Source organism: Nicotiana tabacum, chromosome 10 (assembly GCF_000715075.1).
Source record: "Nicotiana tabacum cultivar K326 chromosome 10, ASM71507v2, whole genome shotgun sequence".
Classification (NCBI taxonomy): domain Eukaryota; kingdom Viridiplantae; phylum Streptophyta; class Magnoliopsida; order Solanales; family Solanaceae; genus Nicotiana; species Nicotiana tabacum.
The window spans coordinates 24,644,467-24,788,645 of record NC_134089.1 but is presented as its reverse complement, the minus strand read 5'-3'; the positions used below and the strand labels follow the sequence as shown (position 1 = coordinate 24,788,645).

General features: G+C 39.2%; 3 protein-coding genes and 1 non-coding gene across 11 annotated transcripts; 1 reads left to right on the top strand and 3 right to left on the bottom strand.

Moving 5' to 3' along the window:
• The first annotated feature begins 54,224 nt into the window (after positions 1 to 54,224).
• LOC107797361 (E3 ubiquitin-protein ligase PRT6) lies at positions 54,225 to 99,472 on the top strand. Of its 7 annotated transcripts, none has more exons than XM_075222731.1 (20): positions 54,225 to 54,566; positions 59,641 to 60,750; positions 61,554 to 62,749; positions 62,884 to 63,024; positions 87,821 to 88,064; positions 88,137 to 88,844; positions 91,715 to 91,915; positions 92,043 to 92,707; positions 93,017 to 93,068; positions 93,149 to 93,776; positions 93,866 to 94,074; positions 94,186 to 94,721; positions 94,814 to 94,918; positions 95,007 to 95,073; positions 95,170 to 95,247; positions 96,773 to 96,841; positions 97,033 to 97,124; positions 97,224 to 97,359; positions 99,020 to 99,070; positions 99,167 to 99,472. In XM_075222731.1, the coding sequence occupies exons 1-17, from the start codon at positions 54,492 to 54,494 to the stop codon at positions 97,105 to 97,107; spliced, it is 6,159 nt and encodes a 2,052-aa protein (XP_075078832.1). In that variant the 5' UTR covers positions 54,225 to 54,491; the 3' UTR covers positions 97,108 to 97,124; positions 97,224 to 97,359; positions 99,020 to 99,070; positions 99,167 to 99,472. The 7 variants fall into 7 exon arrangements, with proteins under 7 accessions (XP_075078832.1, XP_075078831.1, XP_075078830.1 ...); XM_075222730.1 differs by having other exon boundaries at positions 97,033 to 97,130; positions 97,230 to 97,359; XM_075222729.1 differs by having other exon boundaries at positions 97,033 to 97,130.
• Positions 89,383 to 89,488, bottom strand: LOC142165552 (small nucleolar RNA Z279/snoR105/snoR108). The gene has a single exon (XR_012696213.1). It is a non-coding gene; the product is annotated as a small nucleolar RNA Z279/snoR105/snoR108 (small nucleolar RNA).
• A 1,133-nt stretch (positions 99,473 to 100,605) lies between the features above and the next one.
• Positions 100,606 to 107,749, bottom strand: LOC107797363 (transcription factor MYB3R-3-like). 2 transcript variants are annotated; one of them, XM_016620246.2, is made up of 9 exons: positions 107,585 to 107,749; positions 106,929 to 107,091; positions 106,105 to 106,156; positions 105,729 to 105,786; positions 104,963 to 105,057; positions 104,748 to 104,851; positions 104,251 to 104,379; positions 102,080 to 103,064; positions 100,606 to 101,219 (listed from the first exon to the last, which is right to left on the bottom strand). In XM_016620246.2, the coding sequence occupies exons 2-9, from the start codon at positions 107,072 to 107,074 to the stop codon at positions 101,205 to 101,207; spliced, it is 1,584 nt and encodes a 527-aa protein (XP_016475732.1). In that variant the 5' UTR covers positions 107,075 to 107,091; positions 107,585 to 107,749; the 3' UTR covers positions 100,606 to 101,204. The 2 variants fall into 2 exon arrangements, with proteins under 2 accessions (XP_016475732.1, XP_016475731.1); XM_016620245.2 differs by having other exon boundaries at positions 100,606 to 101,012.
• Positions 107,750 to 112,711: 4,962 nt separating this feature from the next.
• On the bottom strand, positions 112,712 to 113,260 carry LOC142165032 (uncharacterized). Its single transcript, XM_075223678.1, has 2 exons — positions 112,870 to 113,260; positions 112,712 to 112,749 (listed from the first exon to the last, which is right to left on the bottom strand). Exons 1-2 carry the CDS (start codon positions 113,258 to 113,260, stop codon positions 112,712 to 112,714), a joined length of 429 nt encoding a protein of 142 aa, XP_075079779.1.
• Between the last annotated feature and the right edge of the window lie 30,919 nt (positions 113,261 to 144,179).

The following is a 144,179-nucleotide window of genomic DNA, read 5'->3' as shown; positions in this document are numbered from 1 at the left end:
ACCTGCATGAGGCCAATCCTTGTCTCCACACCTGCATGAGGCTAATCCTTGTCTCCACACCTGCATGAGGCTAATCCTTGCCTCCACATCTGCATGAGGCTAATCCCTACCTCCATATTTGCATGAGGCTAATCCTTGCCTCCGTACTTGCATGAGGCTAATCCTTGTCTCCCCACTTGCATGAGGCTAATCATTGCCTCCATACTTGCATGAGTCTAATCCTTGCCTCCCCATCTGCATGGTATTAAGCGATGTCCCTCTTCGCACAAATATTGCTCTATTTCTAGTACTATATACTCACTTTTCAATCGGGCTAAGCTCTGCCCTTCATTTCACAAGACTAAGCTTTGTTTTGTTAGCATCATTACTGCATATCATGGGCTGATATATCGCCAATCTATCCGAAGGCGTCATAGTCTAAAAGGCATCATCCTCATAGCCGGAAGACACTATGCCATGGCCTGTAGATCCCTCAATTTTTCATATCATTATTCAAAGGCGTCATAGTTCGGAGGCACCATCTTCATTGCCCAAGAGCATCATTTTATGGCCTGTGAATCTCTCATCAATCAATTCATGGCCCAGGACATCATGGTCTAAGGACGTCATTCTTAACCGTCCAAAGACAACATTTATAGTCTAACGAGAACTTGCATCATGTTTAAATTTATGCACAGTATACGCTTGTATTGCTTGTATTTGCAAGTAACCCGGCGATCAACGGCTATCCCAGTAGGAGCAATCCCGCTCCAGTTCTCCCGACCATATCAAACCTAACCTCTTCCATAAAACTGTTCATTCATCCAGCCCTAGATGTTGCGTCCGTTATTGTAATGACTTCATCAATATACTTCGTCGATGGATCCGGAATTACATATTGCATGATTCTTGTAAACCAAGAATATGTAGGGAGCTCAAAAGCCAGGGTGCGGCCTAATCTCTCAAACCGTTTCGCTCGGTCAAAATTGGTCATCATATCTTTACCCGACAAATCTTTTATCCTTTCTGGGTAAAGAGGGGCAGCTGTTTATACCCAATTTTCCCCAAAAAATATTTCAAATTGCATATAGGTCTTAATAATGCATTGATTAGCAATTGATATTTTTCCAGAATTTTTCTATATTTTTATTAATTTATCCAGCATTTTATTTCCAAGAAATAATTACAAAATTACCTCACAAATGATTTCAAAAGCATTTCTTATTAAGACCAAATTATTTCATAATTAGCCAAATTGGCACATTTTGGCTATAATTACAATAACTTTGCAATTATAGTCCAATCATGTGATCTTGTACTATTTTCATCCAGAAATTAATCATGTGTATTTTTTAAATACTAAATAAACATTTTAAAATTATTTTCTACGCATGAAATTCATTTTTATAATTAACAGCTATATTTTTGTAAATTGATTTAATTAATTTACATTGGGTATTTAACAAATAGCCACTTTTATTTCAATTATAGCCTAATTAAATCAGACCCCAACCCAATTAAAATGGCCCAAATACCCCAGGCCTAATACCTTATCCTACCCGACCCAATCCCTTGTCTAATCTGGACCGTTGATCAATTTTAATCAACGGTCTAGATCTCCCATTTCCATAATTAAACCCTAGAGACTACCCCCCCTACCTTCCCCCTTATTTTCACTCCGCTGTTACACTCTCCCCTCACCTCTCAAATTCTCTCTGCTGAAACTTAAAGCTCTCACCGGCTATCGACTTGCCGGTAACTATGGTGGTCTCACCACCATCCCAGCCCTCAAGGCTACTTCCTACGCCGGGTTACTACTGCCTTGAGGTCCTCAAAGTAACCAGAGGTGGTTCAACTTACCCCCATGGTTTTTCATGTCATTCTCAGGCCAATCTTGGCCTGTCCAAGTAAGATCCTGCCATTTCCTTATTTGTTATATTCAGCCTTATGCGATTTCCTTCCTTATTTAGTATTTGCTTGTTACTATTTAAATTTAACTCCTTAATTAAAGGAAGTACTTATACTGATTTGATTCTAATTAGTACATAGTTCCATAATTACTGCTAAACTATGATTCTTACCTTATTTTCTGCCTGTTTTCAGAACTATAAGTACCTTGCTCTTTCATTGGCACAAAGACACAAACACATTGGTTCAAAAACTCTTTCTCACATAAAAACACTCTTCTGATCGCTTTTCTCTAGTTACTTGATATTGTTCTAAGTTAGCCGGCTGCAAGCCAAGGCTGATTACTCTACCCTCTTGCTCCTCACTTTGTGTTTACTACCTTCTTTACTGGTATATTCTGATTTCAATTCAAGTTCCAAAAATAATATGGTCTTTTTATTACTTCAATTCATCATGTTTCTAGTCTCTTTTTACTTATGGTTTTGCTGTGAAACCTATAGTTGATATTTTAACTTATTAGCATTTTATGTACTCCCCTTCCTTAGTATCAGTATGATCATGTTCTCTATATAGTCTGTCTCCGTGTGATCTTGCTGTATCAAATTTCCAGTATGAATCTCCTTGTAAAGTAGTTTGCGCTCCTAAACTTGTATGATTCTGGGATTGATTTTAAATTATGTTGATCCTATATTGAACCCCTTAAGCATTGATGATTCTGTGACTATGTCTAATTAGTGTTTCTAAGCATATCTGTGCCAATTCCACAGACTTTTACCTGCTATGTGTTTACCATTATGTGCTTTACTTGTCCCCAATTCCCATTTACCCCTGTGTGAAGGCTTGTGGTGCTAAATCTGTCTTGGTTCTTTGTTCGATGTGTCATGCTGAACCTATTTTGGTTCTGAGGTTGGTCTGTTGTTTGTTTATTGCCCTACTCTTTTCAAAACTGTCTTATTGAATAACTCCTCTGTTGTTTTACAAAACTATTTTCAAGTCTCTTTTCAAATTGTTTTCCTACTTAAACTTTTTTTTCAAAACTATGTCAAGCACTTTCACTCTATTCTTAGATCCCTAAGTTCTGCCCCTCTAATGTGTGACTGCTTAGGGATCCTTATGAGATCCCTCTGAACTCTGATGCATTAGAGCTGGCCCTTCCACACTGTACTTACTCAAATATGGTTGTGAAATCTGGGTGTACTGCCCGGGATCCCTTGAGGTCCTTAAGGAACTCTGACACGCCCGAATATTGAGAAAGGCTATGAAACAATCTGAGCAGTTGAGGTTTTGGAAATCTGGGCCTACTTGCAGGCTCCGTATAGTGTAACTTCTTATTTTTCTTTATCTATTAATGTAATTCATTCATTGTTGGTTTGTAATATTCATTGTAAACAAATATTGGGGCTGGCTAGTGAAAAAGGGGAGGGTAGCTATACATGTTATCAAAGGGTAGAAAACATGCTTTAGATTTATATTTTTCTATATGTGCATTAGAATTCATGTTTATGACCAATACATGCAAAGCATATCATGCATTATATACCATGCTCTTAGGTTTCATGTATATTGTCTTCAGCATCTCATTTTGACATCCTTATTATCACTTAGAAATCTTGTTTCTAGGATAAACGACAATATTAAAATAAACTGTTACTTATGCATATTTTGAAATCATGTTGTAACTTGTTGTGCATTTAGAAATCCTGCTTTAGGAATTCTGCATATAAACCATTCTGAACCTTTTATGTGCATATTAGATACTATGTTTAGGATCTCGTTCAAACTCGCTCAGTCACACCTAGTTAAACTACTGATACATGAAAAAGGATACAAAATAGTCTCACGTCTAATTATCCTGTTTAAGTAAAACTGGTAATAATTTTGTATCTTGTAAAACATAGAACATCATGCTTTAGGTAAAATATCGCCTACCCTGTTTTAATAGTTCTGGTAACAATTGTGCATTATCACATGCCTAGTCAAGCCTTAGGTAATCAAATTACTTATAAAACTGGAAACTGCTTAATGGTTAACATGCTTAAAATCAGTAGGCAAACTGATTAGGCCCTTGCTTCTAAGTTTTAAAAAAAAATTGTATGTCTCTTCTGTTCTGATACTCACCTAGACATCATGTCTTAGGATCCTGTTTAGTAATACTACCCTTGTTTGTGTCTGAGTCGGGCAGTTTACATGCATTATCTGCGGAGGTAAACCTGAGCCTCTTATTTGCTCCTTCCTGCTTAGATTTGTTAAAGTCCTATGTGTTCTTGCTTGTCGCCTTAGTATTTTCTCCTTTAAACCTTAGGAGTCTATCTAGAACTGCCTATAGGTGGAGGTTCAAATTTCCTCCAAGACCATTAAGAAGGGACGAGTAACAACACACATAGAGATCGCTTAATAACCGCTAAGCAGAGGGAAGGGTAGATATGGATATGATGACTACATGCTAATATCACATGTAGCCCCTCATTGGGGAGTATTACCGGACATTGTGTGGGGTGATCCTATAGGCTAACCAACCTAGGACCCCTCCTTCCCAAATTCCCTTTACTTTCCATGTGTATACAATTTGTTTAAGCCTTCCTTTGTCTCATTATTTAAGTCATGTAATGTCCGAAACCTGCTCTTATTTGTAATTATGTATTTAAAACTATTTATTTGTTAATGGACTAGTTCATAAGTATAAGTTCGGCCGAGATCCACCGTTGTGGACCGAGAGGGGTGCCTGACACCTTCCCCTCAAGGTTATTTCTAGCCCTTACCCTAAATATCTGGTAATGCAACCAATCCAAGAGTTAATCGCTCTGGGTGCCCTAACGCACCATAATCCGTTAGGTGGCGACTCTTCAAATACCCAATTCCTAAAAGGAAATGAGTTATTTCCCCCATGAACATCGAAACCCGGACTTCTCTGTGCGTAGGGAAAAAAGGGGGCGCGACACCTATTGTCAGTTTATTATGATTTCTTGTTGTTATCGGTTCAAGTGCCTTAATTGTTTTATTTCGATATTACTATGATTCCTTATGTTGGTATTCCCTCACAGCATGATACCCCTCCCCGTTACTTTTGAATTGCTTCTTTTACTGTTATTCTGCTAGATATTGTTTAACTACAGGTTATTTTGTTTGTTGTGCCCTAGCCTCGTCACTACTTCACCGAGGTTAGGCTCGATACTTACTCAGTACATGGGCTCGGTTGTACTGATGCTACACTCTGCACTCTTCTATGCAGATCCCGGTACTGAAGCATACGAACCTTAGCTAGAGGTTGTTGCCTTCAGTCTATCAGAGACCCGAGGTAGTCCTGCAGGTGTCCGTAGGCCTTGGCGTCCCCTTTCTATCTTGTTTCTTTCTGTTCTTTTCTATTTCATAGACAGACATGTATTTATTTTATTCAGACCCTATTTGTAGTACTCTTAGATAGTCCGTGAGATTAGGACATCGGTTCTGGGTAGTTTATGTTTATAGATTCACATTGGTATTAACTTAATCGTTAAATTTTGTTCTTTCGTATTATGATTTCCGCTATTTATAATATGTTAACTTGCAATTGTTAAGAGATTAAAAATAAAAAGGGTAAATTAATTAGAATAGTTGGCATGCCACTAGTAGGTGCCATCACGACTCCCGAGGGTGGAAAATACGGGTTATGACAGGTCCATCCCATGGCGACTGTAAAGTTGCATATTTTGATATACTGTATATGATATCCATGGGTTTTAGAAATGAATTTGATAATTTGGGTTGAATGTCATGTTTGGGGCCTCGTGCCGAACTATTTAAACCCTTTGGGGTATTTTACTACATTCCTCACACTGTTTTGATTTGAAAGCATATCCTCGGTCATGTTTTTACCTGTTTATTGTTAATCCAGTTTCATTACTCTACTTCTTAATATATGAAAACTGTTTGGGTTGAGTTTCCCTGATTTTCACTGAAATGCCAGAGTGGCCATGAGGTTAATGGCTGAGAGAGATTGAGGACCTAATGGTGAGGATTATATATATGTTATGGACCGGGCTGCATGCCGTAGTGATAATTATACTATATATGGATCGGGCTACACGCCGCAACGATATATAGATCGGGCTGCGCGCCACAGCGATATGATGCTTGGGCTGTAGGAGCCCCTCCAGAGTCTGTACACCCTCAGTAAGCGCGACCGTATATTATGGACCGAGTTGTACGCCGCAACAGTTATTAGTATTATTATGAGATATTTATTGAGTCGGAGTGCTGAGTGTGAGTACTGATTAACGAGAGCTGAGTCACAAGTGACTGAGAGGCTTGCTCGAGAGGCTATACTTATGAGTGATACCTTACCCGAGGGCTTGTTTATGACATTTGTATGTTTTCACTCTTCTTTTATACTGAGCCTCTGTTGAAAAATATTGAATAAATGTTTTAAAGGATTTTTAATTGAAACTGGAGTTTTATGAGATAATTGGTTATTGAACTACAGATTTTGACTTGGTATTTCTGTTGAGATTTCTTGATAAGTATGCATATGATTTTAAATGCTCGTCACTATACTCAGACTTTATTTACTTTAGTTACTTACTGAGTTGGCGTACTCACGTTACTCCCTGCACCTTGTGTGTAGATCCAGGTGCCCGAGCATTAGAGTGAGAGTTTTCAGCACCTTCAGAGTCTTATCCGGAGATTGCAAGGTAGTTGCACGGCATTTGCAGCCCTGCCTTTCTCCTTCCTATCCTAGTACTTTGTATTTCGGACTTATTTTGTATTAATGAGACAGTGTTGGGTTGTACTTAGAGGTTCATAACTAGTGACACCAGATTCGGGTTGTGTTGATGTATTTACGTACATGCTTACGCATATTTTCTTTTGATATTTTAAAATAAAAGATTTGAGACTTAATCTGTCTAGAAACTACAAATTTTACAAAAGATATTCTATATTGTTCGTGTTGTTTCGGTTGGCCTAGTACTGTGATAGGCACCATCATGACCGGGTATTTGGGGTCGTGGCAAGTTGGTACTAGAGACTAGGTCATAGGTCTTACGGGTCATGAGCCGATTTATTAGAGTCTCGCGGATCAGTACGAAGACATCTGTACTTATCCTCGGGAGGCAGCAGAACCTTTAGGAAAACTTCACATTCTTGAAATTCCTGTCGTGCGAATCTGTTGATTCTGATACTAAACTTTTGTTATTCTATTCTCTCACAGATGGTGAGGACACGTGCTATCGGTTAGGACGAACGACCACCAGTACCACCATATGGGGCCACTAGTGTCTGAGGTCATGGTTGAGGCTGTGGTAGCGGCATGGGTGTAGCCCGCACAGAAGCTAGGGCAATACTTGTAGATCCACCAGCCGCCCAGTTTATGATCAGGTTCTAGTTCCGGATGCTCCATCAGTACCAACTCAGGCACCAGTTGTGCTTATTGTGATTTCAGGCTTTCAGGAGGCCCTAGCCCAGATTCTATCAGTGTGCACTGGCCTAGCACATGCGATCTCAGTTACTACAGTCGCAGCTACTTCTTAGGCCGGGGGAGGTACTCAAACTCCCGTTGCTCGCACACTTGAGTAGGTTGTGCAGGGACTTCAGACACCGGGGGCACCTCCAACCCAGCCGGTTGCACTAGTCCAGGATTATGTGGTACCAATTATGACTAACGACGAGCAGCGTCGATTGGAGAGATTTGGTAGACTTCAGCCTACGACTTTCAGTGGTGCAGAAGGCGAGGATGCCCAGGGTTTCTTGGACAAATGTCAGAGGATTCTTCGTACAGCGGATATTCTGGAGACCAGCGGGGTAGCATTTACTACTTTATAGTTTTCTAGAGCCACCTTTACTTGGTAAGAAGCTTATGAGAGGCATAGGCCTATTGATCTAGTGCCCCTTACCTGGCAACAATTATCCATTCTCTTTTTGGAGAAGTATGTGCCACAGTCTCATAGGGAGGAGCTGCGTAGGCAGTTCAAGTAGTTGCATCAGGGCGATATGACTATGATACAGTATGAGATGAGGTTCTCGGAGTTAGCTCGCCATGCTGTTTGGTTGGTTCATACGGATTGAGAGAGGATCAGGAGGTTCGTTGATGGCCTCACATATCAGCTTCGGATTCTCATAACCAGGGAGAGGGTGTTAGGTGCTACTTTTGAGGAGGTGGTTGACATTGCTCGCGAGATTGAGTCAGTTCACCGCCAGAAGCGGGATGAGAGGGAGCCCAAGAGGCCTCGGGGATCTGGTAGTTTTGGTGGTGTTCCTTCTAGAGGCCAGTTTTAGCATGGTAGAGGTCGTCCATTCAGACATGCTTAGTCAGCTTTCCCAGTTCATCGTGGGTCATCATCAGGCCATGGTTTTCACAGCTCATATCAGGGTCATTCATCACTTAATGTCGTACCAGCCCAGAGTTTGTCCCGTACTCTATCAGTTCAGGGTTCTTCCATGTCAGACCCTTCTACTGGTCATTTCGGTGCTAGGAGTTCCCTTCAGTCCCCGTTCCCCGCACCAGGGAGTTGTTACGAGTGTGGAGAGTTTGGACATATGAGGAGGCAGTGTCCTCATCTTCTTGAGGGTCCATCTTAGCAGATGAGTCAGCCCTCGACTTCAGCTCTAGTTTCTTCACCACCTGCTCAGGCAACTAGGGGTGGGGGTCAGTCAGCTAGGGGTTGCCCTAGAGGGGGAGGTCGATCAGGTGGTGGTAAGGCCCGTTTCTATGCACTCACACCCAGACCAAATGTTATTGCTTCAAATTCTGTGATTACAGGTATTGTCTCAGTCTGCCACAAAAATGCCTCTGTATTATTTGATCCTAGTTACACTTTTTCATATGTGTCATCATATTTTGCTCGTTATTTGGATACTCCTTGTGAGTCTCTTATTTCATCTATTCGTGTATCTACTCCGGTAGGCGACACTATTATTGTGGACCGTGTGTAACGGTCGTGTGTGGTAACTATTAGGGGTCTAGAGACCCGAGCGGACCTTTTGTTGCTTTGTATGGTGGAATTTGATGTGATATTGGGCATGGATTGGCTATCTCCGTGTCATACTATATTGGACTATCATGCTAAGACAGTGACGTTGGCTATACCGGGGGTGCCATGAATTGAGTGGTGAGGTTCGACTGATTTTGTCCCTAGTAGGGTGATTTCGTTCTTGAAAGCCCAACGGATGGTTGGGAAAGGTTGTCTTTCATACTTAGCCTTTGTGAGGAATGTTAGTGCAGAGACTCCTAGTATTGGTTTTGTTCCCAAAGTGAGAGATTTTCCCGATGTGTTCCTGTAGACCTACGGGGCATGCTACCGGACAGAGATATTGACTTTGGTATTTATTTGGTGCCAGGCACTCAGCCCATTTCTATTCCACCGTATCGTATGGCATCGACGGAGTTGAAGGAGCAGCTTTAGGAACTCCTTGATAAGGGGTTTATTCGGCCTAGTGTGTCACCTTGGGGTGCGCCTGTTCTATTTGTAAAGAAGAAGGATGGTATGATGAGAATGTGCATTGATTACAGGCAGTTGAACAAAGTGACAAAATCAATAACAAGTATCCTTTGCCTCGTATCGATGATTTATTTGACCAACTTCAGAGAGCGAGAGTATTCTCCAAAATTGACCTCCATTCAGGGTATTACCAGTTGAAGATCAGGGACTAGGATATTCTTAAGACAACTTTCAGGACTCGATATTGTCATTATGAGTTCCTTGTGATGTCTTTTGGGCTGACCAATGCCCTAGCAGCATTCATGCATTTGATGAACAGCGTGTTTTGGTTGTATCTTGACTTGTTCATTATTATATTCATTGATGATATTCTGGTATACTCATGTAGTCAGGAGGAGCACGTGGAGCATTTGAGAGTTGTGTTGCAAAGATTGAGGGAGGAGAAACTTTATGCAAAGTTCTCCAAATGTGTATTTTGGCTTAGTTAAGTGGCTTTCTTGGGGCACGTGGTGTCTAGTGAGGGTATTCAGGTTGATCCGAAGAAGATAGAGGTAGTTCAGAGTTGGCCTAGACCGTCCTCAGCCACAGAGATTCGTAGCTTCCTTGGTTTGGCGGGCTATAACCGTTAGTTAGTTTAGGGATTTTCATCTATAGCATCACCCTTGACCAAATTGACTCAAAAGGGTGCTCCATTCAAGTGGTCGGATGAGTGTCAGGCGAGCTTTCAGAAGCTCAAGACTGCCTTGACCACAGCTCCAATGTTAGTTTTGCCATCAACTTCAGGTTCATATACACTGTATTATGATGCTTTTAGAGTTGGTATTGGGTGTGTGTTGATGTAGGAGGGAAGACTAATTGCTTATGCTTCTCATCAGTTGAAGCCCCATGAGAAGAACTACCATGTTCATGATTTGGAGTTGGCTGCCATTGTTCACGCGTTAAAGATTTGGAGGTATTATTTGTATGGTGTGTCTTGTGAGGTGTTTACTGATCATCGTAGCCTCCAACATTTGTTTAAACAGAAGGATCTCAATTTAAGGCAGCGGAGATGGTTGGAGCTGCTAAAGGATTATGATATCACTATCTTGTACCATCCGGGAAAGGCTAATGTAGTGGCCGATGCTTTGAGTAGGAAGGCAGTGAGTATGGACAGTTTGGCATATACTCCTATTGGGGAGAGACCTCTTGCAGTTGATGTTCAGGCCTTGGCCAATCGGTTTGTGAGGTTGGATATTTCGGAGCCCAACCGGGTCTTAGCTTGTGTGGTTTCTCGGTCTTCCTTGTTTGATCGCATCATAGAGCCCCAGTATGATGATCCTTATTTGCTTGTCCTTAAGGACAGAGTTCAGCACGACGATGCCAAAGATGTGACTATTGGTAATGATGGGGTATTGAGAAGGCCGAGCCGGATATGTGTGCCCAATGTGGATGGGCTTCAGGAGTTAAATCTAGAGGAGGCTCATAGCTCGTGGTATTCCATTCATCCGGGTGCCGTAAAGATGTATCAGGATTTGAGACAGCACTATTGGTAGAGGAGAATGAAGAAGGATATTGTGGTATTTGTAGCTTGGTGTCTCAATTGTCAACAGGTGAAATATGAGCATCAGAGACCGGGTGGCTTGCTTCAGTAAATAGATATTCCATAGTGGAAGGGAGCGGATCACCATGGACTTTGTAGTTGGACTCCCACACACTTTGAGGAAGTTCGAAGTTATTTGGGTGATTGTGGATCGGCTGACCAAGTCCGCGCACTTCATTCCTGTGTGTATTACCTATTCTTCAGAGCGATTAGCAGAGATTTATATCCGAGAGATTGTTCGCTTGCATGGTGTCCCCATTTCCATCATTTCAGATAGATGTACTCAATTTACTTCGTAGATGGAGGGACGTGCAGCGAGATTTGGGTACTCATGTTGAGTTGAGCACAACTTTTCACCCTCAGACGGACGGGAAATCCGAGCACACTATTCAGATATTGGAGGACATGTTGCACACTTGTGTCATTGATTTTGGAGGGTCATGGGATTAGTTTCTACCGCTCGTAGAGTTTGCTTATAACAACAGTTATTAGTCGAGTATTCAGATGGCTCCATATGAGGCTTTATATGGAAGAGAGAGTAGATCTCCAGTCGGTTGGTTTGAGCTGGGCAAGGCTAGGCTTTTGGGTACAGACTTAGTGAAGGATGCTTTGGACAAGGTGAAGGTGATTCAGGAGCGGCTTCGTACAACACAGTCAAGACAAAAGAGTTATACTGAACGAAAGGTCCGTGATGTGTCTTACATGGTTGGGGAGAAAGTTCTACTGAAGGTTCACCCATGAAGGGTGTTATGAGATTTGGGAAGAAGGGTAAATTGAGTCCTCGGTTCATTGGGCCTTTTGAGGTGCTTCAGAGGATTGGGGAGGTGGCTTATGAGCTTGCTTTGCCACCTAGCTTGTCGAGTGTGCATCCGGTATTTCATGTTTCTATGCTCCGGAAGTATATGGGTGATCCGTCCTATGTTCTGTATTTCAGCATGGTTCAGTTGGACGGTGATTTGACTTACGATTTGGAGTTAGTGGCTATTTTGGAGCGTTAGGTTCAAAAATTGAGATCAAAGGATATAGCTTTAGTGAAAGTGCAGTGGAGAGGTCGGCCCGTGGAGGAGGCCGAGTGGGAGATGCCAAGCAGATATCCTCACCTATTTGAGGTTTCAGGTATGTTTCTTGACCCATTTGAGGACGAACGTTTCTTTAAGAGGGGGAGGATGTAACGACCCGGCCGGTCGTTTCATGAGTTACCGCTCCATTTCCCCCATTTCTGCTTCTTTATGTCTTGTTCAGCTGTATTATGTGGTATTGGGTTAGTTGATTTGGGTTTGGAGTGATTTTATAAAGGAATGAGACACTTAGTCTCTTTTGAGTGAGCTTAAGTTGGAAAAGTCAACCAGATATTGACTTATGGGTAGAAGGTCTCGGATGTGAATTACAATAGTTCGGATAGCTTCGTTAGATGATTTGGGACTTGGGAGCGTGATCGGAATATGTTTTGGAGGTTCGTGGAAGATTTAGGCTTGAATTGGCGAAATTGATAATTTGGCATTTTTTGGTCGGCAGTGGAAATTTTGATATCAGAGTTGGAATGGACCGTGTTCGCAAAGAAGGAAATTATACCTGGGCAGAAGGTTTAAATAGAGGTCTTCGCGATTTTTAGCCATTTCTCACTATTGTTGGCCGGATTTGAAGCTTTTTGAGACAGATTGAAGAGGGATTCGAAGGTAAACACTTGAAGGTAAGATTTTTGAACTCAATACTCGATTCTATGAGGATTTCTAACTAATTAGACATGCAATTTGTGGGATCTAAAGCCTAAATTGGGGAATTATGGCTTGAAATTGGAGAGTGTAAATTGGGAATTTGAGGGGCCAATTGAGATCCGATTTTGATATTCTTGATATGTATGGACTCGTGGGAGGATAAGAATTTTATTGATGTGATTTTTGTCGGATTCCGAAACTTGGACCCGGGGGTCAGGTTTGACCAGTTTTGGGATTTTTGATGAAATTTGATTATTTTCGCATGTGCTTCATTCCCTTAGCATTTATTGATGTTATGATTCTGACTTTGGATAGATTCAACGCAAGTTAAGGCCGAGTCGAGAGGCAAGGGCATCGCAGAGTAGGATTTCATCCGGTTCTAGGTAAGTAACGATTGTAAATCTAGACATGTGGGTATGAAACCCCAGAATTTCATATTGTTTTGATAAATGAGGTGACACGCATGCTAGGTGACGGGCGTGTGGGAGTGCAACCGTAGGGATTATGACTTGGTTCGTCCCGTGGCGATTGTAAAGTTGCATATTTTGATATATTGTATATGATGTCCATGGGTTTTAGCAATGAATTTGTTAATTTGGGTTGAATGCCATGTTTGGGACCTCGTGCCGAACTGTTTAGACCCTTAGGGGTATTTTACTACTTTCCTCACACTGTTTTGATTTGAAAGCATATCCTCAGTCATGTTTTTACCTGTTTATTGCTAATCCGGTTTCATTACTCTACTTCTTAATATATGAAAACTATTTGTGCTGATTTTTCCTGATTTTCATAGAAATGCCCGAGTGGCCGTGAGGTTAATGACTGAGAGAGATTGAGGACCTAATGGTGAGGATTATATATATGTTATGGATCAGGCTGCATGATGCAGCGATAATTATATATATATGGATCGGGCTGCATGCCGCAGCGATATATATTGGATCGTGTTGCGCGCTGCAGCGATTGTAGGAGCCCCTCCAGAGTCTGTACACCCCCAGTGAGCGTAGTTGACTATATATTGTGGATCGGGCTGCACGCCGCAGCGGTTATTATTATTATTATTATTATGAGATATCTATTAAGCCGGAGTGCTGAGTGTGAGTATTGATTAACGAGAGCTGAGTCACGAGTGAATGAGAGGCTTGTCCGAGTGGCTATAATTATAGGTGATACCTTGCCTGATGGGCTTGCTTATGGCATTTTTATGCTTTCGCCCTTCTTTTATACTGAGCCTCTGTTGAAATATATTTAATAAATATTTTAAAGGATTTTAAATTGAAACTGGAGTTTTACGAGATAATTGGTTATTGAACTGCAGACTTTGACTTGGTATTTCTGTTGAGATTTCTTGATAAGTATGCATATGATTTTAAATGCTCGTCACTGCACTCAGACTTTATTCCCTTTAGTTACTTACTAAGTTGGCGTACTCACGTTACTCCCTGCACCTTGTGTGCAGGTCCAGGTGCCTGACATCAGAGTGAGAGCTTTCAGTACCTTCAGAGTCTTATACGGAGATTGCATAGTAGTTGCACGTCGTTTCGCAGCCCTGCCTTTCTCCTTCCTATCCTAGTACTTTGTATTTCAGACTTATTTTGTATTAATTAGACAGTGTTGAGTTGTACTTAGAGGCTCATGACTAGTGATACTAGATTCGAACTGTGTTGATGTATTTACGTACTTGTTTTCACGTATTTCTTTTGATATTTTAAAATAAAGGATTTGAGACTTAATCTGTCTAGAAAATACAAATTTTACAAAAGATATTCTATATTGTTCGTGTTGTTTCGGCTGGCCTAGTACTATGATAGGCGCCATCATGACCGGGTATTTGAGGTCATGACATGGATGCTTTTTTATTACATAATGTGATAAATACGATAGCAACATTGATAATAAATAAATATTAATGTTTTATTTTTCGGCCTGTTATTACTATGAATTAATGGAATGATAAATTAAGACGTATGTGTATAGTCGATAGGGGATAAAACCAAAACTAAAGGATGGTATATTTGAATACACTTTGTCATTTTTCAGCAATTAAACTATTAATATTTTTTACTATAGCTATATAGCAATTTTTTATATTACTTTTGAAATATGGAGCTTTATTCGTGTAATAAATTACTATGTATCTAGTTTTATCATAAGAAGAAAATTTACCACGATTGAATATTTCATACATATCTATACAATATTTAGCATCTACCACGCCATAATTTATTGTCCCGTGGGGTTGTTTGGCAAATATACTACTCTAATAACATAATCAACAGTATTAGTAGTTATCAAGTCTTACAAAGATCGAAAATTGTAAAGAGTATAATCCTGATATTCGAAGTGAGAGAAAATCCTATCCCCTCTCTATACTCACCACCACCCCTTGAATACTGCCAACAAACCTCAGCAATGAATTCAACAAAACACAAGAGATTTATCATGGATCATCATTCCATCAAAACCACCTGACATAGTAAGTGACCCTTCAGTGTCTAGTAATAACTCTACCCCAACTAATACAAACACCTCCTTTTTTAAAGATAAACTACTCTCTCATGAAAATCTTATAGATGCCCCTATTAATACAAACACCCATGTGTTGATTATTCCGAGTTAATGACGAGTGACTCCTCCCACAACTCCATCTCCTCCAAATTAAAACATATCACTCTGACAGCAGAAGGTAGAGGAAGAATGTACACACCCTGGCAATTCTCCCTTATAATTAAACTCCTGGGCAAATGAGTCATCCGCCAATACCTCAAAAAACTCCAAGACCTTTGGAAACCAAACGAACCCTTTTTCATTAATTGATCTTGGATCAGATTTTTATGTAGTCAAGTTTACCAAAGAAGAAAATATGGCCAAGGTTCTACAACATAGCCATTGGTTTACAATGGACACTATCTCTACATTCGAAGGTAGGAGCCAAACTTTGTAGCAAGTAAAGCTTAAGGAAGTCTACTCAACAGTCTGGGTCTGTCTTCCCCAATTGCCCACAGAATTTTACGACGGAATAGTACTTGATAGGATTGGAAACTCAATTGGTCGACTACTACACATAGATGCTTGTACAAGCTCAAACCTCAATGGAAGGTATGCGAGATTATGCATACAAGTGCCACTAGATCAATCAGTCCAAATACCTATACAAATTTTGGCTCTCACATTCAACAACTAATGTATGAAGGGAAATTTTTTTCTAAATCTGTGGTAGACCAGGACACATGCCAACAACATGTTCCTACACTTCAGTTGAACCTGTTAAACAGAGATAAGAAGGCCCTTGGTCTATCACCTCCAACTCCACAAAAAAGGAAAAAACAGTTGAAGAGCAATGGCAAACAGTCTCTTTCCCCAGAGGTAACAAACAAAAAAACAAATCTCAACGATATGCAGATAGTACCTCCCACGGCAAAGCACAAAAGACACCTCCAGGTATTAATGTCAACATATTTGATGCAGCCTCAGGCAAGTTTCTAAATACCTGGAAGTTTGTTTTTAAGTCTAAACACTCTGATAATCTGGAATTGATGGCTAAAAATGGCTCCATTGATAAAACTAACAATAACATCAACACTGTTATGATGAACACCACAAACCCTAGCAAGCCAATCCACACTACTAACAAATTTTCTTCTCTCTCCACTTTTAGTAATAGTGATTTATTGTAATTAGACGATTCTATCCATATGGATTTGGATGGACAGAACCATAATCAAATTACAAATCTAGAACAATCATTCTTTCCAAGAAACCCCTCCACTTCCCCTCCTTTTGCGTCGCCATATGGCAAAAAGGTTGCATGCAGCCATCCTAATTCTACTAAAATAGCGGCCCCATCCCCTAATTCCCCCACAGGCACGCCACCCCTACTACCATGAATAACCGATAATACCACTAACACACACCTAGATGACTTGTCATCTAACCCTTGCCAAGTGGCCATGCAACCCAAACTACCAATAATGGGTAAGCTATCCTTGGAAGAAAACGATCAGGACATACAAACACAATCCTTATTAATAGATACTCAATCATTAGTACACGAACCCCAACTCCCCCCATCCACTATATCTTCTTCCACACACTATGAACCCAGTACAACCTCACTACCAAAGGAGAATCCCTCTGAGTCTACTCTCTCAACACCATCGTCCATCTCTCCTCTCTAGAATGGAGAATCAAATACCAAATCCCAATCTTCCGATATATGTAACTAATGCCTTCTCACAAGATCATCAACCAGTGATATGGCTCGAACAAGTCCTTCAAGGCCAGGCAGCTTTCTTCACTCTCAATATCTAGAACCAAGAAGTTCTATTTGTTCTTCAAAACCCATAGATCCTAGCACAACTAATTTCAGAGGGCACGAGGCTAGCAATGTCGAACTACATCAACCACCTCTGGTTAACAAATGTTCAGAACCCCATAGCACCTGCGCTTCTCCACAACATGCAAGCTCATTAGAATCTCCCACACCACTTCAACCCTCTACAGAACATGCAACTTCTGTATCAACTCCCATTCTTTGTTCCACAAGATCAGAACACCTCACCCTTGATCCATGCATGACAACCTATTCCTCAACACTTTCCAGCTCCAGTGGATATTCATCAGGCGTACCCATACCACCATCACAATGCACCCGAACTATGAGAATAAGCAATAGTGGAACAAGATCTGAACATTCCACCACTAAACTTAACATCATTCACAGGAATTTTAAATCTACGCGAAGTCAAAATCATGTTATTCCAAGCGATGGAGTTCAAGAAATATGTTTGCAAGTGTACAATGGAGCTATAGTTATGTTCCCTCGACATAAGGCCCCCACTAAACGACGCTGTAGTCAACTTCGCCGTAATACTGAGCCCATCAGTGAGGGGAATTCCTATACCCCAATTGATGAGCCAACTCAGTGCCAACCCCTCCCAACAACATCCATCGATGAATAGAGTCCATAGTTTTATCATTTGGAACATTAGGGGTGGGAATAATGATGAGTTCAAGCACCACTTTAGAGATCTAATCAACACTCACAACCCTTACACGGTATCCCTTCTCGAAACAAGAATGTCCAATCATATAAGAATTAGAGATGATTTCCAATTTTCCAACATAGTTGAAATTCCAGCGCAAGGTCAATCTGGAGGAATTGCCATCGTGTGGCATGATAACAATGTTCAACTCAGCCATATTCGACTTGATGGTCAGGAGATCCATGCAATGATCCAGGTACTCCCAAACCACCAACCTTGGTTATTTAGCATTGTTTATGCTAGTACTAATGTAAACATTAGGCACCCACTGTTGCAAAACCTAGCAAATATTGCCAATAATTGTAAAGGAATGTGGTTCTTAGGAGGTGATTTTAATAAAGTAATTAGCCAACAAGATAAGTGGGGTAGAAGACCCATCAATAGAAATAGAGCCTCTCGTTTTCAATCGTGCATTAATCACTATAACCTTATAGATCTTAGTTTCAAAGGAGCAAAATACACTTGGTCTAATCACAGACATACCCGCTCCGACCTAATTCTTGAACGACTTGATAGGTGCTACATTAACGAACACTGTTAGAGTATTATCCTGACGCAAGTGTCACGCACCTTCCAAAAACATACTCTGACCATACCCCCTCATAATTTCACTCTCCCAACAGAATAGGTACCACACTCAACTTATTTTCTGCCTTGAAACTTATTGATGCCATCATCCAGAATTTAACTCAATTGTTCTTGATACCTGGAATGGTCAAAACTTGCCAAATGCCACAGCTTTTTTATTGACAAAGTTAAAAATTGGGCGCCACCACTTTTGGTAATGTCATTAATAAGAAAAAATAAATACTAGCAAGAATTGGTGGGATCCAAAAATTCCCCAACTATCCTACTAGTACTTTCTTAAAGGATTTTGAACAATCCCTTAGTAATAACTATAGCAACCTTCTAAAAATTGAGGAGGATTACTGAAAACTTAGGTCGCATATCAATTGGCTTAGCGAAAAGGATGCGGGTACTAAGTTCTTCCATATAAGTGTCCTTAATCGGAGACGAAAAATCGTATCTCCTTTTTCAAAGATGAGTATAACAACTGGATTAATTCCCCTGATAAAATATTTCACCATACCTTTGCATACTTTCAAAACATTTATCAAACAAACATGACTCATCTAACTGGGCCGACATAAAAGCATCTCCAACTTCCATTTCATGCACAGACTTAGCAGCCATAGACAAACCTTTACAAAATTACGAGATCACTAGGGCTATATTTTACTTCAAACCATTCAAAGCTCCAGAATTGGACGGTCTGTATCCATTCTTATACCAGAAATATTGGCACATTGTTAAAAATACCGTCTTTGATTATTGCCACTCCATATTTGCAACTCACATCATCCTGGAGCAACTCAATACAACCTACCTTTGTCTAATTCCCAAATTTTCTAATGCGAATAACCTCAAAAATTTCCTACCCATTGGGCTTTGCAATACAATTTATAAGGGTATTACCAAAATTATTGTCAACCGTATCAAGCCCTTCCTTGACAACCTAATTGGCCCTTCTCAATCCAGCTTCCTTAAAGGAAGATGTGCGTCTGATAACGCCATCATCATCTAGGAAATTATTCAGCATTATAATAAAATAAAAGGCACCAAGGGGAAAATCCTCCTAAAAATTAATTTGGAAAAAACCTTTGACCGGCTAGAATGATCATTCATACGTAGAGCCCTGCACTACTTTAACTTTCCACCACGCATCACTAATCTTATTATGGCTTGCATTAGTACCTCCCGTATCGTTGTCCTTGTGAATGTCTCCCAAACGAAGTTCTTCAAGCCATCGAGGGGAATAAGACAAGGTGACCCTATGTCCCCCATACATTTTTATCCTTAGCATTGAGCTACTCTCCATCCTCATAAATCACCAAATTGATTTAACACTTTGTGACCCCATTAAATTAAGCCCAACAGGACCCCTTCTCTCCCACTTATTTTTTGCGGATGACTTAACCCTAATGGCAACAACCAATGAGAAAACTGCCAACACAATCAAGTGATGCCTTGATTACTTTAGCTCCCTATCAGGGCAAAAAATAAAACACAAAATCTAAAATAATCTTTTTAAAGAACTGCTTTACTAATATTAAAAACTCCATGTCTAGCATCCTTAAAAGCAAAGTCAGTGATAAGTTTGGGAAATACCTGGGCTTCCTAATACTGACTAATAAACCTAGGCCAACTGGCTTTACATTCATCCTTGACAATCTTAATAAAAGACTGTCTAGTTGTAAAACCCACTCACTTGCATGAAGAGCAACTCTAGTACAAACTATCCTCAATGCCCTCCCTAACCATGCTATGCAATACACTATGTTGCCTAAAAAAAACCATAAACAAATTGACAAAATTTAACGAAATTTCTTGTGTGGCAGCTACCAAAATGACCCAAAAATCCACTGCATAAATTGGGACACTATGTCGATGCCAAAACATGCTGGGGGTTTAGGAATAAGGAAAGCCACAGACAAAAATACTACTGTTATTACAAGCCTTATTTGGCGATTCTATAGCCACCCCTCCGCTATTTGGGCTAAAATTCTCACCTCCAAATACGTTGGTCGATACTACAAAATCTCACTCCTTTATATGGAATAACATCCTCACGGGCTGGACAATTTGTAAACGCGCTATTGTTTGGCATATTGGAGATGGTACAAACATCGACTTCTGACATGCAAACTGATTGCCTTGCACAAAAAAATCTCGTAGCATGATTCAAGGCCCCCTCTCACCTAATGATTTAAATCTCAAAATTTCGAATATATTTAGCAATAACTTATGGGACTTGTCAAAACTCTCTTTTGAGCTCCCACCTCTTATTTCAATCGAAATTCACTCCTTGAAAATAACTAATGACTATCACCATATTGATACACCAATGTGGCCCCCCCACCATAGATGGAGTTTTCACCACAAAATCTGTCTATCTCCTTATAGCTCCAAATAGTAATCAAAACCAAAGCAAAAATTTCGCCTGGCTTTGGAAACAAAAAAATTTGAAATAAGATTAAGTATTTCCTATGGCAATGCTACCATGACTGTTTACCTACTAAACGCTACATATGTCACAATGGCATTGATACACCTTTGTATTGCTCCATTTGTAGCACTAATGAGGAAACACCCCAACACATCTTTCTCTTCTGCCCAATGGTCAGATATCTATGAGATGATCTAGGCGTTAACACGCAATCCCTTGACATCCAGTCCACCTATTGGCTAGAAAGTCTTTACAAACGTAAGCCTCAAATTACTTGTCACTCCCTAACTTGGGACTGTCTCTTCTTCTTTGTAATTTGGCTACTATGGTTAAATAGGAATAGAAACACATTCCACAATCTTTGCAATCCTATTGTGAGCACGTGATTTTTGCTTCACGAGACAATCGCTCCAAAAGAAATAAAAAATAACAACAATTGATCCCGTTGTACAAATTTTGGGATTTTTACATGGCACTTCGTTAATTGTTTATGACTTTGGCCCATTTTTACTTTATTAAAACAAAATACAAAAAATGTACGTGTCATGCATAATCTGAACCGTAACATGGTTGTTAAATAGAAAAGCATAAACAGGCATCTTTGTCCGTGATTTTGTTTTGTTTGATTTTTACCTGTTTTGAATTATTTTAATGTGTGTGCAAATAATTGTATTAAGTGTTTATTTTAATTTGATTTTTACTTAGTTTTGTATTTTTATAATTAAAAAAAGAAAAAAAGAGGCCTTTCCTTTTTCCGGATTTGGGCCAATTTGTTAAAATTGGCCCAAACAAACAATGCCCAAACCAGGCCTGCCCGGTCCAGTCCGAGTTGATACCTAGGGTGTCCAAATGACGCCGTTTTAGTCCAGCCTGATCTGGGCTGTTGATCTCAGATTGATCAACGGCCAAGATCACATTTTCCATACCCACGAACAAAACCCGACCCATTCCACCCGGACCAACCCAAACCCCCTTTAGTTGAAACGACACCGTTTCCCCTAAGCCCTTAGATCCAAGCCATTGATTTCAGTTGATCCAACGGTTGAGATCAACCCACCCATTCCATATATAAGCCCTTTAACCTTACCCTGCCCCCCATCTGATACCCCAGCTCCCGTCTTCACCATCTTCCCCATCAAACCCTAGAGCCGCCCCTGTATCCTTCACCATGAAAGCCGGCGGCATGGACGCCGGTGACCCTACCCTCAACACCATAGATGCTCCTCACCATCCTGAACCCAAATCCACCAACCACACACCTCGAATCCCATCCCACCTTCTCGAATCTTCATTTGAAGATTCGAGTCGAAACCCGATTTACACCAACCGACCCCAGCTTCACACCAGACATTCCCCAGACCCCCCTCGTGACCAAACCATACTTAGTTTGGTCCGAATCTGATCAGGGAAGCATGAATCCCAGATCTGAGTTTTGGAACTTTGTGATTCTTCGTCACTGGTCCATATCCGTTCAACCGAAGAGATTAAGGTCTAATGGACTTTAATCAAAGTGTTTCTCATCTGAGAAACACTTCGATTAAAGTCCGTTCAGCCTTAAGAAAGGTCTGTCCGAGTTAAGGTTTTGATTTTTCAAGGTTAAGGTGAGTTTCTTTCTTTTCTTTATTTGTTTTGGTCCATGTGATTGTTCTAAAAATTGTCCATGTTTGGTGGAATCTGGTGTTTTGAGTTTTATTAACTGTGTCCTGTCCACCTTACCCGAGCCTTTGTGTTTGATTTGTTTCTTTCTTTTACTTGTTACTGAATGTGTATATGTGTACGTGCTGTGCGAATAGTTGAGCTTCAAATTTGAGCTGATTAGCTGACCCCTAGAGTACAATTCTGCTTAGTCAGTATAATTCGAACCTTGTGTGATACTGTTAAATGTCTGATTTTGGCTACGATTGTATGTGTTATAACTAATATAGTCGAGTCGACATATGTCGTCAATTAGTTTCAACTGTCTGAACAAAAATAAATCGATTTGCTTCTGTTGAACATTGCCTGAATCAATTAAGAAACAAGTTCAGTTACTTATAGTTGTTAATATGATTTCAGAAACCTAAGGCTTGGTCTGTAATTGAAATCTGAATTGATGGCATGTGCACTTGTGCGCAGCATGTGCATTGTGCACAGCCTGGTTTCCTGCATGAAAGGGCTTTTGATTTAAAAATGGTTTGACAACATATGCTGTCAGATATATTCTGCTGTCCATGCTCTACTTTAGCCCCAAAAATAATAAACATTACTTGAAATGAATCTGCCAGGGAATATCATGGGAGTTGGTTTAATACTTAATTAGCTAAAGTGGAACTGAAAAGAAGAAGGCACATGGGAGGGTTTTCTTTTAATCTATCAGGATGTAAAAAAGGGTAATGTTAAGGCTTATAAAAGAAGGGGGACATCTGATAGATAAACAGACAGAGAGAGAGGCACACGGTGAGGAATAATTTGAAAGAAAGAGAGGGTGATACACATTGAGAGATATACACACACACATATAGAAACAGACATTGACAAGAACAGAGTGATTTGAGGAGAGAACATTTTGAGAATTAAAGTGAGAAAAACAGAAAACTGGAAAAGAATTCTCTTTGATGACACAGACAGGCAGTATTAGAAATTACATCTTTTGATTGCTGTCTTGATTTCACTAGTCTTGACCTGTTTGTGCAACATTGATTTCTTCCAAATCCCAGCTGAGTCTGCTTGATTGTTGTTGTTTTACTCGAAGACTTGGTCTAGTTGAGTATTCCCAGTTGAGGTCTTGATCCCACTTCAATTATTTCGTGTGTTTGTTGCTGCTGCTATTCTGTTCCCTATTGCTGCTGCTATTCTATGTCCTGCTGCTCCTATTAATTCTGTTTCCTGCTGCTGCTGATTTCCCCATCTTCTTCCTCTTCTCCTTTGCATTTTCAGTGTTTCCAGGTACACATTTCAAATCCCACTTTGGTGTTACCTGTAACAGTTCAAAAGCATGAAATGAAAGGAGTTCTTGAAGAAAATTTAGATGTCTGTTTTGTAATGCTTGTGGTATATTGACTTCTGTTGTATAAATTGATTAGTGTGATTCAGTAATGAAAGATTAGTTAGATAATACTTAATCAAGTTTTAGCCTCTTGCATCTTAGTTTATAGTTGTTTGCCAGTACAAGATGTAATGGTACAATATATAGAAGGCATGGAGAATTGGTATAGATTTTTTGACTGGATTCCCGTTTAACTAATGACATGCATAGAATAGAATATTTCCACCTTACACAAATGTTCCTTGTTTATTTTTAGTTTTCCTTTATCATAACCCGCTAGGCAGCATATAAAAGCGCGTTCGAATCCCCGCAAGTAATGAGACATAGTAGTTAATTCCCTTAAATTCAGCCTCAATAAGTCTAGTTAAATTCAATTCAAGAAACGTTTGGACGCAAGTATAACATTGGGTCAATCTCGAATGTAATTTCTTTGTCCAATTAAAGTATGTTTCACAAGTTATGACATCCCTCCACTTTGTAAATAATTAATCAGAAATTGATAAGAATCCGGATTAGGCAAAAGCATATAGTTAAATTAGCATGTCCCTTTTCTTTTAGTTTTAGGGACAAATGCATTAGAAATGTAGCCACTTTAGGATATCCTTTCTAAAATAGAGACGAGCCTCGCCAAATAAAAATGCAAATTGCGGGGCCCTCAATAAATAATCATAATATTTAGAATTCAGGCTAGGCCGTTTAGTGAATCTCATGGCTTTCCACCATATAATAACGCGTTAGACTCTTTAGGCATGGTTTAAGTAAATTATATTCTTAAATTCGGGTGCGCATTGATGTGACCCAAATCCAAATCTCAACGGAGTCAGAATGTGTCGACGACCACGGGTGCATTGATTGTGACGTAGTTCGAGATGCATTTTCATGACGTTGCAATTCTATAAAAATAAATGATAATAATAAAAGCGGTTTAAACTTAATAAAAGCACGTAAGTCATAACATATATTTAAATTAGATATCTAGCCATTATAACAATTTAAGCGACCGTGCTAGAACCACGGGATTCGAGGGTGCCTAACACCTTCCCTCGGGTCAACATAATTCCTTACTTAGAATTTCTGGTTCGCAGACTTCATTTGGAAAAGTCAAAAATTTCCTCGATTTGGGATTCAAGATAAACCGGTGACTTGGGACACCAAAAGCCAAACCTTTCCCAAGTGGCGACTCTGAATTAACTAAATAATCCCATTTCGAATATTGTCACTTAAATTGGAAAAACTCCACCCGCGCATTTAACCCTTCGGGGCCGGGCGCGCAAAAAGGAGGTGTGACAGCTCTGGCGACTCTGCTGGGGATTTGTAAACCCAGAACCACTGGTTCAGGGTTCAAGAATTCGAGCTTAGAATAATTGTTATATTTGGCTTTATTATCTGATTTTTATTACATGTTTTTGCATAGCGTGCTAAATGTTGTCTTTTACCGCTTTGATATTATCTGAACTGTATATAAACTGTGCCGAAACCTTTCTCTTCTTACCTCCGGGGAGAAGCTCGCTGGTCGAGACTCCCTATTCTGTTAGTGTCAATACCTGAAATAAGAAAGAGGTCGGACAAGTTACAAAGCCGGACGATCTCGCGGGTCCGCGGTACGTAGCCCCCTCCTCGACTCGAGTTGTCCGCTCGGGTACACAGTCTAGAACAAATACCCAGGGTATAAACATAGTATAACGAAGCTTCATGCCGGATCCCTAGTAGGAACGTTTATTTGCATCATGTTGCATTTGACTTAGGGGGCTCAACACAGGGGTTGGGCCCGTCTAGGACAGGCTACCTGAAATGAAAAGACCGTCCTGCTGCATCCTATTTGCTTCGTGCATTTATTTGCTTCGGTTCCGCATGTCGACCGGTTCCTAAAAAGAAAAATAGCAGCGAAGGGGAGATAATTACTTATTTTGGAAAATAAAACCAATGTCCAAGCAGTGTCCCAACCTCGCCGGAATTTTTCTAAAAAAAAAGAATAAAACCAACATTTATCTTTTAGTTTGATTTACTAAAAAAACACATAAAAAAATTTCTTTTCTTTTAAAAATCAAAAAGGGTATTTATTTAAAAGTAAAAAAAAACGGAAAATTCATAATTCAAAAAAAATGTGTTGTTTCTTTTGTAGTACCCCTTTTATAAATTCAGACTAATAGTCCAAATATTGCCTAAAAAAATAATAATAAATATTTTCTTTAGTCTTTATCTCTTTTCAAAAATAATAAAAATACTTATTCTTGATTTCTAGGTTTATTTGATTTTCTCTATTCATGATATGCCCGAACTACGCCGGTTTGATTCTCACCGGATGTGAGATACGTAGGCAACCCTCGTCGGGTTCAACCCCATTTTTTCTAAAATAGCCAAAATCATTAAATAAATAAAAAATGCGTTTCAAACTTTAAAAAAAAAAGTCGTAAATAAATCGGGTGACGCTGTTTTGTCATAAATAGCCGAATGTTCCCGAAAGGGGCGCCGGAAGGCTGACTTTGCATAAATAGCCACCTTTGGGTCTTGTTTAGCATTTTTATCCAGTAGACCTACACAGCCTTAAAATCTTCGTCCCCGAAGTGTTTAAAGGACGTGTTTAAAACTCGATCCCCTCTGTAAAAATAAATAAATTTTGAGTCAGTTCGTTTTGTTAAAATCACCTTAATAAATGTGCAGGATGAGAACGATGCGAAATGAACATTTTTCAATAATGACCAAAATCTCTGTCAAGTTACGGCTATGGTGGAATGATCTAGGTGTTGAAGGACAAAATGAGGTTAAGAAATACCTGAAAGGTCTTGTGGGTTTATTGGAAATCCAGCCTCGGGGGGATATCATAAGAGCTTTGGTTACCTATTGGGACCCGGCGCACAATGTTTTCCATTTCTCTGATTTTGAACTCACCCCAACTTTGGAAGAAATGGCCGGATACATCGGGAATACTGAACTTCCCTTGAGGGAAAAATACTTGGTCGCCCCAAGAGTCGTCACGGTACATCGGTTCCTAGATTCATTGAAGATACCTAGAACAGTCCACAACCTGGATCTGGCAGCCGGATTTTGTACTCCATGCTTCATATATGATAGGTACGGTCATGAGGGGGGATTCAATAATCCAATCAACAAACTGTGCAGCAAAGGAGTTCGTCAGAAGTGGGACAAGCACAGACGGGTAGCTTTCATGGTGATGTTCCTAGGCCTTCTGGTATTTCCAAGGAAAGACGGAAACATTGATCTGAAGATATCCGGGGTCGTCAGCACTTTACTCATGCAAAGTGACAGTACTCTCGCGCCTATGGTGGTATCCGACATCTTTCGAGCTCTTACAGCTTGTAAAGCTGCGGGAAATTTCTTCGAAGGTTGTAACTTGCTCCTACAACTATGGATGACCGAGCACCTCTGCCATCATTCCGAGATTTTGAGCCATGGTTCCCCGGAAAAGACCTGCATAGAAGAATCTTACACGAGAACCAAAGAGATCAGTTTGCCCAAAGGAGTCCTGGCATGGACCTCGTTCTTTCAAGCTCTTACTGCCAGCCAAATACAATGGACGTTGGGATGGTTGCCTGTTGATGAGATCCTATATATGTCTGCAGCTAAAACTCACTTCTTTCTAATGGGGCTTAAGAGCATTCAACCTTACGCACCCTGCTGAGTTTTGAGACAGTTCGGAAGATGCCAAACAGTACCTCATGAGGAAGATCTTAGCACTCAAGCAATTGAGATAAGTCCTAACGGACAATTCCCAGAAGCAAAGATTCATCAAATCTGGAGTGAGTGTCAATATTTGAAATCAGATACTTGCGTGCGGGATCGAGCCAACGGAGAAACGGCGCCAGGTTACCTTGCATGGTACAGAAGGGAACTTGAGCATGAAAGGCTAGCTAAGAGGCCCCACATCCGAAATTTCACTGAATCATCGCAGAAGCAGTGGGATTGGTTAGCAAAGGAAAGAGGCTATTGCGCCGAAATCAACAGGTTAAAGCAACAAGTGGAAAGTTTGAAATATGAGCACAACGTGCAAGATGCTACCAATCTGGGAGAGCGGAACAGGTTAATTCAGGACAACGAAAGACTCAGAGCCCAGATCAAACAGATAAGGGTGGATGCGGATAAACAGCCAAGGCATCGACCAGACGAGCAGCTGATAAAAAGGCTAAAAGGTGAAATCAGGGAATGGCAAGATGGTTTGGAGAAATCTGAAAACGTCATAGCAGAGCTCAGGGCACAGTGGGATACAAGAGCGGATAAGCATCGCCGATACCTAAATCAATTGGAAGGCGACCACGAGAAAACTGTTGTTAAAATAAAGAGAGAGATGGCTGCACTTGAGATCAAAGCAGCTAATCAGGCCAAGGGTTTCCAAATTGAGAGCAGATACTGGTACGACTCAATAGCCCAGATGAAGTTGGAAGTACGACGACTGAAGCACCAGCATATACAGGATGCTCAAGTATTCAAGATATGTAGCGATCAGATAAAATGCCTACTCATAGAGAAGAAGCAAGCCAGAGATAGGATCAAGGCCATCGCCCATGCCATCACCAGATGATGTCTACGATGCGAGAACATGTCCAACGTTACCGTCCTCTCGTCAGTAATGGGTTATGTCAAACAGACTATGCATGAGTTGGAGCAACTTGAGAGGGATCTCACACCTAGGACCGCGGCGAGGCCGAACGATGCCCCGCGGACACCAATTTTCAAAACCATAATGCACTCATAAGTCAAGCCTGTATCGTAGCATCTTCCGCCTGTTTTTCCCATCAGGGTGATTTTTAGTTTATTTTTGAGTCTAGGTTTACTTTCAAAGTTTGCTTTTTCTTTTGCAAAATGTAGTTTGTAACAGAACATTTCAACAATAAAGAGGTTGTTTCTTTTACGCTCATTTGTGTTTTTTCGAACTACGTAATGATCTGATTCACGTAGGCATCGTGATACGTAGGCAGTCCTCATCGGATCCGGTCGCATTTCTTTTACTGCGAAAATAAAAAAAATAATAAAAGAAAAACAAAAAAAAGAGAAAAAGAAAAAAGAAAAAGAAAAGAAAGAAAAAAAACTAATAAAAATGCCGGAATGACGCATGCTCTCGTAGCAAACATATAGTAATCCACTTAACTGTATAGGTGCATCATGCCCAACGTGAGATTAACTATCTGTTATTTGCTACAAATTAACCGTGCGTTTGTCGTTGAGCATTTCCTCAGGGTTTTTGAAAAGACGGTTGGTTTGGTGAAAGTCTGGCCTCGCATTCATACTTCACGAGGTCAAGGAGAAGTGTTCAACTACCTATTGTTAGGACCAGAAGCAGTACTCACACTTACTTTACCAGGTCAAAAGGAAGTGTGGAAATGTCTTCAGAAATTCCATTGCAAACGATCCCTGTTTCCGAGGAAAGCTCGATCTCAGTCGTCCTCACACCTGAGTCCGCAACTGCGGAGGAAAATAGAATCCTACGGCTCCGCATGTTGGAAATGTTGGACGATTGGAACAATGGGAAAGAGCCGCCAAGTGTCATCCCCGGATTCCCTGAATTATTCTCCAGGTCAAGTGGGACGTCTAATGTCCCCATAAATTAACCTGCTATCCCATTCGGGTACCCAGCCACCTCAGCCTTCTCCGCTGGATCGCCTTCTGAGCCTCATCCCCGAATGTCACCCACTAATGCAAGTATGAACATCTTTACTGCATCGCCTTGCCCGGTTACGGCACAGCCTACCACGTACAAGCCAAGCTTTGACTCATCCTCTTTTACATTCCAAGCACCATCGTTCTCAATGGAACCAACTAGATTCGCTACCAGTACTAATCCTCTACCGCCTCAGTGCGAGCTTGCACCTGGGCAGGATCAGAACCCCAGAATTGCAGAACAAAATGAGATTGCCAAGAGAATGAGAAGCCTTGAACAAAGTTTGAAGAATATGCAAGGATTGAGCGGACAAAAGAGCGTCTCTTACGCTGACCTGTGCATGTCCCCTCACGTGCACCTGCCAACGGGTTTCAAGACCCCGAAGTTCGAGAAATACGATGGGCACGGTGACCCCATTGCGCATCTTAATAAATACTGCAACCAATTGCGGGGAGCCGGCGGAAAAGAAGAACTGCTAATGGCATATTTTGGGGAAAGTCTAGTAGGGATAGCTTCGGAATGGTATATGGATCAGGAAATGTCCCGATGGCATATATGGGATGATCTCGCCAGAGATTTTGCAAAACAATTCCAGTATAACATCGACATTGCGCCAGACCGAAACTCTCTGTCGAATTTGAAGAAGAAGCCTTCGGAAAGCTTTAGAGAGTATGCTATTAAGTGGCGTGAACAGGCGTCGAGAGTGAATCCTCCCATGGATGAAGTGGAAATGGTCACTACCTTTCTCCAGGGTCAAGAGTCTGACTATTTCCAAAACATGATGTCAGCCATGGGTAAGCCATTCGCGGAAGCGATCAAGATTGGAGAGATGGTGGAAAATGGTTTGAAAACAGGTAGGATTCTGAGTCAAGCAGCCATAAGGGCAACCTCCCAGGCCGTCCAAAGCGGGTCCGGAGGAACGACAAGGGGGAAGAAGAAGGAAGAAACGACTATGGCAGCCTCTGAAGCAAGGGAGTATCGTCATCCCAGGCCCCATTTTCCGGAAAGAGCCCCACAACACTACTACCCCCACTCAAATTTGGCATATGCTCATCAACCTTATATGGTCATGAATGCCCAACCTTATAACCATCCACCACAACAAGCCAACCGAGGCCCAGCTCCACCTCCCAGAAATCAGCCTCCTTACCGCAACCACTATAACCCACAACCCCCACAGAATAACTTTCGCCCTCAGGAGCCACCTCGAAGGTGAACTTTCACGCCCATCGGTGAACAATACTCTACTTTGTTCCCGAAGCTAGTCCAGTTGGGTTTCTTACAACCAATCCCTCAAACGAGGCAAAACCCAACATCACCTTCTTACAAAGCCGGAGTCAGATGCGCCTATCATTCAGGGGCCGAGGGACATGATACAAATGACTGCTGGTCATTGAAAAGAGTGGTCGAAAATTTGATAGAGCAAGGGAAAATAGTGCTAAGGGACGAGGAAATCCCGAACGTAACTAACAATCCATTACCTGCTCACAATAATGGGCCGCTGATCGGAATGATTTGTGAAGACAAAGAGTTCGATCCTGCTTTGAAAGCTATAATTGCCATTGTCGACACGGGGAAGAGGCCCGAAATGGACCAGAAACCAGAAAAGGGGGAAGAGGTCAAGGCTATAAAGAACAAGCCTGAAAAGAAGGTAGAGAAGAAAGTGGTACCTGTAAAAAATGAAGTTCTTTACATACCACGAGGTCGAGCTGAGAAGGCACAGAACTTCGGGATCAAAAAGACAAAACCTATGTACGTGACAAAAGGGGCCTATGTGGTCCGGGGGATGATTCAACCACCTCGGCTGAATGAGCCAGTGGTTATCGGACGCGTGCCACAAAAGCCAATGACCAACCCGTCCACAGTGCCGTGGAATTATCAAAAGACTTTGGTAATGTACAAAGGTAAAGAGGTCATGGGAGAACTTCTAGAAAATACTTTCATCAGAAGGTATTCAAATACCCAAGAACTGAACAACGCCACACAAAGGCGCTTCCCGCCAAAGAAGCCCGTGAGTGTTGAAGAAGCGGAAGTGTTCTACCAACAAATGAAAATGCCGGATTACGAAGTGATAGATCAGCTGCGCAAGTACCCTGAGCAAGTATCCATGCTGTCATTATTGATGAGGTCGACCGAGCATCAAAAGATCCTATTGAAAACCCTGAATGAAGCATATGTACCAGCTGAAACCTCGGTGGAACAACTAGAGCGAATGACAGAAAGATTCTTCGCCGTCAACCAAATCTCTTTCAGCAAGAACGATTTACCCCCGGAAGGAGCGGCACACAACAAGGCTTTGCATTTAACAGTTAAATGCGAGGACTACTATGTCAAGCGGGTAATGTTGGATGGGGGATCAGGTGTTGACATTTGCCCACTCTCCACGCTACAAAGGATGGAAATTGGGACCGGAAAAATCCAACCCAACAATGTCTGCGTAAGAGCTTTCGGCGGCATCAAGAGAGATACCATGGGAGAAATAGACCTGTTGTTGGTCATAGGACCAGTCGAATTTCAAGTAACCTTCCAGGTGATCGACATGGATACATCCTAAATTTTCTCCTTGGCAGACCTTGGATCCATGTGGCAGGAGCCGTGCCCTCCACTCTTCACCAGATGGTATAGTTCGAGTACGAAGACCGAGAGATCGTGGTCCATGGGGAAGATGATCATACCATTTATCGAGACTCGTCCATCCCGTATCTTGAACCGAGAGAAGGGAGCGAACATACGGTCTATCAAGCTTTTGAGATCGTACTGGCTGAGCAGCACGAAGAGGGAATACCCTGCCCCCAGCCTTTCTTGTCTAACGCTTCGGTTTTGGTGGCCAAGGAGATGATCCGGCATGGATTTAGGCCAGGGAAGGGACTTGGACGAACTCTTCAGGGAATAACAGAACCCATTACTTTGCCAGTCACCAAGAAACCTTTTGGACTAGGTTTCAAACCTACTCCAGCAGACGAAGAGTGGGCAAAGAAAAGGAGAAATGAGGGTTGGAAGTTACCTCAACCACTGCCGAATTTATATGCAACTTTCATCAGGCCAAGGTACGCTGAAGAAGAAGATGATGAGATCTTCACAGCTGAGGAAATCGAGGAGGTATGTGGGGCGATGAGAAAGATGCTCTACGAGGTCCACATGGTTCAACCAGGTGAAGGCACAAGTACTGCTGAGATGCTGTACATGCGGCCAAACGCCCAACTCCAAAACTGGGAGGCCACGCCATTCCCGACTAGATGGAAGTCCGGGTAGACATGTCCTGCCACCTTTCCTGTGTCACAAGTTATCTCCATGACATAACTTGAGCGTTTTCCTCCTTTCAATTATTGTTTTGAATTCCTAAGTTGTAAACATTGTTGTCTTCCAACTTTCCAAAGAAAATAAAAAAAATCATCATTGCTTTCCCATTTTCTTTCTTTTGTTCTAATTTTTTGTTATTTTGCCTTTTTATCTTTCTTTTCAGTTCTAATAATGCGGCTTTAAATATGACATGCTTGCGGACTTCACGCCCAGATCACAATGAGCTATTTAACTGCGAATTAATGAACCCAGAACCAGAATATGATGCGGAAGAGGCTTTTAGGGAGATAAACCGAGAGTTGGAATATTTCGAGAATAAACCTAAGCCAAATGTGAATGACACTGAACCGGTAAATTTAGGAACCCCGGAAGAAATCCGGGAGACCAAGATAAGCATTCACACGGACAAGAAAACGCGAGAGGCGATAATTCAACTTCTTTTTGAATTCAAAGACGTGTTTGCTTGGTCATATGATGACATGCCGGGACTAGGTGTTGATCTGGTGGTTCATAAATTGCCGATTTATCCTGATTGTCCTCCAGTTCAACAAAAGCAACGAAAGTTCAAAACTGAGGTCAGTGACAAGATTAAAGAGGAGATCACCAAGCAACTGAAAACAGGAGTGATCCGGGTAGTCCAATATACAACATGGTTGGCGAATGTGGTTCCAGTACCAAAAAAGGACGGGAAAACTCGGGTATGTGTAGATTACCGAGATCTGAACAGAGCAAGTCCTAAAGATAATTTTCCGCTGCCCAACATCCACATCCTCGTTGATAATTGTGCCAAACACGAGATACAATCTTTCGTAGATTGTTACGCTGGGTATCATCAGGTACTGATGGATGAAGAGGACGCCGAGAAAACTGCCTTCACCACGCCTTGGGGCACCTACTGCTACCGGGTCATGCCATTTGGTTTGAAGAATGCGGGGGCTACTTACATGAGGGCCATGACTGCCATTTTCCATGACATGATGCATCAGGAAATAGAGGTGTACGTGGATGATGTGATAGTCAAGTCCAGGACGCAGGATAATCACATCCAAGACTTGAGGAAATTCTTCGAGAGATTAAGGAAGTATGACTTGAAGCTAAACCCAGCCAAATGCGCTTTCGGAGTTCCGTCGGGCAAACTTTTGGGCTTCATCGTAAGCAGGAGAGGAATCGCGTTAGACCCAACTAAGATAAAATTCATCAGAGATCTACCTCCCCCGAGAACAAAGAAAGACGTTATGAGTTTGTTGGGCAGGTTGAATTACATCAGTCGGTTCATTGCCCAGCTGACAAGCACGTGTGAGCCCATATTCAAGCTGTTAAGGAAAGATACGGCGATCAAATGGACAACTGAGTGTCAAGAAGCCTTTGATAAAGTCAAAGAATACCTTTCGAATCCCCCAGTCTTGGTCCCTCCAGAAACGGGAAGGCCACTTTTCTTGTATTTAACAGTCTTGGAGAACTCTTTCGGTTGCGTCCTCGGGCAACACGACGTAACCGGAAAGAAGGAGCAAGCAATCTACTACTTGAGCAAGAAATTAACCGGCTATGAGGCCAAATACACTCTGCTGGAAAGGACATGCTGCGCTCTCACATGGGTTGCTCAAAAGCTGAGACATTATCTCCAAGCCCACACTACGTTCCTCATAAGCAGGTTGGATCCTTTGAAGTATATATTTCAGAAACCAATGCCTACTGGGAGACTGGCTAAATGGCAAATCTTGCTTACGGAATTCGACATAGTTTATGTCACTCGTACGGCAATGAAAGCCCAGGCGTTAGCAGATCATTTGGCCGAAAATCCGGTCGATGAAGAATACCAGCCATTGGATACCTACTTTCCAGATGAAGAAGTAAACACCGTGGAAGCGATCTCGGAGGAAGCTCATATTTGGAAGATGTTCTTTGACGGAGCCGTGAACGCCAAGGGTGTAGGGATTGGGGCAATTTTGATCTCGCCTTCCGGTCAGCATTATCCCGCCACAGCTAGACTGCGTTTCTTTTGCACAAATAATACAGCTGAGTATGAAGCCTGCATTATGGGCATGCATATGGCAATCGATCAGGATGTCGAAGACTTACTGATTATGGGAGATTCTGACCTGATCATCCGGCAAGCTCAAGGCGAGTGGGAAACTCGGGATGTCAAACTTATCCCATACCGACAACATGTGGAGGACCTCAGCAAGCGCTTTACATCAATAGAGTTCAGGTATATTCCGAGGTGTCACAATGAACTGGCAGATGCACTTGCTACTTTGGCTTCAATGCTACCATACCCGGGCAACGCCCACGTCGATCCTTTGGAAATCCAAATCAAGGAAAGACACGGTTACTGCAATGTAATCGAGGCGGGATCAAATACGCAGCCTTGGTACCATGACATCAAGAGGTTCCTGAAGACACAAGAATACACCGATCACGCTACTGGAGATCAAAAGAGGACCATCAGGCGACATGCAAGTGGTTTCTTTCTGAGTGGTGAACTGTTATATAAGAGGACCCCGGACCTCAATCTCCTAAGATGTGTTGATATCGAGGAAGCGAGAAATATCATGCACGAAGTACACGCAGGTGTGTGCGGACCTCACATGAACGGGTATGTCTTAGCGAAGAAAATCCTTCGAGCAGGTTATTACTGGATGACCATGGAAAAGGATTGCTTTAGCTTCGTTCGGAAGTGCCATCAGTGTCAGGTGCACGGTGATTTGATTCATGCACCTCCCACGGAACTGCATCCCATGTCCGCACCATGGCCATTTGTCGCCTGGGGCATGGACGTCATTGGACCAATTGAACCGAAGGCTTCGAATGGACACAGGTTTATATTGGTTGCCATCGATTACTTCACAAAATAGGTAGAAGCTGTCACTCTCAAGTCGGTCACTAAGAAAGCTGTGGTGGATTTTGTACACTCAAATCTTATCTGTCGTTTCGGCATTCCTGCGACTATCATTACAGATAACGCAACAAACTTGAACAGTCACTTGATGGGAGATGTATGCGAACAATTCAAGATAACGCATAGGAATTCCACGCCTTATCGGCCAAAGGCCAATGGTGCTGTGGAAGCAGCAAACAAAAACATCAAGAAGATTTTGAGGAAAACGATCCAAAGTTACCGACAGTGGCATGAGCAGTTACCTTTTGCATTATTGGGGTACCGCACTACGGTACGCACATCGGTGGGAGCGACTCCTATCTTTTGGTTTATGGGACCGAGGCTGTAATACCGGCAGAGGTAGAAATTCCTTCGCTTCGAACCATTGTCGAAGCAGAAATCGAGGACAGCGAGTGGGTCAAGACTCGGTTAGAGCAATTGACTTTGATGGATGAAAAGCGAAGGGCCGCAGTTTGTCACGGACAGTTATACCAACGAAGGATGGCCCGTGCTTACAACAAGAAAGTCCGACCCCGGAATTTCGAAGTAGGTCAGCTGGTACTGAGGCGTATTCTGCCGCATCATGAAGAAGCAAAAGGGAAGTTTGCTCCAAATTGGAAAGGCCCATACATCATAAGGAAGATATTGCCGAGAGGAGCATTGTATTTGGGTGATGTCGAAGGAAATGACCCCGACACAGCAGTAAATGCGGATGCAGTCAAGAGATACTACGTTTGAATTATACTCCAGTAGTCTTGACACATTAGAAATGACGAAGGTTTTATTCCCCACTACTCCCCAAACACTGTCCAATTCTCTGTATAAACCTTTGAGCCGCTTACAAAAAAAACAAAAAAAAACAAAAAAAAACAAAAAAAAACAAAAAAAAGAGAAGACAAAACAAAAACATTGATTGATGCCTGAACTACGTTTGACTTGATTCCGAAAGGATACGTAGGCAGCCTCTCCTTGAGGTTCAGTCACACCAACAATAAAATCCCATTCACCCTGAAATTGAAACCGGGGCACGTCGAGCAGTTTAGAAGTTAGTATCAGCTACCTCGCTTCACCAAGTACAAGCCTTCAAATCAATTACCAAAGATAGTGGGAAACCAATAAGCATCACAAATGGAAACCGGCACACTCTGAGTTGAGAGAAATAAAATGAGAGAGTCTCGGCGGTGAAAACCTTTGGGCACCACGAGGCGACGGGAGAAGAGAAACCAAAATGAGAGAGCTTGTTTAGTAAAAACTCACAAAGAGTGCTATCAAGCAATGACAGGAAGAGAAATGAGAGAGGTCAGCCAGCGAAAACCCGCAAAGGGCGCTGTTGGCCGAAAAAGAATGACTCCACCCCAAGGAGGTTTCGGCAAAGTTCCACCAGGTTTGGAATCACAGATCCGTTCTGGTTGAGGGAAACGCAGGCTCATAAAAAGTCAGGCGTCCAGTCCAAAGAGCGTGTCATGTCATTTAAAGCCAGCATTATCTTCCTCAGATAAGTCTTCCTCGTCCCGAAGGGGGCACTCCTTTTCTAAAATTCGTTTTCTCCTTTCTTTATTTCTCTTCGAATCCCTTTTGTGTTTTAACCCCAAGTTCAGGATACACCGGAAAGGGCAGGTGGCCGGTTTGTTTGCACGGAATCCCATCTCATGAGGGAAAACGCCTCATTTCGTTGGTACGATTGCCCAAGCCTGATGAATCATGACGTTTGATGGTAAAGAGGAAAGAGAGAAATCTTCCCCAGCGAGTCCGCTTCGGACAAATCCCCACAGAGTCTCCCTCTGTACAAATCCCCACAGAGTCTCCCTTTGTACAATCTCCCACAGAGTCTCCCCAATATAAAAAAAAAAAAATCCCCGTTGGAATATCCTCAGCACATCCCCAGCGAGTCCCTTTGTAAATATTCTCCAACAAGCTTACCCCAACGAACCCTGGGAAACTCGTTTTGAAACAAATACCAGCATGCCCCATTGTACAAAATCCGCACAAAGAATCCACTTTGTAAATATTCCCCCCGCAGAGCTTCCTTTTGTACAAATTCCCACAGATTACCTCCAATAAAATCCCCGTTGAGAACCTCCAAGCAAAAACGGGACACAAAAAAAGAGGAAAGAAAGGAGCCTTACAAGGCAAATCATCACAGAATCTGGAAATGCAAGCCTGAGCAATCTAAAAAGTTCCGACATATGAATCAAATCAATGACGGGACTTCGCAACAGAAATGAAGACGCAACAAAGCAACCGGGAACGATCAAGGTCACCAACCGACCGTCATTTCCGAACTAACAATTGTTCTTTGTCTGAAAAGTTCAAATAGGTTTAATCTAAGACAACCGGGCAGAAGCAGGTGTCGCCCAAAGAAGAAGGTACATGGGTACAAGAAACATTTTGGCAATAAGGAATTCACTCGAAAGGTAAGTTTCCACGAAACTCCCTTTTATCTCCTACTAAAACAAGAAAATTCAAAAAAAAAAGGAGATCGTTTAGTATTCTCGAACTTTGTCCCCAGCCAGTCAGCATTAGGGTTTTAAACCCTAAACTGAACTTTTCCTTTAGTCAGCATTAGGGTTTTAAACCCTAAACTGAACTTTTTCCTTTAGTCAGCATTAGGGTTTTAAACCCTAAACTGAACTTTTTCCATTCAGCCAGCATTAGGGTTTTAAACCCTAAACTGAGCTTTTCCATGCAATCAGCATTAGGGTTTTAAACCCTAAACTGAATTTTCCTTTTAGTCAGCATTAGGGTTTTAAACCCTAAACTGAACTTTTTCCTTTCAGCCAGCATTAGGGTTTTAGACCCTAAACTGAGCTTTTCCATGCAATCAGCATTAGGGTTTTAAACCCTAAACTGAATTTTCCTTTTAGTCAGCATTAGGGTTTTAAACCCTAAACTGAACTTTTTCCATTCAGCCAGCATTAGGGTTTTAAACCCTAAACTGAGCTTTTCCATGCAATCAGCATTAGGGTTTTAAACCCTAAACTGAATTTTCCTTTTAGTCAGCATTAGGGTTTTAAACCCTAAACTGAACCTTTTCCATTCAGCCAGCATTAGGGTTTTAAACCCTAAACTGAGCTTTTTCATGCAATCAGCATTAGGGTTTTAAACCCTAAACTGAATTTTTCCTTTAATCAGCATTAGGGTTTTAAACTCTAAACTGAATTTTTCCTTTAGTCAGCATTAGGGTTTTAAACCCTAAACTGAATATTTTCCTTTAGTCAGCATTAGGGTTTTAAACCCTAAACTGAACTTTTTCCTTTCAGCCAGTATTAGGGTTTTAAACCCTAAACTGAGCTTTTCCATGCAATCAGCGTTAGGGTTTTAAACCCTAAACTGAATTTTCCTTTTAGTCAGCATTAGGGTTTTAAACTCTAAACTGAACTTTTCCACTCAGTCAGCATTAGGGCTTTAAAACCCTAAACTGAGCTTTTCCATGTAATCAGCATTAGGGTTTTAAACCCTAAACTGAATTTTCCTTTTAGTCAGCATTAAGGTTTTAAACCCTAAACTGAACTTTTTCCATTCAGCCAGCATTAGGGTTTTAAACCCTAAACTGAGCTTTTCCATGCAATCAGCATTAGGGTTTTAAACCCTAAACTAAATTTTCCTTTTAGTCAGCATTAGGGTTTTAAACCCTAAACTAAACTTTTTCCATTCAGCCAGCATTAGGGTTTTAAACCCTAAACTGAGCTTTTTCATGCAATCAGCATTAGGGTTTTAAACCCTAAACTGAATTTTTCCTTTAGTCAGCATTAGGGTTTTAAACCCTAAACTGAACTTTTTCCTTTAGTCAGCATTAGGGTTTTAAACCCTAAACTGAACTTTTTCCTTTCAGCCAGCATTAGGGTTTTAAACCCTAAACTGAGCTTTTCCATGCAATCAGCGTTAGGGTTTTAAACCCTAAACTGAATTTTCCTTTTAGTCAGCATTAGGGTTTTAAACTCTAAACTGAACTTTTCCACTCAGCCAGCATTAGGGTTTTAAAACCCTAAACTGAGCTTTTCCTTTTAGTCAGCATTAGGGTTTTAAACCTTAAACTGAACTTTTCCTTTTAGTCAGCATTAGGGTTTTAAACCCTAAACTGAACTTTTCCATTCGGCCATCATTAGGGTTTTAAACCCTAAACTGAGCTTTTCCATGTAATCAGTATTAGGGTTTTAAACCCTAAACTGAATTTTCCTTTTAGTCAGCATTAGGGTTTTAAACCCTAAACTGAACTTTTTCCTTTCAGCCAGCATTAGGGTTTTAAACCCTAAACTGAGCTTTTCCATGCAATCAGCATTAGGGTTTTAAACCCTAAACTGAATTTTCCTTTTAGTCAGCATTAGGGTTTTAAACCCTAAACTAAACTTTTCCACTCAGCCAGCATTAGGGTTTTAAAACCCTAAACTGAGCTTTTCCATGTAATCAGCATTAGAGTTTTAAACCCTAAACTGAATTTTCTTTTTAGTCAGCATTAGGGTTTTAAACCCTAAACTGAACTTTTTCCATTCAGCCAGCATTAGGGTTTTAAACCCTAAACTGAGCTTTTCCATGTAATCAGCATTAGGGTTTTAAACCCTAAACTGAATTTTCCTTTCAGCCAGCATTAGGGTTTTAAACCCTAAACTGAGCTTTTCCAAGTAATCAGCATTAGGGTTTTAAACCCTAAACTGAATTTTCCTTTTAGTCAGCATTAGGGTTTTAAACCCTAAAATGAACTTTTTCCATTCAGCCAGCATTAGGGTTTTAAACCCTAAACTGAGCTTTTCCATGCAATCAGCATTAGGGTTTTAAACCCTAAACTGAATTTTCCTTTTAGTCAGCATTAGGGTTTTGAACCCTAAACTGAACTTTTTCCTTTCAGCCAGCATTAGGGTTTTAAACCCTAAACTGAGCTTTTCCATGTAATCAGCATTAGGGTTTTAAACCCTAAACTGAATTTTCCTTTTAGTGAGCATTAAGGTTTTAAACCCTAAACTGAACTTTTTCCATTCAGCCGGCATTAGGGTTTTAAACCCTAAACTGAGCTTTTCCATGCAATCAGCATTAGGGTTTTAAACCCTAAACTGAATTTTCCTTTTAGTCAGCATTAGGGTTTTAAACCTTAAACTGAACTTTTTCCATTCAGCCAGCATTAGGGTTTTAAACCCTAAACTGAGCTTTTCCATGCAATCAGCATTAGGGTTTTAAACCCTAAACTGAACTTTTTCCTTTCAGCCAGCATTAGGGTTTTAAACCCTAAACTGAACTTTTTCTTTCAGTCAGCATTAGGGTTTTAAACCCTAAACTGAACTTTTTCCTTTCAGCCAGCATTAGGGTTTTAAACCCTAAATTGAGCTTTTCCATGCAATCAGCGTTAGGGTTTTAAACCCTAAACTGAATTTTCCTTTTAGTTAGTATTAGGGTTTTAAACCCTAAACTGAACTTTTCCTTTCAGCCAGCATTAGGGTTTTAAACCCTAAACTGAGCTTTTTCATGCAATCAGCATTAGGGTTTTAAACCCTAAACTGAATTTTTCCTTTAGTCAGCATTAAGGTTTTAAACCCTAAACTGAACTTTTTCCTTTAGTCAGCATTAGGGTTTTAAACCCTAAACTGAACTTTTTCCATTCAGCCAACATTAGGGTTTTAAAACCCTAAACTGAGCTTTTTCATGCAATCAGCATTAGGGTTTTAAACCCTAAACTGAATTTTCCTTTTAGTCAGCATTAGGGTTTTAAACCCTAAACTGAACTTTTTCCTTTCAGCCAGCATTAGGGTTTTAAACCCTAAACTGAGCTTTTTCATGCAATCAGCATTAGGGTTTTAAACCCTAAACTGAATTTTTCCTTTAGTCAGCATTAGGGTTTTAAACCCTAAACTGAACTTTTTCCTTTAGTCAGCATTAGGGTTTTAAACCCTAAACTGAACTTTTTCCATTCAGCCAGCATTAGGGTTTTAAAACCCTAAACTGAGCTTTTTCATGCAATCAGCATTAGGGTTTTAAACCCTAAACTGAATTTTCCTTTTAGTCAGCATTAGGGTTTTAAACCCTAAACTGAACTTTTTCCTTTCAGCCAGCATTAGGGTTTTAAACCCTAAACTGAGCTTTTCCATGCAATCAGCGTTAGGGTTTTAAACCCTAAACTGAATTTTCCTTTTAGTCAGCATTAGGGTTTTAAACCATAAACTGAACTTTTTCCTTTCAGCCAGCATTAGGGTTTTAAACCCTAAACTGAGCTTTTCCATGCTATCAGCATTAGGGTTTTAAACCCTAAACTGAATTTTCCTTTTCAGTCAGCATTAGGGTTTTAAACCCTAAACTGAGCTTTTTCATGCAATCAGCATTAGGGTTTTAAACCCTAAACTGAATTTTTCCTTTAGTCAGCATTAGGGTTTTAAACCTTAAACTGAACTTTTTCCATTTAGTCAGCATTAGGGTTTTAAACCCTAAACTGAACCTTTTCCATTCAGCCAGCATTAGGGTTTTAAACCCTAAACTGAGCTTTTTCATGCAATCAACATTAGGGTTTTAAACCCTAAACTGAATTTTCCTTTTAGTCAGCATTAGGGTTTTAAACCCTAAACTGAACCTATTCCATTCAGCCAGCATTAGAGTTTTAAATCGTAAACTGAGCTTTTCCATGCAATCAGCATTAGGGTTTTAAAACCCTAAACTGAATTTTTCCTTTGTTCGGCTTTAGGGTTTTAAACCCTAAGCTGAACCTTTCCCTAGCTAGTCGGTATTAGGGCTCCAACCCTGAACTGAACATTTTTATCTTCCTTCATCAATTTTATGAACTTCCTGGCGAATAATTAACGAAATTTTCCTAGTGAAACTGGGGCAGAAAATTTCGTTCGTTTGTTTGCTTTCTCCCGCAGGTCTAACCTCGAGCCACATGGATCGAAATGACCCACGAGATGAGTCCCGGTTCGGAATCAACGAAGAAAAAGAAGAAAAAAGAGAGAAGATGTCCTGAGATATCGGAGTAAATGGAAGGCAAATTGACTCCAACATTTGGTTAAGGTCCTGAACCCTGCCAATCGCGTCTCACTCAGTATCCCAGAGATTAAACAAGTCGCCGCAACTCGCAAGCATCAAGATTCAGATCGGAGTCTACAAGCAGAATCAGCTAAGACCCAAGATCAAGTCGTAAAAGAATCATAGATAGGAATCTTGTAACTAGCAGTTGACATGCATATAAGTAGTTAGTTCAGTTTCCAATTTTCGTTTGGTTGTAATAAGGCGGTCAGTGACGCAGCAGTGACAACAGCAACAGCAGTAGCAGCAAGCATTGCAATCCCATGGTAGTCCCAGCTACCAAAACTTCCCGAACTACAATGACCTGATTCCTGTTTAGCCCAGGATATGTAGGAAATCTTTGAAGCAAGATTCGGTCAGATCTTTCAAAAAATGTGTTTCACACGGAGTAGTCCATAGGCAAAAAATCGCTCATACACGCTCACTTTATCTTTGCACGAAAACTCTTCGTGTTTCCGAACAAAGAGGGGCAGCTGTGAGCACGTGATTTTTGCTTCACGAGACAATCGCTCCAAAAGAAATAAAAAATAACAACAGTTGATCCCGTTGTACAAATTTTGGGATTTTTACATGGCACTTCGTTAATTGTTTATGACTTTGGCCCATTTTTACTTTATTAAAACAAAATACAAAAAATGTACGTGTCATGCATAATCTGAACCGTAACATGGTTGTTAAATAGAAAAGCATAAACAGGCATCTTTGTCCGTGATTTTGTTTTGTTTGATTTTTACCTGTTTTGAATTATTTTAATGTGTGTGCAAATAATTGTATTAAGTGTTTATTTTAATTTGATTTTTACTTAGTTTTGTATTTTTATAATAAAAAAACAAGGCCTTTCCTTTTTCCGGATTTGGGCCAATTTGTTAAAATTGGCCCAAACAAACAATGCCCAAACCAGGCCTGCCCGGTCCAGTCCGAGTTGATACCCAGGGTGTCCAAACAACGCCGTTTTAATCCAGCCTGATCTGGGCCGTTGATCTCAGATTGATCAACGGCCAAGATCACATTTCCCATACCCACGAACAAAACCCGACCCGTTCCACCCGGACCAACCCAAACCCCCTTTAGTTGAAACGACACCGTTTCCCCTAAGCCCTTAGATCCAAGCCATTGATTTTAGTTGATCCAACGGCTGAGATCAACCCACCCATTCCATATATAAGCCTTTTAACCTTACCCTGCCCCCCCATCTGATACCCCAGCTCCCGTCTTCACCATCTTCCCCATCAAACCCTAGAGCCGCCCCTGTATCCTTCACCATGAAAGCCGGCGGCATGGACGCCGGTGACCCTACCCTCAACACCATAGATGCTCCTCACCATCCTGAACCCAAATCCACCAACCACACACCTCGAATCCCATCCCACCTTCTCGAATCTTCATTTGAAGATTCGAGTCGGAACCCGATTTACACCAACCGACCCCAGCTTCACACCAGACACTCCCCAGACCCCCCTCGTGACCAAACCATACTTGGTTTGGTCCGAATCTGATCAGGGAAGCATGAATCCCAGATCTGAGTTTTGGAACTTTGTGATTCTTCGTCACTGGTCCATATCCGTTCAACCGAAGAGATTAAGGTCTAATGGACTTTAATCAAAGTGTTTCTCATCTGAGAAACACTTCGATTAAAGTCCGTTCAGCCTTAAGAAAGGTCTGTCCGAGTCCGAGTTAAGGTTTTGATTTTTTAAGGTTAAGGTGAGTTTCTTTCTTTTCTTTATTTGTTTTGGTCCATGTGATTGTTCTAAAAACTGTCCATGTTTGGTGGAATCTGGTGTTTTGAGTTTTATTAACTGTGTCCTGTCCACCTTGCCCGAGCCTTTGTGTTTGATTTGTTTCTTTCTTTTACTTGTTACTGAATGTGTATATGTGTACGTGCTGTGCGAATAGTTGAGCTTCAAATTTGAGCTGATTAGCTGACCCCTAGAGTACAATTCTGCTTAGTCAGTATAATTCGAACCTTGTGTGATACTGTTAAATGTCTGATTTTGGCTACGATTGTATGTGTTATAACTAATATAGTCGAGTCGACATATGTCGTCAATTAGTTTCAACTGTCTGAACAAAAATAAATCGATTTGCTTCTGTTGAACATTGCCTGAATCAATTAAGAAACAAGTTCAGTTACTTATAGTTGTTAATATGATTTCAGAAACCTAAGGCTTGGTCTGTAATTGAAATCTGAATTGATGGCATGTGCACTTGTGCGCAGCATGTGCATTGTGCACAGCCTGGTTTCCTGCATGAAAGCAGCATGTGCATTGTGCACAACCTGGTTTCCTACATGAAAGGGCTTTTGATTTAAAAATGGTTTGACAGCATATGCTGTCAGATATATTCTGCTGTCCATGCTCTACTTTAGCCCCAAAAATAATAAACATTACTTGAAATGAATCTGCCAGGGAATATCATGGGAGTTGGTTTAATACTTAATTAGCTAAAGTGGAACTGAAAAGAAGAAGGCACATGAGAGGATTTTCTTTTAATCTATCAGGCTGTAAAAAGGGGTAATGTTAAGGCTTATAAAAGAAGGGGGACATCTGATAGATAAACAGACAGAGAGAGAGGCACACGGTGAGGAATAATTTGAAAGAAAGAGAGGGTGATACACATTGAGAGATATATACACACACACATAGAAACAGACATTGACAAGAACAGAGTGATTTGAGGAGAGAACATTTTGAGAATTAAAGTGAGAAAAATAGAAAACTGGAAAAGAATTCTCTTTGATGACACAGACAGGCAGGATTAGAAATTACATCTTTTGATTGCTGTCTTGATTTCACTAGTCTTGACCTATTTGTGCAACATTGATTTCTTCCAAATCCCAGCTGAGTCTGCTTGATTGTTGTTGTTTTACTCGAAGACTTGGTCTAGTTGAGTATTCCCAGTTGAGGTCTTGATCCCACTTCAATTATTTCGTGTGTTTGTTGCTGCTGCTATTCTGTTCCCTATTGCTGCTGCTATTCTATGTCCTGCTACTACTGTTAATTCTGTTTCCTGCTGCTGCTGATTTCCCCATCTTCTTCCTCTTCTCCTTTGCATTTTCAGTGTTTCCAGGTACACATTTCAAATCCCACTTTGGTGTTAACTGTAACAGTTCAAAAGCATGAAATGAAAGGAGTTCTTGAAGAAAATTTAGATGTCTGTTTTGTAATGCTTGTGGTATATTGACTTCTGTTGTATAAATTGATTAGTGTGATTCAGTAATGAAAGATTAGTTAGATAATACTTAATCAAGTTTTAGCCTCTTGCATCTTAGTTTATAGTTGTTTGCCAGTACAAGATGTAATGGTACAATATATAGAAGGCATGGAGAATTGGTATAGATTTTTTGACTGGATTCCCGTTTAACTAATGACATGCATAGAATAGAATATTTCCACCTTACACAAATGTTCCTTGTTTATTTTTAGTTTTCCTTTATCATAACCCGCTAGGCAGCATATAAAAGCGCGTTCGAATCCCCGCAAGTAATGAGACATAGTAGTTAATTCCCTTAAATTCAGCCTCAATAAGTCTAGTTAAATTCAATTCAAGAAACGTTTGGACGCAAGTATAACATTGGGTCAATCTCGAATGTAATTTCTTTGTCCAATTAAAGTATGTTTCACAAGTTATGACATCCCTCCACTTTGTAAATAATTAATCAGAAATTGATAAGAATCCGGATTAGGCAAAAGCATATAGTTAAATTAGCATGTCCCTTTTCTTTTAGTTTTAGGGACAAATGCATTAGAAATGTAGCCACTTTAGGATATCCTTTCTAAAATAGAGACGAGCCTCGCCAAATAAAAATGCAAATTGCGGGGCCCTCAATAAATAATCATAATATTTAGAATTCAGGCTAGGCCGTTTAGTGAATCTCATGGCTTTCCACCATATAATAACGCGTTAGATTCTTTAGGCACGATTTAAGTAAATTATATTCTTAAATTCGGGTGCGCATTGATGTGACCCAAATCCAAATCTCAACGGAGTCAGAATGTGTCGACGACCACGGGTGCATTGATTGTGACGTAGTTCGAGATGCATTTTCATGACGTTGCAATTCTATAAAAATAAATGATAATAATAAAAGCGGTTTAAACTTAATAAAAGCACGTAAGTCATAACATATATTTAAATTAGATATCTAGCCATTATAACAATTTAAGCGACCGTGCTAGAACCACGGGATTCGAGGGTGCCTAACACCTTCCCTCGGGTCAACATAATTCCTTACTTAGAATTTCTGGTTCGCAGACTTCATTTGGAAAAGTCAAAAATTTCCTCGATTTGGGATTCAAGATAAACCGGTGACTTGGGACACCAAAAGCCAAACTTTTCCCAAGTGGCGACTCTGAATTAACTAAATAATCCCATTTCGAATATTGTCACTTAAATTGGAAAAACTCCACCCGCGCATTTAACCCTTCGGGGCCGGGCGCGCAAAAAGGAGGTGTGACACCTATAAATCGAAATAATGTTATGTCAAGAGCCATGGAATATCTTCATTGTAGTAATATCACTTGTAACAAACTAGCAGACCCCTAACAATTATTACTAAATTGGAGCCCCCCACCATGCACCAAGTAAAGCTTAATATTGATGGAACGTTTACAAGTAGGTTTAAACAAGGGGAGTTAGGAGGAGTATTTAGAAACTCCACCGGAGAATGGATTTTATGATTTAGTAAGAAGAGTTATGGACCATCCCCACTCTACATGGAACTCGAGGCATTATGCTACGGATTAAGGCCAGCAAAAGACTATAACTTGACCAACCTCCAAATAGACACAGATTCAACCTCCATACCATCAATAATTGAAACTTCCAATTACCCACCATATAATGCACTTATCTCTACTTGCAGATACTAGCTGAAAATGTTGGGAAGTCCACCAATCCTACACAACTTTCGTGAAGGAAACAAGGTAGCACATGAGCTAGCAAAGCAAGCCAACGTTTACTATAATCAGTTATATCCAGATGTCACATAATACCTAAGGGATGTTGTACAAGCTGACAAGGAGGGCATTACTACTACTAGGATCAATACCACTAATGTTGTTTTAAATAATTTGGCTATGCTTGAAAACTTTGTTGCGTCTTCTTTTGGTTGTAACAATATTACTACTAGCATGCTTACATCTGCTTTCAATGGGAGGATCAGACCATATAACCCTACTAGTTAATCGCTAAATAAAATTTCTTCGTTACAAAAAAAAAAAAACATAATCAACAAATGAGATGGGAAATAGGTGCCCTAGTAACACACACACAAAAAAATACACAAGTTAAATCATTTTATTTCAAATTTACCTACCTAGATCGCAACCAAAATTTACGAAGATAATGTGTTATATACTTCCTTTTTATCCCATGAGGGGGAGAAGAGTAAAGAGGAACAAAATTTGTCACATTTAAAAAAGCCAGTGAAAACTTACCAAGTGAGTTAAAGTTCAATGTTGATAATTATATAAATAGCAAATGTGCGTCGCACATAAATATAATATTGTTATGAAATAAAGACTATAAAGTAAAGACAAGTATAGAGAGAAACTGATATATTATTCGAATTCAAACTGATGTACATAATGAACTGAAATCTCTTCTATTTATAGAAGAAAGGAAGCTGCTCTGTAAGCTGCTACTACAAGCTGCTGTGTAAGCTGCTACTACAAGCTGCAGTGTAAGCTACTATAAGCTGTTGTGTAAGCTGCTACTACAAGCTGTTGTGTAAGCTGCTACAAGCTGCTGTGTAAGCTGCTGCTGTACCAGATATGGATAATCTTCTACTGAGAGCAATATTTATCCATAACGGAGTACTGAATGGATAAGCTTATTATATCCGGTATGGATAATCTTCTACTGGGGGTAATATTTATCCATAACTGGGTACTGAAAAGATAAGCTTATTATACCCGGTATGGATAAACTTCTACTGGGGGTAATGTTTATCCATAACCGGGTACCGAAGTGATAAGCTTCTTCAAGAAGCTTATTTCCAATATAGTACTAAATAGATAAATATATTTACGGTGGAGTCCCATATGGATAAGCTTCTTCAGGAAGCTTATTTACAACAGAGTACTAAATGAACATCCATAATATAATATATTTATAACACTCCCCCTTGGATGTTCATTAAAAGATAATGTGTCTCATTAAAACCTCACTAGGAAAAACCACGTGGGAAAAAAAATCTAGTGAAGGAAAAAGAGTACACATATTTAGTAATACGCATTGTTAGGTGCCTCATTAAAAACCTTATAAGGAAAACCCCATGGGAAAAAACCTTAGTAAGGGAAAAAGAGTGCATTGCGTATTTTACTCCCCTTGATGAAAACCTTGTTTCAAATATTTGAGTCTCCGCATTCCAATCTTGTATACCATCTTCTCAAAAGTTGAAGTTGGCAAAGATTTAGTGAATAAATCTGCTGGATTATCACTTGAACGGATTTGTTGCACATCAATGTCACCATTTTTCTGAAGATCGTGCGTGTAGAATAATTTTGGTGAAATGTGCTTCGTTCTATCTCCTTTTATAAATCCTCCCTTCAATTGGGCTATGCATGCAGCATTGTCTTCGTATAAAATTGTGGGTCTTTTCTCACATTCCAAACCACATTTTTCTCGAATAAAATGAATTATTGATCTCAACCATACGCACTCCCTACTTGCTTCATGAATAGCTATTATCTCAGCGTGATTTGAAGAAGTAGCAACAATAGATTGCTTTGTGGAGCGCCATGATATGATAGTACCTCCATATGTAAATACGTAGCCGGTTTGAGATCGAGCTTTATGGGGATCAGATAAATAACCTGCATCTGCATAACCAACAAGGTCTGCACTATCTTTGTTAGCATAAAACAAACCCATATCAAGAGTTCCCTTTAAATATCGCAATATATGCTTAATCCCGTTCCAATGTCTCCGTGTAGGAGAAGAACTATATCTTGCTAGTAAATTAACAGAAAATGCTATGTCAGGCCTTGTAGCATTAGCAAGATACATTAGTGCACCAATTGCACTGAGATAGGGTACTTCGGGACCAAGGAGTTCCTCGTCCTCTTCTGGAGGTCGGAACAAATCCTTATTCACTTCAAGTGATCGAACAACCATTGGTGTACTCAATGGGTGCGCTTTGTCCATGTAAAAGCGTTTTAAGACCCTTTCTGTATAGGCAGATTGATGGATAAAGATCCCGTCTGCTAAATGTTCAATTTGCAGACCAAGACAAAGTTTTGTCTTTCCAAGATCTTTCATCTCAAATTCTTTCTTAAGATATTCAATTGCCTTTTGGAGCTCTTTTGGAGTTCCAACAAGATTTATGTCATCAACATAAACAGCAAGTATAACAAATTCTGATGCCATTTTCTTTATAAAAATACATGGACAAATAACATCATTTATGTAACCTTCTTTCAGCAAATATTCACTAAGGCGATTATACCACATGCGCCCAGATTGCTTTAAACCGTACAAAGATCTTTGTAATCTGATTGAATACATTTCCTGAGATTTTGCTTCAGACATTTTAAATCCTTCAGGAATTTTCATATAAATTTCATTATCAAGTGAACCGTACAGATAAGCTGTAACTACATCCATTAGATGTATTTCAAGCTTTTCATGTAGTGCTAAACTGATGAGATATCGAAATGTTATGGCATCCATAACAGGTGAATATGTTTCATCAAAATCGACTCCAGGTCGTTGTGAGAATCCTTGTGCAACAAGGCGAGCTTTGTATCTTTCAACTTCATTTTTATCATTCCTTTTTCGCACAAAAACCCATTTATGACCAACTGGTTTTATACCAGCAGGTGTTTGGACTACTGGTCCAAAGACCTCTCTTTTAGCAAGTGACTTCAATTCCGATTGAATTGCCTCTTGCCATTTTGGCCAATCAGATCTTTGTCGACATTCTTCGACAGATCGAGGTTCAAGATCCTCACTATCTTACATAATATTAAGTGCAACATTATATGCAAAAATATTATCCACCACTATTTCAAATCGATTTAAATTGATCTCATCACCGTTCGAACTTATTAAAAGTTCCTCACTCACATGAGTTTCAGGTTCATTGATTTCTTCAGGAATCTCAGAACTAATCAGATTTTGGGTCTCTTCAGGGGATCCCTTCATAGTATCGTTTTGATCATTTGTCGATTTTCTTTTTCGAGGATTTCGATCCTTAGAACCCAAAGGCCTACCACGCTTCAGGTGTGCTTTAGGTTCACTAGCTCTCATGCTAGTAGATGGTCCTACTGGGACATCAATTCGGATAGGCACATTCTCTGCTGGGATATGTGACTTAGTTATCCTTTTCAAATCAGTAAATGCGTCTGGCATTTGATTTGCTATATTCTGTAAATGGATGATCTTCTGGACCTCCTGATTACATATAGGGGTACGGGGATCAAAGTGAGATAATGATGAAACTTTCCACACAATTTCTCTTTTGATTTCCTTTTTCTCTCCCCCTAATTGTGGGAAATTTGTTTCATCAAACCGACAATCTGCAAATCGAGCAGTAAATAAATCTCCTGTCAATGGTTCAAGATATCGAATAATAGAGGGTGATTCAAACCCAACATATATTCCTATCCTTCTCTGTGGTCCCATCTTACTACGTTGTGGTGGTGCTACTGGCACATATACAGCACATCCGAAAATTCGTAGATGGGCAATATTTGGTTCATGACCAAAAACTAATTGTGATGGAGAATATTTATTATAATGTGTCGGTCTAAGACGGATAAGTGATGCTGCATGCAAGATAGCATGGCCCCAAACAGTAGTGGGCAATTTTGTTTTCATAAGTAGTGGTCTTGCTATCAATTGCAACCGTTTAATAAATGACTCTGCAAGGCCATTTTGAGTATGAACATAAGCTACAGGATGTTCAACTTTTATCCCAACGGATAGACAATAATCATCAAAAGCTTGAGATGAGAATTCTCCAGCATTATCAAGGCGAATAGCCTTTATAGGATAATCTGGGAATTGTGCCCTTAATCGAATTATTTGGGCTAATAGCTTTGCAAACGCCAGGTTGCGAGATGATAGTAGACACACATGAGACCATCTTGAAGATGCATCTATTAGGACCATAAAATATCTAAACGACCCACTTGGTGGGTGAATAGGTCCACATATATCCCCATGTATACGCTCTAAAAAGGCAGGGGATTCAATATCAACCTTCATTGGTGATGGTCTAGTGATCATTTTTCCTTGATAACAAGCATCACAAGAAAATTCGTCATTTGTAAGAATCTTCAGGTTCTTTAATGGATGCCCACTCGAATTTTCAGTAATTCGTCTCATCATTATTGATCCGGGATGGCCCAAACGGCCATGCCAAAGCACAAAAGTATTTGAATCCGTAAACTTCTGGTTTACGATAGAGTGTGCTTCAATTGTACTAATTTTTGAATAATATAAGCCAGAAGATAAAGTTGGTAACTTTTCTACAATGCATTTCTGGCCAGAAATATTCTTTGTAATACAAAGATATTCCCTGTTCATTTCATCTATTGTCTCTACATGATACCCATTTCGGCGGATATCTATAAAACTCAACAAGTTTCTTCGGGACTTGGAGGAGAACAATGCATTGTCTATAATAAGTTTTGTTCCATTAGACAGAAATATTATGGCTCTTCCGGAGCCTTCAATCAAACTTATATTACCAGAAATTGTTGAAACATTTGCTTTTTCCTTATGCAAATAAGAAAAGTATTTCTGATCGTTGAATATGGCATGTGTTGTTCCACTATCAATAACACACATATCTTCATGATTTGTCTTTGATCCAAACATAATTTGAGGGTTATCCATATTCTTCAAAATAACATAAATAAAATATATTATAGTAAATATCATTATCAAAACATAACTTTTATTTATGTACAATAATTACATAACCATACTATTTATTACAAACAACACAAATTAAAATATTTACATTTCTACAGATTCACTACCGATTACATGACTTATTTCTCCTTCTGGGAGTGCAAAGTAATCAGTTACATCCAAATGCATGAAGTCTAAATTATCTTCAGAAATAAAATTTGCTTCAGCATTTTTCTCTGTCTTCTTCAGGGAGGCTTGATAAAGCTCAACCAGGTGCTTTGGCGTACGACAAGTACGTGACCAGTGCCCTTTTCCTCCACATCTATAGCATGCATTTTCCGCATTTGGCGCTTGCACCGCTTCATGCTTTTGTTCCTTCCTTTTCCACTGCTGGTGGTGAGGAGGCTTCTTTGGTGCATTATTATTACCATGATTGGGGTTTCTTCCCCGACCACGGCCATGACCACGACTGGGGCCACGACCTCTTCCACGTTTAGCTTGGTGGAAGTTCGTCTCATTCACTTCAGGGAATGGACAAGAACCAATAGGTCGGCTTTCATGATTTTTCATTAATAGCCCATTATGTTGCTCTGCTATAAGAAGATGTGAGATAAGTTCAGAATACTTTTTAAATCCCATCTCTCGATATTGCTGCTGCAGGAGCATATTCGAGGCATGAAAAGTGGTGAAAGTTTTCTCCAACATATCATGATCAGTAATATTATCACCACATAATTTTAATTGGGAAATAATTCTGAACATAGCAGAATTATACTCACTGATAGATTTAAAATCTTGTAGCCTTAGATGAGTCCAATCATAACGTGCCTGTGGAAGAACGACCATCTTCAGGTGGTCATATCTATCTTTCAAATTATTCCACAGTATGACTGGATCTTTAATAGTGAGATATTCCATTTTCAGGCCCTCATCAAGGTGATGGCGTAGGAATATCATTGCTTTGGCACGGTCTTGGTTTGATGCCTGGTTTTTATCCTTGATGGTGTCTGCCAGACCCATCGCATCAAGATGAATTTCAGCATCAAGTACCCAAGACATGTAGCTTTTGCCCGATATATCCAGGGCTACAAATTCAAGTTTAGAAAGATTTGACATTATTTAGGAAAAGAAAGTTCTTACCTTAGATACTTTCAAAATATTTGCTCGAGATGGTAGAGCTTCGTGCTGATAACGTGTTATGAAATAAAGACTATCAAGTAAAGACAAGTATAGAGAGAAACTGATATATTATTCGAATTCAAACTGATGTACATAATGAACTGAAATCTCTTCTATTTATAGAAGAAAGGAAGCTGCTCTGTAAGCTGCTACTACAAGCTGCTGTGTAAGCTGCTACTACAAGCTGCAGTGTAAGCTACTATAAGCTGTTGTGTAAGCTACTACTACAAGCTGATGTGTAAGCTGCTACAAGCTGCTGTGTAAACTGCTGCTGTACCAGATATGGATAATCTTCTACTGAGAGCAATATTTATCCATAACGGAGTACTGAATGGATAAACTTATTATATCCGGTATGGATAATCTTCTACCGGGGTAATATTTATCCATAACTGGGTACTGAAAAGATAAGCTTATTATACCCGGTATGGATAAACTTCTACTGGGGGTAATGTTTATCCATAACCGGGTACCGAAGTGATAAGCTTCTTCAAGAAGCTTATTTCCAATATAGTACTAAATAGATAAATATATTTACGGTGGAGTCCCATATGGATAAGCTTCTTCAGGAAGCTTATTTACAACAGAGTACTAAATGAACATCCATAATATAATATATTTATAACAAACATCAACTTATTCTTTTATAAATTACAACATAATACGTTTCATAATTATTCTGCTAACAATTTAAAACTTTAAAAATCATATTTGGGAAAAAATATATTTGACTTGTCCAATGATTAGTGTGTAATATATGCATTAGAGGAATATTACCTATGGTTCTAGCGGAATTTCACAGAATATCCATTTACAAATGTACACGAAAAATCTGAGACCTGAAAACCAATTCAAGGATCGTATGCCCTAGAAATCAGCCAGAGTTTCAAAACTGAACATTTGATAGTGTAAGACTGACACTACAGTTCAGCCCTGGGGAACGATAATTGTGGAATTGGGGATTGTAATTGCGCCTATTGGTTTCGGTTAATGTTCCGAATGATGATTGACTCTTCACCGGAGGAGGAGCCGATTATGGCTACTCCTCAGGAACTTATTCTTCAGGTACTCGGTTAACTTGAAAACTCATATTGTTAATTTTTTGGTACTAATTTTCTGTGTATGAACTCCAATTATGTGAGCTTTACAATCTTAAAGGTCGACATTAGCGTAGAAATGGTCACAGCTCTTTGAATTTTGAAGATAGTGTGGAATGGATAATGATTCATTTAGTTGAAACCAACTAATTTGGGATTGAGTTGTAGTTGAGTTTAGGGGGGTGCATACTTTGGTAAATACCGAATTACCGAACCGAAATACTTAATTAATATGCATATACAATTCTCATATATATATATATATATATATATATATATATATATATATATATATATCAAAGAATAAATTGCATATAAAACTGAAAATGAATTGGGGCTTTAAGCGCAAAGCGAAAATAAAGCATGGGCTTTAATGAAAAAAGGCGCAACTGGAGAAAAAGTAAAAATATGTATATGTAATCCAAGACCAATAATTATAAGCATAAATAACAAATATATGGACAAAGAAATTAAAAAAAAATTACGACAAAGTGAAATATCAATTGCTTAGTGTTGCCTTTTCAGGATCACACTCATTGGCAAGGAAAAGTATGCCTTAGAGCCTTGATGCGACACTGAAGCGCTCGCAAAGCGAGGCGAAACGCTCAACATGTTTTGAGTCTCGCTTCAGGGCTTAAGCGTGCCTTTGACAACACTGATATATATATATATATATATACACACACACACTTTGAGGGACCCATAGCCCGACAAAAGTTTTATATACTCCCCACAAACTAGAAGAAGCTCGTGGGTGGCGAGGTGGCTTTGTTGTCTATTCCATTAGGAATTATTTGTACCAGTAACCGGTTTATGGACGAGTGCTCTTGGTGTGCTACAATGGCCGGGACAAAGGGTCGCGATTTACGCTTCAACAGGGTTATTCTATTCCACCTCTAATATAACTCAACAGTAGAGTGTCACCTACTCACCTTGATGTGGTGGATACCAAGAAAGATGTACGGTTCTAATGATACATATATAAATATAGATACTTTCGTTAAACTAAATATAAACTAGTAATAAAAGGACTAAAATCCTTCAAACTAAAACCTTCTAATCTATACTACTAAATGTAAACTAAATACTTAAAGTCATATAAAATGCAGATTACTATTTACTCATTACCATCTGCCTTTAGGATTTTTTATGAGTATTTATAGGACATTGGGAGCCCTAGATGGGTGAGAAGATGTCATGTAATTCCCCAAGTTCCATTCTTCTAATATATTAAATGGCTACTCTATTTTCAGTGTTACAATGTGTTATCACCTGTAAGTCGAAGAGAATGTGTGCTGCAAATCTTATTTGTATGCCACCTTCTCAATTTGTTTAACAGGATGACGTTGACACAATTCTCTACTGTATGTAAGTCAAAGTCGAACAAACCGCAGTTACCGACTTACCGTATTGCACAAAATCAAAACGAAACTTAAAATACCAGACCATACCGTTAACAGAAATTACTGAACCAGAATTTTCAAAACTGTATCATACCGTACTGTACCATGAACACCCCTAGTTGAATTGAGTTCTATGTTTTGCATAACATAACAGGAAAAAGGACATTAGAATGTTTACTAGAATTTTTTAGATGAAATTTCAGCAGGAGCAGCACATTATAAAATAGAAGAAATCCACTGATGAATGCGAATCAAATGGGTGAAATTATCTCACTTTTGTATTTGCTTTTGCCTGTTACTTTGTGTCTACAGCATGCTAAGTTAGGAGTGAAAAGAACTTCCAGTTGCACGAGTACATCAGAAATGGTCCTGTTTAAGTTAGGAGCTATATTTTTATACACCCTAGATGAAGGTTGACACAATTGCTTGGAACTGGAGTCTCACAAGAGATCTAGCTCCTACTCCTAGGTGGTTTAATGGAAGATAAGGGAAATGATGATTGGTGTGGGTTGAGAATCATCACTTTCTTAGCAGTAATTAGTGGTATTTATGCTGTTGAAGCTGGCCTATAACAGATCATATATCCTAGGGTTATAAAAGTCATGTGATAGTTGGGGTCGAGGTGCTTTCTAGGTGTACTCTTGTTGTTTGTTATCAATGGTAATTCACAGTGTTACCAAAAAAGTCATGTGATCTCTGAACTCAAAGATTGTTGAATTATGGGAAGTGGTTAGGAGCTAAAAGGAGAGTATTTAAGATACTAGGTGATTTGATGTTGTGAAGAGTGATGTAAACTGCTGAGGCAAAATGGAGGCTTGGACCTAATTCTTTTGATGTAGGGCTATTTCTTTGCAAAACTGTGTCCAATTTCACACTCAAAGGAGGACCACAAGCTCGGGGTTCGACAATTTATAAAGTTTCAGCTTGTTTCGTAACCGCAGTTGACTAAATATCCGCCGAGGTTGAATCACAAGGAAGAAAGATGGTAGCATAGGGTAGAGTAGATTCGACGCTATGACGAATGATTATGCAACATAAAGGGTAATGTATGTTGATTAGCTATGAGGTAAGCAAATACATTGTAGGAGCCTAGGAGGAGTGGTTTATGTTTGGAGAGAAGGAGAAATGGAAGACTTAATTAATGGTGGGATCTTGATGACCGGTAAGATTGTATGATTTAGATAAGAGAAGCCTATTTAGTACTTGATGACCTGAAGATGTGTAGAGTACAAGAAAATTTTGGTGAGCGAAGTGAAGGTTTCTAGGACCTTGTTGTCTCTATCCTTATAATCTGATGGGAGTAATGTTATTATTGTTATAGTGAGTCTTAAAATTGATATTCTAGGGTCATGAAGTTACAGTCTTGTTGAGCTCCCCCCCTTCTTTTCTCTTTCATGCTGTTTAGTCTCGTATGACAAAAATTCACTAACTAAAAAATAAAACATCATGGTTTGGCATCTTAAAAACTAGCAAGAAAAGATCTATTTATATCCAAATAAGCCGGTTCAACCAGCTTCAAGTGAATTTCTGATGAAATTACCGGACTAATATATCTTTAGTGTCTCAAAGTTGATAAACTTAAAATGTACTAAACTAAAGATAAGTTATAGATATGGGCACACTTACTTAAGTTCTCTATAAAGCTGTCTGCCACTATATTGTACCTTGGCTCTTACCTTTCGCTCCATATTTGTGAAAATATAATGAATCTTGTCCTCAAGTTATATATTGCTACAACTAAAGCACCCAAGAGTCTGGAGATTGTGATTCTCTTATCAAATGCATGGGATTGAGGCATTTTTTTTTGTTTTTTTTTTGTTTTTGGACTAGTTTGAGGTGTAGCCGTGTAGTTGTTGTTACTGTTGTTGTATATTTTTTACCCAAAAGGTCTGACATCTTATACTCAATTTCATTTGTCATATGATGGAATTTGATTTGCGTAGGGAGTTTTTTAACTCTGATTTGTGTTTATGATAGTAGTTTTGGAAGGAAATATTAGCCAGTATTATCAAAGGCGAAAAGCGCAAAAAGCTCTAAGGTCTATTGGGGCTTTAAGCGCAAAGCGCAAATAAAGCGTGGGCTTTAAGGAAGAAAGGCGCAAATAGAGTAAAACTACAAATATGTATGTGTAGTCCAAGACTAATATCTATACGCATGAATACCAAATATATGGACAAAAAAATTGAAGAGAATTTACGATAAAGTGAAATATCAATTGTTTAGTGCTGCCATTTCAGGATTAAGCTTATTGGCAAGGAAAATAATGCTTTAGCACCTTGATGAAAATACTGAAGCGCCCGTTAAGTGAGGCGAAGCGCTCGACGTGTTTTGAGCCTCGCTTTAGGGCCTAAGCGCGCTTTAAGCGCGCCTTTGATAGCATTGATATTAGCGTAACAGATAAACAGTTTATTTGATGGAGAAAATCTCACGTTGAAGTTTAAATTTGCATGGTAAATGCATTTGATTTTTTGGAACTTGTGAAAGTTGGACAATTGATATTTTTAGAAGTGACTGAAATAGTTGGCGACGTCCCAAAAATATGTCAAATAACTTGGAAGTTGGGACTTGGAAGTTGGGAGAGGGGAGGGGGGGAGGGGAGGTCTCTTATATCTGTGGAAATGAAATGAGATGGGTAGATCTTCAATTATTCTGCTTCCCAGGCAGTTTTATGTGTTAGGAAACACTAAGTAGAGCCCGTCACCCAAGTCAAAAAAGGAAAAAAAGAGAGGCTAATAGAATATCTAATGGATTATCATCTAAAAGTCAAATAGTTCATGACTCTTTACTTTGTCCATGGGAAGGATGAATTTGCGCTTCATTACTTATTCCATCGACCATCTTCTGCCTTCTGCTTTTGAAGGTTGTTTCATTTTTTTCCCTTACTAATATGTTCTTATATTTATATGTTTTTTCATTCACCAAGATATGCAACGGTCTGAGTGTTGTACGGCGATGCTATTTGTTGCTCTGTTTATGTGAATTTGGATTATATACTTTATTTTTTTTAAGTGGCTCCTGAAGCATTATTTGGGGGACAAAATCTGAATGCTTCCCTGTGGTTTTCATAATTTTGATGTTACCCACTTTATGCTTCATGACAAAATATGGCTCCTGAAGCATTATTTTTGGGACAAAATATAAATGCTTCTTAGTGGTTTTCATAATTTTGATGTTACCCACTTTATGGTTCAGAAGTGCTGTTTATCCCTCTCCAGGCACAAAAATACTCTGGAAAATATCCAATCAATCAACTATCCAACTATTTCTCAATTAAAAAAAATCAACTGTCTGAACAATTGTGTGTTAACTATGGGGAATAAAATGAACAATCAGTGATAGTGGTTTCTTATAGATCTGCGATTTTCAAATCATCTTTATAACCTTTTAAAGGTGGGTGGAAGTAAGTAGGCCAAATGAAGCGTGAGAAGCTTTTTACTCCTTACTCTATATGTGTGCGTGTTGTGTGTAGAAACAAACATTGATTTTTTTTTTCCCGAGAATGGTATAAAGAGAAATAGACACAGATATACTCATGCACTTCACACACATACACGCACACACATCTCTCCCCTGTCTGTTATTAGTCCAAGATGAGGGGTTTGGAAATGTTATTTGACTTGTATTCTTTGTTATTGTCAGAGGCTTGAGAATCTTGGAGTTCCTGCAGCAAATTTGGAGCACCGGCAGCCTGGTTTAATTGTTTATGTGAAGAATAATAAGTCTCAAATTGGAGAGCTTGTCTCTGCTCTTTTGCCAACTAATGCAGAGGAAATGGACGGTATTTTGGATCTGCAGATAGATTCTCCAAAATCCACAGGCAGCTCAGCCATTAAAGATTTATTCCATGAAAGTATGATCTGGTTACAATGGTTGATGTTTGAAGGCGAACCAAGAGGAGCGCTAGAGCAACTAGCGAGCTCTGGTCAGCGTGGTGTTTGTGGGGCTGTTTGGGGGAGTAATGATATCGCGTACCGTTGCCGTACATGTGAGCATGATCCAACATGTGCAATATGTGTTCCATGTTTCCAGAATGGAAACCACAAGGACCATGATTACTCAATCATATATACGGGTGGTGGCTGCTGTGATTGTGGAGATGTATCTGCTTGGAAACGTGAGGGATTCTGTTCCAAGCATAAAGGTGTGGAGCAGATAGAACCTCTTCCGGAAGAGTTTGCTAATTCTTTGGGCCCCGTTCTTGATTCCTTGCTGTCTTGTTGGAGAAAAGGGCTCCTATTTGCGGAAAGCATCTCTGAGCAAAGTCCAAGACTAAATAGTCATGCAACTAAATATAAAAGTATCACACATGAGTTGACATCAGCAGTGGTTGAGATGCTTTTGGATTTCTGCAAGAATAGTGAAAGTTTGCTTAGTTTTATCTCTAGAAGGGTATTCTCTTCAGAAGGTTTATTAGATGTTCTGGTGAGGGCAGAGAGGTTCATGATCAGTGGTAATATTGTGAGGAAGCTCCATGAATTGCTCTTGAAATTGTTGGGTGAACCTCAATTTAAATATGAGTTCGCTAAAGTATTTCTTAGCTATTACCCAACTGTTGTGAATGAAGCAATAAAGGAAGGTAATGACAGAGTCTTCAAAAAATATCCACTTCTCTCAACATTCTCTGTGCAGATATTAACGGTGCCTACTTTGACCCCACGTCTTGTAAAAGAGATGAATCTTTTGACCATGTTGCTGGACTGTTTAGGGGACATACTTATGTCTTGTGCAGGAGAAAATGGTAGATTGAAGGTATCGCTATGTTAATTTGATTTCAGCCATGTGTAAGGAATGATAATTATCTTGTTTTTTCTATGTTAGATTACAACAACAGTATATTGGTGATGTTTAATTATAGTAGCTTGTCTCTCAGACCCTCTCTCATTCTTCTTTCAGACATGTAGAAGTTACCTTTAATAACATGGTTGTAGTTCTTGGATGGAAATAATTGTATGATACATTTTGTAAAATCTAGTATGGTAGGCACTGACTTTTCACATGAAAAATGGACAGATTATGTATATGCAATGGAAATATAAAAGCTTGTATAATGAGTTCATAGTGGATACATATGCTTACATAATTTCTTTATTTTCTGTTGTACAAATACAAGTATACTTGTGCATAGATGTTTCGAGAGTTTGATATTGTAGAAGTTCTCACAGTTATTTACGGGACTGTTTATGTCTGTGTTATATTCACTTATGAGAAAAACATCGAAACAATATATGTGTGTGCTTAGGAAGTTCTTCAGATTTTGTTCCTTCCTTGAAGTTCTTGCTCTTTTAAAGTTTTCAACATTTGTTAATTTAAAAAGAAAAAAAAAACTCAGCTGCTAGCATTTTCTTTGTTTTTGAGGCTTTAGGCCTTTCATGAATATATAGCTAATCTGCAACTAGTTTATTCTGCAACAACCGAAATATCTTGTTTGATTTTCTTCACTGTTTAACTAACTTATGACAGGAAAAAAAAATGTTTACCTAATGCTATTTTAGCAATTGACTTAAAAGAGCACTATTACCTTGCTTGATGAAGTCCTTTGATTTTTTTTATAGGTCATTAAATGGGGAAATTTGTATGAAACTACTCTTCGTGTGGTTGAAGACATTCGATTTGTCATGAGTCATTCTGCTGTACCTAGATACATGATTCATCATCGACGGGATATACTCAGGACATGGATGAAGCTATTGACCTTTGTGCAAGGAATGAGCCCTCAAAAGAGAGACATCGGCATCCATGTAGAAGAGGAGAATGAAAATATGAATTTGCCTTTTGTTTTGGGTCATACAATTGCAAATATTCACTCTCTATTTGTGGGTGGTGCATTCTCTATTAGTAGCACTGAAGATGCTGATGATGCTCTATTCACGCATACACCAGATTTTGAAGATCAAGATAGCCAAAGACATGCAAAAGTTGGAAAGCTATCACCGGAAAGTTCTGTTAGTAGTGTGACCGGGAGGAGTCCATTGGAACATGCATCCGTGACTCCTGAATCAAAATCTGATAGTTCTCCGTTACCGTCATCTGTTCTATGGTTGACATTTGAGTGCCTGAGGGCCATCGAGAATTGGTTAAGGGTGGATAACACATCAGGACCTTTCCTTCACGTCTTATTCCCGAAAACAAACTCCAGTTCTGGAAATAATTTCTTTGCGCCGAAAAGAACACTTTCGAAGTTTAGAAGGGGAAGGAAAATTATTAGATCTCATAGTTCTTCAAATGGTATTAGAATCTCAAGTTCAACTGAAGATTCCAATAAGCAATATTCTTATCTGTCACTGAATGGTGGTATTGCCTTGGATTCTGGACAGAATTTGGCCCAAGAAACAACTGGCTTTGGAGGTGTTGATGACAGTATGCTTGAAGGAGATTATGACCTTGAGTTGGAAGCTCTCCGGGTGCTGAGTTTGTCTGATTGGCCTAATATAGCATATAAAGTCAGTTTGCAGGATATATCAGTTCATATTCCACTGCATCGATTACTTTCAATGGTTTTACAGAGGGCACTCAGACAATGTTATGGTGAAACTGCCCTTGGTGGTAGTGGTTCCAATTCGTCATCTGCTATCTATCATGACTTTTTTGGCAGAATATTGGGAGGCTGCCACCCACTTGGCTTTTCTGCCTTCATTATGGAACATGCTCTCCAAATTAAGGTGTTTTGTGCCCAGGTCCATGCTGGAATGTGGCGTAGGAATAGTGATACTGCCATATTATCCTGGGAGTGGTATCGCTCTGTTCGTTGGTATGCAGATTAATCTTTATGCAATTCTTCATTTGGGCCTTGGAATTTGGAGTTCCTTTATGTGCTAATTTACTTGAGATTTAGTGTTCATAGACATTGCGTCAAGTCTTTTCTCTCTTATACTCTCTGTGCAGGTCTGAGCAGGGTCTAGAGCTTGATCTCTTTCTGCTCCAGTGTTGTGCTGCACTAGGCCCATCCGATCAATACGTTACTAGGATTTTAGAACGTTTTGAGCTCTCAGATTACTTATCCTTGAATCTTGAACGCTCTAATGAGTATGTATCTCATCTCTTATCTGTCTTCTATGAGTTTCGTTATCTATTTACTGTTTGCTTCCACCTTGTTAAGCATAAAATATTATTTTCTTTAATTTGATGGTATAATACTACAGAATACCCAGAGTACATAAGTTTGATTTGCCACTTCGCTAATGTCATAAAGGGTGATATACTAATATATGTGATGTGTATCTAACTAAGCAAAACCAATATCCTCTCATTAGCACTGATGCTGCCATTAGTTTGTTAATATCGGTGTGTTATATCTATGTGATTCTTATCAGTATTGCTTGATTTATATAATTGCATTCAACAATGGCTAAATCATTATAATAGGATTGATTTCTAAGAAACAAATCCTTATTGGTCAGAAGAAGTGATAAATGATGGGTACCAACCAAAAGAAAAATATGGTAAATGTTGATGGCTACCAACCAAAAGAAAAAAATGGTAAATGTGATGGGTTGATAGATATATTGTGGATATCTGAGTTATTATGTCCATCTTCCAAATAGATTCCTCAAATGACTTTTAAATTCATTAGTTATGCATGTGAGGCTGGGTCACTCTTAACTTTTCCGAACATATGTTGATGCACCATTACTTTTTGTGTGTGTGTGTGTGCTTTTTATTTAAATCCACCTAAATAGATGCAGGTTAAGGCTTGGCTATACCCATTCCTTGTAAGCAATAGGACAACAAATTGCAAAATGAAGGACAAGCTTATATGCCTAACCTCCTCAAATCAAATTAAGAGGGGACATACTCACCCCTTCACATTTTAATCCTTTATCCATATTTAGTAACACAAATTTATTTAGCAAGGATGCCCTTGAACTCTTCCTCTGGGAAGAAGACTGCCAACGTTCTCATGTATGTATGTGTCAGTTTCTTTCCTTAAAGGGATGGGAGATTTGTTTATTCCAGAACAGCAACAAGGTTTGGTTTGGCGGAGGGAGAAGGCCAGTAGATAGACGGGTGGGAGGGTTGTCTCCTTGACTTGTTACATTGGGTCCAGTGTCTTCCACAAGCAGAAAAGGGGTACTTGTACATAGAGTTTCTAGGGGAAGCACAACAATAAAATCTTACTAGTTATAGTACAAGTAGTTCGTTTTCAGAAATGAAATTGCACATGCTAATGTACACTTACTATTCTTGCATATACTCGTTATTATTGTTTGTTGTTATCCCTGTGTTAAAAGGCGCAGGTGTGATGGGAGGCGCTTTACATGACACGAGGCGAGCATAAGCCTCGAGGTGCCGGGCATAAGCCCCATGAATATTTAATTCTTAACATATTATCACTCCCTCCGTTTCAATTTATGCGACATATGAGATGGGTAGGAATGTGTTTCAGTGTGGGTGCTAGATTTAGAACACATATGAGATGGGTAAGAATTTGTGTTCGATTTTCTGGAAATAAATATCCGGCAAATCTAAAATTCATAGTGAAGCAAAATTGGAGAGGTTCGCTGGAAATCGGGATTAGTGAAGCAATTCATCGGAGAAAGAGAGATGGTGGAGCAGTCCCGAGGAAGGTGGAACTTCGAAATTGGAGACGTGCATGATACACATGCACAACATTAATGATAATTTGTATTTAAAAAATGTGCAAAAAAAAATTCTCACTTTTAGTGAATACACAACTAGATTATATGAATGCCGTGGCTTTCATGGTTGATTAGTACTTAAAATGTGCTCTGACTTGGGAAATGTGCCATTCTTATTTTTCTCTTTCTGACTCTCTCTCTCCGGCGAGTCTTTCTCTTTGGTATCTCTTCTTTTTATTATGGGAGGGAAAACCTTTTTCATTTCAGAGGATAAGTCATTTGAAATAGTTGAAGAAAGTGAGGGTCCAGACAGATGGTTCCTTTGGATAGAACGTGGCCGGAGATTCACAAGCCAAATCAAAATCGACGAAGAAAATTTGAGATGGGTATGCGAACAAATGCAACAAGCTTCACGGGGACAGGGGAAGTTATACAGAAGATGGGGAGGAAGATTCAAGCCTTTATCTACAAGGTTTATCAGAACTACAACAACTATGGCAGATATCTCAGAATCGAAACATGGGTTGGGGAAAGGAAAAAAGCTATCATCGTACCCGAGTCCAACTACAACTGGGGTTGGGAAGATATAGCTGGGAAGATTTTACATTACTTGGGGGAAGTCACTGTTAGTTTGATAGTTAAATAGTAGTATATAACCCTAATCCCATATGTATTAGGAGTAAGACATGTATTATATAGGGCTCATTGTATCATTGTCAATTTTTAATCAATAATATATTTTCTCCCGTGCTTTCTTACATGGTATCGGAGCCAGGCCCATCCCAATTAATTGTTATCAATGTTGGGCCCCCATTTATATTGTCCACGCTCCAGTTGCAGGCCTGGGCGTGAGGGGGGTGTTGAGTTGTGTCCCACATCGGTGGATTATGAGTATCCTGGTCTCCTTATATGGTCTTGGGCAATACTCACCTCACAAGCTAGCTTTTGGGGTTGAGTTAGGCCCAACGTCCATTCTTATCATGGTATCAGAGCTTCAGTGAGAAAATTATCGCTGTGCATCATTCCAGCGACTTCCGGGAAGAAAGACTTCGTCGCCGTGCAATTTTCTGGCGACTTAAGAGGTTGTCCGTAACAAAATCACTTTCCGTTAATGTTGTGCAAAAAACCAACGCCACCACAGGGTTCCCAAGGCTTAGGCGACCAAACCCCACCAAAGATCTCCGGCAACCAACCTCTCACGCGCCCTCACGAGCGGATCAGAAGTCTGTTTTTCCGGCGAGTTTTTCCCACGCGCCGACGCGTTTGGCCTTTTCCCGGCCAGATTTCAAATTTTTTCCTTCAGACAGCCTGTTCGCGTGGCCTTTCCGAGCCTACCCATCAAGTTTACATCAGATTCCGACGACTTTTTTATTTTCCGGCGAGCTATAGTGTTTCCGGTGAACAGTAATAGTGAAAATAGTGATTTCCAAACAATTTTCTGACCTTTTCCGGTGTGAAAATTATAATGTCATTCTTATTAAAAGCCTTAGAATCACAATTCGTTGGATCAAATGCATTAAATCCAATCCAGATGGTTTCTTTATCGGATTATATTGTGTTCCTTCAGTACAAAGCACGTAAACAGACATCATCAGGATTAGCCTCCGTTGTTCCAACAAATAGTAGCATGACTTGTGTCTCCCAATCTTCACCTTCTGAGTCTTGGGTCATTGATTCAGGTGTATCTGATCATATTTCTGGTAACAAATCTCTTTTCACTAGTATCTCATATTCTCAATCTCTTCCAACAGTCACAAAGACCAATGGGTCTCAAGCCATGGCAACTGCAATAGGTCAAGCAAGTCCACTTCCTTCCTTACCTTTAGACTCAGTTCTTTATGTTCCTGGTAGTCCTTTTAATCTCATAGACGTTAGTCATTTAGCCAAATCACTTAAATTTGATGTTTTATTCCTTGATGACCTTGTTTTTATACAGGAACGCAGTACAAGGCGGATCATTGGTACCGGACATGAATCAGATGGACTTATTATCTTATCCTTGCAAAATCACATGGGCTCGCATATTGTCTTCCTCCAATAACTTGTCCTGTTACTGATTCACCAGATTTATTACATAAACGGTTAGGACATCCCAATTTGTCAAAACTTCAGAAAATGGTACCTGGCTTATCTCACTTGTCCACTCTAGAGTGTGAGTCGTGTCAGCTCATTAAGCATACTCGCTCCCATTTCCCGCGGCGTCTTGATAATCGAGCAGAGTCACCTTTTATTTTAGTCCATTCAAATGCGGTCCTAGTCGGGTTAGTTCTACCTTAGGATTCCGCTACTTTGTCAGTTTCATTGATGATTATTCCAGGTGCACTGGATATTTTTGATGAAAAATCGATCTGAGTTGTTTTCTATTTTCCAGACCTTCCACGCTGAAATTCAAGATCAATTTGGGGTTTCTATCCGCACATTTCGTAGTGATAATGCCCTAGAGTATTTGTCTTCCCCATTTCAGCAGTTTATGAACTCCCATTGGATTATTCATCAAACATCATGTCCGTACACATCCCAACAAAATGGGGTAACTGAGAGAAAGAATAGACATCTTATTGAAACTGCTCGTACCCTACTCATACAATCTCATGTTCCGCTGCATTTTTGGAGGGATGCAGTTCTTACATCTTGTTATCTTATTAATCGTATTCCATCTTCAGCTATCCAAAATCAAGTTCCATTCTCTGTCTTGTTTCCCCACTTACCTTTGTTCTCTCTTCCACCCCGTGTCTTTGGGAGTACGTGCTTTGTTCATGGCCTTACTCCAGGAAAAGATAAGTTAGCTCCTCGTGCTCGTAAGTACATATTTTTGGGTTACTCGAGAACGCAAAAGGGATATCGATGTTATTCTCCTGACCTTTAGCGATTTCTTATATCTGCTGATGTTACCTTCTTTGAAACCCAATCATACTTCACTATTCCAGTTCTACCAACTATAGCTCCAGTGCCACCACCTAGTCCAGGTCAACCTTCTACAGCTCCACCACTCCTGACTTATCATCGTCGTTCGCCCCGAACATCAGGCCCAGCTGATTCACGTCCTGCACCTGACCCTGCTAATACTACGGACTTGTCTCCTCTTAATCAACCGATTACACTACGAAAAGGTATACGGTCCACACTTAATCCTAATCCTCATTATGTCGGTTTAAGTTACCATCATCTCTCATCATCCCATTGTGCATTTGTGTCATCTTTGTCCTCTGTTTCCATCCCTAAGTCTACAGGTGAAGCACTGTCTCATCCCGGATGGCGACGGGCTATGATTGACGAGATGTCTGCTTTACATACCAGTGGTACTTGGGAGCTTGTTCCTCTTCCTTCGGGTAAATCGACTGTTGGTTGTCGTTGGGTGTATGCAGTCAAAGTTGGTCTGGATGGCCAGGTTGATTGACTTAAGGCTCGTCTTGTTGCCAAGGATATACTCAGATATTTGGACTCGATTACAGTGATACTTTCTCTCGTGGCTAAAATTGCATCAGTCCGCCTTTTTCTATCCATGACTGCTATTCGCCATTGGCCTCTTTATCAGTTGGACATTAAGAATGCTTTTCTTCATGGTGACCTTGAGGATGAGGTTTATATGGAGCAACCACCTGGTTTTGTTGCTCAGGGGGAGTCTAGTGGCCTTGTATGTCAGTTGCGCCGGTCCCTCTATGGTATAAAACAGTCTCCTCGAGCCTGGTTTGGTAAGTTTAGCATAGTTATTCAGGAGTTTGGCATGACTCGTAGTGAAGCTGATCACTCTGTATTTTATCGACATTCTGCTTCAAATCGCTGTATTTATCTAGTCGTTTATGTTGACGATATTGTTATTGCTAGCAATGATCAGGATGGTATAGTAAGTTGAAGCAACATCTCTTTCAGCACTTTCAGACTAAGGATCTGGGCAGATTAAAGTATTTTCTGGGTATTGAGGTCGCTCAGTCTAGCTCAGGTATTGTGATCTCACAATGGAAGTATGCCTTACATATTCTTGAGGAGACAGGAATGACAGGTTGTAGACCTGTTGACACTCCGATGGATCCGAATTCTAAATTTATGCCAGGACAGGGGGGGGAGCCTCTTAGCGATCCTGCAAGATATAGGCGGTTGGTTGGTAAATTAAATTACCTCATAGTCACTAGACCTGACATTTCCTTTCCTGTGAGTGTTGTGAGTCAGTTTATGGATTCTCCCTGTGATAGTCATTGGGATGCAATTGTCCGCATTCTTCGGTATATAAAATCAGCTCCAGGCAAAGGCTTATTGTTTGAGGATCGAGGCCATGAGCAGATCGTTGGATACTCAAATGCTGATTGGGCAGGATTACCTTCTGATAGACGTTCTACGTCTGGATATTGTGTCTTAGTAGGAGGAAATTTGGTGTCTTGGAAGAGCGAGAAACAGAATGTGAGCTCGGTCTAGTGCAGAAGCAGAATATCGAGCAATGGCTATGACCACATGTGAGCTAATTTGGATCAAACAGTTGCTCAAGGAGTTGAATTTGGTGATATTAGTCAGATGAGACTTGTGTGTGATAATCAAGCTGCTCTTCATATTGCGTCAAATCCAGTGTTCCATGAGAGAACTAAATACATCGAGATTGACTGTCACTTTGTTAGAGAAAAGATACTCTCGGGAGATATTGCTACAAAAGTTGTGAAGTCGAATGATCAGCTTGCTGATATTTTCACCAAGTCATTGTTACATGTATTAGTTATATATGTAACAAGCTTGGTACATATGATTTATATGCACCAGCTTGAGGGGGAATGTTAGTTTGATAGTTAAATAGTAGTATATAACCCTAATCCCATGGAGACAAATTGCAACTGAAACTGGATATACAACAAATGGCAAAGGTTGAAGAGATGTCATGGAGACAAAAATCAAGATGCCTGTGGCTCAAAGAAGGAGATAGGAACACCAAGTTCTTTCAGAAAATGGCAAACTCTCATAGAAGGAACAACTGCATAAACAAGTTGTTAATTGGGGAAGAAATCAGTGAAGACAAAGATGAAATCAAAGCAGAAATCCTAAGGTTTTATCAAGATCTGAACACGGAAAATGAGCATTGGAGGCCTAGTGCTCGCTTTGAAAACCCGGCTAGCATAACAACAATTGAGAAAGTATGGTTAGAGAGAACATTTGAAGAAGAAGAGGTCTTGGCAGCAACTAATTCATGTGCACTAGATAAAAGCCCTGGCCCGGATGGCTACACAATGGCATTCTTTCAAAGAGCATGGGAGTTCATCAAAGCAGACATTATGGGAGCTCTGAATTACTTTCATCAACATTGCTACATGGTCAGGTCTAGTAATGCTTCATTTATTGCATTGATCCCTAAAAAGAAAGGTGCAATAGAACTTAGAGACTTCAGACCTATAAGTCTCATTGGAAGTGTTTACAAGATATTGGCCAAACTTCTAGCTGAAAGATTGAAGACAGTAGTTGGGAGTTTAGTATCAGGAGAGCAAAATGCATTCCTAAAGAACAGACAAATCGCAAATGCATCACTAGTAGCAAATGAGTTGCTAGATGGGAGGTTAAAGAGTGGGATTCCTGGAATTTTATGCAAGCTGGATGTAAAGATAGCTTTTGACAAAGTCAACAGGTCTTATTTACTAGCAATGCTGAAGAATATGGGTTTTGGTGACAAATGGATCAAATGGATTAGATTCAGTCTCACTACAGTTAAATACTCTATCTTAGTGAATAGGACTCTAGATGGATTTTTCTCTCCACAGAAAGGGATAAGACAAGGAGATCCACTTTCTCCTTTTCTTTTCATCTTCGCCATGGAAGGATTGAGTAAAATGTTGGACAAAACCAAGCAAATGCAATGGATTGAAGGGTTTACGGTGGGCAATAGTGTAGCTAACTCAGTCATAGTGTCACACTTGCTTTATGCCGATGACACATTAATTTTCTGTGGGGCAGACAAAATGCAGGTACAATATCTAAACCTGACACTTCTCTTTGAGGCTATCTCAGGGCTGCACATAAATATGCTGAAGAGTAAGATCTACCCTGTTAATTTGGTAAAAAATTTGGAAGAATTGGCTGATATCATGGGCTGTGACATTGGCTCCTTTCCAACAACTTACTTAGGTCTTCCGCTGTGAGCTAAGTACAAAGCTGCTGAAGTTTGGAGTGGAGTTATTGAGAAGGTGGAGAAAAGGTTGGCTACATGGCAAATGCAATATTTGTCTATGGGTGGAAGACTGACACTAATTAATAGTGTTTTGGATAGTCTCCCAACATGTATTATGTCGCTCTTCCCTATGCCAATTAAGATACAAAAGCAACTAGATAAGATAAGGAGATCATTCTTGTGGGAAGGCAACTGTGAAGGGCACAAATTTCACCTGGTGAAATGGTCCAAAGTAATCATGCCAAAGAAGCAAGGTGGTTTGGGCATCAGAGATTTAGATAAACACAACAAAAGTCTACTCATGAAGTGGTGGTGGAGGTATGGTCAGAGAACGACATGCTTATGGAAGGAGGTAGTTAATGCTAAATATGGTAAACATGACCACCGGGGAACTAAGCAGAGTAGAGCACCACATGGGAGTCGGTCTCTGGAAGCATATCAACAACCTGAAAAATGAATTCTTTCAAGAGGTGTCCTTCAAGATTGGAAATGGAATACTACAAAATTTTGGAAGGACAAGCGGCTTCATGATGCACCCCTCAAAACATCTCACTCTAGCCTTTACCAAATAGTTAGTGAACCTGACTCCACAATAGCACAGAACAGAGCAGGAAACGTATGGGACATTCACTTCAGGAGGAACATACAGGACTGGGAACTTGGTGAACTCTTCGACCTGTATAGTATACTGGAAGGCTTCACAACACCAGATAGCCTCAGGTGGGGCAACTCCAGCAAAGGCATATATTCAGTGAAGGCAGGATATAACAAACTATGTTCAGCTAATGAAGTGATTGAGCATTGGCCGTGGAAGCTGATATGGAAATCAAAACTCCCTACAAAAGTAATGTGTTTTGCTTGGACAACTATTAAAGATGCTATTTTGACCCAAGATAATCTATGCAGAAGGAACTTTCAGATGCTGAATAGATGCTACATGTGCCAACAAAGCTCAGAATCAGTAAATCATCTTTTCTTACACTGCCCAGTGGTAGCAAATATATGGCATATGTTCCTATCAGTTTTTGGAATTAGCTGGGCAACTCCACAAAGCATAAAGGTAGCAGTGGAAAGTTGGAACTCTTGGAAAGTTGACAGGGCCATCAAAAAGATCTGCCAAATGATCCTAGCATGCATTTTTTGGTGTATATGGACAGAGAGGAATAACAGATGTTTTGATGGCATTTCAACTCCCAACTGCACCCTGAAGTCTAAGTGTTTGATGTATCTGTTCAATTGGAATAATCTAGCCCCTATAAATGATGTAATTTCCATGTTACATTTTATTAGCTCTCTCACTATGGCTTAAAAACCAGTTTTTTCCTTTTGGTTTTGGTTTGCTCAAAGCTCTGGCCTAGATTTTTGTATTTAGGAGCAAACTGAACCTCTTTCTTGTACTCTTTGCATCTTCTTGATGCCTTTAATGCAACATCTTACTTCATAAAAAAAAATTGTATTTAAAAAAGAATTTTAAAAGGCCTCAGGTTATGGGTAATGAAGTGGAGAGAGTTGGGCCGAGTACTAACGTGAATAAAAAAAGCCCAAAGGCCAAGTCAACAGATAGAGGGACCTTAGTATGGACAATGAAACAAGATAATAGGCCCGGTCCTAATAATCAGGTTGACTCAAGTTCTGCCCTTCATTATAATCAGAGTTACGATTATGGCTTACCATCTTTACCAGGTAAAGGCCCTGTGAATATCGAGATAGAGGCTGTTGAGAAATTCCGTCTTCAAAAATGTCGGGAACTAATAATCGAATTCTTGAGGATGGGCAGTAAAGGAAGAGAATTTTGGTCAACCAATCAGCGAGCAATCAGAGGACGACATGATTACTGAAGAAGATAATCATGTACGTTTCGAATTATATTTTTATTTTTTTTGAATTATTTTTAGCCGGATCCCCGCACCCGTATCCGTACTAGGAGCCATATCCCCGAATCTTAGAATTTACGTTTTGAAGGATCCGACCACTAGATCTGCACCCCTGTCGGACACCTGCACTCGTGTCCGAACAACTTAGTATACTGGAATGTCAGGGGTCTTAATGATAAAGAAAAGAGGAGGATCATAAGAATGCTGGTGAGAGATTAGAAAGCTGATGTCTTCTGTTTTGTGGAGACAAAGATTAAAAAAGTTAATAATTCATGTGTTAAAAATTGGTGGTAATAGATGGGTGAAATGAAGGTCTATAGAAGCTCAAGGTTGAAGTGGGGAAATTATTATGTTCTAGGATAAGAGGAGATGGAGATGCTTGATGAGTTAATTGGGAAGCACTCAGTATCAGTTTTTCTGGAAGAAGTTAACACTGGTTTTAGAGGTCTTGTTACCAGGGTCTATAGACCATGTGATAGAAGGGGCAGGAAGGAGTTATGGAGAGAACTTGCTGATATAAGTGGATTGGCTTCAATGCTATGGGCTATAGGTGGAGACTTCAATGTTGTTAGATTAAGTGATGAGGGGAAGGGAAGGGCTAGAAATACAAGGTCTATGAGAGATTTTTCTAAATGTATTGAAGATTTAACTCTTATAGATATGCCACTACCTGGAGGCCAATTCACTTCGTTTAGAGGAAATAATAATAGTTGCGCTTCTACAATTGATAGAAATTAGTGAAAAATGAATGGGATGCACATTTCAAATTCATTAAACATAGGGTACTCCCAAGACCTACATCAGATCACAGTCCAATCATACTGGAATGTGGTTACTGGAATAAAAGAAATGGCTACTTCAAATTCGAAAACATGTGGCTGGATGTGGAGATTTTTGTGAACTCGTGGAACAATGGTGGAGTTATTATGAGGTAAGAGGAAGACCAGATTCAACATTTATTAAAAAACTTAAGCTGCGGAAAAAGGATATTAAGAAATGGAATAAGGAAGTATTTGGAAGAGTTGAAGACAGGAAAAAGAAAGCACTTGGAAGATTGGAGGAGCTGGACCATCAACAGTGTGGTGTACAAGGTGTTGCCGAGTTAAAAACTGAAAAAGAAGGTATCTACAAGTAGTTGGAGGAAATTGCAAAAGCCGAAGAAACATCGTGGAGGCAAATGTCTAGATGTCTATGGGTGAAAAGGGGAGATAAAAACACAAAATTCTTTTACAAGATGGCTAATGCACATAAAAGATTTAATACCGTTGAGAAGTTACAAATTGGGGGTAGGCTGCTGGAAATGATCATATTAAGTAAATATTTTATCTGCGGCTGAAGATAAGAAGTTTTCGTCATGATCAAACTTTTTTCGATCAATTCTCTACCACTGTCTATTCAACTGCAAAAGGAACAAAAAGAGGAACATTTGCTGGGTTAAGTACTTAATAATTTGATCTGTCGCTGTGCAACAAATTTTAATTACCACTTAGAGGGTGTTTGGATTGGTTTATTTTAAGTGCTTATTGGCTTTTAAGCACTTTTTTAGTTTGTGTGGTGTTTGGTAATGATAAAAAGTGCTTAAAAGCACTTAATTTTAAGCATAAAAAGTACAAAATTAATCCAAAAGCCAAAAGTTGGGTATTACCAACTTATGACTTTTGGCTTTTAGCTTAAAAACTACTTTTTATAAGCCAATCCAAACACCAGTACTTTAGAAAGTGGTGGTTTTCTAATTTTGATTTGAGTTACCATCAGGTGTTGTTGGAGAAACCACTGTTGAAAGTGCATTATTTCATTCTATGAGTGCGTATACAATGATGTGAATTCTACTTTCTGTTTTGAGGAACTTTCTCATTAACAAGTACTATAAGAAAGTATTTTTAATGTAACAATCATTTCCTATTTTAAGAATCACATGAGAGAGTTCTTTCTTCGACATCTGGAAAGTTCAAGTAGCTTTTAAGTAGATAGGTTAAAGAACGTACAATTTTCGTAAAATGGACCAACACTAAGATTCACATAAAAAAGTTCTTTTTCACTGTTCCCAACAGTAGAAACACTGTATAAGGGACCCACATAGGTGACCAACTTTACTGTACATAGATTCCTTATGTTTTCTTTTTCTTTCTATAAGTAGAGGACCTCTCTCATTCGGAGAGGCATGAGAAGAATTCCCCTCTCTCTCTTGAATCTCTTTCTAAACTTGTAAAGTCTTTAGCTTCTTCATTTTGTAAATCAGTTGAAGTAAATAAAAGTTTCGAAGTTCAGTTCATAATCTCAAGGGCCTTGCTTCCCGGCCTTAAAGGTATTTACTTATTTATTTTTCTTTCTTTAGTATTTTATATACTTAGTTTCTCTCCCCAGTCGTGACTATGTTCGGATAAACGGATTCATATCTATGTTGAAGATCTAACTTCTCTTGCATGTTAACTATGAAAAATCCAGACTCTTTCAAAATATAAAGAAATTTTAATCTAGTTTCTTGGCTTGGTTCCAAGATGGTGGTACAGTCGACTCTGGTACTACTCTTATTGGCTTTGCCTTAATGGTTCCGTCTAGCCAGCTGTGACACTATAGCCTGCTGAAATTGTCAAAAGGGCTCTTTCTTTCACAGTTAGAACCGCTAGACACATAGGCTCAATAAGAGTATGTATTGGACCTAGACAGACCCCTTGCTTGGGTAAAAGGATATATCCTTCCATACAGTCATTAAAGCTATAATAAAATTCTTGTATATTTAGAATCTTTACTGGTCGTGAGGATTACCGCCAACCTTTAAAGGTACTGAAACAGCTAGATCTGGATGGCCGTGCGACGACCGCCCGCCTACCCTGATCCTGGTGTAAATGGTATCAGAGCCTAGGAACTTTCATGGTAAATATGTAATAGATCTGAACTATTCAACATCAATATGAAGCTTTTGGAATGGATGTGAGAGAAACAAGTACTAAAAGTGCTAGATTTGAAGAGGTAGATATACCTCAAAACCTTGATTTGTTAAATAAATGGACGATTCCTAAAGTTTCTATAAAAACCATTTATGATTATGGTTGGTTTGATAAAGTTTCTTCAAAACAATTGATAAAAACGACTGAACAGTCTATGATGTTAAATTCTTCTGAACAGACTATTCGTTTGTTAAACAAACACGATATTGACTTATATAAACATCATTATCATTACTTGCATATTGGTATGGTTCAAATTGCGTTTAAACCTTTAACCCTTGAAGGATTACCAGAGACCTTTTTAGCAGCTCTTAGAGAAGCTAGAAATCTGAATTTCAGACAGTCTCTGATGGGTTCGATTGAATCTACTGTGGCCTATGGTCCAGTATATTTTAATACTCAACCCAATTTGCAACTTTCTCTTTCTGATGTTAATATTTTTGATGCCTTGACTTTAAATGTGAAAACGCATGGTTATAATTATGCGCCTGGTTTGAACTTATATGTTTATCTTATAGGATATATTTCAAATTATTGTCAACTCTAAATCTTCAATGTAAGTTATACGATACATCGGATCAGACCATATTAGTAGAAACCAATTTTGCAAGGTCCAAGGTCACCACTAGGAGACCTATTAGGTGGGAAGAAATTAATTTCCCAACTACTTAGACTTTAAATTCGGTTATATCCCCAAGTTAAATTACTAATGACTTGTCAAATACTGATTGTTCGCATGTTACTCAAAACCCGGACGGTAGGATTTGTATTCAATTTGATGATAAGTCTACTATTTATAATAGACGCTCATTTTCTAGTCATAGACTTTTACCTGCTATTTAACATATTTCTCCTGTTGAACCAGTCTATGGTCCAGCTCGCAAGCGCGCAGCCTCATTACACACTATAGTTAGTGATAAGCCTTTTGAAAGGGTTAAAATTAACCCTCAAACAAATATTGTTCAGGATAATGATAATGTTTCTGATAAGGATATTCCTTCTGTATCCGAAATGGATTTCGACCCCAACGATACTTAATGATTCCACACCAAATTGATTTTAGACCAGGTTCACGGGCAAGAAAATATATTCAAAAAGAATTTTTAGTGATAAATGGAGCCAGTTTAAAACTTGGTTTTTTGATGCTTATAACAAAGAAGATTTAAATAGTATTTCTCAAGAATTTTACGAAAATTGTGCTTTGCATAATCAAATTATGTATTTTGTTCCTTGATTTATAACAACTTATTTGCCTCTTTATATAAAGGTGTTAGAAAGATCTTATAAAGATGGGAGCGATAATATTACTAAAGCCATTTACCCTCCTCAAGCCCCCTTTATTTTACCTAATAATACTGGTATTACCTTCACTGCTTTTCAAAAAATTTGTTGACGATAATGTTGCAGCTGTTAGTATCACAGAAATTAATAAATTGATTTCTCAAAACAATTATTTGAGTTTATATGTAAAATTTTTAGGAGAACATATCGGTTCTCTTGATAAAAAATTGGATGATTTGACTGCTTTAATAAAGAAGATGAGTACTAACAAAGGACCAACCGATATTGCCTCCACTTCGGGAATCAAATCGGTTGATCAAGTAGTTCTTACTCATGTTCAAAGGCCTCCTAAGGTTCAAGATTTTAAATTCAAATCTCTTGATGACTTAGCAGACCTTCTTGGTAAGAAACTTTCTAGTTTAAATATTAGACCAATTGATTTATCAAAAAATTTTGCTGATAAAATTGAGACTGTTTCCGATTATAAAACTGAAACGTGGTCAGAGCTTAATAAGCTCAAGGGTTTAATTAAACCCAATAGTAAGTATGCCGACAAACCCCGACTGCAAACTTACTATTATTCCCGTCCTATTCCTCAAGATGTGTTAATAGAGGAACGCGATTGGAATCAGACTAATACGTCTTACAGCGGTTCCGAAATTTATGAATGGAATCTTGATGGCTTAACTGATAGACAGTTAACTATTCTTGTACATAGAATTCTTATGTACTCAACTATCTGTAAAAATGTTAAGAACATAGATAGAACTATTTGCAAAATGATTATTGCAGGCTTTACTGGCCAACTTCGTGGCTGGTAGGATAACTATCTATCCGTTGAAGAAAAGGCAACGGTTATTAATGCTACCGCCGTTGACGAGGGGGTTGATAATATAGGCATGACTCTAGTTAAAGGTAGAGAAGATGTTGTTTATACCCTTATCCTTACAATTCTAGAACATTTTAATGGTAGATTTACCGATCAGCATGAGACCGTCCGTACTTTACTAAATGGGCTTAGATGTAGGACCCTTAGTGAATTTAGACGGTACAAAGATACTTTTATGAGTAGGGTTATGGAGCTACCCGAAAACAAGTATGAACATTGGAAAGCTAAGTTTATAGACGACCTTCCCTCCTTATTCGCTGAAAGAGTAAGAAAAGCGTTAAGAGGTAGTTACGGTGAAATTCCGTATGGAAATTATACCTATGGTAAACTTATAGGAGTGTGTACACAAGAAGGATTAAACTTGTGTAATGAGCTGAAGCTTTCTAGACAGCTTAAGATTAATAAGCTTAAAGAGAAATCCCAATTAGATGACTTCTGTACCCAATTCGGTTTACCCGGAACCTTTACTCAAAGTAGGAAAAAGAAGAAAAACAGATATCATAGGTATCCTAACCCTGATAGCCCGTATAAGAAAAAAAGGTCTAGATATAGATCTAAGGAAGAGCGTGATACTAGAAAAGCGCATCACAAATCTACTCGATTTACGAAGAATAGATCAAAGAGAGAGCTCGCTGATATTAAGTGTTATAAGTGGAAAATTTGGGCATATCGCTCCAAATTGCAAGCTTCAAAAGTTAAAGACCTTAGAACTAGACGATGGGTTACGTGACAAAGTTTATAACTTGTTATACACTTCCGGATCAGATTCTGATTATACTTGTTCTGAGACTGAGTCCGAAGCTGAGATTGATCTGATAGATTTATCCGAAAGTAGTAAAGATTTGGATAATACTTGCACCGCTTGTGAAGGTGATATTTGCACTTGCGATGATGAGTTTTATAAATTGCAATCACAATTTCAAGATTTGAATATAAAAACTATTACATCTGACAATGTCATAGAACTTTTAAAGGAAATTACTGATGAAAAACTTCGTAAAAAAATTATAAATTTGGCTGAAAGTTCTAGTTCTAGTGGTTCAAAGCCTTTTGAAAGACCAAATAACGAATTTGAATATTTTGCGCCATATTCTTTGTCTGAAGTTAATAAACGTCTTCTTAAGACAAATACGCCAACCAGAGATACTTCGTTTAATGATTTGAAAATCAAAATTGAAAATTTGAAAAGAGATATTAAGTCTATTAAACAAAATCAAATGATTTGTGATCACCGGATTACTCAAATTGAGAAAAATAATTCTCTAACTGATTTTTCGACTGATTTTACGGCGAAGGAAATTTCCGATTTTTCAAATGATAAAGAGAAAGAAATTTCTGTTACAACAAATCCTAAAACATCTGATATGTTTTTAGGAATGATGCAGGTTGTTACGGCTCATAAATGGTACAGTAAGTGTACTATCTTGATTGATAATAGTTTCTCTCTAACTGATGTAGCAATGATTGATAGTGGAGCAGATGTAAGTTGTATTCAAGAGGGTCTGGTTCCTACCAAATATTTCCAAAAAACTACACATTTGGTAAAATCCGCTTCTGGTCATGCTTTAGATATAGAGTATAAATTACCGAATACTCGTATTTGCCAAAATAGAGTTTGTATTCCTCATTTCTTCTTTTTGGTAAAAAACCAGTTATACCCACCGATTATACTTGGAACCCATTTTATTAATGCTATTTACCCTTTTAATAACATAGATGAACATGGTTTTTCTGCTACTTATCAAGATAAAGAGATAAGTTATTCTTTTGTTTCAGATCCCGTAACTAGAGATATTAACGCCTTGATTAATATGAAACAAAGGCATGTTGATTCATTACAATTAGAAATATTGATCATGAATATATTCGATACTTTACAATCTGCTAAGGTTCAGCAAAAGATTAAATTGATTGCTGAACAGATGGTTGTTGATGTTTGCGCCGATCACCCTAGTGCCTTTTGGAACCGAAAAAGGCATATTGTAACTCTTCCTTACGAAGAAAACTTCTCCGAGGATGATATCCCCCCTAAATCTCGACCTTGCCAGATGAATGTTGAATTGGTCGAATTCTGCAAAAAGGAAATTGATAATTTGTTACAAAAGGGTTTGATAAAACCCTCAAAATCTCCTTGGTCATGTTCTGCCTTTTATGTTAATAATGCTGCAGAAAAGGAACGTGGTATTCCTAGATTAGATATAAATTATAAACCTTTGAATAAACATCTGAAATGGATTAGATATCCTATCCCCAATAAAAGGGACTTGCTATCTAGATTATATGACGCCAATATATTTTCAAAATTCGATTTAAAATCTGGATATTGGCAAATTCAAATTTTTAAGGAGCATACTTATAGAACTGCTTTTAATGTTCCATTTGGTCAATATGAATGGAATGTCATGCCATTTGGTTTAAAAAATGCCCCTTCTGAATTTCAGAAAATTATGAATGATATTTTTAACCCTTATCTAGATTTTATCATCGTTTGACATATTAGTATTTTCTAAAACATTAGAGATGCATATTAAGCATCTTGATATTTTTAAGAAAATTGTAATACAAAGCGGCTTAGTAATTTCTAAACCAAAAATGAGTCTATTCCAAACAAATGTTCGATTTTCAGGTCATAATATTTGCCAAGGAAAAATTACCCCGATACAAAGATCGATTGATTTTGCCTCAAAATTTCCTGATGTTATTACTGACAGGACTCAATTACAAATATTTTTGGGAAGTTTGAATTATATATCTCCTTTCTACAAAAGTTTATCTCGTGATCTAGCCCCTCTATACGACAGGCTGAAAAAGGATCATAAGCAGCCTTGGACTGACCAGCATACTACGTTAGTCAAAAGTATTAAACAGCGTGTTAAGTCTTTACCTTGCTTAACTCTTGCTAATCCTACATGGCAAAAAATTATTGAGACAGATGCGTCCAACGTTGGCTACGGTAGGATTTTAAAACAAGTGAATCCCAATAATAAGATTGAATGCCTGATAAGATTTCACTCTGGTAAATGGACCGAAACCCAGAAGAAATATGCTACTGTGGCTCATGAAATGTTAACTATTATTAAATGTGTTTTAAAATTTCAAGACAATTTATATAATCAAAAGTTTTTAATAAAAACTGATGCTCAATCTGTTAAATATATGTTTGACAAAGATTTCAAACATGATGCGTCTAAATTAATATTTGCTAGATGGCAAGCTCAACTAGCGCCTTTTGATTTTGAAATTCAATACAAAAAAGGAATTGATAATTCCCTTCTGGATTTCTTATCCCGAGAAGACCTAGACTGATTATGAATTTCTATACGACTTTTCTAGATGAAGAATTATTAATTACTATCCTTAAAGTGGTTAGATTAAATCGAGACCTACAAAGTCTCATAATTGAAGAAATCGTTGATAACCTGATTGAAAATAAATTTTCTATTCATGATTATGCTGAAGTTGTTAGGGATGATATGCTGGATTATTACTTCTCAGAATAAATTGACTTGTTATTTGTGCAGAATGGACCCTTCATGGGCCACCAGAGGCAGAGGTAGGGGAAGATCTTCCCCTAGTAGATCATATTCTCAAGGATCGTCATACGGATCCTCATCAAGTTCTCCGGTGATACAAGCAGGGAAAAAGAGTTTAATAAACTCTAAGATATTTCATAAAGGAGATTCCTCATTAGGTCCGTCTATACATCTGGATGATATTCCAGAAGATATGTCACGACCCAGACATATTTGGCCGCCAAAAAGCAAAGTAATACATTTGCTTCAATCTCTAGAGAACAGGACAACGATGATATCAAGTCCTACGAAAAACTACTAAAGAAAGAAATAATATTTCTCCTAGAAAACTCTGAGATTCAGCGAAAGGATGAAACATGGAAGATATTCCACAGATACCTGATTACTAGGTTATACTACCCAGGTAAATCATATAAAACCCGCGCTTATTATGAGACCATCCTCATCAGCACAGGTAGTGCAGAATTCCAACACTTTTCCGGTTATAACACAAGCGAGAACATTTATAACTTCTCAAAAATTATTATCAAGCAGATTATATTTATTGAAGAATGGGGGATATCCACAATGAAAGAGAGGCAGATAAGCCTTAATAAATCACCCATGAATTTTACTTACTGGGATTATATCCAGGCATTCGATAGAGTATTATATTATAACAATGATAGACATAAACACACTTGGTTTATTAAAATATGTGCAAAGATATTTGTAGGACCTATCCCTAATTGGTTTCTGAACTGGTGGTCATATCACGGCCCCACAACAAAGATCTTGCCTGAGCCATTTCTTGAGTTATACAAAGAATGGACAAAAATTTCTCCGTTTTTAACTGATTTATATCATATCTGTTATTTAGAAAAAATTGATCAGATATACTTCTTCATTGAATTCTCTATCCCGTGGATTCATAAATGGACCCCCGAATTGGGGTTTACTGAAGAACAGATCCCTTGTTTATACAGGGTCTTTTACAATAATTTTTGGGATAAGTTGATGAAGAATGATCCAAAAACAAAATTGTTATACGGTCAAGAATTATTGGATTCCATTAAAGTACAGATCCAGTTATACGTGAGCACTCCCCAGAAGAAAATATTTGATGATACCTCAGTCAAGCATATTGCTAGGAGAATCTCCATTCAAGATGAAGATAAAACTGATTTAATAAACCAATATCTGGAAGAAGTGATTTACTTGAATGGAAGAAGTGTTAAGAACATAGATAGAACTATTTGCAAAATGATTATTGCAGGCTTTACTGGCCAACTTCGTGGCTGGTAGGATAACTATCTTTCCGTTGAAGAAAAGGCAACGGTTATTAATGCTACCGCCGTTGACGAGGGGGTTGATAATATAGGCATGACTCTAGTTAAAGGTAGAGAAGATGTTGTTTATACCCTTATCCTTACAATTCTAGAACATTTTAATAGTAGATTTACCGATCAGCATGTGTCTCCATATCTATTTGTGATGGTGATGGAGGCTTTCGGTCTTGCTAAAAAGTTCAGAGGCAAGGGGATGGATAAGAGGGTTCAATATTGAAGGACAGGGGAATAACAAGGTGGAGGTTTCACATATCCCTTGTGCGGATGATACTTTGGTGATGTATGAGGCTGTTATAGATGAGTTTGGTTTTTTGGGGTGATAGTGGAAAAGTTGACAGATAAGTCACCCTTTATCAATTTTTGCATTTGAGGGCAATTTTACTAGCTTTTGAAGCTATCTCAGGGCTGAAAGTTAATCTATCATGGAGTAATGTTTATGCTGTGAATTCTGATGAATGTATTGAAGAAGTGGCTGGAACTTTGGGATGCCAGGTTGATAGGTTTCCTGCAGTTTATCTCGATCTTCCTCTTGGGACCAAACAGAGGGATCAAGCAATGTGGCAAGGAGTGTTTGATAGGTGTTAGAAAAAATTATCTCATTGGAAGAAGCAATATTTATCTTTTGGGGGTAGGCTTACACTTGTGAGTGATGACAAAATGGATAAAAGAAATCGGTTATCCACCCATATTATCCATTAAAAATGGGTTGGATAATGAACTTTTTTTAAAACGGGTCAAATATGGATAAGAACCATATTATCCACTTAGGAAATGGATAACCAATGGATAACTAATGGGTTTTAACTTTTACATTTGTAAAGCCTCAAACTGGGGGTTCCTCTAGTTTGGGAGACTAAGAATTCTCCCAAAAGTGATCATATTCAAGAAACTGTAGATAATATGGATATCCATATTATTTGCCGGTTAACCCATTTTTTATCCGTATTAAATATGGGTCGGATCGGTTAATTTATCTGTTTTTGCATTACCCATTTTCGATCCGTCCCATATTCGACCCGACCCGCCCGTTTGCCACCCTACTTGTGAGTAGTGTTCTTGATGGCATGCCTACTTACTTAATATCCCTCATTCCCATTCCAGTAAGTGTAGAGAAGAAAATTAAAAGATTGAGGAGCAGCTTTTTATGGGAAGGAAATTCAGAAAAAAAAAAGAAATTTCATATAGCTAGATGGCAAGACGTGATGGTATCCAGAAAGGGAGAGGAATGAGAGTGAAGAATATCAGGTTGCACAATAAAAGCTTGATGTATAAATGGATTTGGAGATACAATGAGGATAAAGTTGAGCTATGGAAGGAGGTTATCAATACTAAATTTGGCAAAGTGGCTGCTGGAATCCAAATCCTAGTTTACATGCAAGTAAAGTCACAATTTGGAAAAACATCAGTAGGTTGTAGATGGATTTTCAAACAAATGTCAAGCTGAAGGTAGGGAATGGTGCAAGGATAAGATTTTGGGTAGATAAATGGATACGTGATGAGAGACTTAGAGATAAGTTTCCTATTTTATATAACCTCTCTGTGCGCAAAGATTGTGTGGTTTCAAAATGTTACTCTGAAGCTGGTTGGAATATTCAATTTAGAAGGGATTTTAATGATCGGGAAATAGATGAGATTAGTCAGTTATTAGCTATTTTAGAACCGCTCAAACTGGACAGTTCGAAGAATGATTCACAGGTGTGGCTGGCAAACAATGAAGGAATTTTTACAGTAAATAGCTGCTGTAATGTTTCAGAAAAATTTGAATAATTGGAAGGAGGCATGGCCCTGGAAGATGATACGGAAGACTAAAGCACCATCAAAGGTGGCCTGTTTTGGCTGGGTTGCTTCTGGAAATACTTGTCTAACTCAAGATCTTCTTGAGATGAGAGGATTTATAATGTGTAGTAGGTGTTATCTATGTGAGAAGGAAGTAGAATCAACAAATTACATACTGATACACTCTGATTTTGCCTGGCATATCTGGGCTGTCTGTTTTATGTTTATTTGGAGTGCACCGGGTGATGCCTAGAGATGGGCGAAGTATATTGTCCACCTCGCAAGCACAGAAGATTGCAGGAAACAGAAAGAAAATTTGGAGAACAACTCCTTTATGCATCTTATGGAGAATATTGTGGGAAAGGAATATGAGGTGTTTTGATGGAGAGGAAACAAATAGCAGTTGTAAAGTATAATTGCTTAGAAAATTTGTTTTAATGGTGTAAGGAGAGGAGAGTAGAAGACTCCTATGATGTTTTAGACTTTTTAGATTCATTAATATGAGTGTACTTAATTGCGATATGGTGATTTTTGTACTGTTTTAAGTTGTTTTTACAGTACCATCTTGGTACTTTCCTTAATAATACTACTTATCTTATCAACAAAAAATAAAATAAGCGCCATAATTTCCTTATTACTTTGTTCCAAAAAAAATGACACATTTCTATATTTGAGAACAATTTAACTTTAAATTAGAGCTGAGGCAAGCTCTATTTACAACGCTGCACATAACACCCCGATAGCATTTCTCCATTTCAGCTATCCGGTTATAATCCTATGGGTAACATCTTCATCTATCATTCCATTTTCTCGAAAGAACGAACCAAGATATCTAAATTGTTTACATTTTGGCGCTGCCATCCCATCTAGTCTCACTTCAACTTCGTTCTTCTCATGCTGGTTAAATTTGCAGCGCATGTATCTTACTTCTATTTATCTTAAAGCCATACTCTCCAAGGTACTTCTCCATGTCTCAAGCTTTTGGTTGACACCCATAGAGTTATAAAAATGATAATCTTAAAGCCATACTCTCCAAGGTACTTCTCCATGTCTCAAGCTTTTGGTTGACACCCATAGAGTTATAAAAATGATACTCCTTTTGTCCCATTTTATATGACCCTTTTTTTTATGTCCCTGAGAAGAATGATACCTTTCAATATTTAGAAATAATTCAACTTTAAACATTTCATTTACTCTAAATGAAATGAGTTATAGCCATATAAATATCTTTGATATAATTTAGACCAAAAATTTTAAAAAATTTTCTTTCTTTCTTTCTTAATTAAGCTCCATGCATTGTCAAACATCATCACTATAAATTAACAGAGGAAGTAGCTCCTAGTAATTCAATGAATAAAATGACAATTAAATAAAGTTATTGTTTGAAAACCTAAAACCCGAGAACCAATCACAAATGCGCATTATAACACAAATGGAACATCTTTTGGAATAAAACCAAAAATATCTAAACTAGAGCCATGCCAAAAGGAATTCCAGAATTAAAAACTTACTTGAAAAAGAATTAAATGATCAACAAAAAAAAACTTGGAGAAAATAAAGGATGAGGAAAGAAACTGCAAGTGAAAAGCGTGGTAGCAGAGCAAGCATTGGAGGACAAAGCTATTACTTTGCAATTAGCATTTCACAGACAAAGAGCAAAGCAATATTTGGTTGCTAAGTAAATGTAAAGAGAAAGGAGTATGAGATTACAACTAATAATTAAAAAAAGCATTTGACTTTTGAGTTTTTCCTTAATTTGAGAATTTATACTCATCTAACTTTTGAGTTTTTAAGTATTAAATAAAGGACTTAAGCACTTTCGGTTCCATTGTGGGGAAGTTCTCTGGGTTTATGCTTCCAAATGAATGCCCGAAAGGTTAGGACTTATGCCCCACAATACTTGCACACCACCCGCCCACCTTGGTATGTTTATAGCCCATCTCACACAAAGCTCGTCATTGGTTCTAATTTGGGGAAGTTTCGTGGTCTTATGCCCCAAATGAACGCCCCAAAGGTTGGGACTTATGCCCCACGATACTTGCACCCCGTTAGTCCGCATTGGCGAAGCCAGAATTTTTATTAAGGGGTGTCAAAATATATTAAAATAAATATACCAGAAAATTAAGGGGAGTCAACACATAGCATATATACATTATAAATATTTTTTTTACCTACTTACACAATGTATTTTTCCCGTGAAGGGGTGTTATTTGACACCCCTTCCTATAAGGTGGCTCCGCCACTACTAGTCCGTCTCGGTGCGTTTTTCGCCTGCGTCACCCCGGTGCTCGCTCTGAGACTCTCCTAGAAAACGCCTTTAAAAAATATACCGGTAATTATGAGAAGCAATGAAAATATTGGGCAAAGATATAAAAGTGTTTCCATACTGCGGGTAATATTAAGGATCTTTCTTGATTTCGTACTTGTTTACTGTATTTATGAACGAGCTAACCTTTAGTATTGGACAATATTAGAATAACATCAAAAAGGGGGTGCATGTAGCACATGAAGGATATGATTAGAACATGCTGCTTGAGATGATTTGGTCATATTTTACATAAACATTTAGATGTATCAATCTTCAGGCATACAATATGATGAGTGAAGATAACAAAAATGGATGGATAATCCTAAAATCACATAGAAGGAAGTAGTTCAATTTCTCGGATCATTTGACCTACTAAGAACATGATATAATCTAAATAAATACATATAGGCAATGAGAGCTAGTTGTGATTAAGGCGTAGATGTTGTTGTTCAATTGCATTAGGTATAAGTGAGCTATGTAGAGAATGTCTAGTTTTAAAGAACTCTTAATTTACCTTAAAAGATGAATTAATTTGTATTTTAATGAAATGGTATGAGTAGAGCGGAGTGGATACAGACGATTCATATAGGTGGCCTCAACTAATCAGAATTAAGGTCTAGTTGATTGAATGATTGTTTGTTTTGTTAAATACTTAAATTTTGTAGTGTCACTAGAACTAAGATGTTAGTGTGTGTCTTATTTCATGGCGGTGTTGTCTACATCAATTCTAAGTGCTTGACACTAGAGAATAACAAAGAAGATTCATCAATGGTTAGTGTATATTGATGTCTGACGTGTATGCTATGTCCTCATACGTGTAAATAAATATACCTTAAGATTTTCATCATACGCCATGATTTGGACCATTGTTTCAAAGATAGAGAATTTAAGACCCTTTAGTCCAATTTGGTGGGATCACTACCGAGTTAGAAGTAACTTGCTAAAGAATAAAAGTTAATTTTGACTTGTCTGAGGTACTTCGGCGGCCTTTTACATTCTTTAGTGCTTGCTTTATGTGAACTTAAGATTTTGTATATTTGAATTTCTTAATTTACTGAAACCTTGTTTATGTTCAGAATGATTCTGCAAAATGCTTTCAAATCTCTATGCTTTGTTTCTGGAGTATCTAACTGCTTTTTGGTTTCATCTTTTTTAACACTTTTCCAGGTATGAGCCGACTATAGTTCAAGAGATGCTTACTCTTATTATACAAATAGTGAAAGAAAGACGGTTTTCTGGGCTATCCCTTAGTGAGTGTTTGCAAAGGGAATTGGTATATAAACTATCAACTGGTGATGCCACTCGTAGCCAGTTGGTGAAATCTTTGCCTCGTGACTTGTCCAAGATCGATAAACTTCAAGAGGTTTTGGATAGGATAGCAGTGTACTCCAATCCCTCTGGCATGAATCAGGTTTGTCTGTGACATTTTGGTCTATCTGATTGGTTTTTCTGTCTTATGATCCTAATGTCTTAGCTATCACAGGGTATGTATAAACTCCGGGCGTCCTATTGGACGGAGCTAGATTTATACCATCCTCGTTGGAACTCAAAGGAGTTGCAAGTTGCTGAAGAGAGATACATGCGGTTCTGTAATGTATCAGCATGGACCAATCAGCTTCCAAAATGGACCAAGATTTATCCACCTCTTGGTGGAATAGCTCAAATAGCTACTTGCAGGACAGTACTCCAAATAGTTCGGGCTGTTGTATTCTATGCTATTTTCTCTGATAAATCAAGCGATTTACGTGCTCCGGATGGTGTACTGTTAACAGCATTGCATTTGTTGTCTCTTGCATTAGATATTTGTTTTATGCATGGGGGATCTGGTGATCATAGTTGCTATGAGGATGATGTCATTCCGATTGTAGCACTAGCTAGTGAAGAATTGTCATTGGGTAAATATGGTGATCAGAGCTTGTTGTCTCTTCTGGTTTTGTTGATGAGGAAATTTAGGAAAGAAAACGACTTTGTGGAAGCTGGAATATTCAACCTCTCTTCTTTAGTTGGAAGTCTATTGAAAAAATTTGCTGAACTTCAACCTGGATGCAAGATAAAACTTCAAGACCTTGCACCTGACGTGGTCGATCAACTATCGCAATCTGTGTTGACCGGTGATACTAACAACTTGGGATCAATTTCAGACAGTGATAAGCGCAAAGCTAAAGCTCGAGAGAGACAAGCTGCTATAATGGTACAATATTTAAAAGAGAATGTTAAGGATATTCTTGTTAAATATTTTGCTAATCATGGAATGTGTTATTCGCTCTCTAGGCAATTAACTTCAAAATGTTGCTTTTGTATTGTGCTCCTGCTATTTCCATTAAAGCATGTGAAATATGAAAACATGCAAGTGAAATACTAAATTCCACAAAGTAAGGGATTCCTCTAACTCAGATGCAGAATACTTGTAGATCAGATACCCCGTATGTATAGGGTTAAAAAGAGACATAGAAAGAGTTGGTAAACTTGCGCTTGGAAGACTAGATACTTAATTACTCAAGCTAACATAGTTTCTTTTTTTTTTCTTTTTCTTTTTGGCATGAGAATTTTGCTAATTAGAGAAGAGTTACACATCATAAGTTTTAAGTGAGAATGTGATTCTTTCATGTACTTCTACGGGTGGTTAGAGTATGAATCTCATGATGTTCACATGATTATGATTGTTAAGGATAAATAATATACTTTATTTTCCCTTCTCTAGCAATTCTTTTTAACTTCCTTCAAGAATAGGGATTGGATCGGTAAAAATGAAAGTGCCCATGGTTGTCGTAACCAGGCTGGGATGGACACCCATTTCACTTAGTAATTGCGAGTTTTGACTACCAATCATATCCCATTAAAACTTGCCAGAAGGATCATCTGGCAAGAGCTTTCAGATGAGGTGGATTGCATTATTTGATATGGTAGAGTGAGCAGAGATACCGCTTTTCTCTTCAACTATTATGGTAATCATTCTGCATGCTTGTTCAATTGGGGTTTTGTGGGGGGGGGGGGGTGCGGATGCACATTAGAAGAGGTTCTGAAAATATAAATAAATTTCTCTCCACTCCAAAAAACTTAAATATTCAGATGATATGGTCAGACTGTTTTATGTATGAAGAAGTTTCAGTTTTGTTACATCCTTTAGTTTCTTCTCTACCCTGAAGTCTCTGGACCTTGTTTCCACTCTTGGAAACAATAATTTATTGAGATCTTGTAACCTAATCATGATCTAGTATGTGTGCCTGTATTCTTTTGTTCGTTGTACTTGAATGTAATGCAGTAATACGCATTATAGAGCTCGTATATTTTCCGTACTAAATATGAGATGTGACAAATTCTTGTGTAGAGGACATGTTTTGCAATTGGTAGTTGATGCCTTGATGGTACCAGTCACACCTGTTGAAAGATTCAAAGTACAACCCTCAACCTTAGTTTTTGAGTGACCTATTATCTAGTTGCATTGATTAAAGTTTGATTTGTCTTTTTAATCTAATGATGATTTCTTTTTATTTCTTTTCAATTCTATCAGTGCATCCTTATCTCTTGCTTTTAGTCCCGCTCATCTAACATTAAAATGTTACATGTCTCAGGCTTGTGAATTTCTCTATTATCCAGCTCAATGTAGGATTAGCATCTTTTTAAGGTGGACTGAGGGGTAGTACGACTTCAGATCCTTATTGTTTCTACTGTGTTCATTCTACTGGAAACCCGTATAAATACTACTTAAGTCATTTATTTCTTTGTTTGATACGTTCCAGTACCACTTATAATATCATATTGTGAAAACACTTCCTTGTTTAAAAATTTTATATAACAAAAAGATGATAATATTAGTGGAATTAAAACTGGGTTAAGATAAATTTATATCTCCTGCTTTATTTCTTTTCTATTACTAAAAGCATAATATGCTAATAAAAATTTACTCATAAGTCTCTAGCCTAATAGTTAATGAAGTGGGTGCAAACCTTGGAGATCAAGGTTCAAATCCCAGCAAATACAAAAAATACTAACTTATTTTTTCCCACATTCCTAAGTCTTGGTGGGATAGTTACCTCTGGTGAGAGGTAGCAGGTACCCGGGAATAGTTGAGGTGCACGCAAGGTGGTTGGGGCACCACTGTGGTATAAAATAAGGCTAACTCAAACAACTTTCTCAAAATGGTTTATTATGACTGCAAACGATCGCTTCCATTGATGAGTTTTTCTGTGTCTTCGTTTTCCTGAAAGTTGAGCTTCCATTAAAATCAAAGGTATTTTCTTGGTCTCTTGTCTTTGAAGGGCTTACACCAATGACTTTTACTATTGAGAAGAGTTTTAAAATCCATGAAGTTCAAACTGGTTAATAATGTGCAAGATGAAGCAAGGAGATGCAATTCAATTATGATGTAAAATCTTGACACGTGTCAGGATTGAGACAAAATTATCACAAGTTACGCGCTTCTTTTTTTGGTTAAGCATGTGTGCACCCAATATCCAAAGTGGTGTATAAAAGACACAGCTGGAGAAAGATTTGATATGTTAAAGGTTGCCCGTGAAAATGGGGTGTGTCAAAGGCATTTGCATGCAAGTTAAGGGGTAAAGTATGTATTAAGCGTAAAAATTTCCATGTCGGAGGTGAAGTATGGTTTTGAAATGAAGTAGACAGATGCAAATAATAGAAGACACATGTACAAGTTTATGTCACATTTATTGAAGTGCACCATTCCCATAAAGAAAGCTGCTACATCTAAAGGATGTTGTTATATTAAGTGCCCAGAGTTGGAGGCTGCCTTGCTTTAGCCTCTGTAATCAAAACTATAGATTTTACAGAAATTCCAGCCTAGCACTATATATGTATTTCATGTAAATTGGCACATAGTTCATCTTTCGATGTGCTTGTGTTTCCTTTCCTTGGATCTAGGTTGTTCTTGTTTCCGTTGTGCTATGTTACCTTATAAAGTTCAGATAGTTTCTAGTCATTGTGAGTTGAAATCATTGTAGAACCAGAGTAACCTTATTCCTTCTATTCTCAGTTGACACTAAAGTCAGATTTCTGGTTTGACTCGGTTACTTTCATATGTATTTCATGTCTACATTGCAGGAAAAGATGAGGGTGCAACAATCTAAGTTTTTACAGAGCATAGATTCCTTTGCAGAAGCTGGTTCAGATGATTCGAAACTTGGTAAAGAAAGAAGTGAATCAGATGTTAGACGTAATTCTGAAGAGGCTACTCCATTCATTTGCTCTCTCTGTCATGATCCAAATTCTAGAAGTCCTCTATCATACCTGATTCTTCTTCAGGTATGTGCTTTGTGTTTGTTTCACTTCGTTGCGCTTGGATATCTCTGCTGATTTATCTCAATAATTGTGCTTGGGGAGTCTACTAAAGTTAAATCTTTACTTCTTTTATTGTGATTCTTGAAATAAGAAATCCAGACAACTGACTTTCACCAATAGAGGACCTCCTTCGTGGAAACAAACCCCCAATTCCGGGAAAGAACCAGCATCTTGTGCCAAAAGATTGACAAATATCGCATCTCAAAGGAGCATTTTATCAAGCAGTCGAGAAGTGATTTCATCTTTTCAGTTGACGCAATTGATTCAACATGCAATAAATGAGTTTGCTCTGGAAGGGAAACCTAAGGAAGTAGGAGCATTTTTTGAATATGTTAGGGCGAAGTTCCCAGCATTGAAGATTCAACTGCCTTGCACATCAAACAATGCCGACGAAGACACAGATTTTTCTCTTGAGATGCTAGAAGAACAATTATATTCGTTCACACGCGAAAAGGTGGACGTCAATTCGTGGTACTGGGATTTTTTAAGAAATGATAAGAAAATTTCTGCAGGAGGAGGTGGTGGGAGTGTTGAGTCACTTTTGCTTGGGAAGTACATTTCTGCTCTTGCAGGAGAAAATCTTAATAGTCCTTCTGCATCTGAAAGTGTGTACAAGGTTCAACTAGAGTCAAGTACGCCGCTTTCAGCGTATTACGGATTTGGTCTCTCAGATTGTGATGGAATTTATCTTTCATCGTGTGGACATGCTGTGCATCAGGGATGTCTTGACCGCTATTTATCATCACTAAAGGAAAGGTAACTCTTTTATCCGTTCCTCTTTCTTTGAGACTATGGTCCAATTGACTTGAATTATTTTTATATTTGGTTCACCATTCTTCCTTTTGGTTTTCGGGTCTCTTGAGTTTCTTTCTCTTCTTTCTAGGATTGCTTTTCTTTTTCTGACTTGTATCTTTAATTTGCTTTATTCTAGTCTAGTATGTCCTCGGACTTAAATGGTTTGCACATTAGAGTTTATAAAATACATGTAATATTATGTCCTATAATTGGCCTGGCAGTCCTATTCAGTAAGTTCAGTGAATTAACTGTCTCATCACTCTTGTACAGATATAACAGAAGACTTGTTTTTGAAGGAGGTCATATTGTAGATCCAGATCAGGTACAGTACTTCCTATCTACCTTTTGCTATGTGATGGAGTGAATTGCTGAATTATATTGTTGATTTTTTTTTATTTTCAGGGTGAGTTTCTTTGTCCTGTATGCCGTGGACTTGCCAACTCAGTCCTGCCAGCATTACCTGCAGATTCCGGAAGGTTCACATCCATTTGCTCAACTTCCAGTCCATCCGATGCTGTTGGCCCTTCACCGTTGTCAAGTGGAGCGGTAGATGCACTTCACTTTCAAGAAGCTTTATTTCTCCTACAAAATGCAGCAGCTGTTGTTAGAAGTAGAGAGATTCTCCAAAGACTTCCACTTTGGCAGTTTGGGAGGATGAAAGTAAACCTTGAACCTGTGTATCGTATGTTGTGTGGAATGTACTTTCCGGACAAGGATAAGATTTCAGAATCTGGTAGACTTAGTCACTCTTTGATTCTATATGACACTCTTAGGTACTCACTTGTAGCCACTGAAATTGCTGCTCGAGGGGGAAATACATCATTAGCTCCAAACTACAGTCATGGTGCCTTGTACAAAGAACTCCAATCTTCAAATGGTTTTATATTGGCTTTGTTACTAAGTATTGTACAAAGCACACAAACAAAGAACTCACTTACTGTCCTCTTGAGATTGAGAGGCATTCAGCTGTTTGCAGAGTCTATATGCGCTGGAACCTCTGCAGATAAAATTCCAGATCCATCTTTTGGAGGTATATTTATGCTCCATTGAATTACCTTTTAAATTTCCTTTACTTTGTAAAAGGAGAAAGATGAGATCATTGGAATATATGCTTTGCAGGTAATATGCAAGACATCTTAGAATGCGCTGAAACAGAAGATCAGTATCCTGATATTCAGTTTTGGAGATGGTCCTCTGATCCAGTTCTTGCACATGATGCTTTTTCTTCATTAATGTGGACAATATATTGCCTTCCATGTCCATTGTTGTCATGCGAAGATGCCTTCTTGTCCCTTGTTCATCTTTTCTATGTTGTTGCTGTCACTCAGGTTACACAAATTCCCTTCTTCTAATCCTTTTTTTCTTGGTAGATATTAGATCTCTTTGCGCTTCATTAGCTCCAAGATGGTTAGAAAAATATTCTCGTCTTTTCTTTGCAGGCTGTAATAACCTATTGCAGAGCGCACCAATGCAATATGCCTGAGTTAGGATGCAATGATTCTCTACTTACTGACATCTATAAAGTAATTGGAGAACATGGAGTTGCTCAGGAATATTTTAATTCTAATTTTATAGAAACTTATGATATCAAAGATGCAATTCGCAGTTTGACTTTTCCTTACTTAAGAAGATGTATATTGTTGTGGAAATTGATTCATTCTTCTAGAGTGGTGCCATTTAGTGGTGGGATTAACAAGTTAGATGAATCAGCATATCCAACTAATGAACTGATGTACTGTGGTGATAACATTGCTACAGAGCTCGTCCAGATCGAAAAGTTGGAAAAGATATTAAAGATTCCCACACTTGATAATGTTCTCAATGATATCTCAATTCGTCCAATGGTTCAAAAATGGCTGAATCATTTCTACAAGGAGTTTGAAACTTGTAGTCTAAAGGATGTTTTATATTCCACTCCTGCAACCCCATTCAGAATGATGCTTCTGCCTCATCTTTATCAGGACCTCTTGCAGAGGTTGGTTTTAGATATGGATAGAAATTATTTGACTGGTCTTCTATCTTTGTGTGGACAAGCTAAAACTCAGGATGTCTTGATGTTACCTTCAGGTATATTAAACAGAATTGCCCAGATTGCGGAGCTCTTCTGAGGGATCCTGCATTGTGCTTGTTATGTGGTAAATTGTGCTCCGCAAGTTGGAAGACATGTTGCAGGTCCAAATACACTTGGGTTGCACCTTCTTTTTAAAAAACCTTCTTATGGTCTTTAATATTGTGCCTGACGCATTTAATTGAACTCCAGGGAAAGTGGGTGCCAAACTCATGCAATGGCCTGTGGTGCCGGTACTGGGGTGTTCTTGTTGATCAGAGTAAGTGTTGTTCCTTTTTTGCTTTACTTATTTCTCTTGACCTATTTGATATGTAAAATACTGTCTGGCTTAATGAAATTTTACTTTTCACTGTAGAAAACAACAATATGGCTTCACAGATCTGCTACTCAGGCACCATGGCCATCACCATATTTGGATGCATTTGGAGAAGAGGTAAGTTACAACAACAACCCATTAATAATCTCATTAGTGAGGTCTGGGGAGGGTAGAGTGTACGCAGACCTTGCCCCTACCCATGAGGGTAGAGAGGCTGTTTCCAGGAGACCCTCGGCTCAAAAACAAAAGATCTGTAACAACAGCATAAAACATACAAATAAGATCAGCACCGTAAGTGACAACAAATAAGTGGGAGGACAATAATTATGGCAATAATAAAAATTGTAAATAAAATATAAAATAAAAGTAAAAAAATAATAAACAGAAAATAGAAAGTGTGATGGAATAATAACCACTAGCAGTCCTATATAAAACACTATCAGACTAGCCAGAATAACGAAGAAAGAAGAGGTAAATTAATGGTTAGATTTAGCTATCATAGAAGAGCTTCAGAGCAGCCAAGGTGTTTGGTTGACAACAAGCTTCTCTCTTTATTTTCATTTTTCTAAGGGAGTTGATGAAAAAGGGAAGTTTTGCTTCTTGCTCGGAAAAATCATTAAAGAATGAATTCAATTTAGGAAAGGTTCCAGGCTAGTTTTCCTTTCTTCTAAAAAATTGGGAGCCATGATGGAGATGTTCATTAATGAGATCACCTCCTAAGATACATGTGCTGAAGAGTTCCTTCATGCTATTCATTCTCTACCATTATCTGTTGTTCTATTTCTCCCTCTTTTCGGTCCATTGCACACAAAAATATTAGTCTGTAAAATATCTTCCTTTTAACAGTTAGTGGTCTGGAGCATCATCATGTAACCCGCGCTATATAAGAGCAAACGTGAGACAAAAATGAATTCGAATAACATAGCGGTCAGAAGCATTACTGATTAAACATGCAAAAGAGCGTCAAGCAGCAGTTTAAATTTTTCTTATTGAAGTTTGTTGTCACTATCTCTAGCCACTAAGCTCATAATAAGCCCAAGCAAAGTGACATGTACCTTTTCTTTTCCAACGAAGGTGCTTTACAAGCTCCTGTTTTGAAATTTAAGAAGACTGAAAAACAAAAAAATGAGTGTTTTTGGAGAGAAAACAACAGGAAGAAGGTTATGCCTCAAATGTCTTCAATTCAATTATAAAATATAGATCTGTTATTTTCGTCAAAGATACAAATACAACTACGCTTCAGTCTCAAACAAAGTTGGGGTCGGCAATATGAATCCTAACTTCTTTCTTTAAACTCAACTCATATCATCACCATGCCAAAATAAAATAAGAGTAGTAGTGAAGTTAAGATATGTTCATCATAATTCCCACATGTGACAGGTACAGACTTAAATTGTCACTTGTTATTTCTTTGAATTTTGATGGATTGGCATGTTTTTGTTTTTCTTCCCTCCCTTTTCCTTTCTCTATTTCCTCTTTTTCTCAGTTGCGGTTGTCAAGACCAAAATGTCCAGATATATGTGCATTGTGCGTTGAGCTTTGTTTCTTGTAAAATTTTTTGGAGTGGGGAAGCATCTGGGCTCTAAACCAGCATGTCCACATATCAAATTGGATCTTACACACTTCCTCTCCTATTCTTCAGGATATTGACATGCATAGGGGAAAGCCATTATATCTAAATGAGGAACGTTATGCTGCCTTAACTCATATGGTAAGGAAATTAGCCATTGTCACTAGTTGTGTGTCACCGTGCTAGCCATTGTTGTTAAGGAATTCAACTTTTATCATTTCTGCTGAATGAACATAACCATTGTGTTTTGCTTCAGTGTCAACATCGAATCTCAGTTATCATTTTCTAAGGTTGTACTTGCTTGCTGATTGTTTTCTCATTCCAAACTCTAGGTGGCTTCTCATGGATTAGATCGAAGTTCAAAGATGCTTCGTCAGACAACTATTGGCGCGCTTTTCATGCTTTAGCTTGGCATTTTATGATGGTGAAGGTTTGATGAAAGTTCAATAATAGTTGTTGTATTCTGCTTATCGTTTTTTCTACAATCACCTGCGGTCTTGTTTTTCATTGGCTCTCTTGACAGTTGCAGGTTATGTCCGACTCGAATACGTTAAAGATGATAACAATTGTTTTGTTGTCCCCTGGTTCATAGTTATGATAATGATGCAGGAAGTCCGCTATTAGTGCGGTCTTGTGCTTTCTATGTACATATTATTGAGGTTAGTCTGTAACCCCCCCCCCCCCCCCCGGCATATTTTCGCTTTGTCTATTCTGCATTATGAACAAAAGCAATTTCATTTGCTTGTTTCATCAGCGAGGCTTATCAGACAGTGTTCTTGTGATTATTTCGTCATCAGAATCTTTTAACATCCACTTGTAGTAATTCAAATATTTTGAAAATCTGACCTATTTAGTTCCTGAAATATGCTACATCAATATAGTGACAGGTGGAGCCTCAAGGTATCAATAAAATTGTAGCTATAAGTTGCGTTAGATTACTTGGGTAGGATAGGATTATTGTTGGAGCTTTCTGCTAAACTAGGATTGATTAATTGTACTTAATCAAAAGACGCTAAAACGCTTGAAAGGTCTCAGACCACCTTGTTGTAACTTCCTAGCAAATGAGTATTTGGCATCTTTTACTGTGTACAACAACCCCCAGTAAAATTCCACAAATGGGGTCTGGGGAGGGTAGGGTAGAGTGTACGCAGACCTTACCCCTACCTCGGAGGAGGTAGAGAGATTGTTTCCGAAAGACCCTCGGCTCAAAAAGACCAAAAGAGACAACGTATCCGAATTATGAGTATTTGGCATCTTTTACTGTGCAATGGCATCAGAATGCACGACATTTCCCAAGTTGGCACTCCTATAGGTGGGACCTGTAAGCCTGGGGTGCAATTACAGGCCTACTAATATATCAATGCATTCTTACATTTAAATTTTTATTCGAGGTCTGTTTACAACATATTAATATGAGCAATGTATGGACCATACATATATAAACTTATTTTTGCCCTTTTATTTTATTTGGCATGATGATGGCATTAGTTGAGCTTATTAAATGAAGTAGTGAGGATTCATATAGCCAACCCCAACTTATTTGGGACTAAGGCATAGTTGTTGCAATGTAAGAGGTATAGGACTTAAATTGAGATGCTTTACGAGAATAAAGATAAGCTTCTCTGCCGAATTTCCCTCCTGTATAGCTTCTCATGGCATTGCTTAGAGTAAGCTTGTTTAAGCCCTCGCTATGGTTTGCGCAAGGTTGCATCACCCTCTCTTTTTTCCTTTGGGGTTTTATTGATTATTCTAGTTGACTGCAGACCACTCCTGTTGTTCTATTTTATGTTCCTTTTCTTCGTGACAAATACTTCCTCGTGTGAGTCTTGCGATGCTGATTTATTGTGCATTTTTTACTTTATGTTAATTAGTTAAAATTTCATGTGACAGGGAGAAATTCAAAAATAGCCAGATTTACAAGTGGTCATTCAAAAATAACCACAGTTTTAAAAGTAATCGAAATTTAGCCACTTTTCATGTAAAGATAAATCTGAACGAAAATACTGTTCAAAATCCGGAAAAATACTCCAGTCTAATATACTGGAATTCCAGTATAATATACCGGTCCAGCATAATATACTGGAGTTTGGAGCACCGGTGCTCCAGTCTCCCGTATATTATATTGGATCCAGCAAAGTATACCGGTTCAGCATAATATGCTGGAAGTTCATACACAGGTGCACCGAACTCCAGTATATGCTGGACCGGTCTCTGTTGCAGCAAAATAGTCAATGACTTAGCAAATGCTGGCTATTTTTGAATGACCAAACCGAAAACTGGCTAGACCGTGCTATTTTAACGATTACGGTTTGCCCGCAGGAATAGGATGCCTGCATTCCATGAAAATGACTCGGTGGTGGAGATGGAACGGTGGGTTGTCAGCACCTAGCTGTACAGAAATTGTGAATAAATTTGGAGCTTCAGATGTAATATGATAACTGCTTTGCTTTCTTTCAACAAGGGTAGCCCAGTGCACAAAGCAAGGGATGTTATGCAGGATCCGGGGAAGGACCGCACCCCAAGGGATGTTATGCAGACAACTTATCCTAATGCAAGCATTAGTAGCGGGTTGTCACCTAGCTCTCCTTCAAGTGTATCTTAATGTCTAGCCATATGGATTTTTATATATGTGCAACAATCTAGCCTTGCCCTTTGGCTTCCTTTGTTCTCATGTCAATGATGATTGAAGTGTCATCAACTATGAATTGTGTATATATAGAGACCTAAACAGCAATATGCTATAATCAAGCGATAATATTCAAATTGCCTTCCTCTTTTTTTGTTAAGCTAGCTTGTGCTCCTAAATTTATATACCTTGTTGGCACAGATGTTTGGAAAATAACAAACCCTTTCGTGCCTCATTGATCTATTAACAAAACCATTGGATACATGAGGGAATCCGGGATTTTTTTGTACTCAAAATAATAGGTTTTCAGAAAGCACAAAAATATGGCTCCAGTAACTCTGCTCCTAATAAAGCCTAGCCTGGTATTTGAATGGAGGTAGATGTGCAGCTTATTATCCATCGAGTTTCTAATTGTGCACTACCGTCTTAGGGGATTTATCGATTGTCAAAAAAGAAAAATATGGTTCCTGTTGTACATATTCAGCACAATCTTGTTGTTTCATCAATAAATTATACCTTTAGCGATTTGAAAAAAAAAATATGGCTCCTCTATAGAAAACTATGACATTCAGATTGAATGACTATGAAATTACATCGATACTTTTACATTTTATGGGGTAATGTAGGAGACAACTTAAGTTTTAATTTTTGTGACCATCAAATGAAATGTAAATAACCCTTCTTCCTCTCTTTGAAAAGAAGGGACGCTTTTGATTTTATTGGTGCTTGAAATAATTTTGTTTTCATATTAATATATCTCTACAGCCAATATTTCTATATTAGGAGCTATTGAAATCAATCATCCTGTAGAGATACTTAAATTGGATCAGTAATTGATTTCTAGATTTCGTCGTAAATCTAGTTGGTTAATTCTTATTACGTAAATCAATAGTTTAAACTGAACGCATGGCATTTCCCATTTTTATAGGATCTTCTGTTCCAGGATGCAACATATATCTCTAAGTTTAATCAGGTTATTCACAAAAAAAAAAAAAAAAAAAAAGAAAAAGAAAAGGTGTCATCACTCATCAGGAAAAGCTGGATGAGGTCTTTCATTTAAAGTTTTCCTGTTCAATAAACGTTTAAATTTTCACAAGAAAAGAGGGTAAAAAGAGTTACTTCTGGCTGCAGACTGCAGTATGAGTTAACTAGCAGCGATAAGGCATTTAAAGCCTACTACATGATAAACTATCTCAGAATCTACAGATCCGAAGAACTAAAACTGAGGATTATCTAAATACACCATATTTAGGGGGGAAAATTAGGAGAAGGAATCAAATGAGTCGAGAAAAGTTGGTAATCTTACTTTCTGAATGGTATGAACTATGATATACCCTAGACAACTGCTCTTATTAAGCAACTATTTTCAATGTGAAACTATTCCGAAGACCTACTTAAAGCAGTTCTATACAAATCAATTGCAGTTTTAACAATCTTTCAACCTATAATGGAAATCGCCTGTACCATCTACGAATAACCAATAGTCAATAACCTGCACATAATTGTGATGCAGGAGAAGAGATCTTTGTACACCTAACAAAACTCTATATGGCAGATAGAGTCTTGTGTCGTTTCCAGAAGTGTCGAAAATTCTTCTGACATTACTGATTGCTTCTGAACTTTCATTTCCTATAGCAGCCACTGTTAGACATTGCATGTGTTCAGCACTTATTCCACCTTCTTATCCTAATCAACCAAAAATAAAAATAAAAGACCCAATTGTGAAAAAGGCCATCCATGAGTAAATCATATTTTGCAATACACAGGTAAGATGCCGTTTGTCTGAAGATGTGGCAGTCACATATCAGAAAACTCTGTTAGTAATGCCAGTAGCTGAAGCAGCATAGAGGATCTGGATGTGACGTCCTTAAAACAAAATTATGGGCATGTCCACTGCATGTAAAGAAAGTGCCAGAAGTGACATATCATTCACTTACTGTAGTGACATATCTACGCTTGACTATATTTACCGAAATGGAATTAGACCCTTCTTGTTTAGTATAGCATCTCCAAAAAGGGCTACTACATGATAATTAACTAAACATGTTGTCAAGTGAACTATTATACTATCGGAAATAAAATGCTTTTAGATACATAAGAAGATGTTTTGTGTTAAAGAGATGCACTTCAAGAATTTCTGTTTTTGCCCCTTTTCCCCATGTTTTGCTCACAACATCTCCGTCAATCCAGATTGGTTTCAATGTAGTCTATCTGGTTGTCTATTCCTTATTTATTTGGAACTGCTTTGCGTATTGCCATAAAATTTGATATCGAACCCTTGCCCTTTTTACCTACATTGTCAACATCCCCATCCATAAATTGTTCCAATACCATTCCTTTCTAAGTTAGACAATGAAGAAATTGGCATCAATACCACCTCAGAACGTCAAGCTTTGAAAGGCAACATGCTGCATTTGTGGCTATTTTTTTTTATAAGGACCGGGTTAGTAGCTAGTAACATGCCTGCCTATTCTCAAAAACTTGACATGCGTATTGACATCCAAAGTTTTATCCAATCAACTGTATCAGAAGACAGATTCTTAACTTTTAAGTCAGTTCAAGACACTAAAATGTTAAGAGGAAAAAATTCTTCATTTGGAAAGGGCATGATATTCTACACAACCTAGTGTAAGGAGAAAGAGGGATAGCTACCATTGCAATTAGTTGCTCCACCCCAGCCACCCAACTCCCAACTCATCCAAAAACAAGAGGACAAAAATGAATGACAAGAAAAAGGAAAAGATGGAACTTACTGTATCCTTCTTAGCTGACTGTGAAAAATCTTTGGCTGCATGTGATATATCATTAACAGTCGACTCACTGATTCCATTACTTGTATCATGCTTCTCGTTGTTGAGTGCAAATTCAAGCTGCTTCTCCACAGACTTGAAGATAGATGTTCGTTTAGACCTTAATCGATAGGGAGGAGAGGCATTAAATGCTTGACTGTTGTATAGCCCAATACCATTGGAAGAATTCCTTGGAAGGATCTCTTCACACGCATCAGTAGGTTTGTCCTTGCAGAAATCTCCGTCTGACTTCCCCATTTTATTAGTTGGTGTGGAAAGTTTAGCTTGAGTCTTTCTCTTCCTTAATATGGAAGGCGTATTCGGGAAGCTTCTAGCAGCAATTTTCAGTACGGATTCAGGGGTTTGTGCATATAGGCTACTACCCTTTGTACTAGGTGGAGTGAAGAAACCATTTGGTGACGGGCTTGGACTTGCATCAGATTCACATTGTGCCCAGCGTATATTGAGAAGATCTGAATCCAGCGAAATACAACTTTCTGATGTTGGTGGTTCATAGTATAATGTACCACATGTAGGGATTTCACAATGAAATGGTGCTTCAACAACTTTTAGTCGATCTACAACACTATTTATTCTCCGTCCTTCATACAAGGTTTCTGATTCTGTAATTGGTTTGATGTGTCGAATAGCATCTATTTCTGGTGATTGAGCTTCCAACCTGACGACTTCAGAATCAGTGGACTCAGTTTGAGGACCACCATTTGAAGCACTGATTTCTGTGACCTGCCATCCATTTACTATTTTACACATATCTGCAGTTCCTGATGAAGCTACAAGTGACTCTTCAGCTTTAGCTGTTTCAGTAGTGTCCTTACAACCATTTTGCAGGCCATCCCTAGTAGCAGGTGGAAGGTTTCCAGTAGCTAAATAAAAGTCTAATTTCTTCCTCAAAGAGCTATTCCAGTGATTCTTGATTGCATTATCAGTCCTGTATAAAATTAGGCCCGGAATGAGCAAGAATTGCAGTTAACAAGAAACATAGGGTACTATGAATTGATTCGACACTCTTGCAAATTCCTTTATAGAATATGATAGAGGACACACATAATATTGTTATAAAGGTTGATTGGCAGAAAAGTCTTGCTTTAACTTCAATAGCTAGCCATTGTAAAAGCCAAACTCAAGGCGGATGATATTTGTCTACTCGTTGAGCATAGACAGCCCATATAGAAGGCTATCAATGGATAACACTAGCCAAATGTCCAAATAATTCAAATGATTTATGGTTTTGAATGATATGTTTTCTGTCAATATGACATCCAAAATCAATAAATATGCATGTAAATACTCACTAGTAAGTATCTCTTTTATTAATTGTTTCAGTACTATTATTATAGGTAAACATATCTTGGGTAAAAATATAGCAGGAAAAATAACGAAAGGTGACAATGTGCTTTATAAACTCATAACTATGGATTTGCAATAGTACCACACTTAAGAGTATAGACTATGGCCCTGAGTCACACTGGACGTTAAATGCATTTGCCGCTGTCTAACGCCTCAGTCTCAAAGAAGTTGGGGTCGGTTATAGATACTCACTTCTCTATTTAAGCTCAACTCATGATAGTAGTAATAATAATAATAGTATTGGAAGTTCTCTATCAAGTTTAAAACCTACTCCCAACTAGTAGATATCACCGATATGGATCTTTTTCCTCCATTGTGTCCTATCTATCAAAATTACTTGGGATTTTTAGAGCAAAAAGGAAGAATAACTGATGAGCAGTTGCTCCTATAATCTTCAGGAACTCTTTGTGTTCCCTCTAGTCCCAAAAGAATGACTGGTTTCAGTGCACAAGAGCCAAACCATCTAATCTTGGGGTGATTGCGCATGTCAATTCTTTGATCTTTGAAAATACATACTATAAACTACATAAAAGCACTATAAACTATAATTTTTAGAGGCCAAAAATATTTAAGACATATTTGAGAAAATCATATTCAAAGAACGGGATTGAAGCAGTAATTTTTAATAGAAATGCTTAAATAAAGAAGCCATTCAGATCTCTTTTCTCTTTATTCTACTGAACGAAAAAACTATTAATTTTTCCCTTTAGATTACTACTATTGTGAACCTACCAACAGAGATTTGATCTTTATGCTGAATTCATTACCTTCCGGGCAGGACCTTAGCAATTTCAGCCCACTTGTTACCATGGATCCGATGAGCATCTATGAGTGCTCGTTCCTCCTCCAGTGTCCAAGCATCTTTTTTTATATTGGGATTCAAATGATTGTGCCACCTGATCAAATTTAAAGCAATAATCATTAACTAAACACAATCAAACAAATAGTAGGACTCTATCATTTGACAAACTTTAAGACAAATGAAGATGGGACTAGTGCCTAAAAATGAACAGGAAAACGAAGAATTCACTGTGACTTTCCAGAGAATAGTTCACGAAAAAACCAGGTACTTGTATAGGGTTGCAGAATGGGTAGACACGCACTACTGAAGCTATAGCAATTACAGCTAACAGAAGGAAAATTGGTACTAAATCAGTAGAGCAACTCTTACTAATTTGGTAATAGATCAGCGGCCGAAGACAAAGTTGGTCATAAGACAACAGAGATCAACCTTCATTTGATACAGGAATCTATGGAATCCTACCTCTCACGACATTGCTTTCCTATTCGACCAGGCAATGATTTAGCTATGACAGACCATTTCATAGGCCCATACTTGGCAACCAGTTCAATGATCTTATCATCCTCCTGTCAGCAAACACCAGTAAAAGTTGAAAATCATCAGAAATCATCCAGATAGTCGAAGCACAATTAAGATTACCAGTGCAGAAGGCAACTAAAGTAGGAAAGCAAACAAACCTCCCGAGTCCATGGTCCTTTGACAAGATCCGGATTGAGAACCTTCTGCCATCGATGCAGGCATTGCACTTCAGATCTATCTGGGAAGAACTCAGCTGCACGTGAATCAATATTTTGACCAAAAGTCACATTTCTATGTTACCACATGAATCCAATAACAGGAAATGATACATAAGATGATAGCCACGTAGACTGTCTTAAATATTTGTCAAAAAAATTAAGACTTCAAAGTTCATCAAAGTTAAAGTACCCTTTGATGGAACAAGGCTATAATTTCCTAATACCAACTAGTAAAACTAAGTTCTGAAAATCTATTTTGAAGAATTTCGATATTTGCCAGCCTTTGTTATCTCCAAATTCAAAATTCCACATTAAGGCTAAAACCTCGCTTGAAAAGAAAAGCACGAAGAGGATGACTGATGATATCCAAATTGCAGCACAAATGCCTATACCTAAACAAAACAGAATATATGAGTAATAACATACATGAATACATTGACTTGGCTTGTCATTAAAGATGCACTAAGAGCATTACAGCACCCAACAGACATTCAGCAAAGTGTAAATGGTAATATATTCATGATAAGACCACAGCAATGATCAAATACAGTGAATGTGACCATCATATATGTCATATAGCAATATTTCCACATTGGACACCTATCAGTTTTTGAAACATCTGCCCAGGTCAAGGTGAAACAAGTTGCCACAAGATTGTTTAATTCATAATTGCTAACTAACAAAGAGACTAGCTAAGAAATAATACCTATTTTTTTCCAACATTTCCCTCTGAAAACTGCGACAGCCCTTTTCAAAGTATCATCCTGTGGCAGGGGAGATATTTATCTAATCAAGACATAATTCCAAGAAGCAAAACTAGAAGCTGAACTTGCCATTTAAAAGAAAAGAAGCAATTATAAAGAAATTCAAACTGGTGTACAATAACAATAATACATGAGGGTTACAGAAGCATCAGAATTCAACATGCCCAACATATTACACCAAAAACAAACTTTTCCAGTGTTCTACATTTTACCAGAACAACCAGTAGTATCCACTGTCGAAAACTTGACAGTGGATATTTTAAGCTATTTATCTTGCAGAAGAGATTATTTGCTGGAAATATAAGGAATTCTATTCACCTCCTCAGGAGTCCAACCACCCTTTGCTCGCCTAATTGGACCAGAGGTTCTCCTGCAAAATTCACACAAAACAAGCACAAAGTAATAATTTTCAATATCCATTCCGAACTCTAAAATTAGCACAATATACATAATATCATAGAATCCTATCATTGAGTAATTCGCTTCAGGTGATTGTCAGTTTGCTTTTTTGTTGGGATGCAAGAAATAGTAGAAGGAAGAAAAGACTTAGCTACAGATATTGTTGACCAGGACATTTTCAGTAAAAACTCTTCTTCTTAATATGGCCATGATGTTCTCCAGTTCAGTCACTTTCTTATGTCTCCAAAATGTATTCCACTCAGTTTGAGTCTTATTCACAACAATCAACTATGACACCGTTACAAATTCATTGGGGTTCGGCTATACAAACACTCGCATCGCATCCGCTCTACTATATTCAACTTCAGTATTCAAAGGACTCATCACAGTTTAACTATTATACACTGATTACTGATTGTCATTCTACCACAATCCTCCTCCTTTATCCACACTTAGAACCGGCTATGCTTTGCAAGCTCACGTTGACGTAGTTAGTTCTAATCTTATCCACAAATGATCTAAACCAAAACGTGAAAACGATAATTAACTATTATACAACATAATGCACATAGGTACCGTTTTGGAAGATCCCAAACTTTCAGTCGCAACACTAAAAGAAATAATCATGAAGTTTGTTAAAATTAGATATGAACATCAAAATCAAAATCAAGAACCAACTTTACAATATGCAATTCTAGTCATCAACCAGCTAAACATATTTAACAAGGTCAAAACAACAGTACCTATGAGTTGGTGATGTAGGAGTCGGGCTAGATACTGTCGGTGACCTTAAAGTAACACTGGCACTATTTTCAGAAACTGAAGAGTTAGAAGCAGCAGCTGATTGCTTATTCTCAGTACAACAGTCCTCTACTTTCAATTCAGCCATTTTCCTCTTACCATAACCTTCATAAATGACCAATTCAATACCATAATCAATTGAAAAATCATCATACTGATAAAAAAAACCTTCAAAGCTATTCAAAGATAACAAAAACCCCAACTAAGTATAACTTTAAAATCCTAATTATGAACCATATAGTAAATTTATAACACAATTACTAGGAATTTAAACAAGCCCAGATCCCACAAACCCATCTTTATATCAAATTTCAATAAACAAAAACCAAAACTTTATAACCATCTGAAATTAACCAAAATCTAGTTGAATAAGATGAAATAAAACCTTAAATTGATTTGAAAACAGTCAATAATAAATAAAAACAGAAATTTTCAAATTTCATGAATCCAACAGTAAAAATAACCAAAACCCAATTCAAATCAGCCAAAATCAAGTAGAATAATATGAAATAAAAGCTGAATTGATTAAAAATCAGTCAATAATGAATAAAAATCGAAACTTTAACAAGAAATTTCAAGAATCTAACAGTAAACAAACCTCTAAGTGACGGGAATTCAGTTAAAACGCAAACCGTTTGAAACCCAAAAAAATGAAAAAAATCTAAGAGTTATTAGTGAGAGAAATTGAGAAAAAAAAATCTTGCCCGTTGAAACACAAAAAAGAAAAGTAAATCTTTTCATAATATTAAAAGAAACTATTTGTACATAACGAATATATATGAAGGGGGGTTATTGACGGTGCCGTTAGTTAGACGTTAAGTTTTTTAGCTTTGGGAAAGCAGGGACTGATGAGGTGGACTAACAGCGTTAACGGTTTTATGGGTACGTTAGGAGACAAAAGTTTGAACATCAAACGGCACACTTCGAGGGATTAATAAATGTTGAACTTGTTCTTTGGTGTTTACCATTCCCGGGTAATTTTAGACCGTTAGATTGGGAATTGACGGTGCAGATTTAATTGGTATGTGATGGATAATTCTTAACCGTTGATCAGTCTCATTGATGGATGATTGTGACGGCTGTTATTTAATAGATTAATAGGACTTAGGGAAATTATTTACGGAAAAGATCGTCGAGGGTCTATCGGAAACAGCTTCTGCACATATTATCTTCCACATACTTCACTTGTGATTACACTGAATTTTTTGTTATTGTATTTATGGGAAAGATTAGAAATTGAGATTTAACAAGATATACTTATCGAGTGTTTATACCAAATCAATAGATGTATGACACGTGTTTGCACATAAATTTCTTTTACCTCATCAAAGTTGATTAATACTCCTCCGGTCCATTTTAATAGATTTCTTGGCCTTTTTTTTGTAATTCTCAATATTTAATTTTTTTAAATATCAAAAAGAAATTAACTTTTTTTTCAGAGTTTTCCTTGGAGTAAAGAGTCTTGAAGTATTTGTTATATTTCAATAAATAAATTAAAGAGTCAATAAAGGTTAATACGGTCAATTTATTATTAATTAATATTAAAAGGTAGATTTCTTAATATATGCAAAAACTACCAAAAAATTAATTAAGTGAACTGGAGGCAGGGGCGGCCCTTCCATAAAACAAGTAAAACAACCGCTTTAGGCCCCATATTTGTGGAGACCCCATTTTTTGTAAGCATCTAATAGATTATGTATAATTTTAAAAAAAAATTCTGTAAAGTTTCTTTTAACAAATATAGAGAAGAAGGATTTGCAACTGCTATGATTTCTACCAAGGAAATTGCACTTGAAATGAATATCGAACCCTAATTTCGTAAGAAACGTGTGATATATAGGAAGTAACAATTTGATGCGAATGTTGATAATAAAATCTCAAAATCTTTTGAAGAGTCCTTTAGAGTTGATTACTTTTATACATAGTAGACAATGCTATTTTTTCACTTCAAAATAGATTTGAACAATTCAAAGCATATGAAAATAATTTTGTTTTTCTATTTGGCAGTAAAACTAAGATCACTAGATGTTGAAAATTTTAAAGAATATTGCCTTAATCTTGCATGTTCCTTAAAACATAATTATCAATTAAATATTGATGGTTTAAATTTATTTTCCAAATTAAAAGTATTAAAGAAAATAGTACAATTAGAAGATAACAGTTTAATTGATACATTTAATCAAATAAAAAGATTTAATGATTTTTCAAATGCCTAAATTTCTTATGGAATAATGTTAATAACTCATGTTACCGTTGCTTCATCGGAAAGAAGTTTTCAAAATTAACATTGGTAAAATCGTACCTAAGAACAATAATGTCACATAAAAGGTTAAATGGATTAGCTATATTGTGAGTTGAGAAATACTTATTAGGAGTTACTGATTAAAAAAAATTCATTAATAACTTTGTATCTAAGAAAAGCTAAAAAAAAATAAACTTCAAATAAATAAATAAAAAATTAAAAAGTTAAGGTCCCTCATAAAATTTGGCTTTAGATCACAAAATTCGTCGGGCTGCCCTTGACCGGAGGAAATAAATATCTTCACCTCATTAAATCACTTAACTATAGTAAATTGATGCAATTTGGTATAAATACTCATGCGGGTAAATTTTTCCCTGGGAGCAAAAGCAGTTTTATAATGTAAGCAACATCTGCATTTACCATTGCCAACTCGAATAGTATATATACATAATAAAAAGCAATTTGGAAGTATTTATTAATAAACAATTTCGTAGCTATTACTATAACATATGACACAACCATTCAATATTTCTTCACAAGGCTAAACATAAATTATAGCTGGTAAAGCCAAACTTTTTACCTCTTTTTTCATAAATATATTTAGTAAATGCATTTCCTATGGTTCTAATGATGGTATTGATATACTGTCTCTTTTTGTCTTCTTGAGCGGGGCAAACACTAATGACGCATTTTAAACCTGTGAATGTCACGCCCTAAAACTATGTGACCGGCACCCGGTATTCTATCCGACCCGAGTGAACCATCCTATAGATTAATACACATCTATATTCTTAATAGGAGGATGCGAAAGGCTCTTCAGTTTGAATCATTTTAAGATATACACAAAACATGAATAATGTCTTTAAGTAAATATTTTCCTTTGAAGGCAAAGCTTCATAAAGATAAAAGAAAATTTCGTTCATGCACGCCATGCAAGTAACCATAGGATTACAACCCAAAATGAATACTATTGTTGTCTATGAAATCTCTATGACACGAACTGGAATAGTCAGTCAAGGCATAACCCGGTGGCTTAAAAGGATATTAATATAATAAAGTCCTCCACAAATACAAGCGTGGAGTCTCACCAAATAACGTCAACGGAAAATGTAGAGCTACCCTATCCATGCGGTCCAAGTTACTCATGTCCAGTCCCTGAAAATAGAAAATGCAAATGTGGCCGAAAGGCCTAAGCTCCACATGCCTAGTACGAATCATGAATCATTTCCCAAAAAGAAAATAGGACGATATTTAAGAAGACATAAGATATGCAATAATAATTGATATCAAGAAAGAAGTATTCATATCAATTAACAATTTAAAAGTACAATAAAATAATATGGTAAAACATATTTCAAAGTCTTCCTTTATCATTGATCTTTGCAAAATCATGTTAGATTTTTCATTTACCAGGATCACTATACCATCACCGACACGAAAGAAGGTCAACTAGGTTATGTACATAGCGGCAAGTATCATATACCCTACTTGCTCAGGTCGTCTCATCGTTGTGCCGCACAAATCGACTCAACCATGCTAATAAAGTAGCACAATAGTACCCCTAATGGGAAGTACTCTGTTGTAGTCCCCAATCGTAAAGTAGGTTCTACGCCTACACCGGCACATGTAGTTTCATGACCTAATGAGGAAAAATGTCCAAGGTCAATCTCGGTGAATTTAAGTAACTCCCAAAACCTTTACATTTATCAATGATGATATTTATAGCCAAATCAACTATTTGAGAATAGCTATATCCAAGATATTTTGCAACTCATGTATTTTCATTTCAAAATACTACAAGTTCTATTCCTTATTTATTTAGTTTTTTTTCTTCAATTAAGATAAAATAAATCCCAACTCACTCGTCCCCACAAGCTAGGACTCACATTTTGAAACTCAGTTTAATCGTGTTTCGATATGAGTTTGGAGAAAAGTTCTGAGGGTAGTAAGTTTCAACGTACCTCAAAATGCTTCCAACCTTATCACAAATGTTCCAATAACGTCAATGAGTCACGATCTACATATACGAACTCACATAATTCAAGAACGAATCACAACGATACCTACTAAACCAACTAAATGTCTAACACTTAAATTTAATCTTGTAAGTTTAACAAAAATCCTCATTTGATTATTTGAATGACAATCCTTGAATTTTAACTCCAACTTATTCATTAAACTTGTTATGGAATCTAGTCATTCCACTATAAACTCAAAATAACATCGTTCAAACAACACCCATCACTATTCATCATTCTTACCAACCAACTTTTCAATTTCAAGACTAGCTTCTAGGGTTTTATGAATAGATGTTTAAATACAAATATAACTTCATAAATATACTCTACTACGCCCGTGGAGTATGGTACATAAGATTGGAGTGAAGAAATTACCTCTTTGTCAAACTCTAAAAGTTTCAAGATTTGGGTTTCTTGAAATGTCCTTGAGATTATCTTCAAAAATCTATGAATCCCACGATGTTGAAGAGTTAAGAGATGTAATAAATGAATCAAATTTATCAAAGAAAGGTATTTAATTCTTACCTTAAAGATGTATTAATGGAAAATAGCTGCTCCTTCTATCTAATCCCCAAGACCAAGTCAAATATAATATAATCTCCCCCTTTACAAAATGCCTACAAAAACTTCAGCTGTGGATTCTAAATTTCGGGTGCTGAGTTGCATGCCTTCACTCGGTTCTAATTTATTCAATCACAGAAGCAATATTTTGATCTTCAACTTTAATCATTCTATTTTCCACTTGCTTTTGTCTTTTATAATTACTTATATTATTTCCTTATCCTTGTTATTTAATTAATTCCATTGTCCCCCACTTGTCTCTTTGTTGGCCAACCACTTTTCCTAGTTTTCTAAATCCTTTCTCGTTGCCATCTGAAGACTAGGATTTTAAATCCTTGTTTTCCTTATTAAATTCCAACTCTTCAAGTTGGTTACATACCATTGAATTCTCAAAATTTCAGCACTTATGAATAGAAACTTGAAATGCTCCAAATGCATTTGATGACATTGTAACATCCACTAATTCAATGATTAACTATCGATATTGTCCCTAAGAATTCTAATAACTTTGTTCCACTCGAATAATCATGTAGCTCGGATTTAATTACATTGCATTCTCGAGCTCAAAATTAGTAGGAGTTAACTAAAAGAATTTATGGGGCTTTACATTCTCCCCCACTTAGAAACATTCGTCCTCGAATGTAAATTTCTTGTCGTGTTAAAGTCTAAAAACGTAATCTCCGAGCCTTTTGCTTACTCCTTAACTCTTTAAGGCTTTGAAATTTGACTAACTCTCTAAATTTTTTTAAAAAAAATTTCAGCAGAGTTTCCTTCGTTAATAGGCTTATCCCACAATTCCAACCTCACAACGAGTTATAAGAATACAATATAAAAGGCCTTACATGGCTCAACTCAACACAACTACCTTAATGAATGTATCCGCGATTTCATATATCTCCGGACATCAGTACTTAGCCTCTCCCAATATCACAATAATTAAATCTATCAACATAAGACAAGTCTAACAACCATGTGCAATAGATAAATCAATCAATCACTTGCCCCATGGAAGTAAATTATAATAAACTCTAAACTCAAAATTTCAAAAAAAAAAGGTCATACCTGAAGTTGCAAATAAGTGTAGATATCGAATTTTCATATCTTCCTCGGCCTCCCAAGTAGCCTCCTCAATGTCATGATTACGCCATAACACTTTAACTGAAGCTATGTCTTTAGTCCTCAACCTACATACTTTCCTATCAAGAATCTCAACAGGTTCTTTGTCATAAGTTAAGCCGTCATTTATTTCTACTCTTTCTGGTGAGACGATGTGAGCATGATCATGCACATACCCTCGTAGCATCGATACATGAAAAACAGGATGAACCAAAGTCATCGATGCAGGTAACTCCAGCTTATAAGCTACTTCCCCAATCTTTTTCAAGATATGATATGGGCCAATGAATCTAGGACTTAGCTTTCCCTTCTTTCCAAATCTCATAACGCCCTTCATTGGTGATACTTTCAAGAATACTTGATCACCCTCCTTGAACTCCAACTTACGTCGATGTACATCTATATAGCTTTTTTGCCGACTTTGTGTAGTCTTAAGCCGTTATTGAATCAAAGCCACCTTCTCTAAGGCATCATATACAAGATCGGGACCAAGTAGTCCTACTTCTGTCGGCTCAAACCATCCAATATGTGATCTATAACGTCGTCCGTACAAAGCTTCATACAAAGCTATCTAGATACTAGCATGATAGCTATTATTATAGGCAAATTCGATCAGAGGTAAGTGTTCATCCCAGTTCCCACCAAAATCAAGGACACAAGCCCGCAACATATCCTCAAGTGTCTGAATAGTTCTTTCAGCTTGTCCGTCAGTCTGTGGATGAAAAGCGGTACTCAAATTGACACTTGTACCCAATCCTTCTTGAAAGGACTGCAAAAAATGAGCAGTAAATTGGGCCCCTCTATCAGATATAATGGAAGTTGGAATCCCGTGAAGTCGGACAATTTCTTTCAAGTACAACTTAGCATAATGTGGTGCTGTGTCAGTCATCTTTACTCATAAGAAATGCGCCGACTTTGTAAGTTGGTCTACAATCACCCAAATAGAGTCATGCTTCAAGCGAGTGCGAGGCAACCCCACAATAAAGTCCATATTAATCATCTCCCACTTCCAAAGTCGAATCTCAATATTCTGAGCCAACCCACCAGTTCTTTGATGCTCAGCCTTTACTTGCTGGCAATTTAAACATCTAGCCACAAAGTCCGAAATGTTTTCCTTCATCCGATTCCACCAATAGATCTCCCACAAGTCTTTGTACATTTTTGTGGACCCTGGATGTATAGAATATCTCGAACTGTGTGCCTCATCCATAATTTCATTACGAAGCCCATCAACATCTAGCACGCATAAGCGACCGTTCATCTTCAACATCCCATCCTCATCAAGAGAAAATGCAAGGATTTCTTTAGATTTTACACTATTTCGAATATTGACCAAATTTGGATCTTCAAATTGCTTAGCCTTGACACGCTCAATAAGAGAGGAACGTGCTATGGCACAAGCGGCAAGCTCTTTACTTATTGGTAAATGTTCTAAGGTACCTCCTGACTTTCGGCTTAGCACGTCGGCTACCATATTCGCCTTTCCCGAATGGTAATGAATGCTTAAATCATAATCCTTCAATAATTCTAACCATCTCCTTTGCCTCAAGTTTAATTCCCTCTACTTGAATATATATTGCAAGCTTTTATGGTCGGTGTATACTTCACAATGCTCACCGTACAAGTAATGCCACCAGATTTTCAAAGCAAAAAAAACCGCGGCAAGTTCCAAGTCATGGGTTGGATAGTTCTTCTCATGGATCTTCAACTGTCTAGAAGCATAAGAGATAACCTTACCTTTCTGCATCAAGACACAACCTAACCCAACTCTAGAGGCATCATAGTAAACCATAAAGTCACCCAAACCTGTTGGCAATGTCAACATTGGCGCCATAGTCAATGTAGCCTTCAACTTTTGAAAACTTCTCTCACAAGCATTCGACCACTAAAACTTCGCTACTTTCTGCGTCAACTTGGTTAATGGAGATGCAAGAGTAGAAAATCCTTCAACAAACTGTCGATCATAACCCGCTAATCCCAAGAAACTGCGGATCTCCATTGGTGTAGTTAGTCGAGGCCAACTCTTAACCGCTTCAATCTTTTGAGGATCAACCTTAATACCTTCACGAGATACTACATGACCCAAGAATGCCACAGATTCAAGCCAAAATTCACACTTAGAGAATTTGGCATATAACTCATTCTCCAAAAGCGTCTGCAACACTATTCTCAAATGATTGGCATGCTCCTCTTGACTTCGCGAATAGACTAATATGTCATCAATGAAAACAATCACGAATCTATCAAGAACTGGTTTAAAACCCCGATTAATTAGATCCATAAAGGTCGCGGGTGCATTTGTTAGTCCAAATGACATCACCCAAAATTCATAATGTCCGTAGCGGGTCCAAAAGGCCGTTTTGGGAATATCCTTATCTCGAATCTTCAACTGATGATACCCCGACCTTAAATCAATCTTTGAAAAAAACTTTTCTCCTTGCAACTGGTCAAACAAGTTGTCTATCCGAGGTAATGGGTACCTATTCTTGATGGTCACTTTGTTAAGTTGCCTGTAGTCAATACACATCCTCAAAGAACCATCTTTCTTTTTCACAAATAGCACTGGCGCACCCCAAGGTGATACACTAGGTCTAATAAACCCTTTATCTAGTAAATCTTTCAATTGCTCCTTCAATTCTCTTAATTCGACTGGAGCCATTCGGTATGGGGGAATAGATATCGGCTGAGTATCTGGCACCACATCTATCCCAAAGTCGATGATTCGATCTGGTGGGATACCCGGAAGCTCATCAAGAAACTCTTTAACAACTGGCACAGACTGAATGCTTGTTACCTCCGTAGTTGTGTCAATGACTCTGACTAAATAATAGAGACATCCCTTCGTGATCATCTTCTTCGCCTTAAGGTATGAAATAAATTTACTTCGATGCTCAGCAATATTGCTTTTCCACTCACGAACTGGCTCATTAGGAAACTCAAACTTGACCACTTTAGCATGACAATCAAGAAGGGTGTAACACTTGTATAACCAATCCATCCCCATAATCACATCAAAGTCAACCATTTCTAGTTCAATGAGGTCTATAATAGTCTCTCGATCATGGATTATGATCACACAACCCCTATAAATGCGGGAGGCAATAACAGGATCTCCCACGGGAGTCGACACAGAAAATGGTTCAAATAGTTGTTCTGGCTCTATGCCAAAATCTAAAGCAACGTACAGACTAACATAGGAAAAAGTAGATCCAGGATCCATAAAAGCATAAACATCTAGAGCACACACTCTAAGTATACCTGTGGTGACAGCATCTGAAGCCTCTACAGTAGGGCGAGTAGGCATAACATAGAAAAGAGGATGAGTTTCCTGAGAAGTAGCAGTTGTCTGTGGCACCTTTCCTGCATTGCGTCCGTTGTGGGCCCCATTACCCTTAGGTGGGGGTGGTGCAGCTGAAGTAGTATCCATAGAAGGTGTCGGGTGAGCTCTCGAACCCTGTTTCCCATTAGGGCAAAACTTTCGGATGTGATCCGTCAACCCGCATCCATAACACGGACCACGGGGTCCCTTGGTAACACTAGGCTGATGTTGATGAGAACCCATACTACTTTGACCCTGTTGTGCAGTACGGTGCTCACTCTGAATGGACCTAGACTGGCCTCCTTGAACTAAACTGTATGTCACTAGAGGGCTACTGAAAGTTGTCTGCATCCTAGACTGCGGTGGTCCAAATGATCCTCTATTGTTTTGCCCCTTGCCCGAACTAGGCACTGCACTGAAAGTGCCAAAAATTCGAGCCTTTTTGTTCTGCTCCCTGTTGGCCCTCTCCTCCTAATGAATCCTCTCGAGATCCATTGCTAGATCTACAAAGTCAGTAAAAGTAGTGTTCCTTATCCCACTAGCCGTATCTTTTCTGATGCCCAAAATCAAGCCACGAGCAAAGCGATCAATATTTTCATCCTCGGTGGGGATGAGGTGGGGAGCATAACGGGATAACTTCTCGAATTTGATGTTATACTCAAGGACGGTCATGGTATCCTACTTTAAGGTCTCAAACAATATCGCAAGGGCGACTCTCACTCCTGGTGGTAACCACTTCTTAATGAAGATCTTCTTAAATTCTGCCCAAATTTTTGGAGGTGCATCCTCCGGTCGACTTTTATCTACCCCTTTGAACTAAAGGTCAGCAATGTCTTTCAACTGGTAGGCTGCCAATCGAACCACTCGATAGTCTTTAACTCCCAGCAAAGTAGTAGCTTTCTCAACTTCCTCTAAGAAGTCCTGACGGTCTGCAATGGGATTTGTACTAGTGAAAACTAGCGGCTCAAGTCTTACAAATTTCATGGCCAAATGTGCCATGTCCTCAACCGTTGGTGCTCTCATCCCTCCTTGTTGGAGTGCCTGAATACCCACTTGAAGGTTCTATTGGTTCTGCATAGCCATGAGGTTAGCAAAAGTATTCATAGCCTTTTTAATATCAGTGAGGGTCTTTTCCAAGTGATTTGGTTCTGGAGGTGGAACAGGTGCCTCATCAACTTCTTCCTCGAGCTCTTGGACCATCCTTGGATCTATTGGAACTGGCACAGTCTGTGCTCTTGCAGCCTTCCAAGGTCGGACCCTAGGTCTAGCGAGTACCCCTCCCGAAGCCGCATCAGGTATATGAGCAGTTTCTCGTTTCATATTACCACCACACGTGTTCACCATCTTCTGCCAATTAATATAGCGCACGAGTTAGGAAATATTTCTTAGTTCTATTGCACGATTATAGAATAAGAAGAAAGAGTGAAGTTTTCTTATAATGTCCATATAGCCTTCTCGATATATAAGTATGGTGCACAACACCCCAATAAAGTGTGACGATCCGACCAGTCGTCTCATGAATTACCACTTTGTTTCCCCCATTTTTGCTTCTTTGTCTTTGTCTATCGGTTCTATATGTGATCGGGTTGGTTGGCTCGGGTTCGGAAAGGATTTGGTGAGGTTTGAGACACTTAGTCTCTTTTGAGGAAGCTTAAGTTGAAAAAGTCAACCGGATGTTGACTTATGTGTTATAGGGCTCGGATGTGAGTTCCGATGGTTCGGATAGCTTTGGGAGGTGATTTGGGACTTAAGAGCGTGATCGGAATGTGTTTTGGAGGTCCGGAGTAGATTTAGTCTTGAATTGGCGAAATTGGATTTTTGGCGTTTTCCGGTTGATAGGTGAGATTTGATATAGGATTCGGAATGGAATTTTGAGAGTTGCAGTAGTTCCATTGTGTCATTTGGGATGTGTATGCAAAATTTCAGGTCATTCGGACGTGGTTTGGTTGGGTTTTTTTATCAAAAACAGAATTTGGAAGATTTTGGAAACTTAGGCTTGAATCCGATGTGTTTTGGTTGATTCGGTGTTGTTTGAGGTGTTTGGAAGATTGGTATAAGTTTGAATAAGGTTATGGGTCATGTTTGTCCCTTTGGTTGAGGTCCCGAGGGCCTCGGGGTGATTTCAGATGGTTGACGGAGAGTTTGGAATTTTTGGAGAAAGCTACAAATTTTTTGCTTCTTGTGTTTCCGCACCTGCGGATTGGGGACTGTAGATGCGATGCCGCAGATGCGTAAAGGGGGCCGCAGAAGCGGAAAATGCCTGGGAAGGCAGAAACCATAGACGCAGTTGTGGGACCGCACAAGCATCGTAGATGCGATTTTGGTCGCTTTAGGGAAAATCGCAGAAGTGGTTTATTGGCCGTAAATTTGGTACCGCAGAAGTGGGAATATGGTCGCGGATGCGAAATCCATGGGCCAGAAAGTATAAATTGTTTCCTTCGCGATTTCTGAGCTATTCCACCATTTTTAAGTCGGCTTTGAAGCTTTTTGGACGATTTTGAAGAAGGATTTCAAGGGAACTTCATTGAGATAAGGATTTTGGACCTAAAATCCTTATCTCGATCAGACCTGCCGGGCATGCCACCGGACAGGGATATTGATTTTGGTATTGACCTGGTGTCGGGCACTCAGCCTATTTCTATTCCGCCGTATCGTATGGCACCAGCGGAGTTGAAAGAATTGAAGGAGCAGCTTCAGGGACTCCTATATAAGGGGTTCATTCGGCCTAGTGTGTCACCTTGGGGTGCGCCAGTCCTATTTGTGAAAAAGAAGGATGGCACCATGAGAATGTGCATTGATTATAGGCAATTGAACAAGGTAACAATTAAGAACAAATATCCCTTACCTCGCATTGATGATCTATTTGACCAGCTTCAGGGAGCGAGAGTGTTCTCCAAGATTGATCTTCATTCAGGCTATCACCAATTGAAGATCAGGGATACAGATATTCTTAAGACTGCTTTCAAGACCAGATATTGTTATTATGAGTTTCTTGTCATGTCTTTCGGGCTGACCAATGCCCCAGCAGCGTTCATGCATTTGATGAACAATGTATTTCGGCCTTATCTACATTCGTTCATTATTGTATTCATTGATGATATCCTGGTGTACTTGCGTAGTTAGGAGGAGCACGCGGAGCATTTGCAAGTTGTATTACAAAGATTGAGGGAGGAGAAGCTTTATGCAAAATTCTTCAAGTGTGAGTTTTGGCTCAGTTCAGTGGCTTTCTTGGGACACGTGGTGTCCAACTAGGGTATTAAGGTTGATCCAAAGAAGATAGAGGCAGTTCAGAGTTGGCCTAGATCATCCTCAACCACAGAGATTCGTAACTTTCTTGGGTTGACAGGCTATTATCGTCGGTTTGTTCAGGGATTCTCATTGATCGCATCGCCCTTTACCAAGTTGAATCAGAAGGGTGCTCCATTTGTATGGTCGGACGAGTGTGAGGAGAGCTTTCGGAAGCTCAAGACAGTTTTGATCACAACCCCAGTATTGGTTTTGCCATTAGCTTCAGGTTCATATACCATACATTGTGATTCTTCGAGAGTTTGGATAGATTGTATACTAATGTAGACGGGTAGAGTTATTGCATATGTTTTTCGTCAGTTGAAGCCCAATGAGAAAAACTACCCCGTTCATGATTGGAGTTGGCTGCTATAGTTCATGCATTGAAGATTTGGAGGCACTACTTGTATGGCGTATCTTGTGAGATATTCACTGATCATCGCAGTCTTCAGCATTTGTTCAAGCAAAAGGATCTTAATTTGAGGTAGCGAAGATGGTTAGAGTTGCTTAAGGATTATGATATCACCATATTGTACTATCCAGGAAAGGCCAATGTAGTGGCCGATGCTTTGAGCCGAAAGGCAGTGAATATGGGGAGTTTGGCATATATTCTGGTTGGGGAGAGACCCCTTGCAGTTGATGTTCAGGCCTTGGCCAATCGGTTTGTGAGGTTAGATATTTCTGAGCCCAGTCGGGTTTTGACTTGCGTAGTTTCTCGGTCTTCCTTGTTTGATCGCATCAGAGAGCGCTAGTATGATGACCTGCATTTGCTTGTCCTTAAGGACAGAGTTCAGCATGATGACGGCAGAGATGTGACCATTGGTGATGATGGGGTGTTGAGGATACAGGGCCGGATTTGTGTGCCCAATGTGGATTGGCTGAGAGAGTTGATTTTGGAGGAGGCCCAAAGCTCGCGGTTTTCTATTCATTCGGGTGCTGCGATAATGTACCAGAATTTGAGGTAGCACTATTGGTGGATAAGAATGAAGAAAGATATTGTGGGATTTGTAGCACGGTGTCTCAATTGTCAGCAAGTGAAATATGAGCATCAGAGACCGGGTGGCTTACTTCAGCAGATGGTTATTCCTGAGTGGAAGTGGGAGAGGATAACTATGGACTTTGTTGTTGGACTTCCATGGACTTTGAAGAAGTTTGATGCTATTTGGGTGATTGTGGATCGGCTGACCAAGTCCGCACACTTCATTCCTATCTGTACTACTTATTTTTCAGAGCGGTTGGCATAGATATATATTCGGGATATATTCGGGAGATTGTTCGATTGCATGGTGTCCTAGTTTCCATCATTTCAGATTGGGGCACTCAGTTTACTTCCCAGTTTTGGAAGTGTGTTCAGCGAGAGTTGGGTACTCAGATGGAGTTGAGCACAACTTTTCATCCTCATACGGACGGGCAGTCCGAGCGTACTATTCAGATATTGGAGGACATGTTGCGTGCTTGTGTTATTGATTTCAGAGGTTCATGGGATAAGTTTCTACCGCTTGCAAAGTTTGCTTACAACAATAGCTACCAGTCGAGTATTCAGATGGCTCCATATGAGGCTTTGTATGGGAGGCGGTGTAGATCTCCAGTTGGTTGGTTTGAGCCCAGCGAGGCTAGGCTATTGGGGACAGATTTGGTTTAGGATGCCTTAGAGAAGGTGAATGTGATTCAGGAGAGGCTTCGTACAGTGCAGTCGCGACAGAAGAGTTATGTGGAGTGGAAGGTTCGAGAGGTGTCCTACATGGTAGGTGAGAAGGTTTTGCTGAAGGTTTTGCCCATAAAAGATGTTATGAGATTTTGGAAGAAAGAGAAGTTGAGTCCGCGGTTCATTGGGCCTTTTGAGGTGCTTCGGAGGATCGAGAAGGTGGCTTATGGGCTTGCTTTGCCACCCATCTTGTCTAGCGTGCATCCGGTGTTTCATGCTTCTATGCTCTGGAAGTATATTGGGGACCCTACTCACGTTTTGGACTTCAGCATGGTTCAATTGGATGATGATTTGACCTATGATGTGGAGCCAGTAGCAATTTTGGGTCGTCAGGTTCGAAAGCTGAGCTCAAAGAATGTAGCTTCAGTGAAAGTGCAGTGGAGAGGTCGGCTCGTGGAGGAGGCTACTTGGAAGACCGAGCGAGAGATGCGAAGCAAATATCCTCACCTATTTGAGGCTTCAGGTATGTTTCTTGACTCGTTCGAGGACGAACGTTTGTTTAAGTTGGGGAGGATGTGACGACCCGGCCAGTCGTATGAGTTACCGCTCCATTGTCCCCTATTTCAGCTTATTTACGCTTCGTTATCTGTGTTTTATGTGATCGAGTTGATTAGTTCGAGTTCAGAGAGGATTTGGTAAGAAAAGCCTCTTTTAAGAAGGCTTAGTTGGAAAAGTCAACCGGATGTTGACTTATGTGTTAGAAGGTTCGGAAGTGAGTTCTGATGGTTCGGTTAGCTTCTGGAGGTGATTTTGACTTAGGAGCGCGATTGGAATGAGTTTTGGAGTTGTAGAGAAGATTTAGGCTTAAATTGGCGAAGTTGATATTTTGGCGGTTCCGGTTGATAGGTGAGATTTTGATATAGGGGTCAGAATGGAATTCCGAGAGTGGCAGTAGCTTCGTTGTGTCATTTGGGATGTGTGTGCAAAATTTTAGGTCATTTGGACGAGATTTGATGGACTTTTTGATCGAAAACATAATTTAAGAGTTCTTGGAGTTCTTAGGCTTGAATCCTATGTTAAATTGGTGATTGATACTGTTGTGAGCATTCCGAAGTTTTGAACAAGTTTGAACAATGTCATGGGATGTGTTGGTACAATTGGTTTGAAGTACCGGGAGTTCCGGGTAGGTTCCGGGATGTTTTAGGCCGAAAATCATAGCTGTAGCAGGTCCAGAAGGGTTGCAGGCCTCAAAACTCACCCGCGCAGTCCACACAAAAAGGAGTCCAGCCGCGATATGTGCTGTGCGGACCACACAAAATGAAGTGTGGCCGCGGTAGGTGTTGTGCGGACCGCACAAAATGGTGTGCAGCCGCGGTGAAGAACATTCCGCTGGTCCTACTTCGGAAGCTCAAAACTTTTGATTTACATAGAATTTTGAGATGATTCAAAAACAAAAGTTGTATCCCTTTGTGTCTATTGTCCAGAAAGATAAAGATAACGTAATTTAGACATATGTAGCAAAAGTTATGGCCAAAATACTAAAACCTGTCACTGCAGAGGAAGCCTGTGCGGCCGCGGTCATTTTTGTGCGGACCGCACTGGTTTTTTGCGGACCGCGGTCGATTTTTTGCGGCCCACGGAGGTGGAGATCTGTGGGGTACTTTATAAATATGAGGTTTTAGGTTTTATTTGATATTTTGACCTACAGAGATCATATTTTGGCGATTTTTTGAAGGTTTTTCAAGAAATTCATCGGGGGTAAGTAATTCTAACTCAGATTTGGCTAGAGTATATGAATCTATCATTGAATTCATCATTTAATTCGTGATTTGGGATGGAATTTGCGAAGAAAATTTTGAAATCTTTTGAAAATGTAACATGATGATTTGAAGGACCAAATGGTATCGGAATTGGATAATTTTCATATGGTTAGACCCGTGAGAGTATAAGGATTCGAGTTTTGTCAATTTGGTCAAATTCTGAGATGTGGGATCGGGGGTCGGGATTGACCAAATTCTAGAATTTTGTGGTAATTCGATTGTTTTTGCTTGGGCTTTGTTCCCATAGCCTATTGTGATGTATTCGTTCTGATTTTGGATAGATTCGACGCACGTGGAGGCTGATTCGAGGGGAAAAGGCGTCGCGAGATAGAGATTTAGCCGGTTCGAGGTGAGTAATGATTGTAAATGATTCTCTAAGGGTTTGAAACCCTGAATTGCACATCGTAGTGCCATATTGAGGTGAGACACACGCTCGATGATGAGTATGGGGTCTTTTGCTACTGGGAATTGAGACTTGGTCCATTCCGACTGATGATTTTACCGCATATTTGACTAAAACTTATTTGTTATCATCATGATTTGGGGCTAATTGTCATATTTGGGCTTTGTGCCAACTATTTGAACCCTTCGGGGGTTTTGACTGATTTTCCTCACTATACTTGTTAAAAATCGTATCCTCAGTCATGTTTCTCTCTGTTTTAAACGATTCGAGCCGTTTTTGTCATACTATTCCTAAATGAGAGGAATTTGTGGGCTGAGATCCCTATCTTCTATTATTGTGCCCGAGAGGCTGTGAGGTTAATGACTGAGAGGGGTTGAGAACCCAATGGTGAGGATATTATATATGTTATGGATCGGGCTGCACGCCGCAGCAATACTTATATGGATCGGGCTGCACGCCACAACAATATAAAGCTTGGGCTGTAGGAGCCCCGCTCGAGTCTGCACACCCCCAGTAAGTGCAGTCGACTATCTTTATGGATCGGGCTGCACGCCACAGTGATGTACTGATCGGGCTGCACGCCGCATCGATTATTCTAATTTCTGTAATTATGAGAGATATATGGGTCGAGAGCTGAGAATGAGAACCAAGTGATGAGAGTGAGCTCGAGGAGCTGATACTGTTCTGAGTGATTGACACTGTGCTCGAGGGGTGGATTTCTGCTTGTTATTTACCTGCTAGATTACCGTTTTACCTGATTTAAAGAGATTTCACTTGTCATCTTCACTGATTTACTGCTTTAAGTGATTTTTACTGCTTGATATAGAATTGTTTTGTGCCTTTACGTGTTTTCTTACTTCCAGTCATTATTTATGATTATTACTCACTGAGTCGGAGTACTCACATTACTCCCTGCACCATTTGTGCAGATTCAGGCATCATAAAGTACGCTCCTGAGTGCTGATCCTCCCAGTCCAGGCAGTGTGTTTTCAGAGACTACGAGGTAGCTGTTGGCGTCCGCAGCCCCGTGCCTTCTTTATCTTACTATTTTCATGTCCTTGAACTTCTGTATCGGATTTCATATCTAGTAGACCGGTATCCGGATTTATTAGTTGCTCATGACTTGTGACACCCCGGTTTGGGCTTTGTCGGGATGGTTTCTACTGTTGTTATTGTTACTTCCACAAATTATGGTTATTATATCATGTTTTAGAACTATTTATGATATTTAACTATTTAAATGAGGTGTTCTGCTTTGGTCTGGCTGGCCTTGTCTTCACAAGAGGCACCATTATGACCAGGTTCGGGGTTAGGGTCGTCACACATTGTGGCATCAGAGCCTAGGTTACATAGGTCTCACGAGTCATGAATAGGTTTAGTAGAGTCTCGCGGATCAGTATGGAGACGTCTGTATTTATCCTCGAGAGGCTGCAGAACCTTTACGAAAAACTTCATATTCTTGAAATTCTTGTCGTGCAAACTTGTGGTCCAAGTACTAAACTTCTGTTATCTTATTCTCTCACAGATGGTGAGAATGCGAGCTACCGGACGAGGTAGACGACCACCAGTACCACCAGCTAAAACCACCAGAGGCCGTGGACGCGGTCGTGGTAGATGCAGAGCAGCAAGGGCAGCACCTGTAGATCCATCAACTGCCCTAGCTCCGGATCAGGCTCCAGCTATGGGTTCTCCAACAACACTAGTTCAGGCACCAGCTGTGCCCATCATAATTCCGGGTCTTTAGGAGGCCTTGGCACAGATCTTATCAGTTTGCACTGGCATGGCTCAGGCAGTTTCAGCCACTACAACAACAGCTACTTCACAGGCCGGGGGAGGCAATCAGACCCCCGTTGCTCGCACACCTGAGCAGGTAGTGCAGGGACTTCATACGCCGGGAGTACCTCCAGCCCAGCCGGGTGCACCAGCTTAGGAGTTTGTGGTGCCAGTTATGTCGGATGATAAGTAGTGTCGTCTTAAGAGGTTTGGTAGACTCCAGCCTCCGTCATTCAGTGGTGCTGAGGGCGAGGATACCCAGGGTTTTCTAGATAAGTGTTAGTGGATGCTCCGTACAATAGGGGTTCTTGAGTCTAGTGGTGTGGCATTTACTACTTTTCAGTTTTCTGGGGCTGTCTTCACTTGGTGGGAGGCATATGAGAGGTGTAGGCCGGTTGGTGTGGCGCCCCTTACTTGGCAGCAGTTCTCCACTCTCTTCTTGGAGAAGTATGTACCACAGTCCTGCAGAGAGGAGCTGCGTAGACAGTTTGAGTGGTTGCAACAGGGCGATATGACTGTGTCACAGTATGAGTCGAGGTTTTCTGAGTTGGCTCGTCATGCCATGGATGGTTCCGACAGATCGTGAGAGGATCGGGAGATTTATTGATGGCCTTAACTATCATCTCCATATTCTTATGACCCGAGATAGGGTGTTGTGTGCTACGTTCGAGGAGGTGGTTGATATTGCTCGCAAGATTAAGATGGTTCGTTGTCAGGATCAAGAGGAGAGGGAGGCCAAGAGGCCTCGAGGATCGGGCAGTTATAATGGTGCTCCTTCGAGGGGCCAGTTCCAGCATGGTAGAGGTCGTTCTTTCAGGCCCGTTTAGTCGACCCGTCCAGAGTATCGTGGGGCATCTTTGGGTCATGGTCATCATGGATCTCAGCAGGGCCAGTCATCACTCAGTGCCCTACCAGCCCAGAGCTCGTTACGTGCCTCATCAGTCCAGGTTTCTTCCATGCCAGGTCCTTTTACTGGTCATTCTGGTGCCAGGGGTTCCCTATAGTCCCCATCTCCAGCACCGGGTAGTTGTTATGAGTGCGGAGAGTTTAGACATATGAGAAGGCAGTTCCCTCGACTTCATGATGGTCAGCTTCAACAGAGGGTTCAGCCCTCGACTTCTGCTCCAGTTACTTCACCACCCACCCACCCAGCTAGGAGTGGGGGTCAGGCAGCCAGGGGTCACCCTAGAGGGAGAGGTCGATCAGGCGATGGCCAGGCTCGTCTTTATGCTATTCCAGGCATGACAGATATTATTGCTTCAGATGCTGTCATTACAGGTATTGTTTTAGTCTGCCACAGAGATGCCTCTGTATTATTTGATCCCGGTTCCACCTTTTCTTATGTGTCATCATACTTTGCTCGTTATTTGGGTACGCCCCATGAGTTTCTTGCTTTACCAGTTTATGTATCTACCCCGGTAGGTGATACTGTTGTTGTAGACCGTGTGTACCGATCATGTGTGGTGACTATTGGGGGTCTAGAGACCTGGATAGATATATTGCTATTGAGAATGGTGGATTTTAATGTCATTTTGGGCATGGATTGGCTATCTCCGTGTCGTGCTATTCTAGACTATCATGCTAAGACAGTCACCTTGGCTATTCCAGGTGTACCACGGATCGAGTGGCGGGGTGTGACTGATTTTGTTCCTAGTAAAGTGATATCTTTCTTGAAGGCCCAGCGTATGGTTGGGAAGGGTTTCCTTTCATATTTAGCGTTTTTGAGGGATGTGGGAGCTGAGACTCCTAGCATTGATTCTATTCTAGTTGTGAGGGATTTTCCCGATGTGTTTCCTGCAGACCTGTCGGGCATGCCATCAGACAGGGATATTGATTTTGGTATTGACCTGTTGTCGGGCACTCAGCCTATTTCTATTTCGTCGTATCGTATAGCACCAGCGGAGTTGAAAGAATTGAAGAAGCAGCTTCAGGGACTCCTAGATAAGGGGTTCATTCGGCCTAGTGTGTCACCTTGGGGTGCGCCAGTCCTATTTGTGAAAAAGAAGGATGACACCATGAGAATGTGCATTGATTATAGGCAAGTGAACAAAGTAACAATTAAGAACAAGTATCCCTTGCCTCGCATTGATGATCTATTTGACCAGCTTCAGGGAGCGAGAGTGTTCTCTAAGATTGATCTCCGTTCGAGCTATCACCAGTTGAAGATCAGGGATACAGATATTCTTAAGACTGCTTTCAGGACCAGATATGGTCATTATGAGTTTCTTGTCATGTCTTTCGGGCTGACCAATACCCCAACAATGTTCATGTATTTGATGAACAGTGTATTTCGGCCTTATATGGATTCATTCGTTATTGTATTCATTGATGATATCCTGGTGTACTCGCGTAGTCAGGAGGAGCACGCAGAGCATTTACGAGTTGTATTACAAAGATTGAGGGAGGAGAAGCTTTATGCAAAATTCTCCAAGTGTGACTTTTGGCTCAGTTCAGTGGTTTTCTTAGGACACGTGGTGTCCAGCGAGGGTATTAAGGTTGATCCAAAGAAGAAAGAGGTGGTTTAAAGTTGGCCTAGACCGTCCTCAGCCACAGAGATTCATAGCTTTCTTATGTTGGCAGGCTATTATGCCTGTTTGTTCAGGGATTCTCATCGATCGCATCGCCCTTGGCCAAGTTGACTCAGAAGAGTGCTCCATTTGTATGGTCGGACGAGTGTGAGGAGAGCTTTCAAAAGCCCAAGACAGTTTTGACCACAACCCCAATATTGGTTTTTCCATCAACTTCAGGTTTATATACCGTATATTGTGATTCTTTGAGAGTCGGGATTGGTTGTGTATTGATGCAGGAGGGTAGAGTTATTTCTTATGCTTATCGTCAGTTGAAGCCCCATGAGAAGAACTACCCCGTTCATGATTGGAGTTGGCTGCTATAGTTCATGCATGGAAGATTTGGAGGCACTACTTGTATGGCGTATCTTGTGAGATATTCACTGATCATCACAGTCTTCAACATTTGTTCAACCAAAAGGATCTTAATTTGAGGCAGCAAAGATGGTTAGAGTTGCTTAAGGATTATGATATCACCATATTGTACCATCCGGGAAAGGCCAATGTAGTGGCCGATGCTTTGAGCCGAAAGGTAGTGAGTATGTGGAGTTTGGCATATATTTCAGTTGGGGAGAGACCCCTTGCAGTTGATGTTTAGTCCATGGCCAATCGGTTTGTGAGGATAGATAATTTGGAGCCCAGTCGGGTGTTGGCTTGCGTGGTTTCTCGGTCTTCCTTGTTTGATCGCATCAGAGAGTGCCAGTATGATGAACTGCATTTGCTTGTCCTTAAGGTCAGAGTTCAGCATGATGATGCCAGAGATGTGACCATCGGTGATAATGGGGTATTGAGGATGCAGGGCCGGATTTGTGTGCCCAATGTGGATGGGCTGAGAGAGTTGATTCTGGAGGAGGCGAATAGCTCGCGGTATTCTATTCATCCGGGTGCCGCGAAGATGTACTAGGATTTAAGGCAGCACTATTGGTGGAGAAGAATGAAGAAAGATATTGTGGGATTTGTAGCACGGTGTCTCAATTGTCAGCAAGTGAAATATGAGCATCAGAGACCAGGTGGCTTACTTCAACAGATGGTTATTCCTGAGTGGAAGTGGGAGAGGATCACTATGGACTTTGTTGTTGGACTTCCACGAGCTTTGAAGAAGTTTGATGCTATTTGGGTGATTGTGGATCGGCTGACCAAGTTCGCACACTTCATTCCTATCTGCACTACTAATTCTTCAGAGCTGTTGGCAGAGATATATATTCGGGAGATTGTTTGATTGCATGGTTTCCTAGTTTCCATCATTTTACATCGGGGCACTTAGTGTACTTCCCAATTTTGTAAGTCTGTTCAGCGAGAGTTGGGTACTCAGGTGGAGTTGAGCACAACTTTTCATCCTAAGACGGACGGACAGTCCGAGCGTACTATTCAGATATTGGAGGACATGTTGCATGCTTGTGTTATTGATTTCAGAGGTTCATTGGATAAGTTTCTACCGCTTGCAGAGTTTGCTAACAATAACAGCTACCAGTCAAGTATTCAGATGTCTCCATATGAGGCTTTGTATGGGAGACGGTGTAGATCTCCAGTTGGATGGTTCGAGCCCGGCGAGGCTAGGTTATTGGGGACAGATTTGGTTTAGGATGCCTTAGAGAAGGTGAAAGTGATTCAGGAGAGGCTTCGTACAACGTAGTCGCGATAGAAGAGTTATGCGGATCGGAAGGTTTGAGAGGTGTCCTACATGGTTGGCGAGAAGGTCTTGCTGAAGGTTTCGCCCATGAAGGGTGTTATGAGATTTGGGAAGAAAGGGAAGTTGAGTCCGCGGTTCATTGGGCCTTTTGAGGTGCTTCAGAGGATCGGGGAGGTGGCTTATGGGCTTGTTTTTCCACCCAGCTTGTCTAGCGTGCATCCGGTATTTCATGCTTCTATACTCTGGAAGTATATTGGGGACCCGTCTCACGTTTTGGACTTCAGCACAGTTCAATTGGATGATGATTTGACCTACGATATGGAGCCAGTAGCAATTTTGGGTCGTCAGGTTCGAAAGCTGAGGTCAAAGAATGTAGCTTCAGCGAAAGTGCAGTGGAGAGGTCAGCCCGTGGAGGAGGCTACTTGGCAGACCGAGCGAGAGATGCAGAGCAGATATCCTCACCGATTTGAGGCTTCAGTGTTTAAGTTGGGGAGGATGCAACGACCCGGCCAGTCGTCTCATGAGTTACCACTCCGTTTTCCCCTATTTCAGCTTATTTACACTTTGTTATCCGTATTTTATGTGATCGGGTTGATTAGTTCGAGTTCAGAGAGGATTTGGTAAGACATGAGACACTTAGTCTCTTTTAAGAAGGCTCAAGTTGGAAAAGTCAACCGGATGTTGACTTATGTGTAAGAAGGCTCGGAAGTGAGTTCCGACGGTTCGGTTAGCTTTGGGGGTAATTTGTGACTTAGGAGCGCGATCGGAATGGGTTTTGGAGTTGTAGAGAAGATTTAGGCTTTAATTGGCGAAGTTGATATTTTGGCGGTTCTGGTTGATAGGCGAGATTTTGATATAGGGGTCGGAATGGAATTCCGAGAGTAACAGTAGCTTCGTTGTGTCATTTGGGATGTGTGTGCAAAATTTTAGGTCATTCGGACGAGATTTGATGGACTTTTTGATCGAAAGCATAATTTAAGAGTTCTTGGAGTTCTTAGGCTTGAATCCTATGTTAAATTGGTGATTGATACTGTTGTGAGCATTCCGAAGTTTTGAACAAGTTTTAATAATGTCATGGGATGTGTTGCTACAATTGGTTTGAAGTTCCGTGAGTTCCAGGTAGGTTCCAGGTAGGTTCCGGGATGTTTTAGGCTGAAAATCATAGTTGTAGCAGGTCCAGAAGGGTTGCGGCCTCGGAACTCACTCGCGCGGTCCGCACAAAAAGGAGTGCGGCCACGGTATGTGCTGTGCGGACCTCACAAAATGAAGTGCAACCGCGGTAGGTGTTGTGCAGACCGCACAAAATGATGTGCGGCCGTGGTGAAGAACATTCCGCTGGTCCTACTTCGGAAGCTCATATCTTTTGATCTACAAGGAATTTTGAGATGATTCAAAAACGAAAGTTGTATCCCTTTCTGTCTAGTGTCTAGAAAGATAAAGATAACACAATTTAGACATCTGTAAAAAAACGTATGGCCAAAATACTAAAACCTATCATTGCAGAGGAAGCCTGTGCGGCCGCGGTCGTTTTTGTGCGGACCGCACTGGTTTTTTGCGGACCGCGGTCGATTTTGTGCGGCTCGCGGAGGTGGAGATCTGTGGGGAACTCCATAAATATGAGGTTTTGGGTTTTATTTGATATTTTGACCTACAGAGCTCAGATTTTGACGATTTTTCGAAGGTTTTCAAGAAATTCATCGGGGTAAGTGATTCTAACTCAAATTTGGCTAGAGTACATGAATCTATCATTTAATTCGTGATTTGGGATAGAATTTGGGAAGAAAATTGTGAAATCTTTCAAAAATGTAAAATGATGATTTGAAGGACCAAATGGTATCGGAATTGGATAATTTTCATATGGTTAGACCCATGAGAGTATAAGGATTCGAGTTTTGTGAATTTTGTCAAATTCCAAGATGTGGGCCCGGGGGTCGGGTTTGACTAAATTTTAGAATTTTGTGGTAATTCGATTATTTTCGCTTGGGCTTTGTTCCCATAGCCTATTGTGATGTATTCGTTCTGATTTTGGATATATTCGACGCGCGTGGAGGCCGATTCGAGGGTCAAAGGCGTCGCGAGATAGAGATTTAGCTGGTTCGAGGTGAGTAATGATTGTAAATGATGCTCTGAGGGTTTGAAACCCTGGATTGCACATCGTAGTGCTATATTGAGGTGAGACACGCGCTCGATGATGAGCGTGAGGTCTTTTACTACTGGGGATTGAAACTTGGTCCGTCCCGACTGATAATTTTACCGCGTATTTGACTGAAACTTATTTTTTATCATCATGATTTGGGGCTAATTGCCATATTTGGTCTTCGTGCCAACTATTTGAACCCTTCGGGCGTTTTGATTGATTTTCCTCACTATACTTGTTAAAAATCGTATCCTCGGTCATATTTCTCTCTATTTTAAATGATTCGAGCTGGTTTTGTCATACTATTCCTAAATGAGAGGAATTTGTGGGTTGAGATCTCTATCTTCTATTATTGTGCCCGAGAGGCTGTGAGGTTAATGACTGAGAGGGGTTGAGAACCCAATGGTGATGATATTATATATGTTATGGATCGGGCTGCATGCCGCAACAATACTTATATGGATTGGGCTGCACGCCGCAACAATATAGCGCTTGGGCTATAGGAGCCCCTCCGGAGTCTGCACACCCCCAGTGAGCACAGTCGACTATCTTTATGGATCGGGCTGCACGCCATAGCGATGTACGGATCGAGCTGCACGCTGCAACGATTATTCTGATTTCAGTTATTATGAGAGATATATGGGTCGAGAGCTGAGAATGAGCACCAGGTGATAAGAGTGAGCTCGAGGAGCTGATACTGTTCTGAGTGATTGACACTATGCTCGAGGGGTGGATTTCTGCTTTTTATTTACCTGCTAGATTACTGTTTTACCTGATTTAAAGAGATTTCACTTGCCGTCTTCACTGATTTACTGCTTTAAGTGATTTTTACTGCTTGATATAGAATTACTTTGTGCCTTTACATTTTTTCTTGCTTTCAGTCATTATTTATGATTATTACTCACTAAGTCGGAGTACTCACATTACTCCTTGCACCATGTGTGCAGATTCAGGCATCGTAGAGTCCGCTCCTGAGTGTTGATCTTCCCAGTCCAGGTAGTGTTTTCGGAGATTGCGAGGTAGCTATTGGCGTCCGCAGCCCCGTGCCTCCTTTATCTTACTATTTTCACGTCCTTGAACTTCTGTATCGAATTTCGTATCCAGTAGACCGGTATCCGGATTTATTAGTTGCTCATGACTTGTGACACCCCGGTTTGGGCTGTGTTGGGATGGTTTCTACTGTTGTTATCGTTACTTCCGCAAATTATGGTTATTATATCATGTTTTTGAACTATTTATGATATTTAACTGTTTAAATGAGGTGTTCTGCTTTGGTCTGGTTGGCTTTGCCTTCACGAGAGGCTCCATCACAACCGGTTTTGGGGTTAGGGTCGTCACACATTGTGGCATGGTTGGTAGGGAGACTTAGTTGAGCTGCATTATCGAGGCACCCCACAGTCAGCAGAGTCTCCTTCAGAGTATTGCATTGTATTTTCATTTCTGTCCACTTGTATTCCGGATAGTCACTGTATTTTATTTCATTCACTAGTAAATACTCATGCACTCCGCATTTATTCAGTGGAGTTTATTACTTATTAATTATTTGTTTAAAGGAACTAATTTCAAAATAAACAAAAAAATGAGAAATTGCTAGTAAATTGTTGTCGGCCTGCCTAACAGTGGTGTCCGACGCCATCATAACCCTTAGTGGATTTTGGGTCGTGACATGTCTGTCATTTACCTGTTTAATTGTTGAATAGGCATTTCTTGATATTTAAACTGAACTTATATGATTTTACATATCTTTACTGAATCACTATTCTTACCTGTTTTACTGCTTCATTATAGCCTATAATGTGCCTTACGTGATTTCATGCTTTCAGTCTTTATTTATGATTATTACTCACTGAGTTAGAGTACTCACTTTACTACCTGCACCCCGTGTGCAGATTCAGGCGTTGCTGATCTTGCTAGCACGAGTTGAGAGCTCCCGGCAGACTTCGGAGTCCACGAGGTAGCTGTTTGGCGTCCGCAGTCCCGTGTTTCTCTCCCTTTATCTTATTTCTATCTCTTTATCACTTATTCTATAATAGTTAGTAGGCATTTCAGACTTGTAGCATTTTGATAGATGCTCATGACTAGTGACACCCCGGTATCGGGCTATGTTGGGTTGTATTCTGCGAATTGTTTCATATGGTCACTATTTACTTTTGGATTTATATCATGTTTTAGACTTAATGCTTATTGTTTAATTGCTTAAATCCGGATTGGAAATGAGTCGACTGGACTTGTCTTCACCAGAGGCGCCATCACGACCGGGTCCGGGTTTGGGGTGTCGTGACTGTCACACCTCCTTTTTGCGCGCCCGCCCCGAAGGGTTGAATGCGCGAGGGAGTTTTTCTAATTTAAGTGACAATATTCGAAATGAGATTATTTATTTAATTCAAAGTCACCACTTGGGAAAGGTTTGGCTTTTGGTGTCCCAAGTCACCGGTTTATCTTGAATCCCAAATCGAGAAAATTTTCGACTTTTCCAAATGAAGTCTGCGAACCAGAAATTCTAAGTAAGGAATTCTGTTGACCCGAGGGAAGGTGTTAGGCACCCTCGAATCCCGTGGTTCTAGCACGGTCGCTTAAATTGTTATAATGGCTAAATATCTGATTTAAATACATGTTGTGACTTATGTGCTTTTATTAAGTTTAAACCGCTTTTATTATTATCATTTATTTTTATAGAATTGCAACGTCGTGAAAATGCATCTCGAACCACGTCACAATCAATGCACCCGCGGTCGTCGACACATTTTGACTCCGTTGAGATTTGGATTTGGGTCACATCAATGTGCACCCGTGTTTAAGAAGGTTAAATTAAGCCGCGCCTAAAGAGTCTAACACGTTATTATTTTCGGAGAAGGCAATGAGATTCACTAAACGGCCTATCCTGAATTCTAAAATATTTATTATGGTTAGTTATTGAGGGCCCCGCAATGTTGCATTTTTTATTTGGCAAGGCTCGTCTCTATTTTAGAAAGGATACCCTAAAATGACTACATTTCTATTATGTTCAGTCTAAAATAGAAGAAGAAAGATACATGTTAATTCAAGTATATGCTTTGGCCTAAACCGGATCCTTATCAATTTCTGATTAATTGTTTATAAAATGGAGAGACGTCATACCTTGTGGAACATGCTTTAATTAGACGAAGAAGTTACATGCGAGATTGACGAAATACAACACTTAATCCGAACAACATCTTTAAGTCGGATTTGAATTAAATTGCTTAAGCAGGATTAATTGAATTACTTATTAGAGGATGTTACCGATGATGTTCAAAACTAGTCCTACAAACTGCCTAAAGAAATCGAAACTGGGTGACTCAAAACTGTATCATGTTTGGCTAGATTTAAAAAAAAAAGGCTATTTGCCCCCTACCTATTCAAAGCATGCTGAAAGAGTGAGTTCAATTTTAACAATCATATTAAATAATTTCACATTCCATGAACTGTATTTACATCCTGTATGCTTCTAAACGAATCAAGTACCACAGTTTCAGATCAACATAAACATTAATTAAGTACAAACTTACTAATGTATTCTCTATTAGGCTATAAATTAAAGGATTTATACAACTTTAACAACATTCGCAAAGCTGTAAGTAAGGCAAGAGATGAAAAAAAAATTCTTCAGATCTTTCGATTCAATGTTCATTGCGACATCAGTTATATCAGACTGATTCAAAGTGTGTACCTGAGGAGATGCTTACAATGAAGAAAGCAAGAGAGTCAGTTGAGCAGTAGTGCAAGCGAAACAGCAGCAGTAACAGTCAAATAGCAGTAGGGCAAATTGAACAAAAACCCAGTGCAAGAGGCAAAATGGCAGAATGACAGCAATGACCAGTAGTATAGAAATAGAAATCCAGACAATTCGATTCCAAGAGAATCAACCAATGCAAACCAAACTAACACACTTAACTGATACTTTGACAGAAAACAGAACCGAATGAACAGGTTGAGCAGACTGAGAATCGAACAAAAGCAGGAAGAAAACCAGTTTCTGATTTCTGTATTTTTTGTCCCTCTCACTATCTCTTTTCCTTTCAAAAATCCAAAGTCAATTTTCAGTCTTGAAATCTATTTGGGCTATCAAAAAAGAATTCTTTTCCAGTTTCTGTTTTTCAGAACTTAAACTCTCAGATGTTCCCTTTCAGTGTATCTCTCTCTGTGTATTATCAATCTGTGTTCTTATCCCTCTTAGTTCTCTCTCTATCTCTCCTGTGTTGTTATCCAAAAAATCCTCCCCTAAACTGATGGAAGTCCTTCCCTTTTATAAGCCTAAAATCAACCCTTTAACAGCATGTTCGACAATTAGAACACCCCTCCCATGTGCTATCCTCTTTTCAGATTTCACTTAGCTATTTAAGTATAAACAAACCCCCCCATGATATTCCCTGGCAGTCTTACTCTTTTAAGTGAGGTTTAATACTTCTTAAACTAATGCAGGGTATGGACAACAGGGGTGTGTTCTGACAGCACATGCTGTCAAACTATTTTAATTCAAAAAGGGCCTTTATGCACATGTTGTGCACAAGTGCACATGCTATCAATTCAGATTGCAATTAGACAAAACCAACCCCTTTACATTTCTGATTCAAATACATCAAAGTTAAGTAGCTATAGTTGATTCTTAATTCGAACAATGTTCAGCAAGACAAATCAAGCTGTTACCATTCAAACAGCTAGAAACTATTTGACGACATGTATCGAATCGACTATACCAGTTACAACATACACAATCAAAGCCAAGGATTAGAATCAAACAGTATCAACAAGGGGTCAGATTGCATATGTCAATACAGAGGTTAACTTGGGGATTGATTACTCAAACAATTTTGATTCAATCAATTAGGCAGTTCACATACACACATATTATCAGTGAATGAGGAAACATTCGATCAAACAAAGGGGTGCAGGCAAGGTGGACAATCAACAGTTGATAAAAATTCAAAGACACAAATTACAAGACATCCGGCCATACGAACAGACCTTTAAACCACACACGTATTGAATAACAAAGAGAAAGCAAACTTACCTTAAGAACTTTGAAAGAAGAAACAGAAAAATCAACTTGTGTTGTACAGACCCTTCTCAAGGTTGAACGGACTTTAATCGAAGTGTTTCTCAAATGAGAAACACTTCGATTAAGGTCCATTAGACCCTAATCTCTTGGTTTAAACAGGCACGGAACAGGCACGAGGAACCCTAGGGTTCAAAAAATCAGATCTGGGATTCGTGTTTCCCTGGTCAGATTCGGACCAAACCAAGCATGGTTTGGTCACGAGGGGGGTCTGGGACAGACACGAGGACCCTAGGGTTCAAAACATCAGATCTGGGATTCATGTTTCTCTGGTCAGATTCGGACCAAACCAAGCATGGTTTGGTCACGAGGGGGGTCAGGGGACTGTCTAGTGTGAAGTTGAGGTCGATTGGTGTAAATCAGGTTCCGACTCGAATCTTCAAATGAAGATTTGAGAAGGTGGGAGGGGATTCGAAGTGTGTGGTTGGTGGATTTGGGTTCAGGACGGTGAGGAGCATCTATGGTGTTAAGGATGGGGTCGCCGGCGTCCATGCCGCCGGCTTTCATGGTGAAGGTATACATGGGTGGCTAGGGTTTGGAGGGGAAGGGGATGAGGACGAAGGTGGGGTCTTGGATAGGGGGACAGGGTATGGTATGAGGCTTATATATGGAATGGGTGGGTTGATCTCAGCCGTTGGATCAATCGAGATCAACGGCTTGGATCTGAAGGCTTAGGAGAAACGGTGTCGTTTCATCTAAACGGGGTTTGGGTTAGTCCGGGTGGAAATGGGTCGGGTTCATCATGGGTTATAGGGAGGTGATCTTGGCCATAGGATGGGGAATGGATTAACGGCTATGATTAAAAGGCCTCATACGACGTCGTTTAAATAAAGGATTGGCCAGATCTGGGCCGTTCCTTTGAATCCATCAATGGCTCACAGAGATGGTGCCTGTACGACGTCGTTTAGGCGTCTTGCAGAGGGCCTGGTGGGACTGAGTCGTTTGTATTGGTTTTGGGCCTGATTTCATTTTGAAATTATGGCCCAAATCCAATATTTCCTTTTACAACTTAAAAAAAATAAAATTCCTAGAAAAAATAAAATCATACCAATATTAATTAATACTCAAAAATAACAATTATCACTTGCATTGACATTTAATTATACTAAACACTTAATGGCAAAATACAATGAAGGATGCACACATTTTATTATATTTTCTTTTAATAAACGGATTACGGTTCACACGACATACAGACATATATATATATATATATTTGTTTTTTTTTGTTTGAATAAAACAATCGTGGGAAAATCACAAATAACTAGCAACAAAAATGCCACGTAAAAATCCAACAAATGTACAGCAAGACCAATTGCTATTATTTGTTTCTTTTGGAGCGGTTGTTGCGTAAAACAAAAATCACGTGCTCACAACTGCCCCTCTTTGTTCGAAAACACGAAGGGTTTTCGTGCAAAGATAAAGTGAGCGGATATGAGCGATTTTTGCCTATGGACTACTCCGTGTGAAGCATGTTTTGAAAGATCTGACCGAATCTTTTCTTCAAAGATTTCCTACATATCCTGGGCTAAACAGGAATCAGGTCAATGTAGTTCGGGAAATTCTTGATAGCTGGGACTACCATGGGACTGCAATGCTTGCTGTTACTGCTGTTGCTGTGGTCACCACTGCTTTACTGACCGCCTTATTACAACCAAAGAAAAATTAAAACTTAACTAAACACTTATATGCATGTCGACTGCTAGTTACAAGATTCCTATCTATGATTCTTTTCGACTTGATCATGGGTCTTAGCTGATTTTGCTTGGAGACTTCGATCCGAATCTTGATGCTTGCGAGTTGTAGGTGCTCGTTTAATTTCTGGGATACTCAGTGAGACGTGACTGCCAGAGTTCTGGACCTTAATCAAATCTTGGAGCGATCCGCCTTCCATTTTCTCCGGTATCTCGGGACATCTTCTTTTTGTCTTTTCTTCTTAGATTTTGAGTTGAGACTCATCTTGTGGGTCGTTTCGATCCGTGTGGCTTGAGGTTAGACCTGCGGAAAAAACAAACGAACGAAATTTTCTGCCCTAGTTTCACTAAGAAAATTTAGTGAATTATTCGCCAAGAAGTTCATAAAATTGATGAAAGAAGGTATGAATGCTTAGTTCAGGGTTGGAGCCCTAATACCGACTAGCTGGGAGAAGTTCAGTTTAGAGTTAAAACTCTAATACTGACCAACTGGGAAAAAGTTCAGTTTAGGGTTTAAAACCCTAATGCTGACTAAATGGAAAAATTCAGTTTAGGGTTTAAAACCCTAATGCTGACTGAAGGAAAAATTCAGTTTAGGGTTTAAAACCCTAATGCTGGCTGAATGGAAAAAGTTCAGTTTAGGGTTTAAAACCCTAATGCTGACTAAAGGAAAAAGTTCAGTTTAGGGTTTAAAACCCTAATGCTGACTAAAGGAAAAGTTCAGTTTAGGGTTTAAAACCCTAATGCTGACTAAAGGAAAAGTTCAGTTTAGGGTTTAAAACCCTAATGCTGACTGAAGGGAAAATTCAGTTTAGGGTTTAAAACTCTAATGCTGATTGCATGGAAAAGCTTAGTTTAGGGTTTAAAACCCTAATGCTGGCTGAATGGAAAAAAGTTCAGTTAGGGTTTAAAACCCTAATGCTGATTAAAGGAAAAAGGTCAGTTTAGGGTTTAAAACCCTAATGCTGACTAAAGGAAAAATTCAGTTTAGGGTTTAAAACCCTAATGCTGATTGCAAGGAAAAGTTCAGTTTAGGGTTTAAAACCCTAATGCTGATTGCATGGAAAAGCTCAGTTTAGGGTTTAAAACCCTAATGCTGGTTGAATGGAAAAAGTTCAGTTAGGGTTTAAAACCCTAATGCTGACTAAAGGAAAAATTCAGTTTAGGGTTTAAAACCCTAATGCTGATTGCATGGAAAAGCTCAGTTTAGGGTTTAAAACCCTAATGCTGGCTGAATGGAAAAAAGTTCAGTTAGGGTTTAAAACCCTAATGCTGACTAAAGGAAAAATTCAGTTTAGGGTTTAAAACCCTAATGCTGATTGCAAGGAAAAGTTCAGTTTAGGGTTTAAAACCCTAATGCTGACTAAATGGAAAAAAGTTCAGTTAGGGTTTAAAACCCTAATGCTGACTAAAGAAAAAGTTCAGTTTAGGGTTTAAAACCCTAATGCTGATTGCAAGGAAAAGTTCAATTTAGGGTTTAAAACCCTAATGCTGACTAAATGGAAAAAAGTTCAGTTAGGGTTTAAAACCCTAATGCTGACGAAAGGAAAAGTTCAGTTTAGGGTTTAAAACCCTAATGCTGATTGCGAGGAAAAGTTCAGTTTAGGGTTTAAAACCCTAGTGCTGATTGCATGGAAAAAGCTTAGTTTAGGGTTTAAAACCCTAATGCTGGCTGAATGGAAAAAAGTTCAGTTAGGGTTTAAAACCCTAATGCTGACTAAAGGGAAAGTTCAGTTTAGGGTTTAAAACCCTAATGCTGATTGCATGGAAAAGCTCAGCTTAGGGTTTAAAACCCTAATGCTGGCTGAAAGGAAAAAAGTTCAGTTAGGGTTTAAAACCCTAATGCTGATTAAAGGAAAAAGGTCAGTTTAGGGTTTAAAACTCTAATGCTGACTGACTGAAAAAGCTTAGTTTAGGGTTTAAAACCCTAATGCTGACTGGCTAGGGACAAAGTTCGAGAATACTAAACGACCTCTTTTTTTGGATTTTCTTGTTTTAGTAGAAGATAAAAGGGAGTTTCGTGGAAACTTACCTTTCGAGTGAATTCATCATTGCCAAAGTATTTCTTGTACCCGTGTACCTTCTTCTTTGGGCGACACCTGCTTCTTGCACGGTTGTCTTGGATTATACTTGTTTCAACTTTTCAGACAAAGAACAATTGTTAGTTCGGAAATGACGGTAGGTTTGGTGACCTTGATCGTTCCCAATTGCTTTGTTGTGTCTTTATTTCTGTTGTGAAGTCCCGCCATTGACTTGATTCAAATGGTGAAACCCTTTAGACTGCTCAGGCTTGTATTTCCAGATTCTGTGATGATTTGTCTCGTAAGGCTCCCTTTTTTTTGTGTGTCCCGTTTTGCTTGAAGATTCTCAACGGGGATTTATTGGAGGTATCTGTGGGGATTTGTACAAAAGGAAGCTCTGTAGGGGAATATTTACAAAATGGATTCTTTGTGTGGATTTTTGTATAATGGGGCATGCTGGGGATTTGTTTCAAAGCGGGCTTTCTAAGATTTGTTGGGGTAAGCTGGTTGGGGAATTTTTACAAAGGGACTCGCTAGGGATGTGATGGGGATTTATGTCCCTATTTTTATTAACAAAGGGAAATCCTGTGGGGATTTGTGCGAGGCAGACTTGCTGGGGAAATTTCTCTCTTTCCTCTTTACTTAGAACGCCATCAGACATCATGATTCATCAGGTTTGGACAGACGTACCAACAAAACGAAGTGCTTTCCTTCATGAAACGGAATTCCGTGAAAACAAACCTGCCACCTGTCCTTTCCGGTATATCTAGAACTTGGAGTTAAACATGAAAGAGATTTGAAGAGAAACAAAGAAAAGATAAAACAAATTTCAGAAAAGGAGTGCCCCCTTCGGGACGAGAGAGACTTATCTGAGGAAGATAATGCTGGCTTTAACTGAACATGACATGCTTTTTGGACTGGACGCTTGATCTTCAACGAACTTGCGTTTCCTGCCGAACCAAAACATATCTGTGATTCCAAACCGGTGGAATTTTGCCGAGATCTCCTTGGGGTGGAGTCATTCTTTTCGGCCAACAGCGCCCTTTTGCGGGTTTTCGCTGGCTGTCCTCTCTCATTTCTCTTCCTGTCATCGCTTGATAGCACTCTTTGCGAGTTTTTACTAAACAAGCTCTCTCATTTTGGTTTCTCTACTCCCGTCGCCTCGTGGTGCCCGAAGGTTTTCACCAACGAGACTCTCTCATTTTTTTTTCTCTCAATTTAGAGTGTGCCGGTCTCCATTCGTGACGCTTATTGGCTTCCCACTATCTTTGGTAATCTGATCTGAAAGGTTGTGCTTAGTAAAGAGAGGTAGATGATACTACGACTTTTAAACTGTTTGACGTGCCCCGGTTTCAATTTCAGGGTAAATGGGATTTTATTGTTGGTGTGACTGAACCTTAGGGAGAGGCTGCCTACGTATCCTTTCGGAATCAAGTCAGACGTAGTTCAGGCTCAATCAATTGTTGGTTTTTTTCCCGGAGCATCAGGGATTGTTTTGATCCTCAAACCTAACTGCAATGGCTAGTCGCGTGGGACTTAACCTTTCCAACTTTATTTTGCCTTTGTAGGCCTTTCTTTTCTGTCTTCTTTCTTCCAACTTCAATTTTAGAGCATTTGGGGGTGCCTTGGTTTCTTCGACTTTGCTGAAGCGATTAGCCATGTGAAACTCAACCCTTTCAACTTCAACTGCCTTTATAGGCGCTTTAATTTGATTTTCTCCTTTCAAGAGTTTTGATTCCTGAGCATCGGCAGCCATGGCCAGTCGAGGTCGACTTGATGCACCTGCTGAGGCTGGGTGCCTTTTGCACATTAGCGTGTATCAAACGAAAGCCCTGTAAATCAGTCTTGCCAATCTTTCTTTGTCTTGGTTTTGATAAAGTGTTAGACCAAAAGGGATTCAAAGAGAAACAAATAATTGAATGGAGAGAGTTTAAAACTAGAAGTGTCCCTTTCGGGGAAAGGAGAGAAGGACTTATCCGGAGTACATGCGGACTTCAATGAACATGACATGCCTTTTGGACTGGATGCTTGATCTGTGTAAACCGCCCGACTCCCCAAAATTTATCACAACTTTGCTTTGAATACCGAGGAACCTTGCTAGGATTCTGTTGATGACGGTGGTTGTGAGGATCTCATTTTCGATCATGGGCGCCCTTTGCGGGTTTTCACGAGCTGGCATTTTCATTTCATTTCTTACCATCTCCTTATAGTGCCCGTGTGGGTGTTCACTAACAAGACTTCTCATTTGATTTTCTCTGCTTACCGTCGCCTTACGGTGCCCGTGTGGGTTTTCACCAATAAGACTCTCTCATTTTATTCTTCTCATTTTGTTGTATCAGGTCCAAATAACTCCATCCTCCCATTTTGAACCGCTTTGCCGATTGATCAGAAGGACTTGAACAAGGTTTGGGGTAAAAGGAATTTGGGTTGAACTACAACTTTGGAACCTTTTGGGCGGGATCATTGCCGAACCATTATAACTTCTACCCCAGTTTCACTTTTGGGGGACTTCTTGGATTTTATTTTGGTGTGACTGAACCCCAAGGAGAGGTTGCCTACGTATCCTTTCGGAATCAAGTCAGACGTAGTTCAGACCACTTTTGTTTTTGGATTTTTTTTTTGTATATATATTTTCTTATTTTTCCAATTCTTTCTTCTTCTTTTTTCATTTTTCTTTTTCATTTTATTTTCAATAATATTTTCAGGTTCCAAAGAGGGTAATCAAAGAAGAGTAACCAGCTCAAATGGGTTTTGCAAAAGGTTGATAGTGTTTGGGTAGCGAGAATGAAAGCCTTCGTCATCTCAAACGGACAAGATTTTATTATATAAAGGATCCAACATAGTACCTTTTGACTGCATTTACATTGACAGTTATTTCAAGGACATTTCCTTCGATGTGTCCCAAGTACAACGCACTCTTTCTGGCAGTACTCTTGTTGTAATGTATGGACCTTTCCAATTTCGGGAATCAATTTTCCTTCAGTTGTTCCAACTCTTTGTCTTGTTTCCTTAAGCTATTCTTCATGGCGACCCAATTCTTGATTCATTATTTCGAGGTGTGACAGAGTTTTAAGATCCGGGCATGAAGTCCGCAAGCATGTCATATTATTGAAATCTGCATTTAACATAACTAAAAGAGAATGAGAAAATTGACAAGATTTAAGAAAAGAGACATTCGGGGAAAATGAAATATCAATTTCATTTGATTTTTTTTTTTGATTTTTGAAGATAGAAGGGTTTACATCGAAAAGTAAGACAATAAAGTAAAACATCTGGATCACACCCTGAGATAATCCAGATGCAGAAAGGATAGCAAGACAGGCTACCGAGACTCCCGTCTGATGGGGAACTTTCAGGCTTGACAATCATTTTTTGGCTTTTCTTCTGTCTCGGCAATGGCTGCAATAGCCTTCAGTGCCGGATCAAATTCCTCAGCTTCACAGATCATTCCGTCTATTGGCCCATTTGTGAGAGTAGGCAGGGGAATGTTCATCATATTAGGAACCTTTTCGTCCCGGGGAACGATTCTTTCAGCTTCAATCAAGTCTTCAACTGCCATTTTGAGGGTCCAATGACCAACAGTCCTTTGTACCGTGCCCCACTGCTCCAGAGTGGCATTCACATCTAGTATCAGCTCGATGCGGGGAGGGGTGACTCGGTGTTTGGCCGATTTGGGGCCACTGGCTGCAGCAGACTTCGCCTGACTAGCTTTTGGAACAAGCCTGAGTATGATTCACCAATAGAGGTGAACTGATTCCTTTTGAAAGACTCTCTTGGGTGAGGATTGTACTGATGAACATTTGATTGGGGGACTATATGGAGCTTGGTAAGGATGGGCATTTCTGGGAGGTGGAGCTCAGTTTTGTGTATAATGTTGTGGCCGCGTGC

Bases quoted from the DNA above. Each gene is read 5' to 3' on its own strand.
- LOC107797361 (XM_075222728.1), top strand. From the start codon at position 54,492: ATGTTCCGAATGATGATTGACTCTTCACCGGAGGAGGAGCCGATTATG. The intron at 94,919-95,006 runs GTCCAAATACAC...ATTGAACTCCAG, and splicing joins AGTTGGAAGACATGTTGCAG to GGAAAGTGGGTGCCAAACTC. The intron at 96,842-97,032 runs GTAAGGAAATTA...TCCAAACTCTAG, and splicing joins ATGCTGCCTTAACTCATATG to GTGGCTTCTCATGGATTAGA.
- LOC142165032 (XM_075223678.1), bottom strand. From the start codon at position 113,260: ATGAAGGGCGTTATGAGATTTGGAAAGAAGGGAAAGCTAAGTCCTAGA. The intron at 112,750-112,869 runs GTATGACCTTTT...TTATGTTGATAG, and splicing joins ACACTTATTTGCAACTTCAG to ATTTAATTATTGTGATATTG.
- LOC107797363 (XM_016620245.2), bottom strand. From the start codon at position 107,074: ATGGCTGAATTGAAAGTAGAGGACTGTTGTACTGAGAATAAGCAATCA. The intron at 106,157-106,928 runs GTACTGTTGTTT...TGAATTTTGCAG, and splicing joins CCTACATCACCAACTCATAG to GAGAACCTCTGGTCCAATTA. The intron at 104,852-104,962 runs GTTTGTTTGCTT...GTTTGCTGACAG, and splicing joins AAGGACCATGGACTCGGGAG to GAGGATGATAAGATCATTGA.